The sequence below is a fragment of the Delphinapterus leucas genome, chromosome 3 (genome assembly GCF_059928025.1).
Source record: "Delphinapterus leucas isolate spDelLeu-1000000601 "Yukka" chromosome 3, BTC_Dleu_Yukka2, whole genome shotgun sequence".
Classification (NCBI taxonomy): domain Eukaryota; kingdom Metazoa; phylum Chordata; class Mammalia; order Artiodactyla; family Monodontidae; genus Delphinapterus; species Delphinapterus leucas.
Window position 1 is genome coordinate 6,965,230 of NC_143131.1, and position 135,327 is coordinate 7,100,556.

At 46.0% G+C, this 135,327-nt stretch overlaps 2 protein-coding genes and 1 pseudogene across 3 annotated transcripts; 1 reads left to right on the forward strand and 2 right to left on the reverse strand.

The window, feature by feature from the left end:
* Window positions 1-16,069: 16,069 nt before the first annotated feature.
* On the reverse strand, window positions 16,070-57,058 carry NSUN2 (NOP2/Sun RNA methyltransferase 2). The gene is given in 21 exon segments (XM_022581358.2): window positions 16,070-27,837; window positions 27,840-28,057; window positions 30,031-30,070; window positions 31,277-31,415; window positions 31,770-31,850; window positions 32,644-32,779; window positions 33,509-33,601; window positions 34,245-34,429; window positions 37,142-37,238; window positions 37,557-37,687; window positions 38,255-38,328; window positions 41,015-41,145; window positions 42,283-42,357; window positions 44,403-44,595; window positions 45,771-45,855; window positions 46,632-46,703; window positions 49,018-49,123; window positions 54,535-54,639; window positions 55,800-55,957; window positions 56,060-56,359; window positions 56,814-57,058. Coding segments are annotated over 20 exon segments (2,349 nt in total). The 5' UTR covers window positions 56,162-56,359; window positions 56,814-57,058; the 3' UTR covers window positions 16,070-27,709.
* On the forward strand, window positions 56,554-87,181 carry SRD5A1 (steroid 5 alpha-reductase 1). 2 transcript variants are annotated; one of them, XM_089908665.1, is made up of 5 exons: window positions 56,554-57,052; window positions 69,875-70,041; window positions 73,319-73,399; window positions 75,101-75,251; window positions 81,836-87,181. In XM_089908665.1, exons 1-5 carry the CDS (start codon window positions 56,772-56,774, stop codon window positions 81,900-81,902), a joined length of 747 nt encoding a protein of 248 aa, XP_089764791.1. In that variant the 5' UTR covers window positions 56,554-56,771; the 3' UTR covers window positions 81,903-87,181. The 2 variants fall into 2 exon arrangements, with proteins under 2 accessions (XP_089764791.1, XP_022437068.1); XM_022581360.3 differs by having other exon boundaries at window positions 56,556-57,052; window positions 73,298-73,399.
* Window positions 87,182-100,923: 13,742 nt separating this feature from the next.
* On the reverse strand, window positions 100,924-101,697 carry LOC111178488 (glycine cleavage system H protein, mitochondrial pseudogene; annotated as a pseudogene).
* Between the last annotated feature and the right edge of the window lie 33,630 nt (window positions 101,698-135,327).

Sequence of the window (135,327 nt, forward strand, 5' to 3'; positions counted from 1 at the left end):
TGTATGGGCTCAGTAGTTTTGGCTCATGGGCTCTAGAGTGCAGGCTCAGTAGTTGTGGTGTATGGGCTCAGTTGCTCCGTGGCATGTGGGATCTTTCTGGACCAGGGATCAAACCCATGTCCCCTGCACTGGCAGGTGGATTCTTAACCACTGTGCCACCAGGGGAGTCCACTATTCACTATTTTTTCTTTTTTTTTTTTTGCGGTACGCAGGCCTCTCACTGTTGAGGCCTCTCCCGTTGCGGAGCACAGGCTCCGGACGCGCAGGCTCAGCGGCTATGGCTCATGGGCCCAGCCGCTCCACGGCACGTGGGATCTTCCCAGACTGGGGCACAAAACCGTGTCCCCTGCATCGACAGGCGGAGTCCCAACCACTGAACCACCAGGGAAGCCCCACTATTCACTTTTGAAAATCAATTTTTCATCTAGCCACCTTGCTAAGCACCCAATTTTTCTAATAATTTACAGACTTTTGTGTTATCACTGTAGATAATCATATCTACAAATAATGATTTGTATTTGCTCAGTAAGCAAATAATGATTTGTAGATATTAATATTTGCACATCTGAAAATAATGACAAGTGTTTCTCTTTTTCATCCTATGCTATTAATTCCTTTTTATATGTACTGTCAAAAAAAAGCATAGAGATATGGGACAGCTTTGCCTTGTTGTTGATTTTAAAGTGGATGCTTCCTTGTTTCATAATTAGAATGATTCATTGTGTATATATTAGGTACCCTTTATTAGGTGAAGAACATGTACTATTACTCCTAGTTTAATAAGAAATTTTTATTTTTCATCATGAATAGTTAATTTTATAAGAGGTTTTTTCAACTTTTACTGAGATGATTTTCTCTCTCAGTAGAATGACATTTTCAGATTTTCTAACATTAAATCTTCCTTGAACTTGTAGGCAATTCTTAGGTATTGGCTATTATCATTTTCATACACTCTGGGATTCAGTTTGCTAATATTTTGTTAGGGATACATCTTCATAAGTGAGATGGGCCAACAATTTGGCTTTCTTATACTATCCTTGGTTTCAAGGTCATACCTCGCTTAGAGAAGGAGCAAAAGCCAGTTCTCTCAAATAAATTAATTTCCTATCTCTCCTTGTTGACATTTTCAAGTTAACAGGGCCAGCTCAGTAAGTAAGATGGGAAGGAGCTCAAAAAGAGACAAGAGGGGCATTTTAACAAGTTATTAGGATATGAACAAGAACATGTTTTATAAAGACAGCCTATTTCAGTGTCTCTCAACCCTGGATGCAAAATAGGATCACCTGGAGAGCTTTAAAAAAAATGCCTTTGGGGCTTCCCTGGTGGCGCAGTGGTTGAGAGTCCGCCTGCCGACGCAGGGGACACGGGTTCCTGCCCCGGTCCGGGAAGATCCCACATGCCGCGGAGAGGCTGGGCCCGTGAGCCATGGCCGCTGAGCCTGCATGTCTGGAGCCTGTGCTCCGCAATGGGAAGAGGCCACAGCAGTGAGAGGCCCGCGTACCACAAAAAAAAAATTGCCTATGACAGGCACACCCAGGTCAATTAGACTAGATTTTCTGGGGTTGGGCCCAGCCATTGCATTTTTTAAAAGCCCTCTTGAGTGGATCTAACCTGTAGCCAGGATTGGAAATACTGGCACATAAGAATCTGGATTTTCCTTTCCACGAAGCAGTATCACAGATCTTCATCTTATTAATAGACTGTTGGCTGGCATATTTCTGAGTGGTAACAATGGTGCTGATCACAGCATAAACAAGAGAGACACTCATACTCGACAACTCGTGATTGAATAAACTATGGTTCTTTTATTCAATGAAATGTATGTAGCCACCCAAAGAAAGTTCTACAGAGATGTCAGTGATCTAGAGTTCATGCAGATTATAAACCAGTAGGTACTGATCATGACATTTCATAAAACATTTAGAAAGAGGAAAAATTGCATGGATAAGCAACAAATAACCTCGTTAGTTGCTCTGTGTTGCAAGTAGGAATTGTTTTAGCTTGCTTTTATGGGTTTTTTTCCCCCTAGCCTGTTTGAAAAGCATAGGAAGTTCTTAGGCAAAACGAAAACGATAAATGTAAAATATAATGAGACAGTTACATAATATCTTATTTTATTTAAGACAGTTTTGTTACAAGGACAAATCCACTCATGTCAGCTCCAGCTTCTTTATGCAGCACACACATACTCAAGATGACACCAAGCTGGTGTAGAACCAGGACCCGAAAGTTCAGGGGCAGCTCCTTCTCCAAACTCCTGTCTCTCTCCCTCTGAGAACCTGCTCCTGCTTCCGTCTCCTGGACGTCCCGTTTGCCCAAGTCTATAGCTTGCCGTGGAGGGCCTCGGACTTAGTCATGACAACACGATCTTTGAATCCAGTGCTATCCCTTTGGGCAAGTTGCTAAACCTCCTGAAGGCTTAGTTGGTCATTTATAAACAGAGACATAATTCGACAACCTCACATATTTCTAGCAAAGTACCTGTTGCCTTAAAAACATTCTTCCCGGGCTTCCCTGGTGGTGCAGTGGTTAAGAGTCCGCCTGCCGACTGGGGGGACGCGGGTTCGTGCTCCGGTCCAGGAAGATCCCACATGCTGTGGAATGGCTGGGCCCGTGAGCCATGGCTGCTGAGCCTGCGCGTCTGGAGCCTGTGCTCCGCAACGGGAGAGGCCACAACAGTGAGAGGCCCGTGTACCACAAAAAACAAAAACAAAAAAACCATTCAGCCCATGTTCACTGTAAAACACCAAGTGTGATTATTACTTGTTGAAGATGTGCGATTAAACCTCAGCATTGCCCAGGGGGACAGAGGGCAACAAGGACATTCTGGGGCTTGTGGGGACAACAGCATGGACCAACCTCAGCATCCAGCAGAGCCAGGAGGAGGGAGGCTGACGTGTGAAGGGGAGAGGGTGCCTGGAAGGATGGGCCCCTGGTAAGTCACATGGATGGCCTGCTCTGGAAGGACCAGGACCCAGAGCCCTTCCTGCTTCCGGAGCCTGAGGCTGGAAGGGGGGCAGCCACCCCTGACCTTTGCCATCACCATGAGCCTGGACCTAACTGCCCCGGCCAGCACGGCCTGAGGAGACAGAGAGGCTGGACACGTCAACATAAACAAGGATGGGCGCCCACAGGAGAGACGAGATTCTCTCTAACTTTCTGCGACTCTAATCACAGTGAGTCTGTGCAGGCTGCTCACTGAGCACTCGCCGGAGCCCAGGCACCAGGGCCGTGGCACCCGCTGACCTGCTAAGTCCTCTGACCCACCCAGGCCACTGCTGTGGCCTCAGATGTCGGGCGTGAGGCACAGAGGTTGGAGGCACCTATCAGCCCCCTCCCCAGGGCACAGCCCAGCCTCTCCCCTCAAGCCCGTGCTCCCCGGGTTCCGTGAGGGGCGTCACTTCCCCCACTCCACTGCCTGCACCCCTTTCGACCTGTCCCCCTCCGAAGCCACTGCCCAGGTCTGTTCTGAATGACAGTGCTGACCTCTGAGATGCCGGGACTGCCTCAGGCCCACGTGGTCCGTACGACCATGGAGACCTTTCCCAACTGCCCACCTGACAGTGTGGGCCCTGCTCAGAGCCCCTCCCTTGCTCCCTATCACCAGCCACCAGGCATCCCAGGGTCATAGCACGTTATCCTAGGAGGTACTCTTTGCCAAGTCCTTTGAGGGGAATGCATTTGGAAAGGGCAGCGCCCCGTCTGCCCTTCCTGGGATCTACGGACACAGGAGCACGTTTAAGGCTCTGACCTGAGCCCAGAAAGAGGCAGAATTTACTGTCCTAGAGAAAGAAAGTAGAGCAAAGGTACCTGGGCAGGGGGAGGGAGGAATGGGGAGTTAGTGTTTAGCGGGCACAGGGTTTCAGTTTGGGCTGGCAAAACAGTTCTGGAAGTAGTGGTGATGGAGGCACAGCGCTGTGAATGTACTTAATGCCACTGAACTGTATACTTAAAGATGATCAAAATGGTACATTTTATATGATGTGTATTTTACCATAAATAAACCTAAGTAAACAAACAAAACCCCTAAATCTCTCTCATGGTTTCCATGGCACTCGAGCACAGGTCAGCTGGGTCCTTGACCCCCAGGCTGAAATCACACTGTCAGCCAGCTGTGTCCTTACCTGGAGGCTCAGGTGAGGAATGATCACCTTCCACGGCCCTCGGGGTGGTGGTGGAACATATTTCCTTGCAGTCGTAGGAGACCTGGGGTTCCCATTGTCCTGCTAGCTGTTAGCCGGGGATGACCCTCAGCTTCTAGAGGTCACCCTCAGGCCCTTGCCATGTGGCCCCCTCCACGGGCCCCTCAAACTTCCAACCTCTTGCTCCAGGAAGGGCTCAGCTCCTTGAAGGGCTCACCTGATTAGGCCTGGCCCCCCGGGACCCTCTGCCTTTTGGTGAACTCAAGGTCAACTGATAAGTAACCTGCCTACAGGCGTGATATCCCGTCGCAGTCACAGCTTCTGCCTGCAATCCAGGGGGCAGGTTATAAAGGGCATGCCCACCAGGAGACGGGAATCTCAGGGTCACCTTAGAGTTCTGCTACCACACCTGCCCATGTATATTAGAAGTCCCACTAAATCTGATTTAACCTACAATAACCAGCTGGTTCCACTGAGGTTCTCCGCTTGGCTTGTAGAGCCTCCTGGGAAAGAAGGTTTTACTGTGAGACATAGAAGGAATGAAAAATTAGTCTTTATCCTTCCGCAGGGCCAGCCTGCTTTGAAGACCTCAGGAGCAGCATTTGCAAGACACAGGCAGCTGGAACGGTTAGTGTGTGAGTCGCTCCATCTCTCTGCAAAAGAGAACCCCTTGTGGTTGTCAATTAGCTGTGTTTGCTGGCTTAAGAGTCTGTTGCCTGGACTTGAAGGTAAAAAAACTGGGTCAAACGAAATGATTTCGGGCCTGCGAAAGAGTTCTGTCTGCTGAGCATCCTGTCTGTGCTCTAGACGCTGTCAGTGCTTGGAGGCGGGTGGACAGTGGTCTCCACCCAGGTTGCCCGTGAGAGCCCCTAGGGCCCCTTTAAGAAACCGGTGCCTGGGCCCTACCCACCGAGACTGATCACATCACGTTCTCCTGTGTATTCTCAGCACTGCTCAGGTGGCGCTAACGGGCGGCCCAGGCAGAGAACCACTACGTTGGATAATCATTTGGGGAACACGTCCTAATAAGATAACAATTAGAAACCAAGCTGATTTCGATGAAAGCGTATCCAGCTTTTTAGAGCAAAACTGGAGCCCTGTAGGGAGTGGGGATACAGCTTAGAAAGGACTTGGTTTACGTGCAATGGGGAGGGATGGCTTGTTTGCAGGACGTCCGGAGTCAGAGGAGGATTCATGGGGCCAGAGACGCAGTCCACTGTGCACAGCACGGCCCTCATGGAGCTGTGGTCTCCTGGGAACATACAGCAGCAACACGATGTGTCCCAAAAGCTGCTCAGATCCTGGCTCTGTGTGTGTGTGTGTGTGTGTGTGTGTGTGTGTGTCAGCGGGCGGGGTCTGTAGACATAACAATATAAGCCCCAATGTGACTTGTCAGAGTTGAGCGATGGTTGCATAGGGAGGGTTCATTGTACCATTCTCCCCACTTCTGTGCATTTGAAATTTTCCGTAATAAAAAGTTAACAAAATTAATCTGATGAACCAAGAGACAAAAGAATAACACATCAATTAAAATTTTACAAATTACCTTAAGAAGAAACAGCGGAGTTCAAAGTGGCACGGAGCATTGCCGCTGCATGAGAAGATCGTCACGGCCCTGAACCTGGAAACCACGTGCATTATGACCTGACACATATGCGAGACCCTGCGTTGGGCTGCGACCTGCCCCTGCCTTGGCCGTGGACTCCTGACAGAGAGAGAGAGACAGCGCTCTGGATAGGACCCCCTCCACCAAGATCTCCGGGACAGCAGGGCCAGGTCTGCATCTCTTTGCACCCTCAGCACCTGGAAGAGCACATGGTGCAGAGAAGTGCCTGAAAAATCGCTGGGCGTTTACAGAACCAAAATAAACCAACTGATTTCTTCTTCTCCTTCCAGGTCCGGTCAGGCCCTTGCAGAAGATGCTTCCATCTGGGGATCCCTGTTTCCCAAGGATGTAAACAATGGAGAGAGTGGAGATGTTGAGACAGAAGGGCCTTAGCAGGGGGAGCAAAGGCAAACCGCAGACGTGCAAGGTCTGGACTGGGATGGGACTGGCTGTTTCTCCATGTGGCACCCAAAGGAGATGAGAGGCTTCTATTCTGGATCAGGGGTGAGCCACGTGAGAGACGCTGAAGAGCTTGCTGTGCGGTCATCCCACGGGGCAGAGGTCATGGCTGTTCTCTCACCAGCCATCCTGAGCACACATCATGGCGCTGGGCATGTAAGGGTACACTGTGGAAGGAAGGAAGGAGGGGGAGGGAGGGAGGGAGGGAGAGGGGGATAGAGGGGAGGGGAGGGGGAGGGCAGGAGGGAGAAGCTCATTATATCAATAGGAAGTTACGGCATATTCCACACTGGAGACCTTTTAAAGAAGACAGAAACCATTCGGGGATTTGGACTGCTGAGTTGCAATATTGAAAATGCAGGGCTCAAACCAGTCCAGGAGAACTGAACCTTGAAGCGGGTGGTGGAAGAAACACACAGGACTTATAACACACAGGCCCACAGCCTGCAGTAACCAGCACGGGGAAAAAACGCCTTATCTGCAGTAACCAGCCCAGGATGCTGCCTGCAGTATTTAGTGACAATCCAGGAAGCAAAACAATAATCCCAGCCTCACGTGAACAGCACTTGATTAATAACTAATGACTTCCCTAGTTTTTTTTTTTGCCCCCTTCCTACTTAGGAGCAGCCAGAGAAAGCCAGATGTGCTCCCATAATCAGTCACGTAGGCTACCGGCGTCCAGCCCCCAGGCCCGCAGCCTCGGTCGGGGCCACCTGAGCGTCCCTTCTCTCCACCAGGAAGCTCGCCCACTCCTCGTCTCTGCCAGAATGCCTCGCCACAGCCGGCTCTGGGCAAACAGCCTCTGCTCTCCTCACGTGACGGGCCTTCTGTCATTTCTACAGCCCTCACCCCCAGACCGTTTTCCTCCCACTTCTGCCCCCGCTGCCCGTGCTCCCTCCTGTTCCCCTTTCTGCCTTTGCTGGTTTCTGGACTGGGCTTACTGGATAAAATACAAGATGGGAGTCAAATTTGAATTTCAGAGAAACAACAGATAATTTTTTAGTATAAGTATATCCCAAATATTGCATGGGACACACTTATGCTTAAAAATGTACAGTCATGGGCTTCCCTGGTGGCGCAGTGGTTGAGAGTCCACCTGCCAATGCAGGGGACATGGGTTCGTGCCCCGGTCCGGGAAGATCCCACATGCTGCGGAGCGGCTGGGCCCGTGAGCCATGGCCACTGAGCCTGCGCGTCCGGAGCCTGTGCTCCGCGGCAGGAGAGGCCACGGCAGTGAGAGGCCCGCGTACCGCAAAAAAATAAATTAAAAAAAATAGTCATACCTCGTTTTATTGCACTCCTCAGATACTGCATTTTTTGCGAATTGAAGGTTTGTAGCCCTGTGTTGAGCAAGTCTATTGGCACCATTTTTCCAACAGCATTATTTTTTAACTAAGGCATGTGCATTTTTTAGACATAACTGCTACTGCACACTTAATAGACTACAGTATAATGTAAATATAAATTTATATGCACTGGGAAACCAAAACATTCCTGTGACTCACGTTATTGCCATATTCGTCTTATCGTGGTGGTCTGGAACCGAACCCAGGATATCTCTGAGGTCAGCTTGTACACGTGTTGTTTATCTGCTAGTCAAATTTGACCGCGTGTCCCGTGTTCTTATTTTCGAAGGCTGATGACCCCACCCTGTGCTTCTCCAGGTGGCCATTTACCCCCCCTTCCCCCAGCTCAGTGATGACTTGGGACAAGAAAGAATGGCCTCTGGCAGCAGGACCTCTACGCCTCCAAGATTTCAAAGAAGGAAGCGGAGACTCAGGACGCTGATGTGCACACAGGGAGGTGTGGTCGCTGCACTACCTCTGCACTCCCACGAAGCTGGGGAGGGGGCCCTGCCGGCTGCCTGAGTCACACAGTCACATACGTGTCATGAATGATCCTCTAATCGACACTGTGCAGTCATAATTCCACCCATTTCAGATGAGGAAGCCGAGGTTACAGCAGGGCTGGACCCGCACTCTGGCCTCATCCTGTGGTTGGGTGCCCACCTCATCCAGGTGACCACAGGCAGCAAACACAGCTCCCCCTCTGCCCCCTGAGGCATCCAGGCTGTGAGCTGGGAAGAGGGCGAGGCGGGAGGACCCCCCTGAGAAGAGATTCTCCGAGCCTGGAAATGCAAGAGCATCATTCAACTCACCTGCCAACGATTACCTCTGCACCCAGAACGCACGTGCTTGTGCCTTGATTAGAGCCCCACTCGGAGACGCTGGCTGTTAACTTGACAAACCTCAAGCGACATCTGTCCCCAGATGTTATGCCACAGCTGCCCCATGGGCTAGTGCCCAATTTTGCATCATACAAGCTTATTCCAGCATCTCCTTGCCAGCTGCCTGTACCTATCTCCGTTCCTCAAATGTTCATTAAACCAGCTTCACCTTCCTGCCGCTCCCCTCATTGCCTTATGAACCATCAATGAATCGTTGATCCACGGTCACTACACACGTGTCTCAGAATCGGGTTTTGAAATTTTCACAATTATACCTGGACCCCAGGACGGCACGCTTGTGCTTACCGGTTTTTTTTACGTGCAGCAAATCAAGCCGTGTTTCCAGAAAGCCATATACAGTAAAAGTCTGACGTTACGATTAGCTACAGGCTAATATTTATCTTGTCCTCAAATACCAGCATTATTTTTAAAAGAAAAGAAAAGGCTTGCTGAGCTGTGGGGCCCATGGCAGCAGCTGGGACCGGAGAACTATAGCACTGACTGGAAGATTGTCACCCACTTTGGTTTCCACTCTGGACTGTCACCTCCAGGATGGGGGGGAGGGGCACGTGCTTGCTTATCTTGATGTCTGGTGATGGTACTGTGTCCTTGTCTACAAAGCCCTAAGGGGGCAGAGCTCTGAACAGCAGTAATCATAAAAGGCCCTTCAGGCGACCTAATTTGATGGGGCAAGCACGCAGCCCACAGGTTTGTATCTGGCGAGAACCCCTATCGAGATGGGAAAGTGAGGCAGTCATCTGATGCGACACGGATTGCGGAGGGGTCAGGGGGCCCCACTCAGGAGACAAGCGCTCAGGCCCTAGCTGGACCCCGTGTGGTCTGCTCCCTCACCAAACAGCCGGGGGGTGGACAGGAGCCCTCAGTCCCAGCTGCGGGGAGAGGCGATTTCAGGCTTCCTGCTTTGGAGGAGGAGGCCTGCCAGTCTTGGGGCTCCTGTGTCTCCAGTTCTGTGACTTTGGGTGACGCCCTTCTCCATCCCGAACGCCATTTCCTCACCGATAAGTGAGCCGGGAGGGCTGTGTAAGCTCTGAAATTCTTCATCCTCGTGGGTGATGATATTCCCGCCCCTGATTATGGAAGTTTACAGTAATCATATTTTTATTTGCATGACAACTTTTTTGGTCTTAGCTCTGACTTATTTGATGCCAAGCCCTTTTTACGACAGCCAGCTCGCCCCCATTTTATACCATCTCTTATTCTCATTGTTCCCTTGGGGAAATACTGCCTGCCTTCTAACCATTTCTAGAAATGCACTCCGGCAAAACACCTGTGGTGTTTGTGCCGGGCTCTCCCAATCACGGGGTGAGAGAGCTTCTGCTACAGTCGGGGGTCGGCCTGCGAGTTCCCTGCTGTGGCTGACCCACAGTGACGGTCCTGAAGGTGCAGAGCAACGGGGGCTGGGGGAGGAAGGCCCCAGACACCTCGTGTTGCCTTGTATGCCATGATGGGGAAGCAGGGCACTGAGGGGGTTCTCCAAAGGCCTGCAAGTACTTCTTAGAGCCACTGCGCTCTCTTCCAAAGAGATTGATCCCCGCGGGACATTCACGCGTGTCTGGGAATCTACTGAAACCTCAGCATGTATTCATCCTCGGAAGATGAATGATGCATCTTCAAGACAGAGGAGGATCTCCCTGATTCATAGTGGCTGCCAGTCCTGGGACGAGGGAGGACCACACACGAGAGCCAGTGTCCGTCGTTGGTGTGAGGTTGATGGGCGTTGCTGATTCAGCTGATGTGGAGGTGACGTGGCAGCTGGTCAGTAGGGAGGGTAGGGCCCCGGCTCAGGGATTCTGATGACTCTTCCATGGCTTCCAGACACACTTTTCTTGAGTCATTGACGGGCTGTCTGGTGCCAGCCTGCAGCCTCAGAGGGCAGGGTCACCACCTGCTGGGCTGTGCTAGCCACAGACGAGCCTGATGCCTGAGTGGTCCAGGCAGCCCATCCTGGGCCAGGATGTTGGAGAGGCACAGGGGTGGGGTGGCAGGGCACAGTTCCACCCACCGTGAGCTCACGAGCAGGCACCCAGCCCGAGAGCAGGGGAGGCAAGAAGGAGTCTAACTGCCCACGTGGGCATCAAACTGCCTGGGAGGTTATCCCAGGGTTTGAGGACGTGTTTCCTTAGCCCCAGATCATCTCCTTACCTGAGGCTCAGGTGAAGAAGGAGTGATCTTCTGCAGCAGGGAGACAAAAGCTTTGTCTACCTCCTACATGGCACCATGCATCACTTTGGTCACACGAAGTGGTTAGCTCTCATCTTGGTAACTCAAATGGCTTACACAGCAGAAATTTATTACTTACAGCTCTGGAGCCTGGAAGCCCAAGATCAGGTGCCAGTGAGGTCGGGTTCTGGTGAGGACTCTCTTCCTGGTTTGCAGGTGCTGCTTTCTTCCTGTGTCCTCATGTGGCAGAGAGCACAGAGATAGCAGCTCTTCTGTCTCTTCTCATCAGGACACTAATCCCATCCTGGGAGCCCCACCCTCATGACCTAATCACCTCCCAAAGGCCCCACCTCCAAATACCATCACATTAGGGATTTGGGTTTCAACATGTAAATTCTGGGAGGACGTAAACATTCAGTCCAAAGCAACTGTATTACTTTTGTGTACCATTCATTTTTAACAAGTAATATATATACACAGGACAAAATTTTAAAGTATACAATGCATTCCCCTCTGATTCCCATTGCCCCAGATACCCGGTCTCCTCTCTGGAGACAAATGCAGTGACAAGTTCCATGGGCATCCTCCAGAGATAGCCATATAAATAGTGCAAAAGCTGGCAGGCCATATGGGCCATTCTGCACCTTGCTTTTCTGCACTCGCCGATGTATGTTAGAGATACACATCAGTAAATATAGAGCTGCCTTATTCCTTGAGCAAGTTTTATTCCATTGTGGACATACAGCAATCTGTTTCACCGATCCCCTATTAGCAGCTGGTTTCTAATCCTTTGCTCTGACCATGCCATTGTAATTAAACTGAATACACACCCTTTTCCCACTTACCAAAATATTTGTTGTATAAGTTCCTGGGAGTATAATTCCCAAGTCAAAACTTATAGGAATTTTAAATTTGACAGAGATTGTCCAACTGCCATCCAGAGAGGCTTAATCAGTGTGCACCCCACCAGCAATGTGCCAGGGCACCTTGCTCATAGTGTTACAGGGGAAAGACAAACTATCCCATTGCTTAAATTTGCATCCTCTCATAAGACTGGGCATATTCCAGATGTTTACTGGCTAATAGTATCTATAGATTTTGCCTGTTTCTCTGGGTGTTGATCTTTTTGTTTTTGATTTGGAGGCACTCTACTGAAGAAATTAGCCCTTTGATTTGGCGTGCTTTCCCATTTATCTTTCGTCTTGACTATTTTATAGGTTCTTTTTTCCATACAGGGGATTTTTATGTAGTTGAATTTTTGAATCTTTTCTTTCATGTTTCTGGGTTTGGGGGCATATTTTTTAAAGCCTTCCCCAGGCCAAGCTTGTAAAAATCAGTTGAACTTTAAACGCCCCCTACACACACACACATCACACTGTATTAAATCTACTGCAGTCATACTACTTAATGTCCCCCCATAGAATCACTGATCTTCTAAGCTGGAGGGAGATCAAAGGTCAACAGGTCTGGCCCCCTTGTTTCAGCAGTGAGGGAACTGAGACCCGCTTGTAGTGACCATCACCACCTGCAGTCCCACTGGCAACTGGCCATGTGGCTGTGTGAGCACTGGCCACAGGGAGCCCACCCTCGGTCTCCCCTGGATTCTGCCCAGCCCTACCCCACCTCCAGGCCCAGTCTCTCTAGTGAACCCGGAGAAGAGCTGAGGCGTGGCTTCCATTTATAAAATTCACAGTGTTTCTGGTTGAAATTCAGTTGATATTTAAATCATGCAATGCCTTAGGCTGGGGGCTTTGGTAGGAATTTCAAGATACAGGTAGAATTCCAGGGAGCAAAGAGAAGAAATTCTTCTTCCTGCCAATCCTTTTTCTGGGGTGGGGGATAGAAAAACACATCCTTGAAAATGCCCATCCTGACTGTGGCTTTCCCTGGAGAATGACACACCGAACAGTACAGGATGAAGAGCTCAGAAGGGGGACCACTCTGCCCATCCACGCGCAGCCCTTGGGGAGAACCCGGTGGAAGATGCCCGGGCATCTGACCAGAGCGCGGGGATGGAGGGAGAGTGGCTGCGAAAGCTCTTTTGGACACAGGATTAACTGTTGCTGCTCGGTGGGACCCAGCCCACGGGTCACCTAAGAGAAGCTCCCCCACTGGGATTGGAAGTGGCTGATTGGCTTTTCTTCCTCATCTATAAAATGAGTCATTTATTACCCATCCCACCAGGACGATTCACTTCCCCATGGCTCTAAATCAAAGAGCAATTCTCTCTAACAATCTAATACATGATCTCAAATAGATCCCTGGCCTTCTGCTCCACTGTAAATCCTGGGGGCCCAGGGCTCAGAGGGTGGGCACAGCACCCCAACTCTAGTGAAGGGAGGGCAGAGCCACCCCCAGAGAGAGCTGGGCTCTGTGAGCAGGTCGGAGACCTCAGGGCTTTAGTGACTCCCCCAGGCGAGTTTGACATGCAAAGACCCACTGCCTCACCCCGCTGATGAGCATGTCTGTGCACCTGTAACTGGTGCATCTTCAAACCCCGGATCTCTGGGAACAAACGACGCACTGGCCCCAGGAGCTGCAGAGGCTGCCCACACCGCACAGGCGAACGCGCGGCCGACTCGGGTCCCCGCATGGCTTGGCTTTCCCAGGCTTGCTCGGCTCCCGGGCTTTCAGCCAAGGGGACAGCAGGGGGCAGCAAAGGTGAAAATGCGATGGGAGGCTGGCGGGGCAGTGTGGCCCGGCGTGGGGAGGGGAGGGTTGTTCAGAGGCCGACATCAACCACTGGCCTGATCTTTATTATTCACAGATATCGGGGTGCCCTGTGGCCTGTGGCTGGCCCTGCTCCGCAGGAGTTAGCCCCTTATAAGAACTCGTGGAAGGCACACCTGCGTGCCCTCCTGGGCGAGGGTTGTGCCGTCCCCGCCAGCCCTGCGGACCCCAGGCACCGGATGCTCACCCTCGTCCATCATCGAAGGAGCCTCGGAATGCACCCACCCACCCCTCCCCAGGCAAAGGGAACCAACATGCTCCTGACGCATCCCTCTGTCCCCAGGAACAGCCCGAGGTATCTGGGCGCCCGGGTCCCTCTTCCAATCCAGCCGATCCACAGCGACTCAGAGCTGGCCCCTGCTGTCCCCTTGGCTGAGAGCCCGGGAGCCGAGCAAGCCTGGGAAAGCCAAGCCATGCGGGGACCCGAGTCGGCCGCGCGTTCGCCTGTGCGGTGTGGGCAGCCTCTGCAGCTCCTGGGGCCAGTGCGTCGTTTGTTCCCAGAGATCCGGGGTTTGAAGATGCACCAGTTACAGCTGCACAGACATGCTCATCAGCGGGGTGAGGCAGTGGGTCTTTGCATGTCAGTTACAGGAAGGACCTCCCCCACCCCCCACCGCCAGGGCAGCACGTTTCACAGAAACGTGGAAGCGTTTGCCCTCCATGTATGCACCCCCTTCTGCCCCTTCCTGATGACAAAGAGGGAGAGGAGAATAAGGGCTCAGGGATGTCTGAGACCTACCCGGCCTTCTGGTCCTGCAGCTCCAGGGGGAGCTTTTAAAATCCTGTGGCTGAAACTTGGCATCTTTCCTCTCACTCCCCCTCTTGGAGATTCTGATACTGTGCCTGCATTGGGGGAAGGTGCTGGGAGGGCCCCAGGCTGGGAAGGGGGTCTTCTACATAGCTCCACCTGCCAAGATTCAGATGAGCTTAATTTTCTGCAATTAATGATTTTTTAATGTTCTTAGTGTCATGTTCCAAGTGTAAAATTCATATTCATAATGCTGAATAGATATGCTTTTTAAGCTACATCTGCACAAGACTGCACGAGGGGTCTCTCCTCCCTCCACAGGCTGCCCTTGCGAGGCAGGAGAGAAACCCTAGCTCTGTCCCTGGGTAGAGCCCTCTGAGAGCTTCCTCCCGTTTCCTCGTCCTGAAACGTGCCAGGCAATGATGCCCACCCACCAGGCAGCATGTCTCCATGTGGGAACAGGGCACAAGCATCCAGCAGGCGTTGGCTTAGGAGATGAATCGGAGATCACGTGGGAGTCGCACGCCAGGTAGATGTTTCCCAAGCACCGGCTGGTTCAGGTTCCGCTCCTTGAATCTCATAATAGGCTGGTGTCCCAGCGGTGGGGGGATGGGGGCTTGTTTAGCCCCTTCCCTGAGTCCTGTGACCAGCTGGGCAAAGCAGACACACACACACACACAGAGGTGACCAGAGAGCCAGTCTCACTTCCTCCCAAACCGTAAGCCTGAGGGAGGGACAGAAAAGCCAGTGTCCCCATGAGAGGCTGGCATCCATCACACAGGATGCCTGCCGCTGGGATTTGCTTACCAACACCAGGCCCTGCGGAGAGAGGTAAACCTCCCCGTCCTGGTGGAGCTTGCTGTCTAGAGGGAGGGAAGCAGACAGAGAGCGAATGCTAGAGGGCATGTGGAAGCGCAGGTGCCAATGCGGCCGCCAGGGTTTATGACAACAGGTGAGCACCTGGGCGGGGCCTGCGGCTTCAGCTGGTAAGAGAGGGCTTGGGAGACATCAGCTCCCAGACTCTGGGTGACACCTGACACCACCGCTGTGGCTTTTATGCACATCATGCCAGTGAAGACCTCTACTAGGACTGTCACCCCTGGAGGGTCACAGCCAGCCAGGCAGAGGCTAAACACGCACACAAACACACCTGGCCACCCTTCAGCCCCGTGAGAGAACAGGGAAGAGCCTCATCCATCCGACTCCTGGGACCCAAGTCCTAGAGCAACAGAGATCCACGGAGATCCCCGCCCCTAACCCAGACCTACTTAACCCAAGGTCATGTTAGTGGTGCCAGCAACACAGCCTCTCCTGAAATCTAACTGGAAGCACAGGGAAAGCCCACCTCCCAAGATGATGGTGCTAACCAGAAGGTACCCATTTGCCCACCACCTTCACCCCTTCAACTTTGGTCCCTTTGATGAGTGAATAATCAAAACTCCTTGACACTATCATTTCTCATTTCTTAAGTCTGTGTGGGGCTGTCTAGTGGTCACTTGCACATCTTTTTCTGCAAACTACCTGTGTCTCTCCTTTGCCTACTTGTCTCTCAAATTGTTCATCTTTCTCTTAGTGATTTGAAGAAGCTATTTACATAGCATGGAGGTGATGTGTTATCTGTTATACGTACAGCAAATATTTTCTCTCAGCGTGTCACTTTGTAAAAATCTTTGTTTATGATGTCTTCTATCTTTATCAAATCACTGAACTATTTAAATAAAAGATTTTTATATACCTTTCCAGTTCATTCTCTTGGATTTTCATACATAGATAATTATCTGACATGCAAATGATGGCAGTGTTGATTTCTTCTTTCCCTCATTTCTTCTCTTTGTCTCACTGAACTGACCAGGACTGTCGATGTGGACTAATTGAGACAATAGTGAACAATATCTGTTAGTTGGTTCTGGTTTCTAATATTTTTACTGTTAATTATGATGTTTGATACAGGATTTCTGATAAATACCCTTCATGAAGTTTAAAAAGTTCCCTTCTTTTTTTTTTTTTTTTTTTTTTCAGTACGCGGTGTGGAGCACAGGCTCCGGATGCACAGGCTCAGCAGCCATGGCTCACGGGCCCAGCCACTTCGCGGCATGTGGGATCTTCCCGGACCGGGGCACGAACCCGTGTCCCCTGCATCGGCAGGTGGACTCCCAACCACTGCGCCACCAGGGAAGTCCTCCCTTCTATTCTTAGCTTATTTTTACTTTTAAGGTAAGGAATGAGTCTTGAATTTCATTAAGTCAATATTTTAATTTTTCTCCTTTAACCACTGAGTATTCCTTATGATTCCTTATGTAGCTGTATTAAATGTATACATTCATATATCGTTTATTTTATAATGTAAATATATAATAAATAATATCTATAGTATATACAATAGAATATATAATTATATAGAGAATGTAATTCCTTATGCCCCGTGAATACATCATAGCACATCCCTTATTTTAATTCCCGGCTTGTCTTGTCTCACTAATGTTTTACTTAGGTCTTTTTGCATCCGTGGTAGTGATGTGTCAGCAGCAGGGTTTCCTTTTTGTATGTGTCCTTGACCACTTGGGGCCTCCTGGGTACGCCAACACAGAATGATGCGGGAAATGTCCTAACTTTTTCTATAAAGTGAATTTAACATAGGAAAGAGGTGTTCCCTGAAAATTTGGCAAAGTTCACCTGGAAATCCCCCTGGGTCTCGTGCCTGTTTGGGGCGAGGAGGTGGGTGCATCTCCAACCGCCCTTTCCCTTTGTTTCTCTCCGTTTCTTGGAACAAATCTGGTGATTTCCTGTATGTTTTCATTTCACCCATGCCTTCAAGCCCATTGGCACGAAGGGGGATGGATGTGTCCTTGCACACTTACAAGTCTCTCCAGTAGTGCAATTGCCTTCTCTCACTGTCTCTTTCTTCCTTGAGCAGTTACCAGAGAGGTGCCTGTTTTACTGGTCTTTCCAAAAGCTTTTGAATGATCGGTCACCCCTAATGAGTATGTGTTCTATTTCATTACTTTGTGTTTTGCTCAGGCTTGTTAATTGATACTCAAATCGCTATCTTCTACTTTGCTTGTCAATTTCTGATAGATGTTATTATTAAAATTTCTTAATATAACTGTGGATTTGTCAATTTCTTCTTCTATTGGTAATATTTTTTGCTTTTTTAGTATTTTGTTGTAAGGTGTTTTAAGGTTAAAGGCTGTTATATGTTCTTGGTAGATTATTTCTTTTATGAATATAAAATATATAAAAATTCCTGTTTTTCCCATTTAATGTGTCTTACAATGAATTCTGTTTTATTTGATATTAATATCAACACGCCTGATATCTGTCCTAATTTAAAATGCACATATTCCCTGACCAATAAATGTCACTGCTAGGAATTTATTCTAGCCCACATGCCATGTGCAGTATTTGAAATGAAAGGTACAAGGTTATTCTTGCAGGCTTTTGGGGTAGTAACAAAGGACCGGAAACAACCCAAGTGTCTATTCACAAGGTTTTGGCTAAACGGGGGATCCTCTGCCCACTAAGAAAGAACGAAGCTCCTGATGTACTGATATGAAATAATTTCCAAGCGGCATTATTAAATAAAAACAAATGCTAGGAGCAGAACATTCTGTACAGAAGTCATATTTGTGTAAAAGGGAGAAAATACCTGCATGGAATATCTCTGGAAGAATATACAGGAAATTACTGATGCTCGTGGCTGCCAAGGAGGAAAAAGGGGGCCAGGAGAAGGTGGAGGGAGGCATCTTGCTGATCTGAACCTCTCAAATACTGAACGCTGTGAATGTTGGACTCTTCCAAATAATATTAAAGTAAAACACCCACACCTCCATCTTTCTTTAGTGTTTGCCTGTGTCCGTCTCGTTTCAATTGTTTGAGCTGTTTTGTGTTTTCTTGTTATTTCTATCCTTTTTCCCCATTCTTTGCTCCCCTTAGACTGATAAAATTTTGTTACCTTTTTCCTCTAGTGGATGGGAAGTCATAATTCCTATTTTTATGTCTCTACCATGTTGACAAACACGTGTCAGTTGTGTAGGGGATGCACCATGCTTGGGCACACAGCCCAGCCCTGCTTCCTTCCCTGGGCCTAGCCTTCTGATCCAAACTTCCTGCATGCAGATCTCCAGCCCGGGGCTGTTTCCCAGGGAACCTAACTAAAACATGCATTGATTAATCAGCCTTAGAGAACTGTCACCTCCCTCCCAAGCGGGACAGGCCCTCAGCACACCTCGACCTTCCCTCACCCACCGAACTTGACTTGCTGATATCATTGGGAAGCAGAGCACTGCCCACTTCTATATTTATATGTACTTTATGTCTCTGCCTTTCCAAAGATTGGGCCACGCAAACGGTCCAACGCTAATAATGAGAGATCAGTTATAAAAGGCATATCTGAACGTTGGCACTGGTTGCATCCCGTTAGTGCACGCTCTGGACCCTTTATACTGTTTGTACTTGTCATTGTTTAAAACTGGCTTAAATATTCAGACATTTTGTTACTGGGAAATGCTATCTGTTGCAACCAAAATCCACCTGGAAAACCAAACCACAGATATTTATTTTTATTTTAAAAAGTGTAGCCATTCTCCTGACACCAATGACAATCTTATAAATAATCTAATTACAACACAAATTTGCATAATTTCCCAGGTGCTTGGATACTTTTAATGCAAGACCTATGTTTTCCAGGTTTTAGGAGTTTCTCATTTGCTACTTTAAAACTATCTTCAATACTGAAGTTTGACTTTAAGGCTGGAAGGAGCTGGTGATGGAAACTGGTGCTTGAAAATCAAAGAATGGGGTCCACTACACAGTTCCGTATTTCCTGCCGAGGCCAGTTCCTGAGCTGCTACCCCTGGCATGAAACACCCCCTCCCCGAGCCCAGGAAAAGAAGTGAGAGCAGAAGCATATGAGCCAGGTGGTGCTATGCGGTTCCCGGGCTTTCCCTCCGTGTCTGACTGCCTTAGTCACTCCTGAGACTGAGGTCCTTTGCAGCAACAGAACCTGTGAGCGAGACCACAGTTTAAGCGGCATATACTTCACCCAGCTGATCTCTATCTGCCTGATCAAAAGGTTTTATCCAAGAGGGAAAAGAAACAAGGGCTATGGACTTCACTGGTGGTGCAGTGGATAAGAATCCGCCTGCCAGTGCAGGGGGACACGGGTCCCATCCCTGGTCCGGGAAGATCCCACATGCCACGGAGCAACTAAGCCCGTGCGCCACAACTACTGAGCCTGCGCTTTAGAGCTCGCGCACCACAGCTACTGAAGCCCACATGTCACAATTACTGAAGCCCGCACGCCTAGAGCCCATGCTCCACAACAAGAGAAGCCACTGCAAGGAGAAGCCCGCACACCGCAGCGAAGAGTAGCCCCCGCTCGCCACAACTAGGGAGAGCCCGCGCACAGCAACGAAGAACCAATGCAGCCAAAAATAAATAAAATTAAATCTTAAAAAAAAAAAAGAAACAAGGGCTTAGCAGTGAATGCCTTGTCCTAGCAGCCTAAAAAAATCAGCCTCCACGTTGAAACACTTGCTGTCAAGTGCTGTCCCTAATGTGTCCCACTCTGTCACAACTTCAGCCCTATCAGGTGGGTGCCGTCATTATGCCCATTTCACAGATGAGGAAATGGAGGCCCAGAGATGTTAAGAAACTTGCCCGGGCTCACACAGTCAGTCAATCAGTCAGTAAGTGACTATATCAGTTATCTATGGCTGCATAACAAATCACCCCAGGATTTAGTGGCTTGAAACATTTACCGTCTTGTGGTTTCTGTGGATCAGGAATTTGGGTCTTTTCTGGGTCTCCATCTTCAAGGTGTCTCACGAGGCTCAGTCATCTCAAGACTTGACTAAGGACGGACCCACTTCCAGGCCCGCCTACACAGCTGTTGGCAGGATTCAGTGCCATGTGAGATGCTGCCCGAGGGCCCTCAGCTCTTTGCTCCTTCAACACAGCACTCACGCCATCAAAGTGAGTGAGCCAGGGCAGAGGTGTTCCGGGAAGAGCCAACACAGCAGGGCTGAGACCACTGTCCTCAGAAAGGCCTGAATGCAAGGCTGGCCTCTGGGAACTTGAATTTGGGGAGTGTTCCTCCCACCCTAACTGATTGGGAGGGTTTCTGTGCCTCGACTGTTTATGCAATGTCCTGAACACCTGCTTTCCTTGTGGAAGGCTGGGATTTTGAATGTGCCAGGCAGGGGGTGCCTACATGACCAGCCCTGGTACAAACCTTGGGCTCTGAGTCTCTGATGAGCTTCCTGGTGGACAGCACTTCACACGTATGTCGCAACTGGCTGGATGATTCTCCCAGTCCCCTGGGAGAGGACTCTTGGTTTCCTCCCGCCTTTTTGATGGCGGGAGTGTTCCTCTGCATGGTTAGGCATCATTAATTTCACCAGTGCCCTTGCCATGGGCTTCGCAGGTCTTTCCAGTTTTCTGTTACCATAAACGATGTTGCATTGCATGATGTAGACACATCACTTTGCTCACTTGCAGGTGCAGGAAGTGGACTTGCTGGGTCAGAGTTATGTATATTTGTCATTCTTTTTTAGGAACTTTATTTTATCATCTTCTCTAATGTGGTATTCCAAAGCTCAAAGGAAACAGAGGCTTTTAAGTGAAAAATTTGTCTCCCAGGTTGCCTCACCTGCAACCAACCCACCGCTATTTCTGGACGCGTGGGTCTCCTTCAGAGATGCCCTCTAGGCAAATACGAGCGTTATCTGTGTCCTGGCGAGAAAACGTTTGTTCTTTAGCCAGATCGGTCTTTTCTCCTGCAACACCCTCTTTTCAGAGCAGAAACCCCTCACCAAAATATTGATTAGAACTGGAGAGAAACCTTCAGTGTAAGTGTTCATGTTAAGAACATCCTTGTCAATTTTTATTTCGGGTTTTTAAACGGTCTCATCAGGCTTAGCCATATACCATCATCCTCTAACTTATTTTTTAATAAAAGGGATATTTTTTAAGAAGCTTTCTTCTCCCTGTAGTCTGTGCTTCTTCCTAGCTGCTTTGTCCTGTTTGCTTTGATTCCTATATTCAATGACAGAGGCTGTTTCCAGGTGTCTGGGGAATCCTTGGTTGTCTACTCTTGACTACTCGAGGGCTCCAAGGCATCTCAGCTGCACTGCTGGGGAGAATGCCACCTGAGGGTGACTCTAGGCAGCCAGCTCTGGGAACCCTGAGGCCACACTTTAGATCTTTCCCCTGGAGCTGGACAGGTTCCAGAGAAGTGTCTTCCAATAATCTCCCACGGGGAGACTGGCTGCCCCAAACATTCAGGAGCCCAGGGAAGGGCTGCCTGTGGACGGCTGCACAGCGGACTGCTTCTCGGCTGCGCTCATCACTGACTTAGGGGTTCACTCTCTCGGTTCTCATATTGCTACCGCTCAGTTTGCCTTCCAGCTTCTGAAATGGTGTTGCTTCTGTACTGCCCTCTCTTTGTTTTTGTTTGTTAAAATATGGTTACTGTAGTTTTATTAGGGCTTGGGGGGCAGTGAAATTAGATGCCTGGATTCAATCCATGTCTCAAACCAAACCCTCCTAATTATCCTCTGCTTCGAGAAAAGCTCATAAATTTACATTTGACAAAAAAGCTTAGAGGTTTTAAGTAGCTTTAATTCTAAGAGAAGCAAGAAAACATATCCTCATACATCACATTTGCTCCTCTGGAGGTTCACTCCTTACTGGCAGTTTTGAAAAGCTGCTGAAGCCATGAAAACGTGATCACTAAAAAGCAGCCCTTGCAATGCAACTATCCCTTAAAAAGGGAGGTGTCCTGTGGTAGAGGCCCCAGTCACGACTGAACTGCTGGCTCTGCTCCTGTAGGTCAAGACTTTTTTAAAAATTGGAATCCTGTTAATTCAGGGAAGGAGCAGGTCTGAAGAAAAAAATCTGAATTTATTTTTTCACAAGGTAATGAAGCCTTGGTTATGTAAATAATAATAATAAATGTTATATACCAATTGCTGTACCCCTAATTAGGGAATCAGGGGAAATCATTTACATTTAAATTTGAATTATTTTCTTTATGTTTTGGTAACTAAAGTTCCCGTATTTATCAAAACAGCCTGCCTGCAGGCTGCTCATAATGTGATAAAAAAAATAAACTACCGTGTTTTAAAGAAAAAACAAACATACAAAACCAAAAAAATTGGAATCCTGGCTTTGTCACTTACTCTGGTAGTTACTTAAGATTCCTTATCTGTGAGTAGGGGTGATAATACCCCCCCCCCTCCATTAGGTTGCTGTATTGAATGAGTCACACATCACTGGTCAGTTTATTGTCTCATGGCTACAAGTTCATCCATCATTGCCCTCTCTGCCAAAAGGGATCTGGGTCCTTGAAACAGTTCTGGCAGTAGAGGGCACTAGAGAGACACTGCAGGAAGAAGGGGTTTTGCCTCAAGATTCTGGCATCCTTGCTCCCCAGCTGCCCCGTGTCCAGCTCCTGCGGGGTGCAATGACCAGCAGCGCCCAGTGGCCAGCAGCCTTGCCCGGCACCCTAGAGGGCAGACTTCCAGCAAGTTCCACCAACGCAGAGCCATAGCAATGTCCCTGCGGTCACACCCTCCTCAACAAATCCCGGGGTGAGGAGTGATGGGCTCCTCCTGCGGTGCTCTCGCCCAGGGCTAGCTGCTGCTTCTGTCATTCCCATACCCTTCACCATTCTCTTTACTTTTTACCAGCCAAGCCCTCATTACCCCGACTCCACTACCATAAGCCATCCTTCCTATTAAATTTCCCGTTCCCACAAATTACTATGTGGTTCCTCCTGGTCACACCTGACTGATATGAGTCAGTGTAAGTAAATCACTTAACTATCATTGGCAAAGGCCCGACATTGCCCTGTTAAATGACTGTTATTGCCTAGGACTTGGTTTGCTTATACATTAAATTGGGATGAGATCGAAATACTCAAGGGTGTTTTATCGACTGCGTGGGCCCACAGTAACTATGATGCAGTGTGGACAGAACTGGGTTTGAATTATGGCTGTCATTTAATATTGGTTGTGACAATCTAACCATGCCTATATAGACTACAGCCACACAAAATGTTTGTAAAGTACCTCAACTGAACAAATGTTAGCCATCTTTACTGCAAAGAAAACAGCAAGGGTTCTAATTTGCCTTTAAGGTTATATAAACCAATGGTCCTCAACCTGATCACAAGTCAGGCCATATGGGGTTTAGACTCCACCTGGCCATAAGAAATAAGAGTCTCCAATAATAGGGCCAGAAATCTGCATTTTAAAGCAGCTCTAGAGAAACTTGAACAGAACTAAGAGCTCCCCCTTACCTTTGGCTGGTGAAGTTGGCCTCGGCACAGCTGGTGGGAATTGGAAGGGCCAGGGTCTGAGGCTTTCAGCTCCAGTGAAAGAGGGGATTAGTACCTTCAAATGTTGAACAAATAGAAATAGGAAAATCAGGGCTACGCTGCTTACGTGGGAAAAAAGGGAAGATAAATATGGAAGGGGGACTACAATAGAACCAGGTGGTGGGTTGGAATCAGAGGCATTGGTGTGACATGGTTTTAAACAATGTACAGGTAACACATACAGATGTACAAATGTAAGGTGTGTGCACACACATGCATTTATTTCCTAGCTCTTTCTGCTGAGAGGGCCTGTAAAAAACAACACCCCAGTAGCTGTGAGCACACCTAATACCAGACGTTGGTTTCTAACTACCAGGTTGCACTAAAAGGATCTGGGGATCCAGGGTGGCTCCAGGACTGGACCATCATTGTACCAGAAAGAAGCATGATGGGGACATGTGGAAGGACGTTAGAACCGACTAGAAGCAACTCCCATCAGCAAATCCTGGGACAATGACAGTAACATATAGCTTACTGAATAAAACAGGAATCCTTGAGTCCACATGACATAAATGAATAAAGAAGTAAATAGGGGAGAGGGGAAAAGTGTTTAGTGTAGAATGCAAACTAATAATGTAGAGGAGTGATAAAATTGCAAATTATCATTTTGCAGATCTCATAGTAAATACCAGTTCAGGAAAAATTACCAAGAAATGCTAAAGCTGGTCAAGTTTGATAACAAAGAGATACACAGTCAAAGTATCTCCCTGCAAAATACCTGTTAATGTTTTAAGTGAAGAAACGTGGAGGCAGTTTTACTCAAGTAAAACTTAACTAGGAAGCAACAAATCCACGTCACGAGCCTCTTGATATGCTCCTGGTGCCTTTGTTTTTAGCAAAGACATGCCGAAGTAATAAGGGATAATGAAACATGTCTGCAACTAACTCAAATGGTTCAGAAAAAAAAATTAGTTACACACACACAGACACAGGAATTTAGGTGAAGGGTAAATAGGAACTCTTCACACTACTGAGCTGGAAAGTATTTCAAAATCAAGACTTAGGAGACAAATCAACCAAACACAGCGTGTGGCCTATTTGTCCAAACCAATTTAAAAAACAAACTGAGAAGAAGCAAATGTGAACATTAACTAAGCTATTGGTGGGGATTTTTGGTCTTTATTTCTTCTCCATCTCCCAGCAGCCACTTTTCTACTGCTTTTTTCTGAGTTCAACTTTTCTTTTTTAGATTCCACACATAAACGACACCATGTCGTATTTGTCTTTCTGTCTGCCTTATTTCACTCAGCACAACGCCCGAGGTCCATCCATGTTGTCACAATGGCAGGACTGCTTTCTTTTTTACGGCTGAATAATATCCCGTTGTATATACATGCGCCACTTCTTTACCCATTCATCTGTTGATGAACACTTAGGTTTACCCGTTTCTGTACCCTGGCTATTGTAAATAACACTATGACTAACATGGGGGTGCAGATATCTCTTGGAGATAAGTTTCATTCCCTTTGGATCAATACCCAGAAGACTGCTGAATCATCTGGTAGTTCTATTTTTAATTTCTCGAAGAACCTCCAGACCGTTTTCCACTCCCACCATCAGTGTACCAGGGTTCTCTCTTCCCCATGTCCTCACCAGCCTTTCTTCTTTTAGGTAATAGTCATCCTAACAAATTGTGAGGTGACATCTCGTGGTTTTGATTTGCATTTCCCTGATGACTGCTGATGTTGAGCACTTTTTCATGTATCTGTGGCCATTTGTCTTCTTTGGGAAAATGCCTACTTAAGTCCTTTGCCCCTTTTTTTAATTGGATTTTTTTTTGAATTCAGTTGTATGGGTTCCCTGTATTTTTAGTATTAACAGGTTAAATTTTAGTATTAACCCCTTATCAGACATATGGTTTGCAAACATTTTCTTCCATCCCATAGATTACCTTTTCATTTTGTTGGTTTCCTTTGTAGTCCCACCTGTTTATTTTTGCTTTTGTTGTCATACCCAAAAGAATCATTGCCAGGAGCCATGTCATGGAGCTTACCCCTTATGTTTTCTTCTAGAAACTTCAGAGTTTCAGTCTACATTTAAGTCTTTAATCCACTTTGAGCTGACTTTTGTATATGTGTAAGATAGGGGTCCAGTTTCATGCTCTGTGCATGTGGCAATCCTCTTTTCCCAGCACTATTTATTGAAGAGACTGTCCTGTTCTCATTGTATAGTCTCAGTTCCTTTGCCAAAAATTGACTATATATGCATGAGTTTATTCCTGGGCTTTCTATTCTGATCTACATGCCTGTTTTCCTACCAATAGCATACTGTTTTGCTATAGCTTTTTAATACAGTTTGAAATCAGGAATATGATGCCTATAACTTTATCCTTTTTCTCAAGATTGCCTTGGCTATTCAGGGTCTCTTGTGGCTCCATACAAATTTTAGGATTCTTTTTTCTGTGAAGAATGCCATTGGAATTTTTTAGGGCTTGCATCAAATCTGTAAGATCACTTTGGGCAGTATGGACATTTCAACAGTATTAATTCTTCCAATCCATGAGCATGGAGTATCTTCCCATTTATGTGTGTCTTCAATTTTTTCATCCATGTCTTAATAGTTTTCAGTGTACAGAATTTTCACGTAAGTTATTTGACATTAAGGAATTGTTACTGCTTTTGGTGTGAAGTTATTGAGGTTATTTTTTTATTTTTATTTTTTTTTTTGCGGTATGCGGGCCTCTCACTGTTGTGGCCTCTCCCGTTGCGGAGCACAGGCTCCAGACGCGCAGGCTCAGCAGCCGTGGCTCACGGGCCCAGCCGCTCCGCGGCATGTGGGATCTTCCCGGACCAGGGCACGAACCCGTGTCCCCTGCATCGGCAGGCGGACTCTCAACCACTGCGCCACCAGGGAAGCCCCTGAGGTTATTTTTTATTTTTATTTTTTAAAAGATTTTTTTGATGTGGGCCATTTTTAAAGTCTCTATTGAATTTGTTACAATGTTGCTTCTGTTTTATGTTTTGGTTTTTTGGCCATGAGGCGTGTGGGATCTTAGTTCCCAGACCAGGGATTGAATCCACGCCCCCTGCACTGGAAGGCGAAATCTTAACCACTGGACCGCCAGGGGAGTCCCGAGGTTATTTTTTAAAAAGAAAAAGGGTCCTTATCTTGAAATGTTAGACACGATTTACTTCAAAATAATATAAAAAGGTGGGTATTAATAAGACTGTATTCACTGTGAAAGCCAGATGACAGGGCCATGAAGGTTCACCACACCATACTCTTCTCTTCTGAAATTCTGATTGTCATGATAAGATGTGTCACCCAGAACCCCACCTGACACATAGCAGGGACCTGGTAAGTGATTAACTGAAATGACCGCGCAGCTCCTGCCTGGTCAGCACAGTGCCCGAGGGAGCCCATTCAGCACTGGAGATGGTTCGCAAGCTGCTGAGCAACCCTTTACCCACCCAAATCGGGCTCACTGTAGCTGAAGGGTCAATACCGCCCTCTGGAGGATAAAAGGTAAACCCACAAGAAAGTCCTTCAAGCGCTTTCAGGCCTAACTACTGACTTTATTCAAGAGCTGTCTTCACATTAAAATTCCTTCCACCAGCTAAGGCTTTAATCCTAATGTTTCCATTTACCCCAAAATAAGTTAGTTCCTTCTGCCTCATGAACTGGAGTAAACACTAGAGTCGTACACATACCCATTTTCATTAATGACTCTTTATTTAAACTTTCCAAGGATCCCAAACCCCATTTAAAAATTAAAATTGCAGGGTACTCCAATAAAAGCACATAAGCCCCTCATGACTAGTATCACAATTCACAATACAGCTCTTACTGTGAGAAAGTTTATTTTACCTTTTATTACAAAGGCACAGAAGTCATCTGAGACCTCAGATATTAACCCCACTGCGTATTAATGTCGCACTAATGGGCAACTTAATACAATTATTAAAACTGACAGTACAGTTTTCCAACAATCCACATGTAGTTACAGATTCTCCCTAAAAAAATGCCTAAAAGAAGCACTAGGCCTTAAGACCCATATAGGCATAACAAAAGGGACCTGAAATTTTCTGCCAGGGCAGTTATATGTCTTGGTAGAATAAGACTTTAACAATGAAAGTCTATTACCAGCAACAGGCATGCTGGACCCATCTTTGCCAAAGAAATGGGGAAATTCTAACAAGCTAAAAAAATACCTTCCATACGCTCCATGTGAAAGGAGTCCGGGGGTCATTCAAAGACCTAACCTTCCGTCACTTCCCAGTCTTTACAGACGTGTGCCTCACCAGTCAGAAGTAGGCCTGGGTTTCGTCTCAGCGGCGACGCTGAGGTGGAGGCCCCTGCAGCCAGCGCACCGGGGCGGGCCGGCCGCCGGGTCACTGCCTGTGGCAGCATCCGGCCAGCCGGCTACTCTGCCCCTTGCTCGGCACCCGCCTTGTCCTCCGGAGCCCCAGGGCTGGCTGCACTCTCGCTTGTCGGAACAGCCCCCTCTTTCTTCTTTTCTGCCAACACTTCCAGCCCCATCATCCTGAGATAGTGAAGCCGTTCGTTCTTTGGCACAAAAGTTCGAATCGAGGCCTTTCCCCGCCATCCACATAACACGATGGGGCACTGGAGTGTGTCCGGTTTCCTGTGAACAGAACGGCTCCGGGTAAGCGTTAAACATCCTCCTAACTGCACCGTAGGCAGTACTAACACACAACTGCTCCCCCAAAATACCCCCAAGCCACGGGGAAGGCATTTTAGTCTGTGATTCTATGGAGGCTTCTCTCAAAGGAAAACCAGCTTCCTTCCTTCTGTCCTGAAGAGCATCAACGCCCTCAGGTTGGCCAGTCTTTCCTTCTAAAAACGCACAGTGGAATAACCCCCAAATCTGCAGATTTCAAACACTTTCAGTGTTAGAATCTCCAAATACTTGTGTCTTCGCCAATGTGAAGACCTATCTGTATGCCCACCCTACCCACCAACAGGAATCTGTCCTGTCCCTCATGGCTCCTTGCAGCTCCTGCCCACGTCTACAGGTGAGCAAGCTGAGGCCCCGCAGAGGCCGGGTAACTGGGCCCAGAGTAACAGCGCCAGCCGCGTGGGGTGCCAGGACCGGGAGCCAGGACCACCATTCTTTGCAGACTCAATGCTTCCCAAAATTGGGTCTGGTCACCCACCCCCGTAACAGTACAATGCCCAGCACACCAAGCCTGCCTGTGTCCAGCAAGCAGTGCCATCCGGGTCCAAACACCCTGGCTGCGCAACCGGCTTCCCAGGCGGCATCAACTCCCCTTTCCTAACTGGGAGGGCGGCTACTGTCTGTATTACGCATGTGTCCCTTATCAAGCACTGTGCGTATCCATGCATACTGTTATTTACTTTCTTTCAAACGTGACTCTGGTCTAGTTTTTAGGCTCCTAAAGCCCTCATTTAAGTAAACATGTGTCCCAAGCCTACCTGATGCCAGGCATCAGTGACACAGGCTGTGCATGGAACAAACAAGCGTTTCAATCATATTTCTTAAAAAACAAACAGAAAAAGAGAAGAGAAAGGCCTGAACCAGGAAGAGAGAAACCACTAAGAAAAGGAGATGGAAACACATCTCCTTTTCTTAGTGGTTTGGTAAAAAACGATGACAGGAAAATACCAGAAAATTCCCATACTCCCACTGTCTTCTTCTTTAAAAAATCTAATTCCTGAAGCTGTCTTTTCATCTGTGTACTTCAACTGGTAGAAACCAGTGTATGTGGAAAAGCGGACCCACATCTTAAAACAGCCTACAGTTTTCTACGTGGGCCACACAAGCACTGTTACCTTAAAACCCACCTGCCGTCTTACTCCTGGTCTGCCCCCCCGCCCCAAGGCTGCTCCCTGCAGACGATGCTGGATGCCGGGACCTGGCCTCCTGTGCAGACTCCACCCAGGCTGCTGTCCAGCTGGGTCCTGCCTTCCAGAGAAGCTGCCCAAACCCCTCTCCAGCCCAGACCCTGTTCTATCCCCTCCTTTGGAAATGGTGCTTTATTTGACAGAGGCAGCTGTTAAATGTAAACCAGTCTGGGGATGCAAACGCTGACTCTGCCACCCCCTTGCTGAGGACCCCTGGGCCTGACCCCCAAGTCCTCTGTCTTGTTTCTGGCAAGTGCTGACCACGTGGGACCTGCTCCCCCTGTGAGGGGTGTCGCAGAACAGCGGTTCCGTGCTCCCGAGGTGGCTGTCAGTCTAGCTACGGGGGCCGGCCCCTCATGCCCCGGCCCAGAGCAACACTGCCTGATACCTAACGGTGATCCACAAACACCAGCCGAACCAACAGCAGAGGTGGAAGAGCTCAACCTCTCTTGACTGTCCTATCTGTACACTTCCTCTGTTTAAGATAAAAATCAGAATTAGATTTCTGGGGCACAGAGAATAGGACTCTGCATTTTATCTTCTAAATAAAAATACACATGGCTTGAAAGGAATGTTTTATCAAGAGTATCTTCATGATATACGAAAATATTCCATTTCTAAAATTTGCACAGTACTATTTGAGGGGAACATCATAAAAGGCTTCTAAGACCACCCACCATCCTCCCACCTCCAAGAACACCGAGGCTCCGATGGCAGGAGCGTCTCACTTACGTGGGGTCCGGTTCGTACTTCAGGACGACGCTGCCCTTGGCTGGAAGAGAAACAGACACACACTGGTCGAGCTCTGCCAGCAGGGACACCTCTGCGGTGCACGTTTATGTGCCCAGAGAACAGTAATCTAGACTCTTGGTCTCAGGGGTCTTGAGGCAGAAAAGAGGCCTTTCCGTCTAAATTCACAATGCCATCCGCAAGCCAGGCACCAAGTGGGGTCACGGGGACAGTGTAGGAGAGGCTCACGTCAGACCACTGAGAGACTGAAAACACTCAGCAAGCCTCTCTCAGGAGCAGGGAGGTGGGGGTTAACTACTGCTTAATTCTCAGAACTCAAGACTAAGTAAATAACTGCTCCAACTCCCAGGAAGAGCATGGAACAACACATTAAAAACTGTCAAAAATTATGCTGCGGTCGTCCAAATGTAGGATTAAAAGAGAAAGAGAACACACGTCCCCTCATCCTTTAAAGCAATCCCTACTTCGAAAGCAGCCCTGCCTGGGGAGACGAGGACGCCTCGGCACGGCGAGCTCCTACTGCTCAGGCTTCAGGCCGGAACGTAAGGCATGAGACCACGTAACTTCAATGACTGATTTGTGCCCTTTTCATCCAATCGAGCCGGAAATAAGGAATAAGTTATAAAAAAGCAAGCAAGAATGAAAAGAAAAACAGAACTAGAGTCCCAGGTGGAATTATTTGTATTCGTAGGAGGAAACGTCACTCAGTGATTCGAGGTGGAAGTTTATGAAACAGAAAAGCGAGGATGTGACCGCTACCCACAGAGCAGCAGGAACCTTGGGCAAGGATGCACATTCTACCGCAGGGGGCTGGTCAAGGTGCCAAACCAAGCCGACAGCCTGTGCTCATCTCTCCTGGGCCTCAAGACGCAGACACACCTGAGCGCTAGGACCTGCCCTCTGCTTCCACGCGGGGCCCGGTCCTGGCTGCCTGAGTGACAGCGGGCGGCTTGGGGCTCTGGCAGGTGGGCCGGCCGGGCCCCGACACCTGCACAGGTGACCGTGGAAGGCTGGCTCGGGGAAGGAGAGCAACCCCAGCAATGCCCTTGACCCTCAATGAAAGGGATTATCAGGTGTGTCTCCAGAAATCCCTCCGAAAATCGACACAGGCACTAAGAACAAAGTCACGATGTACGTAAAGTGAAAAAGCTCCATCAAGCAGGAACACCTACATCTTCACTATGTGTACGAGGACAAGTGACGTCTCTACGCCAGTCAAACTGCTTACCCATGTCCTTGACTTGGCCGTATGCCTCACTGCTGAGTTTTCTAAAAAATGGATTTTCCTGGGTTAACAGAATTTTAACATCTTCCATCGAGACGGTGATAATTCTTGAATTAATAAATGGATACAACGTATATATTCCCTGTGGGAATAAAGAGAGGTGGCCATTACGAATGGTAGCAATCACCGCCCATGCACGTGAGGTGAGCCACCTGCCCAAGTCCTCGGGGTTTGGCGGGCCCTCCCCTCACAGGAGCCCCTCCCCTCACGGCAGCCCCACCCCTCACCGCAGCCCCAGGCAGGCGGGACACTGGTGACACACGGGACACACGCCAGCAAGCACAGCTCCACCCTGGCGCCCCGGGAAAGCTCAGTGTCTTCGAGAGCCCCCCTGGCAGCAGCCGGCCAGGTGCTCAATGGTCCTAACCCGCCGGGCCGGCTCAGAATCACCCATCCACGCCTTCACGGCTCGTGCCGCCCCACCGGCTGCACTTACCTCCTGCGCCAACCGGAAAGCACAGTCGAACTCTTCACCGCTGTTATTTCGACACCAGACTTTAACCCCAGTGTTAATAACCTGGAATGGAAAATATCAGATGAAACGCACGTAAGTGAAAGTCAGGATAATCGACTAAAATACTCCTTTCTAGCACAAGGAGACAGAGCTCTAAGTAACTGCTGAAAAGAAGGAAAAAAGAAGTGGAAAATACTTCAAGAGTCATCTGACTAAAATAGACGTTCTCTTGCCCCGACCGATACTCTCACACGGCTTTGGTTTCTGTGGCTTATACGGACTGATAATTACAATAGACGTTAAAACCAGGAAACTCTGAGAACACACGAATAGGTCAGCACACATTCCACGAGCCATCGGGAGCAAGGACGCCGTCAGCCTGGAAGCCCCAGTGGACACCCAATTGAGGACAGGAAAGACAGCACCTAATGGCCTAGCACTGTCCTGAGAACACTCTGAACTCGGGGGCCTCCAGACCACACAGAGATGAGCTGCGTTAAACAAGCAGGCAAGAGGGAAATGAGCTGGGAAAACTGTAAAGCAAATGAAGAGGGCCCAGAAGTGGAAAAAATCTAAGGAAAATGGAAAAAAACAAAGCCAAGCGCCCACAGGAGCAGCAGGCAGACGTTGGTCCCCCGTGACGCAGACGGTGTGAACCCAGCGGGGCGGACAGGACACGGCCGGGCAGCCTGTGCCTGGCAGCGGCTGAGGCCCCCAGGCAGCTCGGCTCCCCTCTGCCCACGACGGACAGACTGGCAGGGTCGCATCAGGGCCAGCCCCTCCCAACCGAGTCCGAGCAGAGGCGAAAGCACCACCCGCTGAGCGCACGCGGGCCCCGGGGCTGTGTGAGCGGTACCTTCACTCTCTCACTGTTGTTCAGCAGCACGTTTCTCAGCTCCTTGGACACCATGTAGAGCTGCCTTCTCTTCCCCTCCACGGTTCGAGTTAACAAATTCATCTTTGGGAAGGAAGGGCCCAAAGCATAAAATTTCCTGTGAAAAAGACAGGGCTGCTTACAAGAGTTCCGTTCAGAATGTGACGAATGCCTCTTGGCGGCCTGCTCTCCCCGACAGATCCCATTTCTCAAAGCTGCTGTGGTTAAGGGTGCTGGCACTCTGCCGTGGACGCCCACCTTCACCTGCTTCACCTGGGCCTCCAGGAGCTTCGCCTGAAAACAGCTAGATCTGGGACCTGCATTAACAGGTGCAACTTCTCCCCTCAACTGCTGCTCCAACACCACACCTAAGAGCACCCACCTGCTCCATGGGCATTTTAGGAGGGATTTTTACAAACACAGGCAAAGAACCAGTTATCTACAAGACGATGAATGTAAGTGACCACTCTGGTTTAAAGATACTAAGTTCAACAAACAAGGAAGAGATGAACCCAAGACTGTTATCCTGAGCACCTTGTTCTACCTGGAAATCCCACCCAGACGCACTACTCTTCATTTCCTAACCGGGAACAAGGTGGGGAGCCCTGGCCTCAGTCCAGAGTTTTCCATCTCTCTATCATCTATACCTTTGCGTGGCTTAGGTTCTCTGATTACTGCTCACCTTAAATTGAAGGGTTCAGTAAACACCCTCTAAACTTTCATCCAGCTCTGACATGCGTTGTTAAAAAGGGGCTAAATGAAAAACTACAGTTAAATGTGACCACATGTGCATTTCATCCTACGGTAAATTTAAAAGAAGAATTTAAAACGTTGAATTCATCCTTACTGGATAGGTGGAAATAATGGGTCGTCTTCAGGAATAAATACAAACGGATCTTCTTTAAAGCCAAATAACTTCATTTTCTTAGACGGAGGAGGACTGAGAAGGGAATGGAGACGAGGTAATCTGTCATCCGAGGAATACCGCTAAATCCCAACAGCACATCCCTCCTCCCGCCCAGCCCTCATCCCAGCTCCACACCACCCGGGCTCTGGAGGGAAGTAGGTCTCTTCCCTCCGGGGGTCATCAGCACTGAACCGTGTCCTTTACAGCAAGGACCTTCTCACCCCTGCAAAACCACCCCCGAGAGAGATCTGGGTTCCTGTTTAATCTACAAGGGCTGGGGAGACACAAGAACGTGAGGATCAAGACACAACCGTTGGGCTTCCCTGGTGCGCAGTGGTTAAGAATCCGCCTGCCAATGCAGGGGACACGGGTTTGAGCCCTGGTCCGGGAAGATCCCACATGCCATGGAGCAACTAAGCCCGTGTGCCACAACTACTGAGCCTGCACTCTAGAGCCAGCGAGCCACAACTACTGAGCCCGTGTGCTGCAACTACTGAAGCCCGCACGCCTAGAGCCTGTGCTCCGCAACAAGAGAAGCCACCACAATGAGAAGCCCGCGCACTGCAACGAAGAGTAGCCCCCGCTCGCCGCAACTAGAGAAAGCCTGCGTGCAGCAGCAAAGACCCAACGCAGCCAAAAAGAAAATAAATAAAATAAAGACACAACCGTTTCTTACCCACACACACCATCTTTCTTATTTTCATTATTCTCTAAATTCTCAGCTCTTTCAGTTGCTTCTGTGTCACTAATACCAGCGGCCGGTTTACTCTCCAGCTCCAAGGGGTGGGAAACGCTCCTTCCCATGGGATCTGCGGGGCCCGGCTGCACAGGCCCCCGCGGCTCTGCAGACTCACCCTGCAGCTGGAACAGGGGGTAAGCTTGTTTAAACTCAGACAACAACCTCCCCTGCCCTGATACAGGAAAAGGAACTCAAAACGTCGCAAAATCCATCCAAATGAATACAGCATTTCATGTACAAAAGAGAGACAACAGAATTTTTTTAAAACAAGTGTCTTAAATCTATCTGCTATTATAAGCAGAATTCATGGGCACTGATTCTAGTTTTAACTTCCTGTTTCCTAGCAAAGGCCAACAACGCCAGCTTGTCTTCACTCAGAAATGCTGCCGTGCATCTGCTCTGCGTGATGAGTCGCATGCTGCCCCAAACATACTATCCGGGGCCGAGAAGACAAGGACATACATAAAGGACAGTGGAAACTCTCCCAGGACCCCTGGATAAACCGCTGTGGAAGTTAGAAGAAAGACAGTAGAAAGAAGTGCACCTCTAGGGACTGAGAAACTACCTGTAGAAAAACGAACTTCTGATCCGGGATAACAGTATAATTTTGGCTTTAAGAATGTGCAAAATGTTTCACTTACATTAATTTTTTATGTATATTTTATATACGATCTTATATAAAAAAACTATTACATAACACAGCACAGCGACTACAGGTAATAACACTGTTGCATATTTCAAACTTCCTAAGAGAGCAGATCTCAAAAGTTCTCACCATGAGGAAATACATTCTGTAACTATGTATATACACACAGAATCATTATGTCGTCCACCTGAACTAATATAATGTTTTATGTCAATTATACCTCAACTTAATAAAATTCTTCAAAGCTACACGTCCTTTCTAACAGGTCACAAGATTGGTAAAAGTGATAATTCTCAATCCCTATGAAGTGAGTTTACAAATTAGGACACTTGAACACAGAAAAGTTCAACATGTCCCTCAGTTCACAAAGCTATTAAGTGGACAAGTTGGTAAGGTTCTAAAGCTATTAACACTAGGCAACACTGCCTCCCAGAAAATGTACTCTATTTGTTTAAAAAAAAAAAAAAGGCAAAAAAGAACAAACCCTTTGCCAAGGCTAGCAATGGTACACATCCTTTCTATGCCCACCTGTGCCTGCTGTTCGGAGCCCGTCTCCCACGGCCCTCTGTGCAGGAGGCTTTTTCTGTTCCATTGCAATGACCCAGATCTAATCCTGCCCCCTCACAAGGATACCAACAGCACTTTGTCAGCATGGCTCTCCCTGGCTCCAATTCTGACTGTTTTTACAAGCTCCATCACTTCAACTAGACAACGGCGTCCTGAAGACTGAGAATCTGAGTTATCAATGTGGCCCCAGCAGAGTCACGCTGGGCGAGCTCACAGGGCAGGCCGCCAAAACAGGTTTTCAAAGCTAAATGAATGAGGAACTGACATACTCACAGGAGATAGAAGTAGTAGTAAGATTTAAATGAGCAAATGATACCAAGTTGTTCTAAAAGGTAAGATGCCCCATCAGAGGTGGCACACTGAAGAAAAAGCTCAAAACCACTTATGTGACAAAAATGTCAGCACAGTCCCAAGTGCAAGTGAATGTGAAGTACACGTGTGTAACAGGCTCTGACCAGTGCCCTTGTACTGCAGCACCAGTCGTGCCCTTTGGCCATGTCAAATGTGACCCGTGCTACGTAAGACGCTTCTCAGAGTGAAAGTTCACACTGCTTTTAAATCTCGGAACACAAGCATGAAAAATATTTCACTAATAACTTACTTTAATTGCATGAAAATCACATTTTATTATACTGCGATAAATAAAATGTCATTAATCTCACTTTTTCGTTTACTTTTTATAATGTGGCTGCAAGAAAATTTAAGTTACCATGTGGCTGGTGTTCATGTGTCAGGGAGTGCTGCTCCGAGCCCCGTGGCCCCATTCCTGACCGGGAGTGAGGGGCTGTGACAGCCAGGGGCTCCGCCTCTGGGAAAACCTCTCCAACCTCACAAGCGCCGTGGCGACGGCCCGCAAATGCCACGTTGCTTCAGTGTGAGGCTGTGCCCCAAGCATTCGTCTGGATTAGCCATACCCCAGAGAACAGTTTCCTTTCTGTTTCTCCAAAGGCCAAGCATTATTTGTCCTCGTTTTCCAGCATGGACTGTGACTCCAGGCCATGTTCCACGGCAACGGAAGGAAGGCTGATGGACACGCTAACAAAGTTCCCCACGTTGATACACTGATAAAGGGGAGGAGAGCGCATCACACGGCAACTTTGTGCCAAGACTCAAGGCTGCCCTCTCCGAACCCCTCGGCTTCATGGCCTCCCTTACATAACCCAGGGGGCGGCTGAGGTTCGTTCGACAGGTCAGGTCCTATCTATGTCCACTTCAGCCAGGCCTGGACAGCTTGTCATTACCTCTTATGGCCAAGGCAAAGACTGGCTGGCCTGAGGTTGGCAGAGTTGTTCCGACTGAAAACTACCCACAGGAAGGCAGACACAGACACCGGCCTGCAGGGATTCCTTCTGATCCTAAACCACAGAGCAGCCATCTTTATGACTTTCCAATTTTTATTAAAGAACTGGATTTAAGATACAGAAGAAATGCATTTCCCAACTCTGCCTTTTCCACCTCCCTTATAAGACACGGCTGCTTTCTGGAAAACTCAAAATTTAAATTTAAGAACACCACCATCACCACCTCACACACAAAAACGCTCCACTGACCTCGGCCAGCTTCTGCCTCAACTGCACAAAAAGACCACACGGTATGCTACATTGTTTCGGAAGATGTTTACCTTTGGGGGACGTTTATTCCATGGCATTGAAGACTTTTTCACTAATACTGCTACGAAGAACCCTCCAGTGTTTTGATGATGTGGTAATATCCTAAGACTGAAAAAAAAAAAAAAAAAAAACCCACACAATTTACCCTTTTTAACTGATCCTAAGTACATTCTTTTGCTGTAAATATTCACCCAACCCTCACTGACAGAATCATCAATGTGTAATGTGTAAAAAGTTAATGTAGTGGCCAAAGTATTACCTAATTAAGTTCAAGCCATTTATTTTTGTTATTTACAAATGCTCAACGCCTGCAGCTCAGGCCCTGAGAACCTTACTTGCTGAAAAGTTCACACATGAGGGGTCGGCCATGGGCGCAGCCCAGACCACGCAGGACACGCCAGAGGTCCCACCTCCCCACAAGCTCACCACCGCTCTAGGTGCATCGCCTGTGACTTCTCGGGGTCCTTTGGGGGGAACATGGTAGGCCGAATTTGGGTGTGTCTGCTGTGCGGAACATCAGCCCACGCTGCAAACCACTGCCCATCCTTTGTCATCACCTGCAGAACGAGAGAGCGGGATTCTAGATTACCAGCCGCACCTAATAATAGGAAAAGTCAGAGTGGGCGATTCTCATTTCTCTCCCAAGCGAGGACTGTCTGCAAAGATAAAAATGAGACAACCTTTTATTCCATGGAACAGGACAATCATTCTGTAAAGCAGCATTTTCACTTTCCATGTGGGTTTTTTTTTCTTTTTTAAAACAAGCCTCAGATTGTTCCTCGTTTAAAACTGAAAACTGAATTGTTTCATATTGGAAACAAGGCTTGAATTCCAGCCAGTTAAAAGAAAAAAAGCAAAACTATACTTATGGGGATGAGAATAAACAAAGCTGACTTCTAACTGCAGAATAAAGACAGGAGATCTTTTCCAGTGCCAGAGAGAAATATTTGTGTAATCATACCATTTGTCATTAAACATAATTTTGAAATTGATTCTAAGCTGCATAACCAGATGTACTATTTATCCAAGTTACCCAACTGTGGGTGCTTTAAAACATCCACAAGTCTAACAGGTCTATCAAGTTGATCTGCCCTTCTGAGTCAGAGTCCTTGCAGAAAGACTACCTTCCACTGTGTGAGTCCAGGCATCCACTTTAGTCCTGGCAACTCAGAGGACACATCAGCAAGTTCCAAGGCACCTATGTATCAAACAAAAAACAAAACAAAAACTCACATTATGCCCAGTGAAAGAAACTAATTATAAAAGATCACATATTGTATGATCCCATTTACAGGGAATGTCCAGGGAGGGCAGAGAGCAGATTAGTGGTGCCTGCGGCGGGCGGGGGTGGGAACAGGGAGTGACTGCAAATGAGCTCTTCTGGAAAATGCAGTGAAGTCACTACAGATCGCTGAACTGCACACTTAGAACAAGTGGATGTTACGTGCATAAATGACAGCACAGTAAAGCTGCTGGAGTAAGGAGCTACAGAGTCCACACCACGTCCGAGACAAAGTCCACAGCAACAAGAGAAGCCACCGCAGTGATCTGCCTGCGCACCACAACGAAGAGCAGCCCCCGCTCGCCACAACTAGAGAAAGCCCGCGCGCAGCGACAAAGACCCAACGCAGCCAAAAATAAATAAATAAATTTATAAAAAGAGAAAAAAGAACACTGTGTCTACAGTAGCACTACTACCAGAAGCTGTACGTTAGGGCCGTTACAGGAAACCTCTCAAATGAACTACCGTCCACAGACCACAGACAGAGCAGACGGTCTCAGGAAGAGGAAAATCCAATATAAGCTCCATGGAAGCTATGAAAAATGCAGGCAATCATGAAAACAGAGCGAAAGAATCCCCAAGGTGGAGGTCCAACAGTAAGAAACCTTTGACAAAAGCATCATACTGACCTCCACTAGTACACCCAAATATTCTGGCTTTTAAAAGCAAACACTAAATAAAGGGCAAGTGTACAAAAACTGGTTTTCTCAATCAAACACTGCCCTGGGTTCAGCAGTGACTTTCTGCCAGCATTTGGGTCAGAAGCTGCCAACGCTGGCCCAGCGCGTGTAGACTGAATGCGTATCGGCCACCCTTCCCCCAGCTGAGTCTGAGGACTTCAAGGCGGGGACCACAGCCTCTCCAGTCCAAATCCCCAGCAACTGCAGAGTACAAGGCCCAGCCAAGGCCTACTGTCTGATGAAGCCACGTCCACACATGACGCCTCTACATGACGTCTACACATGACGGAGGACGGAGATGAGACATCAACAATGTGGTCTGGAGCAACCACGTGCAGAGATGGCTGCGAGAGCAAAACTGAGACTGGAAACCCACCTGCCTGGTTAGAAAGTAATTACAGAATAGGACACTAAGAGTTAAATTTACTATCAAATTACATCGCCCACAGCTCTCCTCTTCACACGCCTTTCGAAATAAAGTACCATCAAAAATGTAGAGCTCATAACCATGCAAGAAACACTGTTCAGAAATCACATCTTTATTTAAGTATAGCAAAACAAAATAAACACAACATAGTAAATTCAGGTCAAAAAGACGCCAAAGGTGTGAACAATCAGAGGGCTGACCACACAGCACAGAGATCACTCGGCCACTAAGAATGTAACGGAAGCCTAGACGGTCTCGGATACTGCCTCAGGAAATGCACACCTGTTTCAACAGCTGCATTTCAACTTGCTTCATACGTAAGCAGAAAACTCGGTAGCATTCTATTCTGGAAATGTAGTTAGTTTGAAATCTCCAATTATTTCTGTTAAGGAGAAACTGATGGAAAGGTTAACATTTCAGCAAAAACATGAAAACATTATGAAATGTTCTTACAACCTATGCTGGTCCCTCAGTATAAAACAGTGTGATAAAGACCTCACACCCATTAGGATGGTTACTATCAAAAAACAAAACAAAAAAACAACCACAACAACAACAACAAAAAAACAGAAAATAACAAGTGCTGACGAGGCTGTGGAGAAACTGGAACCCTTGTGTGCTGTTGGTGGGAATGTAAAACGGTGCAGCTGCTGTGGAGAACGGTATGGTGGGTCCTTAAAAATAAACACAGAATTACCATCTGGTGCAGCAATTCCACTTGTGTGTACGCACATAAGAACTGAAGGCAGGGTCTAAAAGAGTTATTGGTACAGCCATGTTCAAAGCAGCATTTATTCACAACAGCTAAAATGCAGAAGCAAAACCAAGTGTCCATCAACAGATTAATGGATAAACAAAATATGGTCTAAACATACAATGGAATATTTTCAGCCTTAAAAAGGAAGGAAATTCTGATATATTATGTAACATGGGTAAACTTTGAGGACATTATCCGAAAAGAGGTAAGCCAGTCAGTCACAAAACAACAATGCTGTAATGATTTCAGTCAAAGGAGATACCTAGAGTGGTCAAAGTCACAGAGACAGAAAAATAATGGGGGGTGGGCGGGCAGAGGGGATACTGGGGAGTTGTTTAATGGGTCCAGAATTTCAGTTTAGCAAGGTGAAGAGCTCTGGAAATTGGCTACACAACAATGTGAATGTAGTTAACACTATCAAACTATGTATTTTTAAATAGTTAAGATGGTACATTTTTAAGTTATGTAAGTTTTACCACAATTTTTTAAAAAATGCAACAGTGTGGTAAGGATCTGACATAACCTTTCAAACTTAGAGAAACAAAATGGGCAAACTGCATGATTCACGAAACACAACAAACCCATTATATAAGCATGTTTTTAATCAGGGATACCTCATTTTAGGGTTTATAGGCTAATCACACAAGCAAACGTAGAAAAAGCCTACAGAAAAATACACTATAGCAATAAAGGTTTTGAAAAGTACATACTCTTATTGAAAGATCATCATGCACTTACCTTCACTCTTTTCCAGTAAAGATGCTATGACTGCTTCATCTTCAATGGGGTTTAGTGAACACGTAGAATACACCATCCTGCCGCCTTCCACTAGCTGTTCAGCGCCCCGAGTTGCAATCCGCAGCTGTAAACTAAGGGCCGGAGACTAGGTTACCCTATGTGCCGAGCACATCCGCATGGTACATACATCAGAGGCACTGACTGTAGCACATATTCATTACAAATTTTATGACAGACATAATAAAACATAAAATACTCTATGTAAGATGAGCAACTCCCATATAAAGAAAAAAATAACAACAAAAATTTTAAGATTTTTAAGCGAAGTTAGATTAACCCTATATAAGATGTTCCCTGTTTATCTAAAAAACACGTATTTATAGATGTTGTTACTATATGTTGTTACTACAATGTTGTTACTGTTGTTAACCTTTCCCAACATGCCAACAAGCAAAGCATAAAGCTGATTAACAACTGAATTCAATATATTAGCTAAATTTCACTATTAAAAAGTCTCCATACTTATACAAATATTTGCTTTTTCTTTCCATGAGCAGTTTGTACCTCTTAGTACATTCTAATCCCAATTGCCTGTTTCACAAAAACAGTAGTAAGTTTTTAACAGAGAAACAAAATTTCCTGAAGTTATTTATGGTAAATATTCATTAGTACCCTCCAGATCACCCACAGTTCTATATTTGTATAATTTTAATGTTAAGTGAAAAAAAGAAAGCAAAGCTCTGTAGACAGTAAAATCAAAACAGCTATTTTAAAAATCCCTCTGCACAGAAAAACACTATAATATACCAGGCATGACAGAAATTATCTTTGAGTTATAAGAGTTTCTCTTTCCTTTCACTTCTAGGAACTTTCCAAATTTTCTTTAAAGACAACCAAAACATATTTCTGAGAGGTCAAAATGTTAAGCAAAATAATTCAACACAAAAGAACTGAAAACAGAGAGGAGAAATATTAGTAAGAAATGGTCATTTCACGGAAAACACATGTCTGAAATGTTACAGGAAACTTCTATAAAAGGCATTCTCAATAAATGTATACCTGAAATGTATACAATCTTCAGTTTCCTACTCTCGAGAGGTTTTAAAAACAAATACTTCTGACAAATAAGCAAACTCGCATGAAGGTGGCCATTAACATTCTGAGGATTACAGTCAGTCAGCTGAAGCTCTGGGTGCCCAGGTAATTCAACCATAAACCTTCACTAACCTCTTAGTCACACAGGGCTACCAATTACACAGTTTATTTACCCATGCAGCTGCAAGCTGTTTAAGGTGCTCCACTTTTTCCAGACGTCAATGTTTTTCCTCATAGTGCCATCTCCACTGCAAAGAAAGATACTTAAGAACTTAAAACTCTGTACCGGTTAGATGATCACAGCTCAACAAATATGTCATATTCGAGTTAAATTACAAAACAGGTATCATTGTTATTATTATAAACACCAATTAGAAAACAATCTAAATTCTCACAAGCTACAATAAACTTTCTATTTTTGTTTTGGGGACACTCTAGTAGAGTAAACTAATTGCACTTCCATTTCAATGCAATAAGGAAATAAAGATTTGAAAAGAACATCTCTCTCAACAAAGAGATAGTAATTTGTTTCCATTTGAGAAAAAATACTATAGCAAAACTAATCTTCAGGGCTTCCCTGGTGGCGCAGTGGTTGAGAGTCCACCTGCCAATGAGGGCACACGGGTTTGTGCCCCGGTCCGGGAAGATCCCACATGCCGCGGAGCGGCTGGGCCCGTGAGCCATGGCCGTTGAGCCTGCGCGTCCGGAGCCTGTGCTCCGCAACGAGAGAGGCCACAACAGTGAGAGCCCCGCGTACCGCAAAACAAAACAAAACAAAACAAAACAAAACAAAACACTAATTTCAGACCTAGGACACAGAACCTTTTGATCCTGCTACTTAGAAAAGAAACTTGGCTAATCAACAGTAACATTTTAATCAGAATTACAAGAATAATGATAAACTTATACTCATAAAGGATTTCCACAGCAAATTCAATTAAGCCAATTTAATTTCTTTACCAAGATTTTTCTATATATCACACTTAAACATTTTTTAATTTCTGCTTTTACTTAATGGAAATCATTTACATGTAAATTCCATAATACAGAGTTGATCAATTAATCTTTCTGTCCATGTTGAATTTCATCTACTCAGAATTTGAGTAATTCCTGTTGTCTGCTGGCTTTCTCTGTAAAATTTAATTTTCCTTGATGGTCTAGTCACATGTCCTTGAGGTGAAGGGTCTGCAGGATGGAAACGTCCTATACGATATAACTGCTTTCAAATGACATCCCTTGCGTGTATGGTGGTGGCTTAAATTCTAATTCCCTCAGCTTACAACTCAGAGCTCATGAGGTCACGTCTTTCTCACAGTATGATATTTGTGATCGCAAGAACACAGGGGTGGGAAAAATCAGTTTTTCTGATCCAAAGGAAAACTAAAAAGCTGCAATCTAGAAAGAAAGGAATATAGCTCATGACCTATTTCAATTTTGTGAAGGAGAATTCTTTCAGTATTTGACAGGCAGTCCACACTCAGTGCTAATGAGTTCTGCCACCAGCAGTAATCTGCCCCTTGTTTAAATAAGACAGGATTTAATTCCGATGTGTCATATTTAAACACTGTGTTTAGTGCTAACAAAGTTCTGTGGCAGCGTCTGTACTAAACTTTGTTGAGACAAAGTTTGTACTTTGTCTCAACAAAGTCATGTGTTCAGAAGGTATTAAACATGTGTGACACCAGTGCCTATGTCACTGCCTCCAGGAAATTAACAGACGTTTTAAGTTTGATTCTCTTCTTTTTGGAAAAACTCAGTTATTCAGCTATGCCATGAAATTCTTTTATAGGTAAACTCTAAAAATCTGTAATTTATTTGTAAAACTTGAAGAAAGGCACGTGTACAAATACACATGAGTTTCCCAAAGGTTGGAACCCCTGAGTTTCACTGTGCTACATAAGATTCACCACAGAAGCCCAATGTGATCACGTATTATCCTATGACAAGTATCCTACATACTCACCGGAGGTAAGCACAAGCAAATCGCTCCCGGCACTAACATCCTGAAATGCCTGTTAACGAGGCTTTATGACGACACTGCTTGCCTCTCAGGTATCTTCTTCGTGTCCCTTTTCAAGACGATCAAAACCACCCCCTTTCTGATCTCTTCGTTCTGTTTATCACTAAAATTGAGTTTCTGGCTTCTGATTTACGCTCACAGTGTCTCTCTCTTCAAACCAGTTGCCACAAGATTGACACCTGCAATTGCATGCGCACCGTGCGCAGATTCACTTTAGACTATACCTGATTTGATTTTGAGTGGACTCTGGGCTTTCCGGCCTCTTAATCGTACCTGCAAGGGACGTCACATAAGATGCGGTCATAGAAGAGAATCTCCTTCTTCCCGTTCACATCCATCTGGAGCCGAGGGATGCAGGAAGCATCATGGTTGACCACCATGATGCAGGGACTGCTCAGCCGCTTGGCCTGATGCACAAGCAGGTAACAGCGCTTGTTGTCCACGTCATTCGCGATGACAAACCCCTCTGGAAACATAAAGCTGTGCGTCAGGTGAAAGGTGGCGTAAGTGGAGCAATTTCCTGAAATGTGTAACCTCTAGGTTGGCAGGTGAGACGGACAACTGAGCAAACTTAAGACCGAGCTTCAGATTTGCTAGAACTAGGGAAGTGGTCCAGAAAAAGGAACCAGGTGGCTCGGCATGGATTTCACAGTCAATTAAAATGTCAAAACTTCAAAATTCATCTGTTCAACAATTATTCACTTTGTACCAATTACTGTGCCAAAAGTAACATTTCCATTATTAACGATTAACTAAAAAGGAGGGTGAGGGGAGAAAGATGTAGAAAACAACGAAATCCCCCAACCAGTGTTTAAAATAGTGCACATGTGCTGGGCCTCCATTCTGGACCCTGCGAATCCGCTTCCTGGGGAGGCGCCGAGGCTCCTCAGGGTCAAGTCAACCCGCTCCCTGGGAGGAGGCTCTGACCTTTGCAATCTTACATAATGTCCTCCAAGTTCAAGACAGATGTCCCATTTCGTATGTGATGTCTGGTAATGTCACAGAACTCACCTATTAAATGGTGGTGGGATTTGAACCTGGGGAGTCTGACAGCAGCTCTGGACAACTACATTCTCCTGCCTCTCACATAGGTAGTAAAGAGTGAAAAGGAAACAAAAACCCCAATGTGAGACTGTTACTACTGAAAACTCAAAGGGCAATCTACCTACTATGGCTTTAAAAAGAAACACCACTTGCTTTTATAGAAAATACATGTAGGGGGCTTCCCTGGTGGCGCAGTGGTTGGGAGTCCACCTGCTGATGCAGGGGATGCGGGTTCGTGCCCCGATCCGGGAGGATCCCACGTGCCGCGGAGCGGCTGGTCCCGTGAGCCATGGCCGCTGAGCCTGCGCGTCCGGAGCCTGTGCTCCACAACGGGAGAGGCCACAGCAGTGAGAGGCCCGCGAGCCGCAAAAAAAAAAAAAAGAAAAGAAAAAGAAAATACACGTAAATCTAAAGTAAAGGCCCTCCCCACAATGCACGTGTGGGTCTGAGGACAAGTGACAGGTGTGCACAGCGTCCAGCTCTACTTTCAGAGACACAAAACCCATCTGCCTGATGCCTCCTGTGTTATGCTCTTTTCCTTGTCTACAACCCACCAAAGTAGCACCCCTACCCTTCAAAAACCAGCCCAGTGCATACCTGGGAAAGGCACGCTCATGTCGGCATGCAGCATTTCGATTAGCTGTGTGGTCTTTGATCCAGGTGCTGCGCACATATCTAAAATCTACTGAAAAGCAAGAAAATGTTTGATGTTCTCCTTTTAATAAATGAATCATCCTACATTTTAGAACGACTTAAAACTAGTTCCTCATTTCTATTTCACAACCCAAATACATTTATTTATAGAATGAATCTATAGCGTATTATACTGAACTTCCAGGGGCCTAATATTATATGATGTCCCCAAACCACAGAAGGATAAAGATACTTACTCCACAGGGGATAGGAACAAAATGGCACTAGACACCAGTGAAAGCAATACATTTAGGGATGATGAGTAAAGATGCTAAGTGCGAGAAGCAGTATAACAAAATGCTAAAAGGCAGAGCTAGCTGGGTTCAAGTCTCAGCTCAGTCACTGCTGACTAGTTGGTGACTTCAGGCTCCACTTTCCTTTGCCTCCTTCCCCTCATCTGGAAAAAGGGGGACAGCGATAGCATCTACCCTCACAGGGGTATGTGGATAATAAAGTGAATCGATTCACAAAAACAACATAGAGCAATCCTCAGCATTCAACAAGTCCTCAATACATGTTCACTATGATTTTCAACCAATTTAGTCAATCAAGAACACTGAAGATTATCTGAGTAGTAAGTAAAGAAACTGAGCTGTAAAAATTGCAAAAAGAACCTAAAATAAATGTCATTCTCCACTTTACCCAAAGTGAAAAGGAAAACAGAAATGATTAACTATATAAAGAAAAAAAGGTCTCAAAGGAACAGAGAGACACAAACACTGATAGTAGCCTACCCACCAGAATTTTCTATTCAATGCACGATACCTTATGGTGAGGGTGAGCATTAAGCAACAGTGGTGGAATCATGCTAACGGCTTCTTGACGACTGATGTTTCCCTTAGAAAATAAAATTTTTAAAAAATCAGCGATGGCATTAAGAAAGGCAGAAAAAAATTAATACTGGGCGTTATTTCCAATGCAACAGGAAAATACCATATAATTATACCAGAACACAAAAGTTAGTACTATCACATAGACAGTAAGTAAGACAGATTTTTATACTAGTGGATAAATGGTTGCTACCAAAAGACTAAGTAAGGATGACCATAAATATCAAAACAACATTAGAATATTAGAAATTCAAGTATAACACGAGCACAGGACAGGACAGAAAGTCCCCGTTAGAAACTTCATAGCTGAAACTGTAAGTTCTATCTCTTAGTTCTCCTGTTTCCAGAACAGCCCACGCCTGCTTTGTATTCCTGAGAACTGTCCCCATCAACCACTGCCCCCATGTTTCCTGTGGAAGAGAGAGAATAATTAAAACTCCTCACTAAACCAACCATCCTCTAGATCTTCACTCGTGGGTCAGGACATCTGTTAAAACGTACAGCTGTTCAGATTCAGACAAAGTTTCTTAGTGAAATCCAGCACTTGTGTCAATCATAACTCTATTGTAACAGCTTAGGACTAAACACTTAACAAAAATCCAAAAAAGCATCAGCTACCAGGAGGCTTCTGCTTCTTTACAACCTGGGGCCCCTGTCCTGGAAAGGCCACCCAAGCAGCCATCACTCATCTTACAACTGCGCACCTGACTGTCAGATCCTAAACACAGGCCTCCACTCAACACCTGTTCCTTTCACCTCATGGGTTTCCGGCCAGCACTGCATCTGTGAGGACTGAACCATGACTGCCTCGCCAGGGGCACGGATCCCAAGTTCTGGGTTACACCTGTGATTCTGATGAGCCTGCCTTCTGTTTTCACCCGAGTTGTCACTCAGAGCATTCACGTAGGACGAGGATGTCAGGCACTTGGCTAGACACCCCAGCAGGTGGTCCCTGGATTCAGGGACACTCTGCAGTCAACTTTGAACAACCCAGGGAGTATTGCACCCTGCTGGCTCCTGATCAAAAATCTGTACTGGTTCCCTACTATACACGCCACCAACACTAAACTCCAGTGTCCTCTACCTTTCAAAGCTGCCAAAACCCAGCTCTTCACGACCTACCGGACTGTGTATCCCTCCATTCCCCACAAATCCTCTGCTCTGTTGAAGTTCGAACCTAAATTGCTCTCTAACGCATCCAAGTAGATTAAAAGCTGAGCCAGAGAACCCCTTCTTGTATGAGCCCGAGCACAGAACTGGGCCCGTGGTGGTGCTCAGCTCTGTTTACTCCTTACCAGGGTGGGGATGGGGGTGGGAAACCAGGCAAGCGGAGCCCAGGTTACCAGGTTACCAAGCTGGACACAGGGCCACAAGGGGGAACAGCTCTACCCTGGACTGAGTAGCTACTAGAACGGAGCGGAGCGAGGTGAAAGGTTTCTAAATTGGTTACGGCTTCAAGGCAAGAAACATGGGAAGCACGATAATCCTTGTCAGCTGGACACAGAAGCTCCGAGTGAAAAAGAAATAAAAACCATCTGGTGACACACAGAGGTTTCCTTGGCTAGTAAAAGGAGATTAGAAAATAAGAAGGGGCAGCTTCTGATTTTAAACGTGAGACTATTAAGAATGCCAAAAAAACTGAAAGTAAACTGCAAAGCTCACAACATCCACATTTTATGTGCATTCACTCAATCATGCGTTACACGCGGGGACAGCTATTTTGTCGGGGAAGATGTGAGGCTAAAGGTTAGAAGTTCAAGTGACTGAACCGCCATCAGGGAACCTGGGGAGGCTGAGGGGCTGACAGGGCGAAGGCGAGGTCGTTCTACGAGAACCAAAGCTGTCGCATTTAGGTCTTGTTTGTCTGCCTGGCAAAGGCGGGGTAAAACACTTTAATAAAATACACATGGCCGTGAGAGCATATCGCTTTCTCCGCGGGAAAGGCGCATGGCACGCGCACCTCGGAAGGACATGAGAGCAGACAGGGCAGCTGCTCCTGAGCGAGGCCCATGGAGCAGGGTGCTGTGCCCCGCCCCCCGCTGCGGCCACCCCAACCCGGAGCGGCCAGAAACAAGGAGCCACGCCAGCATGTGTGACGGTGCCTGCCGGACGTTTCACGATCAGAGGCGCCAAACGAGACAGCAGCCACGTAACTTACCAGAAATTCAGGGGGCGCACACACACTTCAGCGGGTTTTTCTGCCTGCCTCATCCACCTCGGCACTCCCAGAGGCACGTATGGTTAAAATAAAACTACCGGACTGATACTAAGGCCCATTTAAAGTTGCAAGGAAACCAGCAAATGTAGAGGCATCTACTCACAGATTCAGTTTCGCTAACCAGAAACTGGTGAAACTTTTCCAATTGTGGAGACTTTCTCAAGATTTTTCGACTTAAGTTTGTGTGCCAGGCAAGTTCTTCAGGATACCTGACCGAAAAGAAAGCAAAACATTTATGGGTTATGTTAAAGCGGCCTCTTCACAATTTCTTGCTTATACAGGTCATAAGCCAAACGAGACACCCAGCTGTGTTCCGGCCGCTCAGTCCCGTCCTCGCATGACGGCCAGCAGCACCGTGAGACCTCTGGGACACACGGGTGCACTCTCACTGCGCCCCGCGGCCCCGGCACAGGTGGCCTGGGCGCTCTGAGAGACACACGCACACGACACCACTGAGAAGTTATGGTGATGCGTGCCCACGATCTGATGAAACGGGAGCCTCCCACCCCGCTGTTCTCCACTGTGGTGAGCTAACGCGACGGCACGGAGGCCAACAGAGGACATCACAAGGTGACGAATTACTTAAAATGCAGATCACACAGAATCAAAGTGATGCCGTAGGGCAGGTATTAGAATGTTTGCCAAACGTTTGATTACAATCCTTTTTACTGTATTTTTCGCTATTTCCAAAACAAATCAGTCCAATAATGTACTGAAATGTTTTACATACCAAAAAACCTTGGAAATCACCAATGCATTAATTTGAGCTCCTAGGCTGCTACTTATACAGACCTAAGAATGAAGCTTCTCCTGCCATTTCTGGGAATATATTTGAACTGTCTATAAATCACACCACCACTGATTAGGAAGTGTGTGCTTTTTCATCGCAGCTTGCACCTGCCCACCCACTGAGCTCCAACTGCACAGGTCAGTACACGGATAGGATGCATGGGGCCACGCTCAGCATAACATGGCACTCGGTGACAAATCATACCAAACTCATTGTTAACTCTGAGGTACAATAATGAGCTCAACTTAACAATGCAGGGTCACAATGTTTCCACGTGTCAAACTGCAGCTAAGGTGACAGCCATGAAAACGAAGCTGGAACATCTGAAAAACAACACATCTGACTGCTTTGAGACTCTTGATTATTTGACAGACACAAACTCAGGCTTAAGATCTGAAGACACTGCTCAACTGTCATGTTATCATGAGATACATGTGAAAATACTTTCCACCAAATAATGAAGATTAAATTGGCTGAATCTGTTCACGGCCACCCTCCAAATGTCCCGGTGCTTTGTTTCTATCTCTTATGCCTGCTTCTCTCTTCAATATTTAACCTGTTTCAAAAATACAGAACCAAAATGCAATCATACTTATCAGACAATTTCAAAAAGTTTGGCTTTAAATACTCCCTTTGGCCTCACTAGAGGTGAATGGCAGGGATTCACTCAGGTTGGCTCCAGCTGTAGAACTGAAGAAAACCTGCTGACCCATTGCTACCTTTGCTGATATCCGAACGTCTACTGGCAACCCCAAATTGTCTGTGACTAATGACAGCACACATGCCAGTTACTACTTTACCAAGCCACCAAACACCAGTAATTTGAACGCTGCCTGCCACTATTTATTGTACATTGCTGAAGTTTCATTTTCAAATAGAGACAGCAGTCTCTAGATATAACTTGAGGGAATATTTCCTTATGTGCCTTACAGGTTGAATTTCTAGTAGTTAAAATGTAAATTTACTATTATAAGAATAAAACTCGATTGTAAGTTATTGTACGTTATTATGATTGTGAAAGTTCTTACCTGAGAAAAATATTTAAGAACTTTTAGACAGTTAAACACAGACAATTAAAATGAAAAAGTATGTTTCTTATATAGCTTTAGAAACAACTCTTTTGAGCTAACAAATGTTTATGAAAATCTTCACAGGTTTCAACATCAAACAATCTTAAAAAACTGTATTTAATTTATAGTTATGTAATTCAAATTTAGCTCCTGAGTCTTTAAAGTCCTATTTTGCAAACTTGTCGTATCTTTTAAGGATAAATTTAAAGCACCACTGTCCCCTTTGTCCCTAAAAAATTCTTAAGAGAAACAGTCTCTAAATATGTACAACACCTACGATAAATCATCTTCAACCCAGACATTTAAAAAGAACACGAACAGCATGACAATAAGGTGTGTTCTCAACAACTGATTGTCAAAACAAGGTCTCTTAAAAAATGCTTTAGGATCATTCCTTACAGTTCCCAGTCTATGAAAAGTAAGGATAAAAATGAAATCTGCCCAAGCTATACGTCCTATACATAGTAAGTCCTATACCTTCTAGAAAACCTGGTTCCCAAAAACATTTCTCCTATATTATATCCCACGATGTACCAAAAGGCTAGAAGAATACATGATCTATTTCTGCATCTTGAACAATATAGAAAACCACCAGAAGTATTTTAAGTTTCTGCTTTACTTGCTTACTGATTTATGGGTTTCCCACACTTGACAAGTGAATTTGATTGATTAAATGTTTATACAATAAAACTATCACACAACTTCACTGATAATGGAAGAAGGCTGACTATCAGGAACCCAAATCTTACAACATGCTGCTCACACCCTTCAGCCATGTTCAGAAAATTAAAGCAAACAGTAACGTGTAGAGAATGCCTGGCTGTTACTGGAGTGACTCGCTTGTGTTCTTCACCCACAGAACACCTGCAGAGCCTTTCCAACAAGTCTGGGAACTGACTGGTCCTGTACCCATACCCCAAATGCAAAAATCGAGAGCGAAAAATAGCCGTTAAATGTTCAACGAGCTGATTAAAGAAAAGTATGACCACAGTTTGCAGAGAACAATAAAAATAGCGAGACTAGGGCTTCCCTGGTGGCGCGGTGGTTGAGAGTCCGCCTGCCGATGCGGGGGACGCGGGTTCGTGCTCTGGTCCAGGAAGATCCCACATGCCGCGGAGCGGCTGGGCCCGTGAGCCATGGCCGCTGAGCCTGCGAGTCCGGAGCCTGTGCTCCGCAACGGGAGAGGCCACAGCAGTGAGAGGCCCACGTACCGGAAAAGAAATAAATAAATAATAATAGCGAGACTAATTCCCGTATTTGTTGGAGCTGTGGAGGAAAATCCCACGAGAACAGGCCCAGAGAAAAGGCGCCTCTTTCCCACAGGAGCACGTGCTGAATTTTCAGCTCCTCTTACTGCCCAGACCCAGAGGACACTCAGAGACCTTCGCATTCAAAAAGCTGCACCTCTGAACATAAGGTTGAAGGAATAAAAATGTTTTCAGGTGATTGCGAGAGGCAGCAAATGCAGGCAAGATTATTAGAAATAGAAACGTGCACAAAGACAACCTTAAACCTGCTTCTGAAAACATCAGATGACCCCTACTTAAGCGCCAGGACATCAATCACATCTCCAAACCTCGGCACGGGAAAGTTAAGTCTACAACCCAGGTCCTCTGAGAGGAAGAGGAGCTCACCACGTGAAGGCTACCTCACTCGGCAACACTGTAGGTACAGCAACTGGAAATACATCTTCCTTGTCCACTGGCCTCAGGACAGCGGACATGCACTGAGTGACCACCAACAGCCACCTAGCACCTGAGTCCTTTTCCTGTCCTCTAACAGTCAAGCTTTTAAACTCTGACTAAAATCGTTTTAACGAAAAAAACACCATGAAATTTTCTGGCTTAATACTGAAGGTTTAGTCCTGTGTCCCAGAAATGCATTCTATAATGCTGACATTTGGTTTTGATCTGATTTTAGCATCTGGCCATTCAGCATTCATTCTAAAGGTGGATGATGTGCACATCTGTGATACAGACACTGAAAATCCGAACGGCCAAAGAATGAAAAGTAAGCAAATCCACAGCCCATGATTAATGAGAACCTGACCTTGGTTTGTGATCACTAAAGGGTATCACAAGGGTAAAAATGAAAGGTAACATCAAATACATGAAGAGTCAAAGCTTCAAAAGTTGCCAGGAAATGCTGGTTAAATTCAGCTTTTTATAGCAATCATTTAAAATGTGTTGTTGTTGTTGTTTTGTGAGAACTCTCAATACCGCAAAGTTGATCATCTGAAATGTGGAGCTACAGCAATTTAACGACTTTTCTGTTTATAAATTAGTCCGGGGCTTGGCATTGCTATGGCTTGTGCTCGAGTACTCCAGACATTTTACGAGACAGAAGGGTCTGCCTTCACACATCTGAGTCCTGAACTGGACCCTGAGAAACAAGTAAGCCACAGGACACCTACGGGACAGTAAGATTAAAGGGCAGTGAGCAGAGAGGGCAGGAGTGTGCTTGGGAGACACTGGAGACAGCCGACACACAGGACAGCTGAAGCAGCCTTGCTGAGCCTTTGCCAGGTGAAGGGCTATGTTGTGATTTCTAGTCATGTGATTCCTACTCTCTCTTTTTTTAAAATAAATTTATTTATTTTATTTTTGGCTGCGTTGGGTCTTCATTGCTGCGTGCGGGCTTTCTCTAGTTGTGGCGAGCAGGGCTATTCTTCGATGTGATGCGCAGGCTTCTCACTGCGGTGGCTTCTCTTGCTGCAGAGCAGGGGCTCTAGGTGCGTGGGCTTCAGCAGTTGTGGCTTGCAGGCTCTAGAGTGCAGGCTTAGAAGTTGTGGCGCACGGGCTTAGTTGCTCCACGGCATGTGGGATCTTCCCGGACCAGGGCTCGAACCCGTGTCCCCTGCACTGGCAGGCGGATTCTTAACCATTGCGCCACCAGGGAAGCCCCGATTCCTACTCTCTTGTATGACTTTTGGCAGCGTTGAGTAGTCCGAAATGGAGTCACAGTGACCAGTGTAAATCTCCGTGGGGACTGTTCGGAAACGTCTGGTGTTTGGTAACGTCCTCAGAAAGATGGCATGGGAACAGAAGGGGTGACAGATAGAGAAGAGAACCCCAGGTGCATAACTCTTTAAAACACTGAGACAGTGGCTGGAAGGCTCATCATCCCAGGACCTTATGCTCCAAGGCCGAGGAGCTGCTTCAGACAGAGATGCTGCTGGAGGCACTGTCAGATCAGATGGGGACTTCCCGCTTGCTCACACCCCAGGAAAGGGGACCAACATTCATGCTGAAACGCCCCCTTCGTCACCCCCTTCCTTCCCTCAGGTGCATGATTACCTTCTCTTATGTAGTGCGGTGTGTACAATAAACCGAGCGGTTCACAAACTGAATATCGGCTACCCTCCATGTTACCTCCCGTGCCGCGATTCTTACCTGGCCTAACCGCTGGGCCCTGCAACAAAACATTAAGTCTGCAACGCTTCTGACATGAAGACAAGGGGTGTAAATGGAAATGGTGGAAATGGTAACATCAAGGAAGGTAAGAGGCTGGACTGACTTGGAAAAATTAACTGAAATCAAGACTTCAACACACTATGGCTGCAAATCACATAGGAAAACTTGCACACCGGCGTGAAGTAACAGTGATTAAAAAAAGCACTGGGAAGAACAGGAGAATGCCCGGAAAGTATATCCAGGTTCTTTCAGGCCAACAGCAAATGCACTACCAAGAAATACATTCAAGTGAGAAAGATTAAAACTCCAGAGAAATACCCAACAGGATGAAGCCTTGTTATACCTACCAACTCAGGGGCTGTGGAACTTCAACTTTCTGCCCGTCCACCTCCAGGTCCTCCAGTTCCTTGAAATACTTGTTCTTTAAGCAATGGAGAATCTCTTTTGCATGGCTATTAAAAAGTAAGCAAGTTTCAAATCCATCTGGAAAGCTAATTTAATAAATTTTATCTCTCTGTAAATTCAAGATTATGTTTTAAAACTAAAACCATCGTTGTGTGGAGAGAACACATTCTTTAATTACTGCCTTTTTACTCTATTCTTTCAAAGCTTAACAATCCTCATTGTCTGACCACTAAAAGGTGATAAACTAAATACAGTACTACTGCGTTCCTTCCCTCCTAAATATTCCTCGAGTTCCAATTTCACTTGCAGGTCATCTTCAAAAGGTATAACTGAAACCATACCCTGTAACTTACACACACTCAAGGCCCATAGGCAAAACACAGTGATTAACTGAGACCTCTAAGCTTGTTTTGCAAAAGACCAGGGATGTGCAGACATGGAAACAACGTGCTAAAGGCCCCTTTGCGTGGCACAGGCGCGTTTAGGGACTAAAATAACCCACGGTAAACTTTAGACATCACAGGCTGAAAATCCACCACAGGTAACAGACAGAACGCCCCACCCCGAATTTGCACATGTGACCCATAAACAGGCATGAAGGACAGAGAACCTGTAGGGAACTCTTGAAACTCACCCCAACTTTCCACCCATCATTTCCGAGCCCCCTCCTCCTCTTACTGGCCACCTCCAAGATAAATACCCCACTCAACAGCTGAAGGGGAGAGCTGAGCTCTGCCTCCTGTCTCCTTGCTTGGTTGCCCTGCAATAAAGCCTTTTCACTTTCTGCAAAAGCCCCTTGCCTCGGTATTTGGTCTTTGTGCAGCAGGCAATGGGCGCGCACTTGCTCACCTACACGACTACAAAAAAACATTTTTTTTAAGGAAAGAGAACACTGTACGTTTCACTTAAACTCGGTAATGTCACAAATTCTCATGTGTTCCAAAGGGTGGGCATCGTCAACTCACGAATTCCCTGGAGTCAACCCTTCCTCAGACTGCATTTTCCCTTCTCATTCTGGCCTCCCAACTTGCAATCCCTCCTTTCCCTACGCCGTAGGACACTTAAGCTCCCTTCCCTCAAGGCCTCCAGGGACTCGAATCCGCACCGCTGACATGCGCTTCTTAGGGGAAAAAATAACACCCGCGTTTTAAACCTTGGGCGTTCTAACCCCAACTTTCCAGGAAATACGAAAAGCATGACCCCCTACCTTTTGTAACCCGTAATTCTTAAAGTGGCCGGGAGAGGCTCCCTGAGCGCTTCCATGAACTGGTCCCACTCGCCTTCGGGCACGATCTTGAGTTCCTGATAGTAGTGCTCGAACAGCTTGTTCTCCTTGACGATCTCGGGGTACCCGCCTTCCCAGCCCTGAGGAATAAGAGGGACGTGTGCCCAGGGCCGGGGAGCCCCACCTTCGCCGCCCCACAGGCCTGGGGATCGGGGAGGTCCCCGCGGGTCCCCGGCTCCTACCGCCCCACTGCGCTTCCCGCCGTCCTCGGCGCCGTCCTCCGCGCTCCCGGGTCGCTGCTGCTGCTGCTGCTGGAGCCGCCGGCCCCGCGACCGCCGCCCCATGGCCCACGCGGCAGCGCACGCCGCCCGCACACAGCGAGTCGCCACCCTCGGCCGCGAGAACTTCCGGGCTGCAGCTCGAGGACCCCGTGGGTCAGCGCCTGCGCCTCTCCCGGACCTGCAGGACCCTTCAGGAAACAAGCCGGAGCGCCGCGACCCGTGCTCCCGGAAAACGACGAGCAGGAGGAGCCGGGAACAGTCCTGAGTGGGAAAGTGGCTCCAGAGAGCAGGCCGAGAGACGCCTACTGGCCGAGGGCCTGGGTTTCCGCGCGGGCTCAGGCGGCGATGCGGACAGCCCGAGGTCACGCATGCGCACCAAGGCGACGGGGGGGGGGGCGGAGCGGGCCCGGAGTGGGCGTGGCTCTAACTTGTGGGCGGGGCTGGTGGCAGACCCGCCTCCCGCCCAGTCCGCGGCGCGCCCCTTGGACTGGTGAAACAGGCGGGGTCAGCGTACCCACTGCTTCCTGGCCGCCAGGGCGGCGTGGATCGCGGCCCCGGATTTTGACAGCGGGCCCCGACCTCAGGTAACCGCGCCTCCCGCCGCCCCCGCCGCCGCCCTATATGTGGCGTGTCGCGGCTGCCGGGCCATGGAGCACGCCTGCTGTCCCCCACAATGGAGCTGGCCGAGCGGTTCCTGCTGGACGCGCTCGCCTACCTGGAGTGCGCCCTGGGCTTCCTGTGCTACGTGCTGCTGAAGCTGGTGGGCTCGCCCTACGGGCGCTACGCGTCGCCGCGCTCCGCATTTCGGCTGCCGGCGCGGGCCGCTTGGGCGGTGCAGGAGCTGCCCTCGCTGGCGGTGCCGCTCCTCGCGTGCGCCTGCGCGCCCGCCGAGCGCCTCAACCGCTGGCCCAACTGCATCCTCCTGACCATGTTCCTCGTCCACTACGCGCAAAGGTGAGGGCGGGCGGCCCCGCGCCTCTCCCTGCCACCCCTGGTGCGCTGCCCTCTCCCTGCCACCCCTGGTGCGCTCCCTTCTCCCTGCCACCTCTGGTGCCCTGCCCTCTCCCTGCCACCTCTGGTGCCCTGCCCTCTCCCTGCCACCCCTGGTGCGCTGCCCTCTCCCTGCCACCCCTGGTGCCCTGTCCCCTCCCTGCCACCCCAGGCTGGCTCCCTCCACCTGTGCAGCAGGGCCTGGCGCCCTCTCCTTGCGCCTCTACTTCTTCTCCCAGCATCCTCTTTCTACTTTTCTAGTTCCACTTTGGGCTCTTTGCTGTGGGTGGAGGAGCTCTTTTCCTCCAGCCAAATGGTCACCTGCAACTTGGGAGCCTGGTTTCCTCAAACTCCTTGGGACTTGCCCTTTACGATGCACGGACTGTATGGGCTTGAATGGATCACGTTCAGAGACTTTCACCTCCACATTATGCAAGGGCCCCCGCGACTGTGGAAGTGGCCTTCCAAGAAATAACCTTAAACACACATGAGGTCTTTACACTGACTTCCAAGTGTTTCGTTTTTGTGAAGAATGCTCAATGAATGGCTGTGTCTGAACTGTTCGGGTCTCGTAATAAGTTGGGACTTTCTCCAGCTCTTAGGTTTTGGCTTTTACACTGCTAAACCAAATGGCTGGACAAAAGTTTAAAATCAGAATTTGAAAATGTGTATTCAGACTTCAAAAGGCTGCCAAGTTAAAAAGGGCGTTCCCTGCATGTGAGAGACCTGGGCTCACCTGCTCTGTGAATGTGGGCAGGTTACTTGATCTCTGTGATCGTGGGTCCCACCCCACTATGCCCACTTCATAAAGTGGGACGGGAAAGAAGTGTGGGTGTCTCTAAGCCTCTCTTGAGTCCCTGGCACAGCTGTGTCCCCATCTGCTTTTAAGCAGGCACAGGAAGTGGGCAGAGTCAGTGTTCCACAAGGCTTTCTGGGTGCCCTGTTTCTGACACTCCTAGAGAATTCCAGTAAGCAAAGTTGTTACCAGACTCATGGAGGTTCTGTAATGTGATTGAGCATTACTGCAATTTGCATATCAGTAGAATTCTCATGACTACATACATTTCTCCATAAATATGCCAGAACCTGTGTCTGTCTTTTTTTGTCACAACTAAAAGCAAGCTCTCGAGTCAGACTGCTAGGTGTTATCTCAACCGCATCACTGGTGACTGGTGAGGTAAGTTATTAAGCTGCTCTGCAGCAGATTGCCCCATCAATGAAATTGGCGTAGCCATGGTACCAGCTACCCACCAGTGGGATTGGCATGTGTATTAAATACTAAAGGCAACTCCATAAAATGCTTGTGAGGTTCTGGGAAATCTGAATGCTCAATGGTGACAAATAACACCACTTTATATCACCATGCAAATGGGCGTACCCGCATACACACTCTGCGTGACATTTGTGCACGCTGCAGCCAGCTTCAAGTGCCAAGAAAAAAATCTGAAGACATTGAAGGCATTGGAAAGATGTGAAGGGAGCACTTTACAGAGCTTTGTCTGAAAGCCTGGAGTTGAAGCTTTTTGATGTAAGGTGTCATGTGTAATTGCATTGGGGCTTACTCTAGTGGGAGACTGGATGCGGCCTCCCAGAGGGCCGAAGTCGCTTCTACAGATAGAACTGGAATAGATCCTTTCATACAGATGAGGCCACAGAGCCCCAGAGTTCAGGTGTTTTATCCAAGCTTGTTGGATGAGCGACTGCCGGGACTAACACCCTGCTCCCCTCCTCGGTTTCTAGACCAGTGCTTTCAAAAACTCTGCTCCAAAGGATTTGACGGGTCACGTGTAGTTTTTTAAACTGCTGGGCTATTTTTTTTTCCCCCAAGTCGTTCATGTTACTATACACATAGCCCATGTGGTTTGGGGGCATTTAAGTTTTTCCAAATAGAAAAGATAAACATCTTCCATTCTACCCAAGCAACTAATTTATTAAACGGTCATTTGACCTAAGTCGGTGAGCTCTTGGACGAGAACGGAAGTGCAAACCACATTGAACACTTGTTCCAAACCGCTGAACTCCTTGACCCAGAAGCTGTTTCTTCAGCCCCTCATTTGTCAGGGCTCTGTAGGCCAGACAAGAAAGTAAGAAGGCAGACAGGTGAATCCAAGCCTGAGTCAGGCTAGCGGCGGGAGAAACACAAACCATGGGACATGCTTGGGAGACACGAGACCGAATGGGCAGCAACTTCCAGAACTTGGCAGACGTGTGCTGAGGCCCTGTGCTAAGACGTGGGCTGACACAGGAGGGAGGCGGGGCCCCGCCTAGGGGAGCTTGAGCCTCTTGAGGACTGAAGCCAGAAGGAGGCTTCCCATGGTCTGTGAGAAGGGGTGTTTGCCTGTGTGTTTTTAGCTCTTCATTCGGCACACACTGACTATGGATTGTTTGATGTATTTGGCATTCTACTCATCGTTGGGCGTACAGAGTTGAGATGTTCTCTTGAGTCAATGAATACAGGACAGACTCTGGAGAATCAACAGGATCTTTGGGGCACAAGAGCCAGGGATGGGAGGGAAGGCCTGCCTAGGACGGCAAGAGGGGACAACTGTGGGACAGAACACACCAGGGCCCTGACCAGCTCCCCCAAGGATGGTGAAGGATGTTTGTAGTAACTTTTTTTTTTTTTTTAACTTTTTGGCCGCACTGTGTGACATGTGGGATCTTAGTTCCCTGACCAGGGATCGAACCCATGCCCCCTGCAGTGGAAGCACAGAGTCTTAACCGCTGGACCACCAGGGAAGTCCCCGTAGGAAGGTTTTTTTAATCTACGGCAAACCACATGGTTGTCCCGCCAGCGGCCGGTGGCCTTTGCATCCTGTCTGCACTGAGGTCACCTCCTGTTGGTCACGGGCTTCTGAGTTCCCAAGGGCACCACCGCATCTTCTCACACCGCCCTTGGTTTCGTGTGTGTGGAGCGTGTCCGACCTCTCGCCTGCTCACCTGAGGCAAGCGTATGCCGGAAATGGGCAGTTGCCTGTTCTCAAGTCAACTCAGAGCTGCTCTGCATTTGTCAGAAGCCCAGGTGTGGCTCCCTCAACCCCGTCTCACCTCGTGTTCTGCTGCTTTCTGTCCAGCCAAGCAGGGGTTCGATATGACCCGAACCCAGGGTACCTGTGTCACAGATTTTCCCTTTCCGTTCAGCAGTGAGTGAGTGAGTCGCTGATTATTTCTCATCAGCTCCTCTGTTTAACAGTAGTTACAAACCAAAATCCCACTTGAGCGCTGAGCTGTTTATTTACCGCTGGGGCCCCAGTCACCCTGAAGCCACAGAGGAAGGGTGCCAAGCACCCCCGTCCCAAGTGTGCAGACTTTCAAACACCCACCCCAAGGTCTGTGCTCAACCAGATCTGTGACCTTGTGGGATCTTGATTCTGTTGTCATCCTTGATTGCAATGCCTCAAAGCCCCTCACCTACTTCAGGTTCATCATTCCTCCAGCTGGGGCCTGTTAATGGTCTGGGGAGAGCCTGGCCCAGCCTCTCTTTTAACTGTGTCATAAAGCATGTATAACATTAAAACACAGCAGAGGACTGGAGAGGGTGAAGGGCACACCAAATCCTTGGCCCTTGCCTTGTGGATTCAAATAATTTGAGAAGAGGAAAACTTTTATGTCAAAGTATAGAACGACAGAAAGTAAAGTATTAATTGTGTCTGTGACCTTGCCTTGAAAGAGCAAAGTGCTTATTTAAGTATGTAGCTTTACTGCAGTTTAATCACTACAGGGAAAGAGTCTTTTACAGAAGGAAAGAAAAGCAAAGGGAACTGATCCAAATGTAGGAAGTGCTGTAGATTTCAACGATGTCAAATTGTTGAGAAAAAAGTAATACAGTCAAATATTAAAATCAACAACCACTCTCAGTTTTAAACATTTTAAAATGGTTAAATCTACCATTACCTAAATTACTGCCAGATCACCAAGTTGGTTACTTAGTGTTCCCAAACTTGGGTGGGCGACATTATAGGCTGTCCTAGGAGATGATGTCCAACTGCTTCCATTTCCAGAGTCAAATCATTTGCTGAGTGATTGCGTTATTTCTCGTTGCAAGAAAACTGCAGTGTTGTTATTGCAGTTTATTGGGAAAACATTTTCAGAGAGAATTCTTATACTTCACTATGCAAATTAAGCAGTCATGGAGCTTGTGTCTGGGAGCCCAAACATTGAAATCTTAACTTTCGACCATTAGAGAATTGTCATTCCACATGGTTGCCGGCATGTTGACCTTTGAAAGGAATGCTTTCACTTGAGTCTTTCCAGCAGATGGGCGCAGTGGTTATTTGCCAGTTAACTTGGGTTTTGTGTAGGCATTAACCCTACTGGCTTGAGTGGTTCAAGAAACCACGTGAGAGCTGCTTGGGAGGATGAGAAGCTTGGGTCTCTGGGCGCTACTTTGCAGTGAGAGTAGAAATGCGGGCTAGCTCTGGGGACTTTGTTCTTTTCTGTAATCCATTTTCCTTCATGGGTGCTAATAGGATACTTTCTTGTTTCCTTAAAATTCAGGAAAAAATTTAAGGAAAAATTTTTGGTTTGCTTTATTAATTTTGCCTGATCCTCTCTGAGCCTTTTCCAATAAGCAATTGCAAGTCTTCAGCCCAAGAAATCAGATTTCTCCCTCTCACTCATCAGGTCTGTTCTGAATGTATTAGGTTCCAGGACTTAAAATACATGTGTGCATATTGCATGCAAAAGAACCTACAACTGAGGTACATGCTCCTGTAGAAAACTTAGAAAATGTGGAGGAATTGAAGGAAGAAAATAAAAACCACCTATAGTTCCATCACCCAGAGATAATACTGACGATATTTTGGCATATCTCTTTCCCATCTCCTTCACTGTCTTTAATAAGTTTTTGATCACTTTTTTTTCTAAGCAGTAAAGATAACACGTATAAACACGCATAAAACCTTATATCCCACTTTTGTCACTTAACATAAGTATTATACTGGCCTAATAGAAATACTTACTAAAGATGACTTCTAAAGACCAATGTGCCACAGAGTAAATAGACAGAGCCAGCCCTGCTTGGTCCTGTTTCTCGCCACCACCTTGCGATGTGTTGGATGGCACACCTGGGTCATTGCCTCGGAGCCTGCCTCTTCCTAGCCTACTGTCTCTCTCCATCACCCAGGGCACCGTATTCCTCTGAGCCTCTGGGTCCTGATCTATTAAATAGGGTAAATAGTAACAGTTCTGAAAGTATTTTAAAAAAAAAAAAAAGCATGTTGTATAGGATTAGGAATTATTGGGAACATTTTTATCAGGAACTACGAGAAGCACCTTTATGCTTTCTAAGCATGGAAACTCACCCAAAAAGTAAACAGGTGGCAGACTGCCCTGAGCATCAAAGCCCCGCGGAGTTTCCGGCATCTCGGGGCTTTTGGTTCATCCAGTCGTCAAACATTCCCTGCATTCCTGATTGTCCTACAAACACAAACTTTTGTAAGTTTCCCTGGGTAATTAAAAACAATTTGATGATTGGGCTTCCTAGGTGGCCAGTGGTTGAGAGTCCGCCTGCCGATGCAGGGGACGCGGGTTTGTGCCCCGGTCCGGGAAGATCCCACGTGCCGCGGAGCAGCTGGGCCCGTGAGCCATGGCCACTAAGCCTGCGCGTCCGGAGCCTGTGCTCCGCAACAGGAGAGACCACGGCAGTGAGAGGCCCCGCGTACCGCAAAAAAAAAAAAAAAAAACAATTTGATGGAAAGTACATATTCTTTCTTTACATGGAACAGAAAGAAAATAAAATAAGGAAACTGTAACACAGTGAAGAACAAAGTGTCAAATTCAATCCCATATCTGCTTCTGATGATGTAGGAAACAGAATTCCTTCCTAGCTCCTTGGGACCTGGCTACTGCGTATCCAGAAGAGGAAATGGCTTTATAACCCAGTACCTAAATAAAATACTTTTTTTTTTTAATAAGTGGAATTTGTGGCTTTATTTATTTACTTATTTATTTATTTATTTGCGATACGCGGGCCTCTCACTGTTGTGGCCTCTCCCGTTGCGGAGCACAGGCTCCGGATGCGCAGGCTCAGCGGCCATGGCTCAGGGGCCCAGCCGCTCCGCGGCATGTGGGATCTTCCCGGACCGGGGCACGAACCTGTATCCCCTGCATCGGCAGGCGGACTCTCAACCACTGCGCCACCAGGGAAGCCCTAAATAAAATACTTTTAAGTCCAAGTGCTTCATAGTTTCTCAAAAGATTATTTCTATTTTAAGGAATTTATTTATTTATTTTAAGGAATTAATGCCGTTATTTTAAAGAGGGGTGGTATTCATTTCCCATAGGTGAGTGTGAGGGTGAGGCAGTGTCTGAGAAGAGCTTTTGAAGACGAGTGTCTGTTGTAACCAAGGTGGCCTGGGTCCCAGACCCTGGCGCATGACTGGTGCTGTGTCCATCCAGCAGGTGTGCCTGCCTTCCTTACTGTCTGAGCCTGGATCCTTCGCCCTGATAGGCGGCTGGGTCCACGGCAATCCCTGAGCTGCTCTTGCCCCTCCAAAGTCCGGATGAAGGCTCAGATGAAAGCCAAGCCCAGAAGCCACCACTCCTTGGTCCCATTCTGGTTCCTAAATGGCCCAAGTCAAAGGAAAACACTGCTGACAACAGCTGCCTGGATTTCCGAGGAAAAGATGTAAAGCTAAAGGGAATAACCCAAAAAGAGAAAAATAATCGAAAAGATGCCAAGAGGGGGCAGAGCACTCCCCTCTGGAAGGCATGTTGCACTTGGACATCTGGCCCCTGAAGACCCTGGCCGGCATGTCCTCAGAGGCAGTCCTAGAGGTCTGCAGGCATAGGTGGCATTGCTCCGCATAGCTTGTTCTGACTTCGATGGTTTTTATGGCCAGGCCTGTGGACATCAGGGTCACTGCTGTCCCCTCCAAGGGCAGAGAGCAGAGAGCAACGGAAGAGGCCTGTGTCAACCTTTATAAGGCCCTGTTTCCAGTCCTCGCCCCTTTACTGACATTCACGTGAGACCAAAGAGAGGTAAATCCTCTCCCCAGGTTCTTTATGACTGCCTTCCCCAAGTTCCCCCCAGGGCATGCATAGGAGCAGAAGTCAGTGCACCTCTCCTGCCTGGTCAGGTAACAGGACACAGGTGCGCAGTCCCTGCCAGCCACCAAGCCACAGTGAGCCCCGGGACCCAGCGGCTGCCCGAAGTCCAAATGCTGGGGCCACAGGCAGGAGTGTTTTCTAAGAAAATCAAAGTGATGGTTCTAGGTTAGATCTCCTGTTTTAATCTAGACCAAGAGCTGTGAACTTTTGGGGAAAGGGCCAGATAGTGCATATGTTAAGCTTTCTGGGCCAAAGGACAAAATAAGGTACATGGTGTAGGAATTTATAACAAAAGAGAAAAGATTTCACAAAAGTTGTATTGACAAAATTTAAAATATGATACCTTAGTGCAATTTTGGTAATACAGGTGTAATGAGAAGAATGGGGTTCTTTTTTTTGTTGGGGAATAACATGTAACTTAATTGGACATCAGGGTTAGGGCACCTTCTTATGAAAATCTCTTGTGTCTGCCTCTTACCGCGATTACATTTTATCTTTGAAAATATCCTTTCGTGCATGTATGTTCTGCCAAATATTCGTATCAGTCCACAAGTTTATGATTTTAATTTAACACAACCCTGGCTTGAAAGCCTTTTGTGAAATTTTTTTAAACTTTATTCTATAAATGTATTTATTTATTTATGGCTGCGTTGGGTCTTCTTTGCTGCGCGCGGGCTTTCTCTAGTTGCGGCGAGTGGGGGCTACTCTTCGTTGCGGTGCACGGGCTTCTCATTGTGGTGGCTTCTCTTGTTGTGGAGCACAGGCTCTAGGCATGTGGGCTTCAGTAGTTGTGGCACGCAGGCTCAGTAGTTGTGGCTTGCAGACTCTAGAGTGCAGGCTCAGTAGTCATGGCTCGCAGGCTCTAGAGCGCAGGCTCAGTAGTTGTGGCGCACGGGCTTAGTTGCTCCACGGCATGTGGGATCTTCCCGGACCAGGGCTCGAACCCGTGTGCCCTGCATTGGCAGGCGGATTCTTAACCACTGAGTCACCAAGGAAGTCCCATGAAATTCTATTGCATTCTTCTCTCTTGATATCTGCCTTTTAGTGGGTCATGACATTGTAGATTAATATCTTGCGATTGAATATCAGGTGGCAGCTCCTCGATTACACAGCTAAGTGGATTTTGAAGTATGGAAACCAAAGTTCGAGAAGCACTGCTAGAACTAGTCTGGGCTTAGAAATTGTCCACTGCACATTGATGTGAGAAAGTAGATCTTGCTGCTGCTTTTAATTTTAACAGCATGGAAAGTATTAATATATAGAGCAGTCTGACATGACTTGTGATTCAAACAGTGTCAGTTGTCATTGAAATAACTAACACAGTGTAAATTTTGCACCTGAGTGATTTTTGTCCTACAGTTTTAGGTGGATTCACTAAGAAGGTGAATTGAACCTGCAGCAAAAGCTAATTTCCAAACCCTTTAAAACTCAATAATAGTGGGCTTCCCCAGTGGCACAGTGGTTAAGAATCTGCCTGCCAATGCAGGCGACGCAGGTTCGAGCCCTGGTCCGGGAGGATCCTATGTGCCACGGAGCAGCTAAGCCCCTGTGCCACAACTACTGAGCCTGCACTGTAGAGCCTGCGAGCCACAACTACTGAAGCCCACACGCCTAGAGGCCGTGCTCCACAATAAGAGAAGCCACCGCAAGGAGAAGCCCACGCGCAGCAACAAAGACCCAACGCAGCCAAAAATAAATAAATTAATTAAAAAAAAAAACTCAATAGTAGTGGTTGAGAGCAATTTTTCTCAATGAGAAAATTTGTCTTGAGCTCAAAATAGTGGTCAGATCCATGGAGGGAATGTCACATGCACCGTTGACACTATTGATTCAGTCACACACAATAGATTTTGTTTGTTTTGCCGAGTACCTGATGGTATAGGAGATAGCTTTAAACACCTTACATTTTCACAAGCTTTGTAAATTTGTAATTTATCTGTGTGTCTGTCCCACACATTTTTACCACCATGAGTAATAACATCCTAGCTGATTCCACTTTAGGCTGTACTGAACTAGTGTTTCCTCAACCTCTTTGGAAGTATCCTCACCTTTAGCTGTTCCACACAGACTGTTTAGAGAGCCTGAGCCTGCAGTCGCTCCAGCCTCGGCACTGAACCCTAGAATAAACAGCTGAGCAATAGCATCCAGTTCCGTGGACACACCAAGAGCCAAGGATGCTCACATGCTGCATCTTCTGCCTCGCTTTTTTTTTTTTTTTTTTTTTTCCGGTACGCGGGCCTCTCACTGCCGCAGCCTCTCCCGTTGCGGAGAACAGGCTCCGGACGCGCAGGCTCAGCGGCCATGGCTCACGGGCCCAGCCGCTCCGCGGCATGTGGGATCTTCCCGGACCGGGGCACGAACCCGTGTCCCCTGCATCGGCAGGCAGACTCTCAACCACTGTGCCACCAGGGAAGCCCCCTGCCTCGCTTTTTAACTATAGACGTCACTCCTGGTGTCCTAACTCCTCAAGTGCTGTTCTCCCCAAAAGGCTAATAATAATGTACAACAAGTTTATATTCCCTGGACATGTTTCTTTGGCTGCTGCAATTAATTGCCTCACCATTGGCATATGGTTTTCCTTGTTTGGCTAGCAAAATGAACTGCTTGGTAGCTTCCTGGGGGTCTGTAGCCTCATTTTCATTTCTTTTGTAAAGAAATTCTGTCATGGGGTGCTGTTTTAAATTCTCTGATTTTTTTGATCGTTGCTTTCCTGGGAGTTGGGGACATTGTGATGACGGCTCAGCCTGGTACTGGGGACCTCTGTTATATTCTCCTGGCACAGCTATAGTGGCATTGCATCCCAAAGTATGCTTTGCCATCTGATGCAGTAACAAAATAGCCCACACTCCGCTGTACCTTCAAAGCACGAAGAGGCCATCAACTTTTCTTGTTCTGACAGGATGGGTAAGCACTGGTCATACACAGCCCAGTGCCGTGCTTGGTACTCAGGTCACTGCATCACGGTGATGGGCAGCGAGCACACCAAGCAGCAGTGCAAAGTGATAAGATGGTCACGTACAGGTTCTGTCACAGCTACTGAACTCTGCGCAGACAACGTGTAAACAGAGGACCACGCTCACGTTCCAGTACTGCTTCATTTATGGACACTGAGATTTGAATTTCATATAATTTTTACGCGTCGTGAAATATTCTTTTGATTCCCCTATCCCCAATATTTAAAAATGTAAAAAGCATTCTTAGCTCACAGACTGTAAAAAACAGTGGTGGTGGACAGGATTTGTCCCAGGGGCTGTGTTTGCTGACACCTGATCCAAACTCACGTTTTGATATCACAGGCATAGAACATTAGTGACAGATGAGGAACATTTGTGAAGGCAAAACAAAAGAGAGGTTTGGGTTTCACCTTTACAGTGTGCCAGCCAATGTTTGCCAGTTCAGAATTCAGCCCTGAACTTGAAACCGGATTGGGAGAAATCCATCAAAAGTTTGCTGTACAGAAACGTCTACCACCTTTGCAGAATGTTTCCTCAGAGTTGCTTCTACAACACTTTATACATCTATAATCTAGAAATTTGTGACATCTAGCCTAGAAGGTTGCCTCCCGCCATTTTTTAGCACCTGTTTTTCCTATTCCAAGCTTACTGTTTTTCCCTCCACTCTCTGACCCTGCGTTTCTATTAGCCTGTGTTGAACTCGGCATGTTCCGTTCAGGTCAACAGTCCCAGTCTTTCAGGAACGGAGCATTCTACATTTTAACAGGCATCTTTCTAAACCAAGTCCAACCCCTGCGTCTACCACAAGTCTTATATCCTGCTCTCTCTTCTTTTTTTTTCCGTGTTTCTCCAAACTTGGAATTCTAACACTTTCTCAGTTCAGTCCTGCAGTTTGCCTCCTGGAAATTTCCTTAAGACCATGACTCCCCGAGGAGATTTTTCCTAACTTTCTCACCATACTGTCCCCTTTCTACTTTCCCACGGCTAGAGAATCCCTCACACTGACTGTGGAAATGAGGCTGCTCACTCCTGGTACTTCTGAAGTCTGGGCACTCAGGGACAGGGTGAGAACCATTTTGTATTCTGCCATCTACCGTTTTCTCTGGGTCTCACACAAGGGCCCCTACCCTGGCTGAGAAACAGGGAGAGGCGGAAAGGCACCTTGACAACAGTGCCCAATCACAACATGTCAGAATCCCTGCCTGTTTCTAAGGGAGCCTATGCCGGTCCAAGACACGCACACTTACCCCCAGTCAGGACCAAGTCCTGATCTTGCAGTGCGAGTGTTTGCAGTTAACCTGCATCCCCAGTGCCAGCCCACTGTGTCAACTGTCTACCAGATAGGAACCATGTTTTCCCGAGGCAGAGAGAAATGGTTGAGATTCCCTGTTCTTTCTGAGGGGCTTGTCAACACTATAGTTTCCAGGTAAATCTCTACTTCCCTGATGATGTCATAACCAAATGGATGCTTTGCCCTAAATTTGAATAAGGTCTTCTTTGGGGGACGTGTCGTGAACAAGATGAGAACCTTGAAGGCTGCTTGTGATTCCTGTGAAAGTTCTCCCAAGATGCTGAGTGAGACTGTTGGGGAGAGAATCCCTTGAGGATGCATAGCCAACATTACAGTACTATTCTCGTGCTATTACTATTACTATTAACAGTCAATTACGTTTTTACTCTAGAGTAGATGGCCAAAATGGAAACAATAAGTGTTTACATTTTTCCTTGTTTTAAGCTATAATTTACATAAATAAAATTCACTCATTTTAAGTCTATAGTTTGGTCAATTTTGGTGACTGGATTAAGTTGTGTAGTCATGGCCACAATCTGGATACAGAACTGGTGTACAACAATTCCTTTCACTGACAGAGGAATTCAAGTTGTCACTTTCTTCTTGGGTCAGTTTTGGTCACCTTTGTCTTTTAAGAATTTTGTCTATTTCATCCACGTCAAATGTATTGACATAAAGCTGTTGAAAATAATTTCTTATTATCCTCCTAAGTGCTGTAGGTTACATAGTGATGCCCCTTTTTTAAATGTATTACACACTGATTCTAAAGAGAAAATTCAAACACAGAATAAAATTTTGCATCCTGTTTTCTTCATACATTTCACGTTTCTTGTCCTTGTATTTTCCCTCTTTAAATTTTTAGTAATGTGCCCCTACACCAGCATGATATAACCAAAGAACATGATGTCAAATTGCCCAGGTTTACACTGAAACTCAGTCACTCTCTAGCCCTGTGGCCTTGAGCAGATTACTTAACCACTCTGAGTCTTAATCTTGTCCTCTGTCAAATGTGCGTAACGCTATCTCCTGTGCAGGTAGCTGGGAGGCCTCGCTGTGATGGACACTCAGGGAATGAGAGCCACTGTGATGGTGATGGACAACGTGATGGTGGTCCCCAACTCGTAGTGCTCAGACTAGAACGAGTTACTGGTTTTAGGATGGTGGGAATTTTGAGAGTCTCTTGGAGCCTTCAGTCTCTCTCATTCAGTGTGTCTGTTTTGCATTCTGTACAGTTGGAATCCTGAGTTTGTGCACAGTGGTGTCCATTATTGAAACACGGTTAATTCTTTAACTAGAAATGCTGCTTTTAACAGATGTGGTACTCTGGGCAATTATTACTAAGAATGACTTTTGTACAGAAAGCAGGATTAAAAACCCAAGACACTTAAAGTAGAATTGCAGAAATTAGATTCTTTATCGTTGTTGCTTTTCTTAAAAAAAAAAAAAATATATATATATATATATATATATATATGTTTCTTTTTTCCGAAGGGCCTTGATTTTCCCATTTCTGATCCGAGGAGGAAAGCCCATGCCATTGTACACCTTTATCCTGGCATTCATGTTCTGCACCTATAATGGCTACTTGCAGAGCAGATACTTGAGCCAGTATGCGGTATATGCTGACAACTGGCTCACTGACCCCCGATTTCTAACAGGTGAGTGTCCTTAGTGATGCACTCCATCCTCCTAATCCTAACTTCGGTGCTCACCTTCCAGTAGTGTCCAGTTAGAAAGCGCGCACTTCTTGAGAGAACAGAGAGTCTGCGTAGGCCCATGACCTAGCAGGGGGCCAAGCACTGGCGGGAGGGAGGGTCAGGCTGCCCCAGCGCCGCATCAGTAGCAGGAGATGACGCAGGTGCCCGTCACCCTTGCCCACTCAAGCACTGAAAGCACAAATACCTGTTCTTAAGGTGAGCCTAAAAATAGCAACCGGCTGCAGCAGAGTGAGCAGTGGATGGAGAGTGAGTTCATTTGGGCACTAGTTGACTGTGTAATCTAAGTGGTTAAACCTCCTACGGTTTCTTCTGGAAAGCGAGAGAAAGTCAGACTGGGTCATCTTCCCACAAGGTAATTAGACTTTTATGGTTATACTGACTTTAAACTTTGAGGTTTGTGAGGTTTTTGAATTTTTTTTTAAATTTTTATCAATGAATGTAATGTACATTTTCAAGTTCTAATTATAACCTTACAAGTTCTGAACAAAAATGATGATAGAACATTAGCCATCAAAAATATTTGCAAAGATGTTAAAACTATGTAATTTGGGAGCTCTTGTTTGTAAGGAAGTTTCTTCTATATGTTTACCCTCCTAACGTTTAGACATTCTAGCACATTCAGGTGTAGCTTACCCCCAAGGTACCATGCTAAGAATCGGCAGTTGGTCCATCAAATTCTCAAACTGCCCCAGAGCCCTTCACCCTAAAGTACATAAAGTGATCTTACGTTTCATCTGGCTTTTTCTCCATGTGTATGAATTTGTCATAATAGAGGAAACGAACATTTGAGTAGTACTTTGTTGTTGACGAAGCAGTTTCACATTTCTCGGTCATATTTTTTTCTGTGAATTAAAATTTTGCTCCCAGGGCAGAGTCCTCATCGAACCTGAGAACTGTGACAACAAGGGATCTGCTTCCTCATCTATCAGAGGGGGGACGAATGCGAAAATTTTCAAGAGCCTTTTCTAGCTCCACAAGTCTGTGCCTCCATGAAACACCAGACTAAATTGTTCTGTTCGCACCCTGCCCCCAAATATCATCTTGATTTATCTGCTCCCTGACTGTCTGATTTTCTTCTGCCCCAACTCTCAGAAGGAGACAGAACAGGCTTGGCCATCTGCCAGGAGCTGTACCCATGCTTCTGCCTGTCCGAGGTTCAGAAAAGGGCCAAAGTTAGGTCCTTTTCACAGGAGAAAGAAAGGTCATATGGTTAAGCAGCTGGCCCCAGATCTAAATCAAGTAATAGCAGAGTAGTGGTTTAAACCAGATCATCACACTGGCCCACAAAAGGCAATGAGGGACAGAGAAAGGGGATTGTTTTTTAAACTAAAAGATAAAGGTTTTAAATGTTTATTTGAGATTCTCATGGGAATCGTTTTTATGATGAATTGTTTGAACTTTTGATGAACAACAAAACAAAAGAATTCTTTGGTCTGTGAATTTCAGTGTCATTTAAAGGAGCTCTATAGATAGACCATGTTACCTGCAGGTGCCTTTGAAGCTGGTCTAAAATTTAAGACATCAATAAATTGTATACAGACTTCTTGACTTCTCTATGATTGAACAGAAGTAATTGAAAATGAGGAAATATGCCAACTGAGAAACAAACTGGGTTACTTTTTTCATATTCATTTCATAAAGTTTATAGATTTTGTAATTACATGAATAATTTTAGAAATCACATAATTAATTATACTTACAATAGTTATTATGAAAAGGTTAAGCAAGTATCAATAGTAATAAAATCCTAACAAAAAGTTTCCCAGAGAAGTAAGAGTGGTTAAGCTAAAAGAATTTATACAAAGATTTTAAGATCCCTAACCATGGAATTAAATGTTTAGTTCAGATAAGCACAAATATTAGTTTTCCTACGAATCTAGGCAATAGAGGGAGCTTGTCTCTTAGAAGACAAATAAAGGAAGCATGGAATTTTGAGAACGTGATGCTTTCTGGAACATCACATTGGGGGCCAAATCACCTAGAAGTGACATACTGAAATTCAAACAAGGTAGCGAGTCAGCCATAAATTGATGGATCCAATAAGTGACTTACACAGCATATTAGACAATTTGGTACAAACTGTTTAGAAAGGAAGCTGCCTAGTGAAATCAATAGGAAGAAATCTTGCAAGTCTTACTGTAGACCTGAACATGATTCGTATGTCCCTGTTCTAACTGTGGAAAACTATTTAATGCCACGGGGGTAACTGATGGATAACTAATAATGTTACTCCAAGTGTGCGTTCCTTTGAAATTGAATTGAATGTCACCATTAAGCACCATCTGCCTTCACATTGTTTTAAGTATCTCAGAATAATCAAATTAACTCTTTTTATGAAATCAAGTTATTCCTTTTATCAAGCACTATTTTGGCGTTTGGCCTTTTCTTGTTGGAATCAATTGGTATGATACTGATAAGTCTCCCTTAAGTGATGAGAAACCTCTGAAGGCTTTGGAGAACTGGAGAGAAAATGTTCAGATGCTGTGGAATATCTACGCAGAGCCGGGCGGCTGGCAGTTGAAGATTTAGTTGGGGGAGATGAGGTGAACGAACAGACCCAGGAACACCGACAGATGAATGAGCAGGAAGTCAGGGGTGGGGGAGGCCGTGGATGTGCGTTAAATTGTTCAAATGAGGTTATGGAGAAAGAAGAGAAGAGGACCCGAGGTTAGCTCCTCCGCACCGCCCCTCAAGGGGCCTGAATGCAACGAGTCATGGTAAAGCACGCGCTGGGATTTCCCGTCTCCTCTTCTGCGAAACAGAGGGGCCAGAGGGGGCATCGTGCTTCAGTGTTTGAGAGGACAAATAAACGTTGTGGGCTGACCCACTGACAATGGTAATACCTCTTCCTAGAAAAGAGCCTTGTGCCTTAGTCATAAGTCAAATTTCTGATCATACCAGTCATCCTAAAAACATAGATTGTGGCCATCCGGTCAAGCTATCTTAAATAGATTAGATAATTTAATAGTATTATTAGAAAAGCAAAGCCCTATCTAGCAGGCCTAGAGCAGTGCTTCTAAGTCATCTTCCTAAATAAAGCACAGTATTTATTATATACAATGATTTTTGCTATCCGTCATGGCTAATGTGTTATACCAATAATACCCTTCATTCAGTCTTGGGTTTGTAAACTTTGTAGTTTATTAACCGTAATACTCTTGAATATTTTATTTTCTTTATATCTCATTTTCTTTAGGTTTTGTCTTGTGGTTGTTAGGTATGCTGATAAACATCCATTCAGACCATGTCCTAAGGAACCTCAGGAAACCAGGGGAGACTGGATATAAAATACCAAGGGGTATGTACCGAAAATGGGGAATTTATTCTAAAATCTTATTGAGTGATGCTTTGCTGTTTTAGTTTTGCCAGATCTCGTAACTAAAGTGCAGTATGTTTTAGCTGCAGGTTTTCAGTGTGAGTCACCATTATTGTTCGTAACAGTGACTGATTTTACTGTTTTGTTAAAATGATAGAAGAAGCAACTCTGACTAACTGGACGCTTTATTAAGCAGAAAGGAAGCTCTAGTTATATCTGTGTTTGGAAAGAGAGATTAGCAGGAATCGGTGGTCTACAAGGGGTGTCCGATACTTCATTTCTAGCCACAGAATAGAATCGATAGCTCGATTGACCCTCCCTCCGAAAACAATTTAAAAGGTTGTGTGAAAAATTTAAATGCGTCAGTGTGGTATCAAGAAAGCAAGTAATCATCAGAGGGCAGAATCTAAGTGAGTGCTAGAGTCCAGAGTGCATCTTGTTTTGACCACTGGCTGACCCTCATGCTGGTTTTGTGGCCCAAATTCGTGCCACTTGCCTGGTCTGAAAAACGTCCAGCTGTGAACTAGGATCCATGTATTCCTGGGGGCGGTGCGCTCATGCCTGTGGCCAACGCAAGCCCAGATCCCCAAGGAACCTGCCTTCAACTCAGGCCTCCGAGAGCCCAGCAGACCACACGCCACAGGATAAGGGCCGCAGTCAAAAGTTGAGCCCGTGAGGAAAAGGGCACCATGAACGAGAGCTTCGTGAATGTGAGCGAGCTCAGATCTTAGAGTTCATGGACACAAGTTGTACAGTGAATACTTAAATATTTAAAAAATACAAAAGGGATTGAAATTATGAGCAAAGGAGCAATATACTCTAAAAAGGACAGCATAGATACAAGGTGGAAAACAACAGAGCTCCTGAAAATTTTCTTTAAGTATCAGTAGGTAAGACTACAACTAGAGTGAAAGTGAGAAGCACACAGCAGCACTTAGTTTGGAATCCTTCAGCTTATCTTCCTGGAAACCATACAGGAACAACAGCAGAACAAATGACCAAAAAACCCTGTAAAGCTCAAATGACTTAAACTGTGGCCCTGGGGTTACCCTTGGCGTGTGCAGCTCTGCTCTCCGGCCCGATGACTCCCAGGCCCCCGTGCCCTGCTCTGCCCCTTGGGTGGCCCCCCCTCCCTGGGGTGTAATGGCCCAGATGTTGGGGGAGGGGTCTGGTCCACACAGCACCCCTCGTGCTTCGAGAAAGGTCTGGCCTGTCATGTAGACTTGATGAATCTGTGAAGATTTGAGGAGTGAATGAATGAGTCTGTCCTTGAAAATTTGTATTTTCTCCAGCTCTTTGTCTAGGGGTCCCTATAGGTCCATTTTATCAGGTTGGTTCATTAACTGTTACTCTGTGTTCCCCATGCTTGTTTAAGTTTTGTCAGCTTGATTCATTAACCAGGGAGGTGATATATTGAAGTGTGTTAAAACCATAGCATTTTATAGTCAGACAAACAGATAGGTATTGATACAGGCGTGTACTTACTACCAGAAGTTGTGATATGAAATAGTAACACCGGTCATGTTAGGTGTGTCTCATTGATGAAAATTCTGTAAAAGTTGTATTTCCCCAGAGTTGATTTGTATGTTCTCGGAGGAAGTATCCACTGGTATCTCTTAAGTCAGGATTTCATGAGGCACTGTTTCATAGTAAACGCACTGCTGGGTCTCTGTTTTCTTCTAGGGGGCTTGTTTGAATACATCACTGCGGCCAACTACTTCGGAGAGGTCGTCGAGTGGTGTGGCTACGCCCTCGCCAGCTGGTCCATCCAAGGCTGGGCTTTTGCTGTGTTCACCTTCTGTGTCCTGCTCACCAGGGCTCAGCAGCATCACCAGTACGTTTGAAAACGCTTTTAGCATTTCTAATTTGTCCTCCGACCTTGGTAGAGCAATTTGCAGGTTAGATTTTTGAAATGTTCATATCAATTTGCCAAATCCCAGTTTAGACCAGGCTTTAGCTAAACGAGCATGGAACCACGCAAATGTCTGAAGAATAGCCCAGCTGTAATCGTCAGGTACACGTCAGCCACATCATTTGCTCCACCCTGCCCAGAGCCTCTTTGAATGTCTGCTGCTGGACTCAGTGGTCAAGTTGAATGTCAGGCAGGGGGATTCAGGGTCTGACGTGGACTCGCCAATGATAACAGGGGACGCTGACCAGGCAGCAGGCCCTCGGGCGGCTGCAGTTGGAAGTATCAGTGTCTGGCCCTGGCAGAGCCCCTTCCCACAAGGGCATCCCACTGTGCAGGGTCCCTGATGGACTCCTGGGATACCGCACCCCGAGGTCACATTGTTTTCCAGAGTGTGAGGCCTTTATCAGATCCCCAAAAGGGTCTGTGATCCATATGACCAACAGCATAGAAAACAAAGTATGTTAAAGCTGAAGTGAGCTTGGAGGGCATCTTCCCCATCTAACAGGTGGGGAAACTGAGGCTCAGGCTCAGACAGGATGGAAGTTCCGTCTCACTGAGACTGGAGGGCTCGCAGACCATCTGAGCATCGGGACAGTCCCCTGATGCCGCAGCAATGCTGGAAGTTTGGCGCGTCTGGTTCCCCAGTGCCCACATGGACAGCTCGTGTCCTCTGAGCTCGAGGGGACGCTGCTCTGCTTCCCTGGCTTCATGCACTCGGAAACATTTCATCCTAACCTCCAGGGCTGCTGACACAAAGGCATCCAAAAATGTATATCATTGTCCTGCTTCATGGACTTTGCCATCTCTTTGGGGAACAGGACAGAGCTGGAAGGCCAGCAGAAGAATATATGATATCACGGTGCAGTGAGAAACACAGACTTCTTAGAGTCAGAAGTCCTGGGTTTATTTCCCAGGCTCACCATGTATTTAAAGACACAGAGGATTCTTATTGGAGGTAGTAAGGAAGAGCTAAAAATATCTGTTTAGCTAATAGTTGAAGACATTACAGCAAAAGCGTGAGAGTTGTTGAGATCCTGAGAGCAGCACCTCTGTTCTTTGAAGTGCCCCCTGCGCTGGTAAGTTGGTGAGCTTCCCTCCTGCCAGTGAGGGGAGCAGGGCCACAAAGGCAGGACCCGTGTGTATCCCAGAGCTGCTGTGAAGACAAGGGTAGGAAGGAAGCCCATACCAGCGAGGGCTCAGGAAAGGGGTTACAGCGTCAGAAGTGGCTCAGACACACAAATGTTCAGGAATGATTCGCCGTCTAGGGTTGGATTGGGTCCTAATCCCAGGAACAGAGTCCGTGTAGACGGGCTTAGTTCAGATGAGGTCACCCTGGAGTCAGGCCCTAGTCCAGTAGGACTGGTGTCCTTACGAAGAGGAGACGCTTGGATACAGACATGCACGCAAAAGAAGCGACGGCTGCGTGCAGACAGACACAGAGGGAAGCTGAGGGCCAAGAGTGTGGCAGTGATGCAGCCACAAACCAAGGAACCCCAGATGCTGCCGGAAGCTGGGAAAGGCTGGAAGTGAAACCGTACACCTCAGACTGGGACTTAAACCCACGCCCGCCGGGACTCGAACCCGGCCAAAACCCACAGTCTTCCAACTGAGATCACACACCGGGTTTCAGGACTTAAATGAAGCTCAGATTCTTGATGTCTCATCGCAGAAAGAATTCGGTGAGAGACAAAGTGATGGGTAAGAAGTGGATTTATTTAGAGAGAAACACACTCCACAGACAGAGTGTGGGCCATCTCAGAAGGTGAGAGAGGCACCAGGGTATGGGAGCGGGTAATTTCATAGGCTAATGAGGGGGAGGAGTGTTCCAGTTGTTTCAGGAAGGGGCGGGGAGTTCCAGGAATTGGGCCACCGCCCACTTTTTGATCGTTATGGCCTGTCTTGGAACTGTCATGGCGCCTGTGGGTGTGTCATTTAGCGTGCTAACGTGAACTTGCTGATACTGAGGCTCAAGGTCTAGTGGAAAAAGTCGACTTGTCCGCCATCTTGGATCCATTTGGTTCTAATCAGTTTATGTCATGTTCTCGGGCTGTGTCATTCTTTCAAAGGTTGTGCCCAGCCTCTTTCTCTCCTGTTTCAGAAAGACCCTCCCTTGGAGCCTGGGAGGGAGCAGTGGCCCTACCACACCCGGAAGCCAAGCTTCTGGCCGCCAGGCATAAATGCTGTTGTTTCAAGCCCCGGGTTTGTGGCTCTTTGTTATAGCAGCCCTGAGAAACCAACACACCAGCCCTTCCAGGATTTACAGTCCATGGGGCTGTAAGCAAAGGCAGTGAGTCTGAGGTCCTCAGTTTTCTCCTCTGCTAGATGATTTCCCCAGATCTCATGCTTATGAAACACTTTTCTCAGAACCAGAAAGATTCATACTCTCAGCAGGCCTGGCTGAAATAATGTTATTATCACTTTAGAATAAAAGTATCTAACAACGTCCTAGAAAATGAATAAAGCAAAACTAGGTTCATGTAACAGCAGTGACAACAACTGCAAGCTATCTTCCCCACCCCCATCCCGCACCCCTTCCCCTCCCCCCTCCACCTTCGTCTCCTCCTCCTCTTCCTTCCCCTCCCCCTCCCCTATGTGTCCCCATCTCCCTCCCCTCCCTTCTCCCCTCCCCCTCTCCTTCCCTCCCCTTCCCTCCCCCTCCCCCTTTTCTCCCCTTCCCCTTTCCTTCCCTCTCCCTTCCCTCCCCCTCCCCCTTTCTTCTCCCCTTCCTCTCTCCTTCCCTCCCCCTTCCCTCTCTCCCTCCCCCTTCTCCCCCACCTCAGCACCAGCATCTACCCCACACAGCCCAGTGCAGGGGCCTAAGACCACCTTCTCATGGCCATGGGGGAGATGCTATTCCTGTCCATTTGTGATATTAGATATTAAAAAGTGAATATTGGTTGCTTTCTAATAATAAAAGCAAAAGAGATAATCCTGACATTTTAAGAAAGTGGAACAGAGGAAGATTGAACAAGAGCACACTAGGTCAGTCGTAAAGATGTTTTCTCAAATGAAAACAGGGCACAGGAAAATCCCGCTCAGTGCTGCAGTGTGACACAGATAGAAATAGAAAATAATCCTATTTTCCAAATGAAAGTCTCTGTAAAGAAAACCCAAAGGTGTTCTTTGCAGATTCACGGGTTGAAAGGGCTCTTTGTCATTCATTTGCTGTTTAAATTGATGTCAGTGTGAAAGCAATTTTAATTGCTGAACAATTAATTCGGTTTAGTGGAAGTATGTTCAGAAATGTTAGATTTACAAGCTGAGGACAAAATTAAGCCTATCTTTGTTTTTTTGTTTTTTTTTTTAAATCCAGTCCACCCAACTAATGAAACCATCAGATAAATTGCTTCCAAAAGGAAACAATCCCTGGGACTAGTCCTTGCACTATATTTGACTTACTGACAATGTTCCTAAAGCCATACTTTATTACAATGAACTTCTTTCTGTAACAGCTAGACGTGAAGTATTTAAATCCATAAATGATTGTTATATTGATAATTAGATCTGTAGATCAGAAACTTAGGGTCACCTGTTCCGAGTAGCTAACAGATATTCAGGTTTGAGGGCCACATTTCAAGGAATGGTTAAGGGGGGCACGTTTTCTCACCGTTTTCTTCCCTGCCAGCCTCCAGCAGCCATGCTTGTTGGATGGGGCCAGGGTGTGGCTGCACATGATTTCACAGCTGTGTGAGAATGAACTCAGACGTGTGCTCATTCACACCCGGGCACTGGAGGTTGGCGCCGGCCTCAAGCACAGTCTTTGAGGGCAGACTCTGTTGAAATAAATTATTGCACGCTTATCTATTTGTTAACTTTAATGTCATTTTTTAAAATGAACTCAATGAGTCTTCAAGACACTGGTTGATGACACAATGATTTTTTTTTTAAAAGACCCACAAGAATATGATATGCTGCCATCTTGTCACAGCCTATTTCATGAGACTTGGGTGCATAACCGTGATTTGTGAATGCTTGGAAAGTGTTTACTCAGCTGTCAGTGGCCCGTCCCTGTGTTCACAAACACAAAGCTGTTTCTAAGCCCGAAACACACAAACGGTTAGGGATTATTTTGCATTCAACAGAAAGGCAATGAGATGTTAGTTCAGTCTCCACAGTAAAAAAATCAAGACAAAAAATTGGTATCCAGCCCTGGTCAGTGTCACATAAGCTTTGGTTCTAAGGGTAGCAAAATGAATGAGAAAAGTAATAGAAATATGCCGCTTGTCCTTTTAAAAGTATCTATACATACACACATACTTAAAGTACTTTTTTCTTTTTGGCTGCGTGGCATGTGGGATCTTATTAGTTCCCTGACCAGGGATCAAACCCATGCCCCCTGCAGTGGAAGCACAGAGTCCTAACCACTGGACCACCGGGGAAGTCCTTTAAAGTATGTTTTCTTGAGGTGGGTTTGTGGTCTCAGTGTTCAAACAAATGAGAAGTTTCCTGGGTGGCTGCACAGCGCCTGGAGCCGTCCCGAGGGCGTGGGCGGGAGCGCCTGTCCTGTTCTTGCTGTCTTTGGGCCGCTGCCTTCACTCTTGCCCATCTGAGGCCAGTGTCCCAGGTCCCCGGGCAGTTTCAGGACAGGGGCTCGCCTCCTGCTCTCCTAGCGTGCTGTCCACACTGCTGCCCCATGGGAGGCTCTTTGGAACTGGCTGCCGGGTCCGTGTCCTGGATCCCGAGCGGGCTGTCTTAGTCTGTTTAGGCTGCTGTCACAAACATGCCATAACCCAGGGCCTTATAAACAACAAACGAGGGCTTCCCTGGTGGCGCAGTGGTTGAGAGTCCGCCTGCCGATGCAGGGGACGCGGGTTCGTGCCCCGGTCCGGGAGGATCCCACATGCCGCGGAGCGGCTGGGCCCGTGAGCCATGGCCGCTGAGCCTGCGCGTCCGGAGCCTGTGCTCCGCAACGGGAAGAGGCCACAACGGTGAGAGGCCCGCGTAGCGCAAAAAAGAAAAAAACAAAACAACAAACGATTATTTCTCAGAGCTCTGGAGGCTGGAAATTGGAGATATGGGTGCCAGTACTGGCAGTTCTGGGAAAGGCCCTCTTCTGGGTTGCTTTCTCGCTGTAACCTCAAGGACAGAAAGAGCCGGGGGGCCTCTTTAATCCAGGCACTAATTCCATCCTTGAGGCTCCACCTTCCTGACCTCATCGCCTCCCAAAGGCCTCACCTCCTAATACTATCATTGCCTCGGGCGTTAGGTCCTTCACATGACTTTTGCGGGGGTCACATTCAGACCATAGCACAGGCTGACATGAGTAAATATGTGGACTGTACACATTCTTGGCACCTCTGCTGCCCGTAGCCCTTCTTGTCTCCACACACATCACTGATCTGGAGAAGTCCGTTTTTACTGTGGCCTCATGTCAGGGGAGGTGCTGCTTGATCTGAGGTCCAGTGACCAGCTTCTGTGGGTGTTTCTCATCATGTGTCTTTTGGGGACTACAGACCAGCGCATGAGAGCACCGTGGCATCTGCTATGTTGTAATTCTGTATTTGTGGATGACAGTGTTTAGTTGATCTAAAATCGACAGGATTTTGTTGACTCACTTTCATGTTGTTGTTTTCATATGTTTCTGCCATCTTAACAAATTAGCTAATTTTTTTTAATTAAATTAAATTTATTTATTTATACAGCAGGTTCTTATTAGTTATCCATTTTATACATATTAGTGTGTATATGTCGATCCCAACCTCCCAATTCATCCCACCCCCACGCCCCCGCCATTTTCCCCCCTTGGTGTCCATACGTTTGTTCTCTACAATAGCTAATTATTTTTCATCATTGTTTTTAGTCTGTTTAGCACTCTTTTGTACTTATGGAAAGGCTTTTTCTGCCTATTTCTCCATTTTGTCAAATTATTTTTAATCTTTTACTCCACCCACTTAGCTGCCACCCTTCCCAACGGGCTCTTACCCCACAACGAATGAGTGTGCCTTTGTTGATTTAATTTATATCAAAACTCAAAATACCTGCTTGAGTGCAGGGCTGAATTATGAACGACCCGTGTCACGTGTTCCTAGGTTTGTTTGAGAGTCACCTGGCATGTAGCTGCGTGCCCCTGCCACAGACCCTGGGTCTGGAGCAGTAGTTCTCTTCTGGGAACTGGAGAAAACTCTTGGGGTAACTAAGAGATACCCAGGATACACCTACTCGGTTCCCCTCCCCTCCCCCAGTCAGCCTGCTTCCCAAGATCTGCAAAGATAGCGCCCCAATATCCTGATCTGCGTGTTTATCACATGCCTGTAACTTTCCCTGCCAATATAAAGGTGAATTATATGAGTCACATCTTCGTGAATCGTGCTGTACATTCTGATATGTTTATTCATGATACAGACAAAGTCAAGCTATGTGTCTGAGATGCCAGAATTTTTATCACTACTTTTAAAAAGCTCAGTATCCCTCTATGATGAGAAATATTGTCCGTTTTGTTAGCAGCTGTTAAATGTTTCAGTGAGAAAATTAAGTTTTTTTTAATGTATTTTTTTGTCTTATTTCAGGTGGTACCATGAGAAATTTGAAGACTATCCCAAATTCAGAAAAATTATGATTCCATTTTTGTTTTAAGTTCGCTGTCAATGGGGTTACCTTCAACTTGAAGCTTTTTGATCGTTTCTCTCAGGATGATATAAATGAATGTGTGTCTCTGTAATTTTTCTGCTACTTCACCTTTTTCAAGATTTGCTCTAGGATTGTGTAAATGAGTAAACTATCTAATAACAGTAGCAAATGTGTAAGCTACCTAATAACAGTCTAATCAAACTGAAATGGCAGGTGGAATTATGACGCTGCATACCAGGTCACGGATCTGGAACTCTGTAATTGCAGCTTGACCCTCCTCTCATTTGTCTGCCTCTTTGGACCAAAACATTCTCTACCCCTTGCACAACTCCCTACAGCAATGGGTTTAAGGTCAAAGGTGATGTTGTCCCCTCCCCCTATGGAGGTGTGTTCTGTCTTCATGTCCCTCTCATCCCCCTAGGTCGGAGAGGCCCGGGTCTCCACAGAGTACCCACCACAGCCTCTCACTGTTGGGTGCTGGGCAGGCAGAGAAGCTGGGCGTAGAGAGAGGAGAGGCCCAGCGGAGGCCGGTGCAAAAGACCTCTGGCACCTGCTCCAGCCTGGACCACCAGGTGACTTCACTGGCAGGACAGGGCACTGGGGGCATTCCTAAGGAGCAAGCTGCTGTGTCCCCCATGAAAGGGACTTACTTCCTGGAGGCCCTCAGCTGGGAGCACGAAGGTGCTGAGGGGCAGCCTTCCCATCTCGGGTCACTCGCCATGAGCCACTAGGAGTCTCTGGCTTGGGATGATTTTTCTTCCTCCTTCTAGGTAGAAATAACATTTTTTAAAGGCACTTTTTCTTTTTAAATACCTCTCAATATTGCAAAACTATAATTTGAAGCAGAATTTCTTATTTTAGATGCACTCAAAACCTCCACGGAGATGAATGACAGTAATAAAATGTACTACTTATTGCCAGATATGTAAAAGAAATCTCCCTACTGGAAGGCTACCTACTGAGTCTCTTGCCCCCTCTGTGAAAATCCAATGAACACATGGTACGGACCCCTCCTCACCTGGGACAGCACTACCTCTATTGCTCCTGCATTTGCAGGGGTGGGAACCGAGCAAGGTGTAAGTGGAGAGAGTCCGTGTTCACTTAACGATCTCTAACGATGCTGGGTGGCAGAGGCCTCCGGGGCATGCCTGACGTTGCGTCCTGTATGTTCTCCGACCGACTGCCACCTTTGGGCAGGGAGCAGGCCCTCCTGCCCCCTGCACCCCGGGGCCCCTGGGTACCCCATCGGCTCCCTCCCCACTTCTCCTGGCTCACCTTCCCAACCAGGGGCTCCCTCCCCATGAGGTTTCATGTAGCGACTGTGTTCTTGGTGTTAGTGGTTTTTAGAGTCCCTTAGGGTTTTAGAATTACACGGAAAACTTTTCCTGATGTGGCTGTGCTTCATTTTTAACTAAAAATTGAATGCTTTTGTGGGGAAATTTTATGATCAAATAAACTTTGGCCCTTTTTCTGACTGAATAATTACTTGAAACCATAAAACGATAAATATTTAGGATCTCCTCCAGAAAACTCAAAAATCTGAGCAAGTTTTGACTGATTTGGGCCCCTGGGCTGTGGAAGGTGTACCTGGCCAGAAAGATGCTTGTCTGAGAGCTAGAGATGCTCACTGTGATTTTTAATTCTGTTGGTGCTTCTTTTTTATTTAAGTGACCAAAAGTTTGGGCTAAGTGGGGATTTGATGAATGGTTGCTACTTCACTGTCATGCGCTGGGTGGATGATTGACAGGACGAAATCTTGTTCTATCTTGTCTGCCTGTCTTCCCTTTGCTAAAAACTGTAACTAGCAAATTATGACAGTTTGTTATTGTGTTAGTTATAATAATTAAGGAGATTAATAAAATTACTGGTAAAAGTTGGGTTGTTTTGTTACCCTTCTGTGTGGACAATTCTTCACGCTAGAAGTTCAGACAGCCCTGAAATCTCTTTCCCACCCTTATTAATATTTCATAGTGCTAAATATTCTCTTCTATCTCTCAGTAGAGCTGTGTGATATTCTTCGTATAAATCTTGTGCACTTCTGCTAAGGATATTTTTATTTATTTTATTTTTTTAACATCTTTATTGGAGTATAATTGCTTTACAATGTTACGTTAGTTTCTGCTGTATAGCAAAGTGAATCAGCTATACGTGTACATATATCCCCAGATCTCCTCCCTCTTGTGTCTCCCTCCCACCCTCCCTATCCCACCCCTCTAGGTGGTCACAAAGCACCGAGCTGATCTCCCTGTGCTATGCGGCTGCTTCCCACTAGCTTTTGGTAGTGTATATATGTCCATGCTACTCTCTCACTTCGTCCCAGCTTAAGGTTATTTTTAGATATATGTGAATGAGAATATGTCCCCAAATACATTTTATAACCAGGATAAATCAAACCTATTGAGGTTTGTATATTTGTCACATCCAGCCATGCTACTAAGATTATTTCATGAATTCCCACCTTTTGTTGCTGCTATTCTTAGGTTCTCTAGCTTTACAGTCATACCATTCTCAATAAGTAGTTCTTATTTTGCAGTATTTGAAGCTGTTGCTATTGTCGTTCGCTGCTTATATTAACAAGAAATTCAAAAGAAATATTAAGTAATAGAGGTGATTGCTAGGATTCTTGCATAATTTTGACAGGAATGCCTAATGTGAAATGATTATTTTGAGCACTCATTTTCTTGTGTGGTTATGGTTCTGTTTAAGCTTCAGCCGTTGGGATCTTTTCTTTGCTTTTTTTGTTTATCTTTTTATTGAGAATTTCAAATGCACGTCATACAAATCAGAAATGAAGACAAGGGTTGGCCAGCAGGCGTAGAGAAGATGGCAAACTAAGAACAGGCCCACTTGGACATTCTGGTCTTGTAGGTTATTCATTAGATATTCTTGACGTTTATCTTTTTCTGTTTTACTCTATGTTTTTTATGGTAATTTCCTCTGTATTGCCTAATTTGTTAATATTCACTTTGATCTTATTTTCACTCTTCTAATTTCACTCTTCTAATTTGGGGGAGATTTTTCCATTGTGTTCATAACTGTTGAGAAGTAGTGCTTCATTTATTTTCTTCTGAGCATGTGTATTTTTTGGCTTTTATTAAGGCTCTGTGTTTCTGCTAAGAAACATTGACCACATTTCCTTAAGTTTAACCAAGTTCCTATAATTATGGTCCTGAAGAGTCCCAGCTATACTTCTTAGATTTGCTTTGATCCAAATATTGTTAGGAAACTAGTTTTTTTGTTTGAAATGGTGCTTTTTACTTTTCAACCGTTTGGGGGGATTTTATTTAAACATTTTTTGTTCTTTTCACACGTGTGGATATAGTAGAGACCATTTCCTGTGAGATTTCTCCTTTGTGGATTTTGAGTTTTCCTTTGTAGCTCAAACCTTTTTTATAAAATAACAACACCATTTTTAAAGTTGGTGCTGTTTGTTCTATAGTTAATTCAAACATGTTAGTTATATTGTTAAAATTCCCTTTATTTTTTAGCACCTTAGGAATGATTTTATGTTTTTAGGAGTTCACTTAGAAGCTCCCAGTTAAATATGATGAGCTGAATTTATGCATTGACTTCCTCCACCTGCTGACAGAGGTTTACAAACCACATCTGATAGAGGTCTTGTATCCAAATATGTCAAGACCTCTCAGACTTCAGTAATAGATATTTTAAATATATTTTAATGGGCAGAAGATTTGAACAGACACTCATCAAAGAATACATTCGAATGGCAAGTAAGCACATGCAAAGGTGTTTACCATCTTGAGTCACTAGGGAAACACCCATCAAACCACAACGAGATACCACTGCCCATCTCTTCGAATATCTGAACTTAAAAAGAATGAACAACCAAGGTTTGGCAAGGATGTGGAGACCCTGGAACTGTCACATACTACTAGAGGAAATGGGGAATGATTTAACCACTTTGGAAAACACTTTAACAGTTTCTTAAAAACTTAAACATACATTTAATATATGACCCAAAATTTTCACTCCTATGTATTTACCCAAGAGAAATAAAAGCACATATCTATACAAAAACTTTTACATGAATGTTCATAGCAGTTTTATTTATAGTAGCCAAAACCTGGAAACAATCCAGTTGTCCACCAGTTGTTGTGTATCCATACAATGGAATACTACCCTGCATAAAAAGGAATAAACTATGGATCTCAGCAACAACATGAATGTGTCTCAAAATCATGCTGGCTGAAAGAAGCCAGATAAAAAAGAGTACCTGCTGCATTGTGTGGAGATAAGCATTTGCCTGGGAATGAGGGCAAGGGGGAGGGGGCATGAGGAAACCTTTGGGGTTGATGTTTGTTATCTTGGTTTTGTGAAGCTGTGTGCATCAAATTATACACTTTAAATATATGCAGTTCATTGTATGTCCCTTATATCTCGAGCTTTTTTTTAAAAAAAAACATGTTATTACACTTGCAAAACAATAGAATGCTATGAAAATGAACTTATCTGAGAACAATGAATCTAGGAACTTAGAAAATGAGAATTTGATAGAAGAGGTAGAAGGCAAAATCAAGGCTGTCCTAGAAAATATAATGACCAAGAACAAGGAAACACAGCACCACGTAGACGGTCCCACATTTGACTCATGGGCATAACAGAAAAGCCTTCTCCCCAATTCTTCCCTAACTGGGATGATTTCAAGAACCTCTGTCCACATAAGCTGATCTGAGGACTGCTTCAAGGTGACCTGTGAAACAATGTGGACTCAGACTAGACAGGAAGCCCTGGTTGGCCTTCTGGTGAAGGAAGCAAGCAAGCGGCACAACAATCACTGGAGAATGATACAGTGTTTGCAAGTTGAGAGGGAAACAAAACGCTGTATCTGTGGAGAATGTGCGTGCACATGTGGTAAAAGCATAAAAACAGGGATTGGATACACAGAAGTCCTTGATCATGGTTGTCTTTGAGGAGGATGTTTCAGCAAAAAAAATAGAAGTGAAGTCCTCCCTCCCCTGAGAGCAAGGAAAACAAAGGGACAGCGAACAGGCTAGAGAAGAAACATAACCTGGCCTGAAAGAGTTAATCACGCCTTGGTTTACTTTAACTGTCACTAATTTGGAGTAACTAGATTTGTACTTTACAAAGCTAACCTCACTCCCTCACTCCCTGACACTGTGTAATTTACATTCCGTACCCATCACCCCTAACTCTGTGTGAGTTACATCCCCTGCCTCTCACTCCCTAATCTTATTATGTCCAGCACTTACATTCTATACGCCCCTTGTAACAAATCACCCCCTGCAAGTTTTGCATTTCAGAAACAAGGTCACCGGGCAATAAACCAGAGGCAAACGGTTGCAATTACCAGACAGCGGGACCCCAATTACGAGGCGGCCTGACGCCAGCTATGACTGTTTTGAAATAATGCAAAGGAAAGGAGGAATGCAAGACCTTCACTACTTTGATCCTTATCATATACCCTGGACTGCGAGAGCCCCACATATAAAATCTTCCCTGATTCCCAAGGAGGGAGGACACAGCTCTGGAGGTGCTAGCCTGCTGCGTCTTCCCCTCTGCCTGGCAGAAAAATAAAGCCATCTCTCTCTTCCTCCAAAATCCCTATCTCCGTATTTCTGTTCAGCCTAGGTGCACAGGGAAGCCAACATTTCGGCAGCAAGGAGAGGAGACTGGAAATGGGGAGGAGAATCTGGGCTACTTCAGGCTTCCAGTCATGTTTGTTTTAAAGATCTAAAGCAAATATATCAAATCTATGTTTCAAATAATATTTATGCTGGGTGGCTATGTTATACTTTGCAGTTCTATGTGTTTTTATTTTTTAATTAAAAAAAGAAAAGAATACGGAAGTGGACAGTGGAGTCTGGATGGTGAGGAAAGTGAAGCCAGGATGCTGTAAATAGGAAAGGAGAAAAAGGGCTGTAAGCAAGGCGTGCCTTGAGTTGGAGCAGCCGTGCACATGGAAACTCACAGGACTCTGGAGAGCTCCACACAGGCAGCCATCCTGTTCTTAGGGCAGAGGGTCTCACACCTTCCTTTGCTGTCGTTGTTGTTGTTGGGGGCGTCAGAAGCAGCACAAGGAGTTTATGAACACCACTGAGATTTGACGACAGTTCCTACACACTGAATGAGGAAGTTTAACAGATGACAGATACTGTATCCCTGTATCCCAAAAGAGAAATGCAGGGTTAGATTACTCAGTACGTTTCTGGAGAAACCTGTGGTCCACCGTGGCCAGGCACGGAATTAGACAAGGGGGCTAAAGGGCACAATGCAGTTGTGTCCCCAGTAGATCTGGGGTCTAGTGTAGAAGGAAAATACAATGGGATGCTGCATTACGGGAAATGAAAAGGACAGAGGGCCCTCAGTCTGCTCAGTGGCTATTGTATGTTTACAATTTGGGGAAAACAGTCTGGGCAGAGGCCATATCTGTAGAGGCCAGAGTAGTGGAAGGCCAGGAGGCTTCTGGGACCGAATTTAGTCCAATGTTGGTGAAAATAAGTGAGAAAGGGGGAATTGGAGGGGCTAAGATAAAACAGGTGAGGCACGTGTGAGGAAGACACCATGTGGCAGGCAAAGGACAGAAAGTCCCGTCGTTCAGAGGACAGAAAGTCCCGTCGTTCAGAGCCCACAGATATGCCTGAGAGGGGCTATGACATCAGACCTGGAGGCTCCGGAGGTTTCTCTGGTAGCCATGAGTGTGATGCAGAGGAGTGGGCAGGACAGGGAGATGGGTGAGGAGTCAGGAGAAGAGCAGGTGTGGACCTGCACAGACAGGTGTTGGGGGAGGGGTGGGCGTGATAAATACCGAGGAGTAGAAGTTGAAAGGCTGTATTTCTTTTTAATTTTTTTTTTTTTTTTTGCCTCACCGCACAGCCTGTGGGATCTTAGTTCCCCGACCAGGGATCGAACCCCGACCCCCTGTAGTGGAAGCACTGAGTCCTAACCACTGGACTGCCAGGGAAGTCCCATGAAAGGCTGTATTTTTAAATGAGCCAAAGATCTGAACTTCACTAAGGAAAATACACCTGTGGCAAATAAGCACATGAAAAGATGTTCAACATTTTTAGTCATTAGGAAAATGCAAATTGATACCACAAACATACTACCACACATGTGATAGAATGGCTCAAATGAAAAGCCTGAGCATACTAAGTGTCGGTGAGGATGTGAAGCAACTCAAAGTCTCACCCACCTGGCTGGGGGGAATGGAAAATAGCAAGACCGATTTGGAAAACCAGAAATTTCCTTCCTCTCTTTTTTCTCTCTTTCTCTCTCTCTCTCCCTCCCTCTCTCTCTTTTCTTTGTTTCTTCCTTGTTTTCTTCTTTTCATTCTTATGTTCTTTCTCTCTCTCTCCCTTCCTTTTTTCCTTATTTTTTTGAATTGTCAAATACTTAATGCTAATTAAAGACCCAATGGTCTTACATTTTTATCACTATTTGATCATGAACAGCAAACATTGTTGGTCTACAACATACCATCTATCTGTATACAAAAACACCGTAACATATTCTTAGGCTCTTAATTCTGAGTTTGAAAGTTAAGCTGAATTTCTATTGAATTTTAGGAAATGTTAACTGTAAAAGTGATTGAACTTTTTAAATGTATTGCTTGTTCTTTGAAGACCATTGACAGTGTGAATTTAATAAGCACACCGCTGGAAGCTTTAGGAGTTACATTCCTAATATTTATCTTGCCTGGACTTAAAATTACTGAAAGCTTTCCTTCATTGTCAAAGCTCAGAAGTATTGATTTCATGGCATACTGAACTGGAAATGTGCCATTAGAGGATTTGGAAACTGTTTATCACATACGAAGTAAAGACCATAATACCATAAGAGACTCCAGTTCAAGTTGGCAGGCAAAATATAATTTAGACTTAAAATGCTATATTTAAAAAGAAAATAAATTTTCAATTTGGATAAATAAAAATAACTTCACTTTCAAAGCCTTGGCTCCACAAAGGATGGCGTGCACAGTAAGAATCCTTACTTCACAGTGTCCCTCTGCTCTTTCTAGAGACTTGAAGCTGGTCAAGTAGTGAATAAGAATGAACATTTTCCTCAGTAAGATTCATAAGTCATAACTTATTTACTTCCCCCCATTAAATACTGTTACATTTACTTCAAATCATTTAAAAACTAGGTCTGTTCAAAGTGGAGGTTCTCCAAGTACAATGCAAATTTGTTTGACCAGAGAAAAGCAAACCTTACTAAGAATATAATCTTTATTGACAACATTTTAATCCTCTTTTTTAAAATTTAATTTAAAAAGCTAGTCCAAAAATGGCCTTTTCCTGTAAAGATGCATCTCTTCCAAACCACAGTGAAAGAGACGTAAGTAATTTTCTATTTTATTTTCTACCACATGCCTCAGAATTCCTCACGAAATCACTCTCGGACCCACCAGAAGAGCATTTGCAGAATGAGTTATGGGGATGACAGTGTATGAGCCTGTTGGACATGTATGCAACAAAACCAGGACGCTGATTGTTAACCTGTTAAAATTATTCAGACATCAAATGGTTGGTTATATGCTAATTATTTACATAGAACATGGATTCACCAACATAAAAAATAGGTAGCAGGAGACTACTTTTAATGTGCAGAGGGTTAGCTATTCTTCCCACTTTCTGCAGGCAAATCCTCCTCTGATAGACATTTTATGCCTTCCTATGATAGAAATCTCTGGCATTTTCCCAAGTGATTGTCTGAACAGCAGGCTAGCAGCCATCATACACAGAGACGTCAACCTCAAGTGTTCCATTCACCCAGGCTGATCAGTGCCCAGGAGGCTGGGTTCCAAGGATTAGATATGAGCACAGCGTGGCCTCCGCGGCTTACGTTTTATCCCCCCTGGACAGCACTATCCCAGGGCCCGTCCATCGAGGTCCACCTGAAGACCTGGTAGAGAACCTGGGGCATAGTCAGGGCTCAAAACACACTTGTTAAATGAAACAATGACTCCCACACTGCTTCTCACTCAACAAGAAAACCAAGGTAGAGAAGCTCCATGCTTTAGGACGGGACAACCTGGGCCGAGGGTCTGGATCCTGAAACAAGTGTCCTGTGGGGAATTGGTGGCTTTCACACAGACAGTCTGGACAAGTGTGCGTGTCGCTGCCTCTGGCTGGAGGTCATTCAAGTGTATTGCCAAACACAGCTGGCCTGTGTATTTTTAGACCCATAATCGTCTTGGATCCTGTATGCTTGGAAGCGAGTGAGTGGGTACACATGATTGATGGCTCTTGGGGGTGTCCCCTGGCGACCCCTCTTGTACAGAAGCAACTTCCAAAAGCTAAAACCCCTCCCTGGGCCAGCTTGGGGCCCTCACGTCTGCCTCTTTGCTCTGTTATCTTGTTCTCAGAGCACAGACTCAGCCTTGACTAGCGTCACTAAGGATGAGATTTGGGGTATCCTTACGCTATGATGAAGTCCAAGATTGCCAAATAAGTCGCGACTTAACAGCCTGCAGCTCCAGCGTGATTCAGGGGCCCCTGGTTCCTCCAGCCTTCTGCTATGCCCCTGGGGAGGATCCGCTGTCTTTGTTTTGCCCATCGGAACATGTGTCTCCCACCCCGACTGGGACCAACTCCTAGCTGAGATTTAACGTTGGACCCCAGGGCTGTCCACCTATCCCAGGCAGGAGGCTGGTCTGCAGGGAAACTGCCCTGCTACTGCTGAGGCTGTAGCCTCTCCTCGGGGACCAGCATTCCAGCCTCTCTCTAATGGCCAGGGCAGTCTTCCCTCATCGTTCAGGATCCCTGGGGAACCAGGTGCATCCAGGGGTCCAACCCACAGCTCTTCATTCGGCATGGAGAGGCGCTGGCCGCATTGCCCACAGACCTGCTGCCTTCTGAGCTGCCTCTCAGCACCTGCAGCCTCCTATAAGCAGCGTGCTTTCCCATACCTGGCCTCCCTCTGCTGTGGCAGCCCTGGGGCTGGAGCCGGGGCCCAAGCCCTTTCCCACAGCTTGTCCGCCCCTCTCCCCTGAGGGGCAGTTTCAGAGAGCCCCTCCTTCCTCCCGTCACTGTGCCCAGGTCTGGAAGGGGCAGGCTTCCCACGCTGTCTTCGCTTGCCTAACTGGGCTTTCTTTCTGCCCTTCAACTTTGTGGTTAAGCCTTGCCACTGCACAAGGTGCAGGACAGAACGCGGGACTTGTTTAGCATGAAGGGGCTGAAGTCAAGTGGTATTGCAGAAGCTGTCACCTTTTACAATTGCCGGCTGCCTTATTTGTTTTAACCCCAAGTGATTTTTCCCTCAGCCCCAACAGACGGTCCCTTTCCTTCACTGACTCAGAATCCCTCCAGCAACCCCCAGGGCTCAGTGCTAAGCTTCTCCTCACTTGACCTGGCAGCAGCTGGCACTCTGCCTGGCAGGGACTTCTCTCTCTACCTTTTACCTGCTTCTCATCCAAACCACCTGAGTCCCAGGCTCCTCCCTCCCATGACTGTGCAAGGCGTCAGTCATCTGCTATCTGCTACCCACTCAGTCTGCTGCTATTTATGGGAAAACAATCCACTGGCTGTCTTGGCTAAATCTGAAATCCAACAAGGCAGAGAGCTTACTAATATACCTGCCCTCCTCAGAGGATGCTTCTCTAGGGCCAGGCTTCCATTTCTGCTGGATCCAGGAGGGAATGTCTGCCCCAGGCTCCACAGCACAGCAGTTTGAATCACTCTGCCCACTGATTCCATTTCTAGAAACCTCTGTCTTATTGGTTAGGACCCTCTTGATATTACATCTCAGTGAGAAGAGAAATGCCAAAGGGGATGGATACCCAATGAGTCAGCTCATGGAGAAGGCATCTCCAGCAGGCTACCTCACCTTCCCCTGGTAAGCCCAGCATCGGGAACAGTGCCTGCAGATCAAGCCCACTTCTGATACATACTTACAACACATACTTTGAGATTTGCAGGTACTATTGGGAGTTGGAGGCAAGACTTTCAGCTCTAAAAAACTCATTCAAATCAAGCTTCCACAAAATTGAGAGTCGAATCCATAGTTTTACGTCAATACCATAATTACTATAGCTTTGTAATATAGTTTAAAATCAGGGAGCATGATGCCTCCAACTTTGTTCTTTCTCAAGGCTTCTTTGGCTATTTGGGGTGCCATACAAATTTTAAGATTATTTGTCCAATTTCTGTGAAAATGCCATTGAAATTTTCATAAGGATTGCATTTATTTGTAGATTGCTTTGGGTAGCATGGACATTTTAAGATTGATTCTTCCAATCCATGAGCACAAAATATCTTTCCATTTATTTGCATTCTTCCTCAATTTCTTTCACTGATATTTTGTAGTTTTCAATATACAGATCTTTCACCTCCTTGGTTAAATTCCTTCCTAGGTTTTTTATTCTTTTTGATGCAACTGTAAATGGGATTATTTTCTAAATTTCTCTTTCTGATAGCTTGTTATTAGTGTATAGAAACACAACAGATTTTTGTGTATTGATTTTATATCCTGCAATTTTACTGAATTTGTTTATTAATTCTAACAGTTTTTTGACGGAGTCTTAGGGATTTCCTATATTTATGTTTTGTCATCTGCAAATAATGACAGTTTTACTTCTTCCTTTCCAATTTTGATTCCTTTTATTTCTTTTTCTTGCCTAATTGCTCTGGCTAGGACTTCCAATAATATGCTGAATAAAAGTGGTGAGAGTAGGATTTCTTGTCTTGTTCCTGACCTTAGAGGAAAAGATTGTCACCACTGAGTATGATGTTAGCTGTAGGCTTGTCAAATATGGCTTTTATTACGTTGAGGTATGTTCCCTCTATACCTGCTTTGTCGAAAGTTTTTACCATAAAGGATGTTTACTTTTGTCAAATGATTTCTCTGCATCTATTGAAATGATTGTATGATTTTTATCCTTCATTTTGTTTAATGTGGTATATCACATTGACTGACTTGAAGATATTGAGCCATCTTTGCACCTCTGGAATAAACCCCACTTGTTCATGGTGTATGATCCTTTTTTTTTTTTAATTTTTTAATTAATTAATTTATTTATTTATTTTTGGCTGCATTGGGTCTTCATTGTTGCACGCTGGCTTTTCACTAGTTGTGGTGAGCGAGGGCTACTCTTTGTTGTGGTGCTCCATCTTCTCATTGCAGTGGCTCCTCTTGTTGCAGAGCACGGGCTCTAGGTGCGTGGGCTTCAGTAGTTGTGGCATGCGGGCTCAGTAGTTATGGTGCATGGGCTTAGTTGCTCTGTGGCACGTGGAATCTTCCCAGATCAGGGTTTGAACCAGTGTCCCCTGCATTGGCAGGCGGATTCTTAACCACTGCACCACCAAGGAAGCCCACGTATGATCCTTTTAATGCATTGCTGAATTTTTTTTTTTAATATTTTGTTGAGAATTTTTCCATCTGTGTTTATCAGGGAAATTGTCGTGTAATTTTCTTTTCTTGTGGCAGCTTTGCCTGGTTTTGGTATCAGAGTAATTCTGGCCCCATAAATGAGTTTGAAAGATTACTTTCCTTTTCTGTTTTTTTAAAGAGTTTAGGAAGGATCAATATTAATTCTTCTTTGAATGTTTGGTAGAATTCATCAGTGAAGTTGTCTGGTCCTGGACTTTTTATTTTTCTTATAAATCTATTTATTTTATTTTTATTTATTTTTGCCTGCATAGGGTCTTCGCTGCTGCGTGTGGGCTTTCTCTAGTTGCAGCGGGTGGGGGCTACTCTGCGTTGTGGTGCGCAGGCTTCTCATTGTGGTAGCTTCTCTTGTTGCGGAGCACAGACTCTAGGCATGTGGGCTTCAGTAGTTGTGGCTCGTGGGCTCTAGAGCACAGGCTCAGTAGTTGTGGCGTACGGGTTTAGTTGCTCTGCGGCATGTTGGATCTTCCAGGACCAGGGCTCAAACCCGCATCCCCTGCACTGGCAGGCAGATTCTTAACCACTGCGCCACTAGGGAAGCCCTGGGCTTTTGTTTCTTGGGAGGTTTTGATTACTGATTCAATTTCTTTTGTGTGTAATTATGACATATAGGACTGTAACACCCATCTTGAAAGATGCTCTCTCTGCTTTGAAGAAGCCAGCTGCCATGGTGGAATCTGCTCCATGGAGAGGTCCACATGACAAGGAGGTAAAAATGTCCTCGAGATGACTCACAGCAAGATGCTGAAGCCCTCAGTCCTACAACCACAGGAACTGAAGGCTGTCAACAACCACACCGGCTTGGAAGCAGATTATTTCCAATTAGAGTCTCTGATGGGATCCCAACCCAGTTGACACCTTGACTGCAGCTTGGTGAGACCCTGTGCAGAGGACCCTGCTTAGCTGTGCCCCCGAGTCCCAACCCTCAGAAACTCTGAGGTCATAAACATGTGTTGTTTTACACCTTAAAGTTTGTGGTACAATTGTTATGCAGCAATAGGTAACTAATACAATTATAAAGAGTATGATGGTTTGCTTTTTTTTTGAGAACCACAATGGACTGAGGATGGAAAACTTTTCAGAGCAGATAAGACAAATATACACATATCAGGACATCCTCTTAACCTCACAAAGAACCAGAACATTTTGTAAAACTGCCTTTTGTCTGTTTGTTCTAACCCCAGTGCTAACATCAGGTTTGGTCAAAATGTCCTTCCTGCTTTAAGTCATTTCAAAACCCAACTTGTCAGAAGATAGTAAATGGAACTGCTAAGTCAGTAAAATAGTCTTTCTGAACTTCTAGGACCTTGTCCACAGAATGATGGAATCTAATTAACACTATCATTCAACTACGGACCAGTTTAAAAACTGCTGAAAGCAGTTTCTTTTTAAATGACATTCTCCACTTTTCCCTGAAGAAAATGGGGTTGGAAAATCATATTTATATTGCCACTGACTAATGGAACTCAAAGGTAATATTTCAGAATGTTCACCTTCATTTATAAAATCCTCACCTTTGTCAAATACAATAGAGATGGAATATTAGATTGTTACCTCATCAATTCCTGGGTCTCCTAAAGCAGTCAGTTTTTACATAAAATGAAGATATGTTTAAAGAAGCAGTATAAAAATCCCTCAGCATTTAGTGATCTATCTAGACGTCCATTGGCAGATGGACAGGTGTCTGTATATAGGGAAGAACAGGAAGGATTAGGTACTATGCTCCTGCTTTCAGGAAGGATGATGGGACTCTCTAGCCCACCAGAAATGAAGCAAGATGGATTCAACAGGACTGGAACATGGAGAGCTGATGGGGTGCTGGGGAGGGCTGCCTTAGCATTAGGCTGAGGACTAAGGGTTTGCATCATCCATGCAGCTAGTCCCCCGGTGAGCATTTGCTCTGCTCCAAATGGAAAAGGGGAGGTGGTATCTCTTGAAGACTGTATATGAAGCCCTCTGGTCAAAGAGATCTGCCCTTTGCCAGGGTACCTCCCTCAGTTTGCATTTCCTCTAGGAAGATACTGGAAACCCACCTGCTTTGTATAGATTACACTGGATGAGTGGGTTCTTCAGTATCTATGAATGAGTTGGTTGAGGAAGAATGAATGAATGAGATTGTTAAAACTCTATATCTTGGAGGGAATATTTGGAAAAGTTTTATGTAATACCCAGAGCGGAGTGAAAACCATGATAAATGAAGGGCCCCTGGGCTAAAGACAAAGCCCAAGGGTGTTAAAGACATCTCACTTCCCGTCTTGCCTCATAGAGCAATGCTCGACAGAGCTTGGCCAGGATGAAGATGAGCAGCAATGAAGCTCACAGTCGAGCTCCACAGTCTGGGTGCATTTGGGAAGAGTCTGGCCTGGATTCCTGGAAACGCTGACTTAGACATTCCAGAGACCTGACAGTTCATTATTCCCCAAAGCTTAAGGAGGAAAACTCAAGCTGTGAGTAGGGGGCCTCTAGGAACCATGATGCCCACACACTGACCATTGCAAGGACACATTGAGGATCTCAGACAGACAGCCACTGGGCTCTGTCACTCAGTCCCACTAAGAGCAGGTCCTTCTTTGGGGTGGCGTGCTTCAGGGAAGACAGCTCCCATTGTCAATGTCAAACTAGAGACAGAAAGAGCTCAAGCGTCATGGTCAAGCTGGACGTTGAAACTTCTGGCAGTTGCATTCCTGTTTGTAGATGTTTGCTGTCTGGGCTGTTGTCTGTGTATTAATGCCATCTTCCCATCAAGGTGACGAGGGAGCCACCACTCTTTGCTCTTTGCGTCTCTCACTGTGGCTGACAGGGTGGTCCTTAAGAGATAACGTTAACGTCTTAATAAATATTGGCTCATGGAGAATTTGCTGGAGCAAGCACAGACACTAAATTTAAATTCTTCAGTTTGATAGAATTGAAAACAAGCCAATTCTCTCAATGAGGTGACAATTGCCTTTCTCTTTTTAAAACTCTAGCTTGCATGACCTAAAATACACAAGTGGGAGGCAATATTGTAGAACTATCTCAAGTTAGTGTCTAGCTCTTTGCAAAGTATTCAACAGTCTAGATTGGTTGCTTCCGCACATTGCACGTCAGCAAGATTTGGTCTCAAAGGCTCCACATGGCTGAGAAAACTCCATTCCCAGCTAGGATCCTCTGGAGAGGGCATCAATTATTCCCCATTGTTTTAACATTGATTGTACTGTCTAATTTGAAAGCATGTAAAAAAGAAAATGTTACTTGGCATTAGTATCAATTCCCATCACTTTTGAAAGATGTGTTAAGGGAGTGTTTGGCCCAATCAGTCTAGAAAAGTATTTCTCCCATAATGACAAGCCAATTATTTCTGCTTTGAATTACAAATATCTCCCTTAGGCCCATAGGGAAAAAATGAGTGAGAAGCATATGAAAAAATGCTTGATATCATATGTCAGTAGGGAATTGCAAATTAAAACAAGATACTACTGCACACCTATTCAAATGGCCAAAGTCCAAAACACTGACATCACCAAATGCTGGTGAGGACGTGGAGCAACAGGAACTCTCATCGGGCTTCCCTGGTGGCGCAGCGGTTGAGAGTCCGCCTGCCGATGCAGGGGACGCGGGTTCGTGCCCCGGTCTGGGAGGATCCTGCGTGCCACGGAGCGGCTGGGCCCGTGAGCCATGGCCGCTGAGCCAGCGCGTCCGGAGTCTGTGCTCTGCAACGGGAGAGGCCACAACAGCGAGAGGCCCGCGTACCGCAAAAAAAAAAAAAAAAAATAAGGAAGTCTCATCATCGCTGGAGGGAATGCAGAATGGTGCAGCCACTTTGGAAGACAGCTTGGCGGTTTCTTACAAAACTGAACATACTCTTACTATACTATCCAGCAACTACGCTCCTAGACGTTTGCCAACCTAGGTGAAATGAGTTGAAAATTTTTGTCCACACAAAAATCTGAACATGAATGTTTATAACAGCTTTACTTACATTTGCCTAAACGTGGAAGCAACCAAGATTTTTTTAAATTTATTTATTTAATTTATTTATTTTTGGCTGTGTTGGGTCTTCGTTGCTGTGCACGGGCTTTCTCTAGTTGTGGCGAGCGGGGGCTACTCTTTGTTGCGGTGCACGGGCTTCTCACTGCAGTGGCTTCTCTTGTTGCAGAGCATGGGTTCTAGGCGTGTGGGCTTCAGTAGTTGTGGCACGTGGGCTCAGTAGTTGTGGCACACAGGCTTAGTTGCCCCGCGGGGACATGTGGGATCTTTCCAGACCAGGGCTCGAACCTGTGTCCCCTGCATTGGCAGGCGGATTCTTAACCACTGCGCCACCAGGGAAGCCCCCAAGATGTTTTTCAAAAGATAAATGAATAAGGAAATTATGGTACATCCATGCAATGGAATATTATTCAGAGATAAAAAGCTCTCAAACTACAAAAAGACGTGGAGGAAACGTAAGTGCATATTGCTAAGTGAGGCCAATCTGAAACGTCTACATATTGTATGATTCCAACTATATGATATTTTGAAGAAGGCAAACTATGGAGACAGTAAAAAGATCAGTGCTTGCCAGGGGTTGGGGGTGAGGGGAGCGCTGAGTAGGCAGAGCACAGAGGATTTTTAGGGCCATAAAGCTATTCTGTATGACACTATACTAACGGACACATGTCATTATGCATTTGTCCAAACCCATGGAATGTACAACTTCGAGGGAACCCTAATGTAAACTATGGACTTTAGTTAATAATAATGTATTATTTTTATTATAATTATTTATTTTAATTCATCATTTAAATAATAATTTAATTGTCAAATGTAAATGCTATTTAGGTTTTACTTTATTTAAATTATATTTTTAATATCATTAATTGTAACAAGTGCACCACACTAATGCAGGATGTTAATAATAGGGGAAACTATGTGTGGAGAGAGGGAAGGATACAGAAACTCCATTTTCCGCTCCATTTTTTTTCTGTAAACCTAAAACTGCTCTAAAAAGTAGAGTCAATTAATTAAAGAAACAATAGCTAAGTGGAAAGAGAGGGCATTTTGCCCATTAGGACAGACCGTTCAGACGTGTGATGTGTGATGCCCTGGGGTGGAGCCCGCAGTAGGTAAGAGAGGCTGCCCGCACCCTGAGCTTCTGATGCTCTGGTTCTCCCAGGGCTGAGCTCCACTGCCTCCAGCTGAAGGTGCCCAGGGAAAATGGACAGGTGACTCATGAGCTGCTTCGCAGAGCTTTCTGCTGGATGAATTTCTCAAAGGCAGGTGCCTAACTCCAGCCAGAGAGTGCCTTCTCCAAAGCTGGACACATGTGGCCCCCATCTGCACAGCTAATCCCCTTTCCAAGCTGGGCTCTGGGGAGGCAGGGCTGGTGGGGATGGCCAGGGCTGGGCAAGTTATAAAAATGTGCCCTTCCTCAAGACACTTCGCGTCTACCTGTCAGAAAATTGTCACAATGTTCTGATTATTTATTTATTTATTATAATTTATATACCAATAATAGTCACCCAGTTTTTTAAGTGTAGTCTATCTACTCAACACATTTTTTAATTTACTTATTTTGTTATTTATTTAGCCGTCCTGCAGGCATGCGGCACCTTAGTTCCCTGACCAGGGATGGAACCTGCACCCTCTGCAGTGGAAGCGCGGAGTCTTAACCACTGGACCCCCAGTCTTGTTCTGATTTTAGAACAAGACACTTGCATCTGCTAGAAAACTGTCAAGATAAATACAAACCTGCACTGTCCACGCTTCTGATGGCACCTCCTAGACGTGGTGCCCCCCTCCGCACTCCCCAACCACCCGACAGCTCCTGGAATATCCATCCTGGTGGCTGGTCCCCTCTGTCCCCCAGGAAGCATCCTCTTCCACACTCACTCGTCCCTGCTGAGGGGCCAGGAGACCTCACAGATGATGTTCAGAATCCCTTCGTGCAGCTTCACCAGGAGTCCTTAGGAGTTTCCTAGGTTAATAGCACAAAAATGGGCTACTGTTCCACATTTCTGTTTATTTCCATCAGTTAATTGGACTTGGTTCTGCCTGAATAAGAAGGTTTTCTCTCTTGGGCTCCTTGAGAAGAGAAGCCTTGGGGTGTCGTCCTAAATCTTCAGGGGACAGACTCCCCGTACATCACCCTCCCAGTACTGAGTGCAACGTGGGTCCTGAGAATGTCCGATGCCCATAATTTACAGCTGTTTTTTCTATTATAGGTAATAATTTAATTCAGGACAAGAGATGTTATTCAAAGATATATAAATCATAGTCTCTACTAAGAATGTTCATTGTGTTGAGAATAAAGCACTGGGAGTTTCAAGATTGGCAAGTGAATGCCAAGGCTGGTGGGGCTCGGGGACAATTTTCCCTCTTGACTAAATGAAAAGGAGCATACTGCTACTTTCATTTTTTTTTAAGAAGTTGAATATTTTATTATTAAACCGTTTCTTATTTTCCTGCAAGGCTGTTTCTTCACTGTACAAAAATAGTACCAGCAAACACAGTATATTACAAAATTAAGAGAGTAATGCTCTTCATTGGACACTACACAACTCACAAACTTTTCTCCACTGCCATTTATTTCCAGTGCGAAAATCATTGAGTATTTTGATCCAAATCCAGGGATGGCTGTAAGCAATTTACAATATTATATAAGGTTAAGATAACAATGTTATTCTTGAACTACATAATTTTTATAACTAGTTTTACCACAGATAATTTCAGGAATTCTGAATGTTATAACTGGACGCTAGCCTAAAAATCACAGGCTGTTGTGAAAAAGATGCAGAGGGTTTATCTGACATCATTAGGAAGTTAAGGGGTATTTTCTTCAGGCAACATTGTAGCAAGTAGTTTCTTTTGCTAAAAGTTGCTTTAAAAAAAATCTATCAGCTACTAATTTAAGACAACTATGCTAGATTAAGTTGTTTCAAACTAGTTTACTTAGGGGTTCCATGTTCACTCCTCAATAGATTTTATGTATTTCTCATATGCTTCTTCACTCATTAGTTCATCTAGTTCTGAAGGGTTACTGAGTGTCATCTTGATCAGCCAACCATCTTCATAACAAGGTTTGTTGACAAGTCCTGGATTTTCTGCTAGAGCTTCATTAATTTCAGTTACTTCTCCTGATAGAGGAGAATGAGTTCATTAGCAGCTTTTTTCCAAAGCACCAAATTCCTCGTTTGTTCAATTTTGTCCCAGCTTCAGGCAGCCTACAGTAAACAACATCTCCCAAAGCTTCCTGTGCAAAATCGCTGATTCCCACTGTTCCAACACCGTTTTCCGTTGTTACCCATTCATGTTTGTCTGTGAATTTACGCACCGACAGCAGGGCGGGGCTGGTGCGCGGCGCCCCGCCGGCGCCCACCCTCAGTCCCCAGGGCCACGGTGGGCAGGGCATGTTGGGCACAGAGATGGCGTGCAGGCTGCAGACCGCGGCTGGCACACTCCGTGCCGCTCGCAGAGCCATGTTCGCAGAATTCACTACTTTCATTTTTATTAGAAAATATGCCTTATAATAGCTCCCAATTTTTCTCTTTCAAACTGTCAACTGAAAATAATGCACAACCTAAAAGTTGAGAGTTGTTTAATCCGGTGGACAAAAAATGAGGACTTAAGCCGGGGACAAAGAATCTCAGATCACTCTGAAGAGACAAGGTGGGGAGCCAGGTTATAGAGGAGTTTTTGCAAAAAAGACTGGGTAGAGGGAATGTCAAAAGATTATTGTTAATTAAAGAAAACCAGACATCTCAAGTTAAGGAAACTGGTGCTTTTCTCTGTATGGGAAGATGCAAGAGTCTGGACTCACTGAAATTGTTCCTTTGATGTGCACCTCCGCTGTCTGGGGCCGGTATCCTGTGCTTTCCCATCCTGAGTCTCCTCAGGGTGCATCTTTGTGGGGTGTCTGCAGTGACTGAGGGCTTGATGGCGGGCATCCTGTTTCTATCCTGAGTTCCCTCAGGGCTCACCGTCAGGAGACTGTAACGTGATGGCTTAATGGCTGCTACATCCTTTGTTTATTGATATGGCAGGCAGCATTTTTAGTCCACATAATAGAGAACACCCATCCTACCCTGCAGAGAGGACAGATTCAATGTCCACTCTCCTCCACTCGCCTCCCTCCCCTCTCAACATCCTCCTGACAAGCATTCGTTCAGCTCTTGCCAAGTGGCAGGCAGAGTTCAGGCTCAGGTGCTACAGAGATGAATACAGGACAGTTCTCAACCTTGAGGCACTCATTACCTGATGAGTCAATAAAATAAATTTTTAACACAAGGTGGCAGGTATGTGATACAAATTATGTTCAAGACATGTGTAAGTGGAGGGGGAAACGTTTGATTCTGCAAAGACAGAAGATAACATTTCAGACCAGTCTTTGGCAGAAATAATTCTCATTGTTATCAACCATTTAATTCTCTTCCTGTGCAACCAGGAGGATGACATTTACCAGCTCCATTTACACAAATGGGGCCCTGAAACTAATTCCAGCCGGTGGGAGGTAGGCAGATATGATAGATGATACTTCTAGGCTGGCCCATAAAATACCTTGCACACCTGATCCTTTCTCCTCTTCTGCTGTAGCAAATCTAGAGCCACATGTTAGAAATGGCAGCATTTCAAGACAGAGGAGCCAGGATTGCTGAGTCACTGCCTGGGGGAGGTGCCCCAGCTGGAAAATCTGCATTGGATATCAAGTGCATGAGAAACTTTTACTTTGTCGAGCCACTGAAATGTGGGCGTTGTTTACGACAACTACCGTAACTTATTTAACACCATGGAAATTGCTGTTTTGCAGTGGGCTGTTTGGGTGACAAAAAATAGGTGGCTATTTTCTTAGCAGTTGGGCAAGAGAGGGTGAAGAAACAGCATGCTGGGTGGCTGGACATCTATGTGATGTAGTGATAAATCATTCGACCAAAGGGTCACCTGCAGAGATTTGGAAGGCAGACCCCATCGCAATAGGGAGTGTACTGGAAAATGGAATGTTAGAAGCGTGTTTTAATTGGACTTGGCTCTGTTTGGGAAGGCAATCCAAGGAAGAGATGAACTCAGGAAATAGTTGGCTGTTTTTAAGCAGAAAATGAAAGGTAATAGAGAGCCCAGAAATTCAGGAACTTGTAAGGCTGCAAAAGGTAACTGTTTCTAGTCCCCAAACAGTAAAATATGGGAATAAAATGTAATTGAGCTGACTTTTCAGTTTTGGTGAACTTTCTGAGTGAAATAACATGACTTGGGACAAAGGTGTGAGTGAGTGGGTAGACTGCCCCTCAAGCCCAGTGGCCTCCAAGAGGCTGCCTCTTTGTTGAGAGAGAGTCACAGGAGTGAGGAGGCCAGAAAACAAAGGAGATTCCAGAACAGTGCTTAGCAAAAGTCTTTGGGTGCAGTTATAGGTACCTGAGAGTGACTGGAGGCAAATATATCAGCAGTCACTAAGTTTTTGAGATGATTGCTTTGCCAAGAATACCATGAGGCAGTGAGGTAAACAGGGAAAAGGGGTCTGTCTTTAGGTAAAAAGAAGGTTGAAAGATGGTCAAGATTCAGTGTTCTGGACACCTAGGATCTGATCCTGTCAAACTGGAAGATAGATACACAAGCCTTGATCTTTTTTTTTTTTTTTTTTTTTTTGCGTTACTGGGGCCTCTCACTGTTGGGGCCTCTCCCATTGCGGAGCACAGGCTCCGGACACGCAGGCTCAGCGGCCATGGCTTACAGGCCCAGCCGCTCTATGGCATGTGGAATCTTCCTGGACCGGGGCACGAACCCGCACCCCCTGCATCGGCAGGTGGACTCTCAACCACTGCGCCACCAGGGAAGCCCAAGCCTTGATCTTTTCAGAAGGTAATTGGACTATGGATCACCACAAACTTAATTACATGGTGACTCCAATATTAGCTGTTCTTTCAGACATGGTACCTTTACTGGAAAATATGAACAGAGTTCCTGGCATTTGATATGCAGCTATTTATCTGACAAATGCTTTCATTTATTATTTTCCAACTTGCAAGTACCAGAAGAAGTTTGCTTTTACTTGGCAGGGCCAACAATATACCTTCACAATCTTGCCTCAGCATTGTATTCACTTGTCTTCTCTGCCATAATCTAGTCTGTGGAGAACTTGATTATTTTGATATCCTTCAGAATATCACACTGACCCTGCATGTGCCTGGAATTATGCAGATTGGATTTGATCAAGAAATAACAAGTACCTTCAATGCTATCTCAGTCAGCTCAGGCTGCCATAACAAAACACCACACTGGGCAGTTTAAACATCAGAAATTTATTTTCTCACTTCTGCAAGCTACAAGTCCAAGATCAAGGGGCCAGCAGGGTTGGTTTCCAGCAAGATCTCTTTTTCTGGTTTGCAGATGGCTGCCTTTTGCTTGTATCCTCACCCAGCCTCTCCTCTGTGTACTCAGAGAGAAAGAGTGAGCACTAATGTCTCTTCCTTTTATAAGGACACCAGTCATATAGGATTAGACCCAACCCTTACAACCTCATTTAACCTCAAAAACCTCTTGAAAGACTTCATATCCAACTATAGTAATATTGGGGGTTAGGGCTTCAACATATGAATCTGGGGGACATAATTCAGTGTATAGCAGATGTCATATAAGAACCATGACAGTTAGATCAGGTGAGATAAATACAAAGAAAATTCATGGGCCCATTACCTTGATAATGTCCCTAGGCCTCTATGGTCTATAGCACATCGGAATACTTTTTTTTTTTTTTTTTTTTGCGTTACTGGGGCCTCTCACTGTTGGGGCCTCTCCCGTTGCGGAGCACAGGCTCCGGACGCACAGGCTCAGCAGCCATGGCTTACGGGCCCAGCCGCTCCACGGCATGTGGGATCTTCCCGGACCGGGGCATGAACCTGTGTCCCCTGAATCAGCAGGAGGACACTCAACCACTGTGCCACCAGGGAAGCCCCATAATACTTTTTGAAGGCTAAAGAAAAGTTGCTGCACACAACTTCTACTTAAAACTAAAAACAGATTCAATACTTAGGGGCACTTTCAGAATTTGGAGGCAACACATACCACGTTTGAGTTTGCTAGTCCAACCAATCTACAGAATAACCAGAAAGACCACCAGTTTTCAGTGGGGTTTCAGAGCGAGAGAAGATTCTGTAGCAGGTGCAGATTACAATCCAAACTGCCCTGCCACCTGAGCCTCAGGACAGAACAGATGGGTGATGTTCCCTGTGTGTTGCCTCTCGGGGAAACCCCAACAAGAGGACCATGGGACAGAACCATATACTTTTGGAGCAAAGACCTCTCTTCTGCAGAGCAACAGACTTCTCTTTGAATAAAAGCACCTGGCTTGGTAATAGGCCTTGGAAACTATGGAACTTTGACCACAGGATCAGTGTCCTTGAGAGCTGAATGCCTCATTCTGGACTAGGTGCTATCTAAGCTACCAAGTGTGGGTGGATGCATGAGTATTTCATTACTAAGTAGATGTTGTGTCTATGTGCTTGGCCCCTGGCTGGTATAGAAGGCACAAGGAAGTTGCATAAGTATGTGGTTCAGATTCTGACCTCTGTCCCTGCCGAGTTGCCTCATTTTCCTCGTGGGAGATTTGTTATGTCTAGTTGACTGGGGAGAAGCCCTCATGCCTGCTTTATAGTTGGGGGAGTCCCAGCCACCACTGCTCAACTCTGATGTCCTAATACAAAAGCAGCCAGAGACAATATGGCCCCAATACACATGGCCATGCCCCAATAAAACTTTATTTATAAAGACAGGAAGCAGGCTGGAACTGGCCCACAGTCCATAATTCTTGACCCTCTATCCATGGGAGACAGACAGTGAAATGATTGATGAATAAGATGAGTCACTGGCCATCAAAGACTCTCCATAACCTCTCCGAGAATATTAAAAACCACTTTGAGATTTGACGTATGCATGAGGCATCCATTTGCTATGAATTATTTCTTACCCGCATTTAAAAGGAAATCTTAAATTTACTCTTCATTTCTAAGAGGTTTTAAAATACTCTTAACGGACTCCTCTGGTGTTGCAGTGGTTAAGAACCCACCTGCCAATGCAGGGGACACGAGTTCGAGCCCTGGTCTGGGAAGAGCCCACATACCGCGGAGCAACTAAGCCTGTGCGCCACAGCTACTGAGACCGCGAGCCACAGCTACTGAAGCCCATGCGCCTAGACCCTGTGCTCTGCAAGAAGAGAAGCCACAGCAATGAGAAGCCCGCGCACCACAACGAAGAGTAGCCCCCGCTTGCCACAACTAGAGAAAGCCCGCGCGCAGCAACAAAGACCCAACACAGCCAAAAATAAATAAATAAATAATAAAAATTTAAAAGGAAATAGGTTTTCTTAAAAAAATAAATAAAAATACCCTTAAGACATATTTTATTATAAAATAACTTAATCTGTGACCCCCGTAATAAATGCAGTAGTGATCGTTTTCAAGGAGTAATTATTCGCTTTTCAAAGACATTGCTTTTGAATTTCTTTAAATATTTATATCCCTGCCTGAATTCACTGTGTTGGCAACTGTAATTTCCAATAGAGGGGGTAAGTAGGTAGGGGAACATTTTTAACCTGATGCATTATAGTTAATTTACTTCAAAATGGTGAAGGGAGAGAACCAATGGAACAGCGGGGCTTCTCTGGGCCTTGAGCTGCTCTGTGTGTGTGTGTGTGTGTGTGTGTGTGTGTGTGTGTGTGTGTGTGTGTTGAGGGCCCACTCTCTTTTCCTCTCTCTACTGACTGTGTGGCCACTACCGTCCTGGAGCTGGCCTTGGCCACTGCTGCAGGCCACGCAGTGGGCAAGGACGTCAGAGGCCCTGGGGAGGGGTGCACCCCTGCCATAGCATCTCCCCTCAAGGCCAGGTTAGAATCCCTTTCTCACATCTTGCCCTCCACTGGTGGAGGCCAGTGTGGTGCTACAGTAAGAGCCAGGAGCTCTGCACAGACTCCCAGCCCCACGCCTCACCAGTTACGGGATTCCTCACATCCTTACTGCTCTGCACCTCAGTTTCCTCGTCTGTAAAGTGGGAACGATAGTAGTTCCCTTGCAGAGTTGTTGTTATGATTAAATGAGACAGTATCTGAGCAGCCAAAACAGGGACGCCCCGCAAGCAAGGTGGCTCTTAGCCCAGTTCAGGGTCTGCTTCTGATATTTATTAAGCCTTCTTCAGTGAACTTGACCTCTCCTCACTCGCCTTCTTCAAAGTAACACTTGTCATTTGCACAGAGTGATTCAGTGGGTTCTTCCATGGTTGTTTCTCATGTTCTCCCCCTAAGAGAAAAGTGACTGTAAGGGCCGTGCCATGCACTTCTGTGTTTTCACCAGTAACATGCACAGACAGCTGTTAGTTTCATATTCAATATTGGTAATAAATATTGATACTTATTTTTATTTCAGGGAGGTGAGCAATTATTTGCCTTCCTTCCATCCTTCCTTCCTTCCAGCCTTCCTTCCTTCCAGCCTTCCTTCCTTCCTGTCTTCCTCCCTTCCTTCCTTCTTTCCATCTTTTCTTTCTTCTTTCCTTCCTTCCTTCCTTCCCTCCTTCCCTCCTTCCCTCTTTCCTTCCTTCCACCTTTTTGGACACAGGGCAGTGGCACAATGGGTTCTGGTTTCAGCTGTGACAGCTCAGGCTGCCCACCTCAGGTCTGGTGCTACCCTCCATCCACACAAACAGCTCTCTGCATCTCTGCAGGGACCACATCTGGCCCAAGGATGGAACGGCTCTTCGAAATCTCTGGAGCTGGGGACTGGACTGTCCTCCCTTCCTGCAGGGAACCTAGCATGCAGGCCGATGCTGGGCTTTGTGGTTGCTTCCCTTTGTACTACGTTGACCCAAGGTGCTCAGGGGGTCAGTGGCAGAGCCTTGGGCTCAAGAACTGCTCTCCCAAAGTGTCTGTTCTTCCCCGACCACTGAGCACTGTGGAGAGGAGGCCACAGGCTGTTGGGCAGGCAGAGGGTGGGGTGCAATATTTCACAACCACAGGTCTGCTTAGGGGAAGTGCAGGACCAGCCACGGGGACAATGTACCAGTCAGAGCGCCACCGAGAGACATCCAACTTGGGATCTTTCTGTCCATCAGCCAAAATAACTAGGCCTCCTGTCCCAGCACCCATTCTGGTACCCAAAATCCTCTGCTATTGGTCAGAGCTTCCTTGGTTGAATGTGAAATAAGCGCAAAGGGGAGAAGTTGTTCTCCAAGGAGACATCACTTGGCCTTCGAGAAGCTGGTTGCCAGGGAGCTTCCTTTTCCCTTGGTTAGTGCCAACTTCTTCATCTCTTGGAGCCATCCTTTCTTCCTGTTGGCTCCTGGCCTGGTTGACCAGTGCATCCTTGATTGTCCATCACACGTGGTTGTAGGAACAGTCCCTGTTTGCCCCAGGCCCATGCCAAGTACAAAGTATTTTTACTCACCCTTCATTTATTCACTCAACCAACAGTTAATGAAGACCTACTGTGTGTGTGTTCCGGGCACTGTGCAAACATCAGTGAACAAAGCTCACATTTGTGGAAGAAGACAGAACAGAAACAATAAACAGAGTAAAGAAGTGAATTCCACAGCACGCTGGGAGTTGCAAAGTGCTGTAGGGAGAAGAATGACAGACTCGGGCAGGACTGGGGGCATCAGGATCGTGGAGGAGAGAAGGGCGTACTGATCAGGGCTACCGAGGCGGGCTTGGCTGAGACGGAGGGGAGGGAAGGAGCCAGGGGAATATGTGGAGGAGGGTGGTGGGCGGAGGGAGGGGCCATGGCAAAGATCTAAGGTGGGAGCCTGGGGGGCTTGCGAAGAGCAAGGAAGCCAATGTGGCCAGAGCTGGGCAGAGGAGGCGGGAGGGGCAGGGGGAGCTGGGCCAGCTGCTGTACCAATATACCACCCCTGGGGGGGCTCAAAAACAGCAGAAATTGACCGCTCACAATTCTGGAGGCTGGAAGTCTGAGATCAGGGTACCGACGTGGTCGGCTGACAGTCCTTTGCTGCGTCATAGACTTCCCACATCCTCCGATGGCAGAAAGGGCCAGGGAGCTCTCCGGCACCTCTTTCAAGGGCCCTGGCTCCATTCATGAAGGCTCCACCCTTATGACTTAATCATCTCCCAAGGTCCCACCTCCTAATAGGATCACTTTGGGCATCAGGTGTTCAACAGACGAATTTGGGGGGATGCACAGATTCAGTCTGTATGTAACAAGGCTGTTATGGCTGAACTCAAGGCAGAGGTGATGGTGGCGGGGACTGAGGTGCTCGCAGCAGGGATGCTGAAAGGGGGTGGGTCCTGGGTGCACAGGGAAGGAAAAGCCAGAGCGAAACAGAAGGAGAGGAAGAAAGGATGACTCCAAGGTTTTTGATCTGAGCAACTGGAAAGAGGGAGGTGCCATTGTTAGCAAAGATGGGGGCTAAAGGAATGGGGGCTTTCTTGGGAGGAGCAGTAGCTTCAGCTCTTTTTTTTGAAGTATAGTTAATTTACAATGTTACGTTTCAAGGGCACAGCAAAGTGATTCAGTTATACATATATATTCCTTTCCAGATTCTTTTCCATTATGTTATCATAGGATATTGAGTATAATTCCCTGTGCTACACAGTAGGTCCTGGTGTATAGCACAGTGATTCATATATATGTATGTGCACGTATATGTATATTTTTTCAGATTCATTTCCATTATAGTTCATTACAAGATATTGAATATAGCTCCCTGTGCTATACAGTAGGACCTTGTTGTTATCTATATTATATGTAGTAGTTTGTATCTGCTAATCCCAAACTCCTAATTTATCCCTCCCCCCTCCTCCTTTCGTCACCATAAATGTGTTTTCTATGTCTGTGAGTCTGTTTCTGTTTTGTAAATAAGTTCATCTGTATCACTTTTTTTTAGGTTCCACATATAAGTGATGTCACATGATATTTGTCTTTCTCTGTCTGACTTACTTCACTTAACGTGATCATCTCTAGGTCCACCCATGTTGCTGCAAATGGCAGTATTTCATTCTTTTTTATGGCTGAGTAATACTCCACTGTATGTATGTGCCCCGTCTTCTTGACCCACTCCTCTGTCGATGGACACTTAGGTTGTGTCCATGTCCTGACTGTTGTGAACACTGATACAGCTTCAGATTTAAGCATGTTGGATCTGAAGTATCTACTCATAGCTGGTCCCCTCTGCTTTTCATGACTCTGCCTAGATTCCCTCTCAGAGAGTGACTTTATCCCCAGGTCTGCAGACCCCTCTCCAATAACAATGGAAGGATATTACTTTTCCCCATAAAACTACAGGATTCAGTAATGAAAGTTGTAGCCATGATGTCATATGCATAAGCAATAAAAGGTTAAAAGTCATAGTTTAATATTGTCTGTCAAAACTTTTTATAACATGTAGCCAAGAAGCGTCAGTTACATACTAGCCACTTGATTTAATCTCAGCCAGGTTTCTGAGGTATAAGAAAAGCAGAAAGTAAAGCTCTTTCCCTGTACATTTTATTCAATTGAGAGAGAAAGTCAACCAGACAGTTCCACCGGAACGACTATGCCTTGTACAGGTGCACTTGTTTGGAAACCTGCATTATATATATATATATATTTTTTTTGCGGTACGCGGGCCTCTCACTGTTGTGACCTCTCCCGTTGCGGAGCACAGGCTCCGGACGCGCAGGCTCAGCGGCCATGGCTCACGGGCCCAGCCACTCCACTGCACGTGGGATCCTCCCGAACCGGGGCACGAACCCGTATCCCCTGCATCGGCAGGCGGACTCTCAACCACTGCGCCACCGGGGAAGCCCCTGCATTATATTTTAAATATGTACCTGTATCAGTCAGGGTTTTGCAGAGAAATAGAACCACTAGGATGGTTGGATGGATAGATAGACAGACAGAGGGACAGGCACACACACACACAGAGAAATAGATACAAAAAGATTTATTTGAACAAATAGGCTTATGCGATCGTGGGGCTGAGAAGTCTGAGCTCCATTGGGCGGGCCAGCAGGAAGGGCAGGCTAGAAACGCAGACAGGAGCTGCTGCTGCTGCCTGAGGCAGGATTCCTTATTCTCTGGAGAACCAGTTTTTGCTCTTAAGACCTTCAACTGATTGGATGAGGCCCACCCACATTATCAAGAGGAATGTTTATTCCAAGTCAACTGATAGTAAATGTTAATGACACCTACAAAATACCTTCCCAGGAGCACCTAGATTCATGTTTGACCAAACAACTGGGCACCATGGCCTTGCCAAGTTGACACATAAAATTAAGCCTCCCAGCAAACTTCACAAGCAAGGGTCCTACTCTTCTTAGAGAATTCAGATCTTTTTTTTTTTTTTTTTACTCAGGGCTCTTATTAGTGAGAGAATTGCTAAGACGTTACAATCAGCTCAAAGGAGAATCTGCAGAATAGATATATATAGATGAATTTGCCAATTGATGCCCTAGGATATTTGGAATCATCCTTTCTACAGGGTAGAAAGCACTTGTATCTTGACAGGACAAAATTCACTTGCATGTTTAATAAGGGGACTCCTCAGTTCTGTGCATGTTAACTCCTATCTCTACAGAGTTTCAAAATGGCCCAGCCAGAGACAAGGGTGCTGCCCCTATGGATCAGATAAGCCATACATGTCCCCTAGACACACCAGAGTTCCACTGGAGAATTCAGATCTTGAAAAGATGACATATATGCAAAAAAAAACAAAAAACAAAAACTAAGCTTACATTTTTTTTTGGCCACGCTGCACAGCATGCGGGATCTTAGCTCCCCAACCAGGGATCGAACCCATGCCCCCTACAGTGGAAGCACGGAGTCTTAACCACTGGACCGCCAGGGAAGTCCTTAAAATAACACCAAACTTTAATGGAGAGAAATTCATAATAAGAGTTTATAACAGTCCTGGGCAGATCTGAGGCTTCGGGAATTGTGAAGAGGCTGAGCTAAGGGTGGTGTAGGCGGCCTGGAGAATCAGGGACGCTTCGGAGGGAAGAGCCAGGGGCACAGGGCACAGGGCCTGCACCTGCTCTGTTTCCTTCACCCCCCCATCCCCACTGGGGGGCTGTCATCAATCACAGAGGCTTACTGGGTTTCCGCCTGCTGCTATGTACTTGGGGTTGGACCAGAGGGGCGCCAACAGTTAGGATGGCAGATTCCTGCTCTCTAAACCCCACCCGTGTCACTCTTCCTTTCACGGTGGATTATTCCATCCTTCATATTCATTGAGCACCTGCTGGGGCCGGGCCTGCAGTGGACCCTGGGGATGTGAAGACCAGGAAGCTGAACCCACAGTCAGAAGGGGGAGGCTGCCAGGTGGTGATGACGGAGTTAGGGTAACCTCAGGGTGCTGTGGAAGCTCCAGAGTTAGCGGGGGAGGGATGTTCCTACACCCCAGGAAGTTCAGGGAAGTCTTCTCGGAGGAGGTGACCCCTGGACAGTCTTGAGAATCCTCCAGCAATTTTGTAAAGATCAAACCACAAATGACCTGCACCTGTTTGCTAAGGTTCAAAATGATTGCAGGAAAGACCTAAGAATATTTCTATAACATGGTTACATAAATAGTCCCAGCTGAGTGTCACAATTTCCAATCCCAGTTGCTTACCCTTTTCCCATTCCTGTGCTTTTTTTGGCCATACAGCTTGTGGGATCTTAGTTCCCCAATCAGTGATCGAACCCGGGCCACAGCAGTGAAAGTGCCAAGTCCTAACTACTGAACTGCCAGGGAATTTCCCCATTCTTGTGTTTTTGACTTGGAGTTATCTGAAATTATCTCTAGGAAGGTCATAGAAATCTCTTCAGAAGAATTTAAACTCATTTCATGAGAGTACTATGAGGTCACTTAAAATTGAGCAAGTTGGGGGAAGTGATTAAAAATCAAGCAACATGGCATTTAACATTTCCAAAAAGGATGAAAATCACCTTTACAGATGCAAAGCGAGTCCAACGCCACCTGAATTCGCTGAGCGTCTTTTAAAACATCAATCGAGACATGTTTAGGAATCAGAGAACTGAAGAACCCACCGGGATTTCTTTGTATATTTCAGGTTTGAGCCTTTATACTCGAGGGAGAATTAATGAGTCGTCACTATGTAACTGTCATCTGTTGAGAGCCTTCTTTGCTGAGTCAGCGGAGGCCCCGTTCACAGGGAGTTGTTAATGAGTCAGTACACACGTAAATAGATGTGTGGTTTGCACAAAGGTCTGATTCAGGCAGGACTGAAGCCCCCGGGACCAGCGGTGGGATAATAGGTAGGACTCACTGTCTTAGTCAGCTGGGGCTGCCCTTGCAAAATACTACCTACGGGGTGGCTTAAACAGCAGAAATTCATGCTCTCACAATCCTGGAGCCTGGAAGTCTGAGATCAAAATATTTGAGGTTTGAGAACCTGCTGCCTCAGGGCTTCGTTGGTATCTTTTTTTTTCCTGGGAAAGGCCAATATTTCATCTTTTCCTCAGGTTTTTGAAATACCACTTCTTTTCATTTCCTAGATTCCGAATCTACTAGGGTCTGTTTTGGCGTTCTCTACTTTGCTTATTAATTTACTAGATACAAGATTTCTTGGAAGACTATACTCTTACAGTGTTGTTTGATGTCTGGAAGGACAAGTCCCCTGTAATTATTTTTCTTTAAAAATGTTTTTCTTTAAAATTAAAAAAACAATGCTTCCATAAATGTATTGTTTCTGTTATTTCATGTCACTTTAAGTTGATCCCACTTTAATTTTTAGCCAATGGAAGAGCCCAAAACACCCCATAATGCACTTTACCAGTGTGTAGTAAATACTCAGGTTTTCTCAGTGCAGGACACTGAAATGAGTTACAGGAAGATGGGCTCCTGCTGGCTGGGACATACAGCCAAAGCTGGGGCCTGAGAATGAGAAAATTGCAGACGTGATGTAGTGAGCACAGGACTCTTGGAATGTAAATAATGAGTTTATTCTCAATAGAGAAGTTTTAGAAAGTGAAAAATGGTGAAATTAAATGAGTGGATATAAGATTATATTTAAAATGTGGAGACATGGACGGGAGAAGATAGGATGAAAAACAGTGTGGTGTGTGTTTGTGTATGTGTATGTGTGTGCAAAGGTGTGCATGTGTCCGTGTGTGTATGTGTATATTTGGGGGATTGGGTGAGATGGAGCAATAGATAGTAAATCAAAAAGTAACATTTAGATCTTTACTCTGAGAATTAGAGAAGGCTAGCTCATGAGCTTGTATTAAAAATCAACAATATAACCATTTCCAGAATTAAAGGTCAGGATATCTAACTTCGAAATATAAAGCTTCTCCTCCATACCATCAAGAAAAAAAAAATTTAAGGCGAGGAGAAAGAACAAAGACGTAGAAGATAAACGCAAAGAACAAGAAGACAGAAGCAAGCAATTATTTATCAACTAGAATAAAAAATATAAATGGTGCAATAACCCAGAATCAGAAAGAAAATTTTCAGAAAGTTCTGAAAATGTGAGTACTATTCATGAGAGTCATGCCTACAAAATCTGTTATTAGCAGATTGAAAGTTAAAGGAAGAAACTAAGCGGAGAAGGACTCCAGCTTTGTTCTGATTCAAGATTTTCTTGCTGTTTCAGCATTATGCATTTCCATATGCATTTTGGAATCAGTTCGCCAAGGTTCACAATAGTAGACATGCTGGAATTTTACTTAGGGTTGGATTCAAGGCGCAGATCAATTTGAGAGGCCTGGCATCCTTAGCATATTGATTTTCCCCATCTATGGAAATGATGTACCTTTCCACTCACATAGGTCTGTTTTAATTTCCCTCAGAAATGCTTCATCATTTTCAATGTAAAATTCCTGCACATATTCTGATACATCTACTTCTAGGTATTTTATTTTCATGTTATTGTCAATGATACATTTTTTAAAATTCTTATTCTGCTTCTTTATTGCTGGCATATAGAAATACAATTGATTTTTGTGTGTGTGTTGGTTTTGTATTCAGTCACTCTGCTCCATTTGATTATTAATTTGAATACTTTGTAGATTGCTTTGGCTTCTCTATGTACACAATAATGCCATCAGCAGATAATGAGTTTTATTTATTTCTTTGTAATTCTTTTGCCTTTTTTTGCTTGGCTTGTCACAAACGGAAGACCTACCATATAATGATGAATGTGTAACAATGGACATCCTTGTCTCATTCCTGATTTTATAGGGGGAGTTTCAATATTTTATCATTAAGAGGTTTACTTCAAGGTTTTTGCTGATGTTTCTTATTAAAGATGGCCCATTATATTCCTGGTTTTCAAGAGTTTAGTTTTTGGGGGATTTTTTATAATCATGAATGGGTGTTAAATCTCATAAAATGCTTTTTTCCCCTGAATCTATCTAGATGATCATATGCTTTTTCTTCTTTTTATGCTAATGTGGTAAACTAGGTAGATTGATTTCAAATGTTAAACTTTCTATTGTAATTACCCCAAACTTGACCTGACGTATCATCATGTTTATATGTTGCTAAATTTTGGCTCTGGGTCCAACTTGTGCTCCTGACTCCTGGTCCTGCTGAGAAACCGTGTCCCCAGGCCACCACCAGGCAATTGGTTGTAGACCTGTACAGATGGCTGTACTCAGAGGCAGTGCCTCCCTTGAGGCAGAAGTATCCCTGGCCCTCACCAAGGGCTCGCCCTTTGTGGTTTCACTTTGGAAACGAGACCTGCAAGCCCCTGTATGTCCACCAGCTTCAGATGAGCTGGTGAGTGACCGCTTCTCAGATCCTTCATCCCCCTTCACAGACCTTCAGTGCCCGAGCCTCTCCCACACCTGGGTCCTAAAATAAGTCCCTCATTCTCATAATGCTCGCAGTGGCTCTGTTATCCTGATAGAATGCTGACTCACCAACGGGAAGAAGCGGATTGAGTGGAGCACAGGGGTGTCATTTTACATTGTTAGATTATACAGTTCAGAACAAATATATAACTTTAATGACTCTTCAGTGACCAAACAACAGAGCTTAAAAAAGGCAACAACTATTTAGAACTACAAAACAGAAATGGATAGAAACACAACTTTATGCTATAGAAATGTAAAAACTGATGTTTTGCTAGAAAGATGCAGATAACTCAAATGGATTCGATAAGAAATAGAAAGCCAGCAAAGAACTCTGGAAATTTTAAAAGTTATCAGAAATCTGTCTTCAGTAACATTGCTGTCACAAGATAATTTTACAGATCATTGTCATGAAATCCTTAATGAACAAATGTCACTATTTAAACTACATATGAGTCTCACAGATGCAAAAACTTTAATAAAATATTAATGTCTAGTGGTCTATTCCAGTAATAATCCACCATGTCTAAGTAAGATTTAACATAAATTAAGTTGTTCTACAATTCTTTTTTTTTTTTTTTGTCTGCGTTGGATCTTCGTTGCTGTGCACGGGCTTTCTCTAGTTGCAGCGAGCGGGAGCTACTCTTCGTTGTGGTGTGTGGGCTTCTCATTGTGGTGGCTTCTCTTGTTGCGGAGCATGGGCTCTAGGTACTCTAGGAACTTCAGTAGTTGCAGCATGCAGGCTCAGTAGTTGTGGTGCACGGGCTTAGTTACTCTGTGGCATGTGGGATCTTCCCGGACCAGGGCTTGAACCCCTCTCCCCTGCACTGGCAGGTGGATTCTTAACCACTGCACCACGAGGGAAGTCCTTGTTCTATAATTCTTGAATGAATAAATAGGTCAAAGTAGAAAGGCTTTGGGCTTCCCTGGTGGCGCAGTGGTTGAGAGTCCACCTGCCGATGCAGGGGACGAGGGTTCGTGCCCCGGTCCGGGAAGATCCCACAGGCCGCGGAGCGGCTGGGCCCGTGAGCCATGGTCGCTGAGCCTGCGCGTCCGGAGCCTGTGCTCCGCAACGGGAGAGGCCACAGCAGTGAGAGGCCCGCGTATCACACACACACACACAAAAGTGGAAAGGCTTTATGATTTTTTTGATAAATATAAAAAAGTTGTTTGATAATATTCATTTCTGAATTAAAAAAAAAGCTTCTAGAGCTAGAATGCCATTTTCTTAAAAATCTAACAACCTATTGGAAATAAGCAGGTAAATTTATTTAGCAGTGAAAAAATATGGGCACTCCCATTAAAATCAAGAACAAGAAAAATGCCTACAATCACTGTTATGTTTAATCGTTCATTTGAAAATTTTAGACAATGAGATAAGATGAAAAAAACACGAAGCTGCATATTGCAAAGTAGGAGACAATGTTATCTCATTTTACAGGCAATTTGACTGTCTGCCTGAAAAGCCCAAGGGAATCAACTTATTAAAACTGTTTTAATTCATGACAAACTCAAACTGAGTGGTTGGTTAGCAATCCAATACACAGAGATCAATATCTTTCTGAAATAGCAGCAATAGCAGTAAAGTTAAAAAATCATCTACATATTTTCAATTAAAAAAATAAAGACACTAGCAAAACACAGAATGTGCAGAGTCCCTGTCAAGTCACTACTAGCACTTTACTTCAAGACATAAAATTCTTTTTTTTTTTTTTTTGGCCCGCCTCGCATCATGAGGGATCTTAGTTCCCCAACCAGGGATAGAACCTGCACCTCCTGTGTTGGAACATTGGAAGCACAGAGTCTTAACCACTGGACCGCCAGGGAAGTCCCAAGATATAAAATTCTTGAATAAGTGAAGAGACATAACATTCTTCAGGGTGGGAAAACTTACATTAATTCTTATATATATTTAATACAATGTAATAGAATTGATTTATAGGATCTAAAAATGTAATATAATTTAATACATTTGAATTTATAGAACTCTATTGGGTCTTTTTTTGACCTTGACAAAATTATTCTAAGATTTACCTGGAACAATACCTTTACTGAAACATACAAGATAATTTGTTTCTTGTAAAGTAACATAAAACTTTGGAGAGGAACCGCCCCCCTTACCAGACATTAGACATACCAATGTACAATCTAATAATTAAAATGGTAATTTTCTGGTTTAAGAATGGACAGACTAATTATCAATACAGAAAGAAACTTTAGAAACGTACTCAAGTGTTTGTAAAAATGTAGTATGTCACAATCAGAGTAGTCAGATAAATATTGGATTGTTTTTGCTTTTGTTTTTGCGGTACGCGGGCCTCTCACTGTTGTGGCCTCTTCCCGTTGCGGAGCACAGGCTCCGGATGCGCAGGCTCAGCGGCCGTGGCTCACAGGCCCAGCCGCTCCGCGGCATGTGGGATCTTCCCGGACCGGGGAACGAACCTGTGTCCCCTGCATCGGCAGGGGGACTCTCAACCACTGCGCCACCAGGGAAGCCCAGAAATATTGGATTGAATGACTAATTATTTGGAAAAACTAAATCAGATTTCCTATCTCACAGTTTACACACAAATCAATTCAAATGCATTAAAGTTTTAAATGTGAGATATAAACGCATATATTTAGTTCCATTGTGTATGCATAATATAAACGCATACATATATGGTGGAAATAAATATATGTATTTGAATGGGTGAAGAAATTCTAAGTGTGACTCACAGTCAGAAAAAGTATTCTATGAATTGTTTATCCCTTCACTGTGGTTGATCATTATTCTCCAAATATTATACTAACCCATTGAACCCTTGTTTTATTTTCATGATCCACCAGTTGAAAACAGTATACACGTTCTTCTCTCGAATTATTTTCTCATAAAAAATTCACAAATGTGGAAGACATTTTTCAGTACTGGGCTTAACTTTACCATAAGTATTTTTTCTCCCATGAAATTATACGTCACATTTTAGACGTCAGGAGACTGGGTCCTAAGGGGTCACAATTTGGATTTAAACATGTCTAGCTTTCAAAAATTTTAACTAGCAGCTGTAAGTAATGTGCCAGTGTTGGCAATAATTCTTCACAGCAATTTAAAATTTTTGAATTCTGGAAATGTCTTTGTCTCCACAGCATGTTTGTTTTGCTTTAGACATTTTGCAAACAAGATGCTTTTGGAATAAAACTTTCTAACTCCCCTGGAAAAAAAAATTGATTTTATCATTTTATTGTTTAGACATGAAATGCGTTCACCTGTCTTTTACTACACAGGCCTTTATTAAGTAATGACCTAATTACAGGATTCGTGCATATATTTTCTATGACACTTGAAATTTTCACAAACTCATTCTTAGAAATTAGTGGTAAAGAAACGAGGTGAAAATTTCTCCCATCTCCCTCCAATAGCTGTGTGCCTGGTGGAAAACACACTCTCTGGTCTGTGTCTCTAAAACATGCTGAGTGCATTGTCCTGAAAAAGAGCCAGCTTCTTTGGGAAAAAACTTAGCCAAGATCACTTGCTAACTTTATGATAAAATGTAGTGTTTCATTATAAAGCACATATTCTGTTTCAAAAGGATGGGAAGAGAATTTTTAAAAAAAATTTTATTGTTGTATAGTTGATTTACAATATCATGTTAGTTTCAGCTGTACAGCACAATGATTCAGTTATATATATATATATATATATATATATGTATATATTCTTTTTCAGATTCTTTTCCCTTATAGATTATTGCAAAATATTAAGTATAGTTCCCTGTGCTATACAGTAGGTCCTTGTTGGTTATCTATTTTATATGTAATAGTGTGTATCTGCTAATCCCAAACTCCTATTTATCCCTCCCCCACCCCTCTTTGCCCTTCGGGTAAACGTGAGTTTGTTTTCTATGTCTGTGTGTCTCTTCCTGTTTTGGAAATAAGTTCATCTGTATCTTTTTTGGGTTTTTTTGTTTGTTTTAGATTCCACATATCAGTGATATCGTATATTTATCTTTGTCTGGCTTCTGGAAGTGAATTTTAGAAATATTATTTGATTGAGCTAAGGATGAAAACAAAATAAATTGAATATCTCCCTTTACTCTGGGACAATTTTTTGAAATTTTAGCACCCAGATAATCCATGTCAGCAATTGTGCTGAGTTCACTGAATCCTACAAGCAACCCGTTTCAATCTTTTGATTTTTGCTTAATAAGAGCTTATGTTTTCAAACCAGTGTGGAAAAACTTCTCTCTTGTCCACTAAGTTGAGGTCTTCCAGATAGTGGGCAGCTCAGAACCTGGCACCCTGATGTGCGGTGGTTACTCCTTAAATACTTACAGATTCCCCCTTTTGCTGCCTGGAGCACTTGGAGATGAATGGTGTCTGTCTTCTGTTAATTTGAAACTTTTGTAGTTCTTTTAAAAGATCTGTACCCAATTGCGGTTAAGGACATTTTCTCCCCTGTGATACTGGGTTATCCCAGGCAGTGTCAGAAGGACCTGTGCCTGTCCCGTGAATTACAAAGGAGCAGAGAAGCAGCTGGAAACACGTCACACCTGTGTGGATTGAGCGCCTCCTGCCGGCCAGCTGAGGGGCTGGGGCCAGTGCAGGGCTCAGATGCTCAGGAGGTAAGACTCCTGCTGTGATGAAGCCTATGGTCCACCTGGGACACCGAGTAAAAGGGTGAAAAATCAAGGGATCCCACAGTTGCCAGATTCCAGGCAGTGGGAGAAGCCCATCACTCCTTTTCAAAATCACTACAGTAACGTTCAGAATGACTGTAAATCTCCACTTCCTAATTCCATCACTTTGGGTTAATGTGGCCGGGAAAGCCTTGCAAAGGTTTTGGCTGGACCTGGGTCTGGGGGGTTTGAGTTGTACTGGGAGAGGCAAAGATGAGGTTGAGAGAAACTTCCAGAAAATTGGTGCACCTTGAATGCAGGTCAGAGACAAGAAAGACTGCGGCTCGCTAAGCTCAGGGGCTGTGAGCAAAGAACTCTGAGACCCTGGGCACCAGCAAGTGGCAGAGTGGCTGGAGGGAAGGCTGGTCTGGAGATTGAGGTCCGGTTGGGAGGATCTTGAATGTCAGTTCCTTTATTCAGTTGACAACTGTGTATGGGACACCCCGCTGAGCTGTGCCAAAGGGTGCGCAGGTTGGCACTGTCCCTGTCTCCAGCCGGGGCAGCAGAAGGGGACGTCACCAAGGTCACGTCACTCTGACATGGCTCATGGCCCATCCCTTGTGCACAGGGTCGGTCACACTGAAACTTTCTACCCAGAACTTTGACCTCCTTCTCCCAGGCATTTGCCTTTTGCTCACGGGGGGTGGGACCTTCCCCGGGACTGAGGAAGGTGTTTGACCTCGAGTCCTCATTCTGACTTTCTGATGGGAGGATGATCCCTGCGGTATTCCCTGCTGTCCATCCTGTACCCATCCCATGGGGGCAAAAAGACTCCACATAGGTCTGTTCAGTCATTGCATAATGAATGCACAAGTGGACGGATTTATCTACAGAAGAACCGAGAAAGACACGGCCACAAAGACAAAGCAAAGCTTTGACAGTTGAAATGGTTTCGTTCTTGTTTCCAAACATCTTGAGGTCAGAACATCCACTAGTCTTAAATATTTTTAAGATAAAAAGAAATGGACTTGTTAATGGCTGTTTTTAAACTTAGCTAGACTGAGGCAATGAACAGCCCTGCATTTATTAGCCCAGAGTCTGCAAATTCCAGCGCCACCTTGGAACACAGAAGCATTGTCTATGAGTGGGATGGACCACTGGTGAGATGTGGAGCATGCAAGGTGACATCCTTTGTCCAGAGGTGGTATTGGATCTCCATTATCCCTGACTGGTCTCCGTCCTCTGTCAGAGGATCGTGCATCCCATCCTCTCCCTTGGGCGTGGCTTCAGCCAGTGGGGTGTGACTTGATGTGGCATCGCCACATCCCAGCAGAATCCCGAGAGCCAAGGTGCGGCTTGGCTATGTCTTCCTTTTCCCTCACCGTGTGACTGAGTTGGGGACTGATCCTCCGGCCAGGGTCCCTGAATGAAGAAAGTATGATGTGGAACAGTGCTGGGAGGTGCTGCCGAAGTGTGCCGTGTTATTCCTAGAAGCCACTGAGATGGGGGCTGGGGGTTGTTACTGCAGCATAAACGAGCAAAGCTGACTAATCAAGTGAATTTTATTTTATTTGATTTCATTTTATGGTATTTTATGGCCACGCTGCTCAGCTTGCGGGATCTTGGTCCCCTGACCAAGGATCCGGCAGTGAGAGTGCTGAGTCCTGACCACTGGAAGGACAGGGAATTCCAGCGATTTATATTTTAAAACGTTAAACAACATAGTGTAGGCCAAAGGAAGCGTGTATCAGGCCAGCGTGCTCTTTGCAGCTCGATGCCCACACCCTCCCCTCCAGGAAGGCTAAAGTGACTTCCGGTGATGCTGGCCCATCTCTACCTTAGGGCACGGTCCCCCTTCAAAGTGTCTGTGCCAGGACAGGCAAATGCATCATGCAGAGCCCCCCAGGCTGGAGCACCCTCCTTCCAGCCCCCTTGTGTAGGGGTATTTGATAACCCTGCCCACTCCCTTCAAATCCCAAACTTTTGAAATGCAACTGTAAGTCCAGATCAGGAGTCCGGCCCAAAAATACTTCCCATAGAATGACCATGTTCTCTCTAAGCTGCACTAAGGCACCTCATGGCTAAAATTAAACACTCCTCCAATTCAAGAGAAATAATAAAAGGAAAATGGCAATGATTAGCATCCTGTCCTATACATTTTTTTTTTTTTTTTTTTGCGGTACGTGGGCCTCTCACTGCTATGGCCTCTCCCGCTGCCGAGCACAGGCTCCGGACGCGCAGGCTCAGTAGTTGTGGCTCACCTGCCCAGCCGCTCCGCGGCATGTGGGATCCTCCCAGACCGGGGCACGAACCCGTGTCCCCTGCATCAGCAGGTGGACTCTCAACCACTGCGCCACCAGGGAAGCCCAATACACTTTTTAAACCACGGTACTTGTCATCGTTTCTTTGCTGGTGGTGAAACCCATGCCTTTTTCACAACTTGTGGTCTGTTAGGGAAGCACTGAGGCATCGTGTACTGGTTTGAAACTTCAGAAACGGATTCATTTGATTGCTCCCTCATTTTCGGGGAGGAGGGTGCCCTGTGCTTTAGGGAAGGTGACCGTCCTGTGTCCTGTGACCGTCCACCTACCATTTTCTTTCATGAAGGGCTGTGGCCCTTCGTGATGGGGGACTCCAGCCATGATCCTGTCATGGCTCAAGTTCAGAAGGAAGGCGACATTAGGATGAGAATGTTTTTCTCAACAAGTAGCCGGTTGCTGGACTAGGAGATCCCAAGCACCGCCTGCATCTGCCCTCCTGGCAGCATGGAATTCACTAGAAACGCCTCTGCCGACAAGTCTCCGGGCCCAGCTTTGCCTTCACCTCTAGCACTGCTTGGCTGGGCCTGTGAGGCCTCACAGTCAGGAGAAAAGAACCCGCAGGTCTGTAAACTTTCTATTTTTAGGCCTCGGTGGACCTAAGCCAGTTACCCAAGTGTATGTAGTAATTGCTGAAATATTTTATTGAATACGGCCTTGAAAAATGACAACACACATCTTAAATCTACTCAGAAATTTGAACAGGTTTAAAACGCCATGCAGCAAATTCGCACAGTGACGAGCTGCCTCGCCCTGTGCCATCAGGCTGGTCCCATCCCCCCTTGGCTGCCCTGTCAACCACACCCACGGGGCTGAGCTCACCCATCGGCACTACAGGCCAGCAGTGAAGTTCCCTCCCAGACATGCCTCTTCAGACCAGTTTCTCTTCCAAACACAGCACTTATGTGGCCAACCGCCTCCTGGGTATCTCCCCAGGATGTCAGGCAGGGACATCTCAAACCTAACGTTTCCAAAAGGGATGCTTCTTGCTTTCCCTGTGTCTCCATCTGGGAAAGAAAGGCTCTCAACTGCTCAGGCCACCAACCCGGGTGGACCCTTTACTCTTCCCTCTGCCTCACTCCTCAGTCAATCCTAATAATTCTACCTTCAAACTCCATGCTGGATCTGCCCACTGGTCCCCGTCAGCCCCCAATATCCTGGGACCAGCGCCCGTATCTCTTCCGTGGAGCTGCCGTGGCGCCAGACTGGTTCCCTGCCTGGATTCCTCCCTCCACCCGGTTGCCCTTCACAGAGCATGCAGGGCGACCTGCTGGGGGTGTAGGCGCCATCTCCATTGCTGGGCCCAGAATCCTGTCGCCCTGGCCTGTGAGGAAGGACACGTGTCTGTGGGTCTTGAGGCCCCTCTTGTCTCTAGTTATTAAATGTCATATACAGGAGATCTTGACTCAAGCGATGGTTTAGCAATGACTGGAAATAGGGATGCTTCCATTCCACCCGTCCAAGTCCTGGTTTGCACAATAGAACAAAACAGACATCCAGAGGGTTTGTCTGGGACTGAAGAGAAATAGAAAAATGAATGAGTTCTTCAGACCTGCAGAGCAATAAACTCTTCTCTTCCATCACCAGGGAAGTTGGATCCTGACCAAGAGCCGAAAGCAGGGAGCATGGCCTTTGACCGCATCTTCCCCTCAGTTAGAGGAGATAACTAGGAAACCAAGGATGCCAGGAAAATTCTAGCTTCTTTAAGAATCTCCGTGAAATAACATTGCGAACACGCATGTAGCACATGTGCTCTGTGCCAGTCACTCCGGTAAGCGCTGCACATGCATGACTCTTTTAATCTGCACACAATCCTACGCATAGGTTACAACTACTGTCCCCATTCTGCAGATGAGCAAGTCAGGGCCACCAAGGTTAGTCAGCTTGCCCAAGGCCTCGCCGCCAGGAAATGGCAGAGTGTTTGCAAAGTGAGCTGGCTCCACAGCCCCTGTTCTTAACCAGACAAACAGATCTCGGTTTAAGAATGGGCTGTACGTCCCATTACAGTCCTAAAGCACAGGGAAGTTTCAGCAGACTCCGTGAGACAGAGCGTCTGGGTTTACTTACCTGCGACTGCCTCCCTGTATGGAGCCATAGCTTACGAACGCCAGGGGCTGTGGCAGTAACGTCTGGACCTGGCTGCCAGTGACCTCTGTCAGGGGCGGGGACAGAGCCCCTGGCGACTTCAGCTGCGGGAAGTGTCTGAGACTCTGGTGTGTAAAATAAACACTCAGTAGGTGCTTCTGGTTGTAAAGGCTTCTCCAGGGAGTGGGAGAAACAACAAAGCCAAGGGGCCTCTACTAGCTAAGAATGAGATACTGAAAAACGAGAATTTTCCGGTTTCACATGCAGGTTGTCTTTTACATCGTAGATTTACATGCCTTTATATCCATACTTCTCCTCTAATGGGATGCAGGGCACACAGTGAAACAGGTGGTGCCTGTTAGGTGCTCTGCAGTGCTTTTAGGATAGCCCTGGTCAGACTCGTCGTTAGGGCCGGGCTCCCGTGTTCTCCGTCAGCGGGTCTGTCCTCAGGCTCCTCACTGGAAACCTGGAAGCTCTCCGGCTCTTCCCTCGTCCCTTCCTCCAGGTGGAATCAATTACAGGGCCAAGGGTTTTACCTCTGAAACGTATTCTACGGCAGAGTCAGTGCCGTGTGTTTACCAGACCCGTTTCCTTTCTGTTTGGGGCTCTCGGCTCGACTACACTTTCTAGACCCCCTCCGATTAGGTGGGTCCGTGAGCCTGAGTTCTGGCCACCGGGATGTGGGCCAAAGATGCGCCGGCCACCCCAGGCCTGGCCCCAAACCTCCTGCAGGACCCGCCATCCTGCTCCTTCCCTCTCCTGCCGGCCCACTGCCGAGGACCAGCGGAGCCTGCCAGGAGCCAGGGAACCGCTGCACTCCTGAATTAGACAGCTTGCATCCTTGAGGGACCCCGTGAAGTCCCTCCCCTCCCGACACCCAGGCCCCATCAGGCCCAGCTGGATGGGGGTGTGAATGAGAGAGAAACTCACTACGCCCTGCCGCTGCGATCTGAGGGTGTTTCTTACACCATCTACAGCTACTGACCCGAGCTCGTTTATCTTCTCCTAAATATTCCTGTGCAAACCTAATACTGTGCCCATTACTGACTTTCTAGTTCTCTCCCCAGGCCACGTTCTCCTCACCTCTGTCCCTCGTGCATCACAATTCCATCTCCTAAGGCAGAGTGAGCCTCTTAAAACACAGCTCAGACCCTGTCACTCCTCGGTGCAAATCTTTTCATGGGGACTCCGATAGCCTCCAAAGTGCTGCAGCGTGGAACATGGTCTTCCCAGGCCTGGCCTTGGTCTACAGCGCCAGCCTCGTGTTAGATTTCTGTGGCCATCCCCTGGGCCCGGGTGCAGGGACAGCAGACGTGTCTGTCCTCAGGGCTGTTTCTCTCCCCAGGCCTGGAACATCCTTCCTCTGCCTGCCTCTACCTCCCTCTGCTGGCTTACTTCTCTGCATCCCGCAGGATCCTCTGGCAACACCTGCTCCAGGCTCCCTTTTTCTGTATCCCTCTCAACAACCTGCACGCCATGCATATCACTGTGTTTTCTCCACCCAGAGCATGTGGTTCAGAGACTGTGCTGGTCATCTTTGTGCCTGACACACAGCAGAGGCTCAGCAGCTACCCCTGAGACCTGACAATCACAGGTGTCTGCAGACGTTGCCAGATGTCTCCTGGGAGGCAAAATCCACCCCACTTGAGAAGCCCTGCCTTTGAGTCAGGCGGGAGAAGGGACCATCTGCTGATCCTGACAAGAAATCAGAGGGCACGTTATCTCGGTGGGGTCACCCTGGTCAATGTTGACCTGAACCTGGATTTTATCAAAACAAGCTCTCAAGGGACCAAATTCAGAAGAGACTGGGGTGGCAGACACTGGGCTTACACAGTACCCACTGCCTGCTTCTTCTGAGCTAACAGACCCCGGTCTTTGTCAACACGGCCATACGCCCAGCACAAGCAATGTCTCACGATTAGTCTAGGCCTTTCTTGATCATTCTGTGTCTCAATATAATTTCCCAGCTTTTCTTGCAGTTAGGGGTGGCCTTATAACTGGTTCTAGTCAACGAGATATAAGGCAAAATCTAGTGTCTTTTTAGAAATTTCTGCTTTTCTGATAAAAAGGGCCGCAAGCAGGAGACACCTCCCTGCTTCACCTCCCTCCATCCTTGATTGTGAACATGACAAGTGGGCCTGGGGCAGCCCTGGAGCAAAGGCCAGGGGAGCCACGGGCGGGTCAGCTCGGACATCCTCGGACACTGAACCACCCTGCCAGGGGTGCTTTTTCTTCTGACTCTTAGTTATGGGAGAAAAAGAACTCTTTGTTTTCATGTAAGACCCTGCAGTGGGTTGAATAGTATCTTGCCCCTGACCCCCAAATTAATGTCCACCTAGATTCTCAGAATATGACCCCATTTGGAAATAGGGTCTTTGCAGTTGTAATTAGTTAAGGATCTTGAGATGAAATGATGCTGAATTTAGGGTGGGCCCTAAATCCAGTGACTGGTGTCCTTATAAGAAGAGGAGAGAGCACGGGGAGACTCACAGGAAGAGGGCTGCATGGAAAGACAGAGGCAGAGAAGGAAACAATGCAGCCACAAGCCACGGGACACCAGGAGCCACAGGAACTAGAGGAAGCAGGGAGCGCAGCCCTGCCGACACCTTGATTTTGGGCTTCTGGCCTCCTCAACCATTAGGGAGTGGATTACACTTGTTTTAAACCTCCATGTTTGTGGTGATTTGTTACAGGCAGACCCAGGAAACAAATACAGCCACTGTTAGTGAAGTTTTCTGCTGCTTTAAATGAAACTGTTCTTTAAAAAATATTTTTTTAATTTTATTTTATTGAAGTATAGTTGATATACAATGTTGTGTTAATTTCTGCTGTACAGCAGAGTGGCTCAGTTTTATTTATATATACATACACACACATTCTTGTCCATTAGGGTTTATCACAGGATATTGAATATAGTTCCCTGTGCTACACAGTAAGACCTTGTTGTCCATCCATTCTATACGTAATAGTTTGCAGCTGTTAACCCCAAACTCCCAATCCATCCCTCCCCCCGCCATTGGCAACCACAAGTCTGCTCTCTATGCCTGTGAGTTTGTTTCTGTTTCACAGATAAGTTCATTTGCGTCATATTTTAGGTTCCACATAAAAGTGATATCACATGATATTTGTCTTTCTTTGTCTGACTTATTTCACTTAGTATGATAATCTCTAGGTCCATCCATGTTGTTGCAAATGGCATTACTTCGTTCTTTTTTATGGCTGAGTAGTATTCCATTGTCTATATGTACCACATCGTCTTTATCCATTTAGATGAAACTATTCTCAATGAATACACTAAGACATGGATGGAAAAACCAACTTAAAAACCACACTGGGAGATTTAATTTCCAGCGTTCTTGTTTGAAGACAAGGGAAGGAGAGGAGCAGGTCAGCTGTTGTTCTAGGGAAAATGAAGCTGGTTTCTTTCATGTCTAGGTGGAGCCTTAAAAAAAAATTGGCTCCAAATATTTACCACTGATCTATTTTTTATTATTTATCATAGAGACATTAAAATGGTGGAGAACAACATTCATGGAATACACTTCATTTATCTTACATTGTGAGGAAGTTAGATTTTCCACATAAAATGATTTTGCAGAAAACTGAGGCTTACCACTTTTTATGCTCACACACTTCTAATATTGTCAGTTATACATTTATTTAGTGTTAATTTTGAAGCATTCTGAAACATATATTTTCTGTTTTCTCAAAACCAAAATTTTTCCAATATGCTTGAACTTACGTATAAAGTTTTAAAAATTCAACCTCATTTCTTTCTTTATTTTACTTTTAAGGAAAAATTGTGCATATTTAAGGTGTACAGCATGGTGATTGGATACACCTGTACATAGTAAAATAACTGCTACAGCCAAGCTGACATATCCATCTTACCTTAGGTTTTTTAGGTGGAGCCTTTTGAAAATCTCCCTGCCCCCCTCAAATCTCATGGTGAAGGACCATGTGTGTCCACCAGGGTCAGGGTGTCCATCCTGGGACAAGAGAGAGTCAAAGCGTGATTATGGGGCTCCCTGTTTATAGATTCCCTACAGACCATTTCCCAAATTCTGTTACATACGCCTTCCACAGGAATACTCCTTCCGTATTCCGTTATGTCATATTTGCGTGACATATTGAAGTTAATTCTTATGGGGTCTAACTGCCAGGACTTGCTCTGCTGAGCCCCCCACTCCAGTCGACCTGATTGGGCCAGAAGATTAGAAGTCTGGGTTTCAGGAAAGCCTCAGAGTCCTCATCCGGGGTTGTGAGGAGTTAGACTGGACGATCTGCATGGCATCTTCTGCATCTCAGGTGGGAAGGGGCGTCTTGGGACGGCTGTGCTGTTATTCCACCCGCCCTGGTGGAATAATGGACGGAGGGTCTTAGGTGATGCTCATCAAAGGCACTTGAGGGACACAGATCCACCTCCGCCGTTGTCACACTTGCCAAAAAAGACCGAAGCCGAATGTGATCAAGACTCTAGATCCAACAGACCAATTTACAGAAAAGAGAGATGACAGGGAACACGTTAGATGTTACCACAGGGAGATACAACTGCAAGATCCAGACCGTGGGACAAAGGAACCAAATTCTTCAACAACAGATGGTAACCCCCTCAACCCTTGCAGGAGAAAAGAGAAAAAGATGAGGGAGAAATCATAGATTAAAAACCTGGGAAGATACAAATCAACCATTGCAATATATAGAACTTTGGGGAAAAAACAACCTATTAAAATTTTTGTAAGATAATCAAAGATATTCATTATATTATGGATCAGACGTTTGATGATATCAAGACATTATTATTACTACCTTGATGGGACAATATCATAGTTTTGTTCTAAAGCAAGTGTGCTTATAACTTAGAAATACCTACTGAAATATAATGGATGAAATGATATATTAGCTGGGATTTGCTTCAACGTATTTGGAAGGGAAGAAAGTGGGTGAGGATATGAGTGAACACAGTTGACCACAAGTTGATAATTACTGGATCTGGGTAATGGGTATACAGGGGCTCATTATATAGACTCTCTCTACTGTTGTATAAATCTGAAAATTTCCATAATTAATGATAAGAGGAAGGTCATTTATTATACCAAAATGCTCACTTCCAAGATTTCCTTTTTTTAAAAAAAATATTGAAGTATAGTTGACTTCCAATGTTGTGTTAGTTTCTGCTGTACAGCAAAGTGATTCCATTATACATATATATATATATATATATTCTAGATTTCCTTTAATGTGTGGCCCCAGTGCTTGCAACTTTCAAAAAGTCCAGCACTCACCTTTGCAGGAATATAGCTCTTTGAAGGAAACCTCTGCTCACGAACACAGAATCACTAGGGCACAGCACAGGTGGATCGCTCTCTTGTTTTCTCTCACCTCTTTTTTCTCCATCATATTATTTGCCTCCCAGGGACCAGAGATTACCCATAAGCTACATGTAACCCACTGACTATTCGAGTCTGGCTCTCACTGTATGGTAGCATTTTCTGAATTAAATTGCTGTATCAAGGTGATTTCTACAGCAAAGTGTGACCCCTCCAGAAAATGCCTCAACTAGTGAGGGTGGTCATCACCTCGGATGCCAAGGGGTCTGCAGAGGGAGGCTGTGCTGTGGCTGATTCTGTTGCTCAGTGAGGCAACCAAGGGCATCTTCTTTCTATCATTCTGCTTGGCCCCCAGAGCGTTGGTCCCCTCTCTTTACTAGCCTCAGCGTGGCTGCAGCAGTGCCAGGCATCCTACCTATATAACTGTGTCCAGCGGTGAAGAGGGGAGTTTCCTCTTGGATGTCTCTTTTATGTTCACCTTGAAGACTTTCCCAGGAGTGTCCAGCAGCCTTTCCCACAGGTCCTGTCCTCTAGGACAGAGTCATGCGTCGTGCTTATATTGGTGCTGGCAGGGAGAATGAGACCCCCAGGAGTGACGTAGACGCGGCATGATTCAGCCTCTGATCCAAGGAAGGTGGGCCCTTCCTGTGTAACTGGCCATGCTGACACCTGGGCAGAAAGGGGGCTCTGCCTGCTACAACAGAGGGGGGGGCAGCAGGGCCAAAGGACTTGAGTGGGCAACCAGCAGCACCTGCCTACAGGTTGACATTTCAAAACAGGACATTTCAGGCTCACGTCTGCATTTCCAGTTTCCTGTGAGAAAGGCCATCTCTGGTACCTTGGGTGAGTCCTGTATTCCTGCCAGCTGGAGAGCAGCATCTGTGGTCCTTTACGGCAGGCAGGTGCTCTCCAGGGCCCCTTGTTCCCACCATTCCTCATTCATGTCACTCTGGGGCCCTAATTATTCCCTTCATAGCATCCCATGACCCTTGAAATGTGACTTCAGCTCTTCTATCAAGGGGTGAAGGCTACTTTCCCACCCCTTAAATCTTGCCAAGGCCTTGTCACCTGCTTGGGCTCATAGAATTGGGAGGAAGTGAAGGCATGCCAGCCTGGCCTCATGCATGCCTGTTTGCTTTCTTGAAATCCTATTCAGCCACCCTGAGAATGAGCTGGGGCCAGCCTGAGAGGTAATGAGAGACACATGGGCCAGTCAACCCTGGTGTGCCAATTGCTAGCCAGCCAACTGCCAGCCCTGTGAGTGTGGCCACTCTAGATCAGCCAGTCTTTGGTGTACCCTCTAGCTGACTGAAGCATCTAAGTAACCTTAAGCCAATTTCAGCTGTGTCTGACCCAGATCAGCAGAACCACTCAGTTGGTCCACAGACTTGTGAGCTATACCAAACACTTATTTTAAGCTACTGAGTTTGGGGGTGGTTTGTTACTCAGCAGTAGCTAATACACACACGCGTGCACACACACACACACACGCTGATTTTTTTGTCAGTTACTTATATTACCTAGTCAGTTCCTGTGAGCAATTGAGTTTGGAAATCTTGGATTAGGCAGAGGTTTTCAAGCTTTACTGTGCTTAAGAATTGTTCAGGGAATTTACTTAAAATACTGATTCCTGGGTTTCACTTCTAGAAAGTTTCAGTAGATTGGATGAGCCCCAGATCCCTGCATTTTAACCAGCATGTCTGATTCTGGTACAGAAAGCCCATGAAACACACTTTGGAAACCATTTGTTCGTGAGAACACTAAAACCATAATGTAATCTCAAATATCACCTCTCCTTTAAAATCAGGAGAGACAGAGAAGAGTGGGTTTTGGCCAAAAAGGGTAAATGTTGGGCTTACTGTGAAAATTGATAAGCAAAGAGAAAGACTTCCCCTGCCCAGAGTCTCAGAGGCTGCATTTTGCCCTCAGTGTTGTTTCTTGATTTACATAAAGAAATATACTGCTTCTAATTTACATAAAAGATTTCTGATCAAATGCATAAATATCAAAATCTGGATATAATTACAAGAAGTTGACTGGTGGCTGATGAATCAAACTAAGGGGGATTAGCTAGAGGCAAAGACAGAGTGGGAGGTCATGGGGGGGGAGCTTGAAATGTTGAAAACAAGTAAACAACGACAACCCGTGTACTAGTTCCTGGAAGCTCGGCAAGGCAACTTCCTGCTTTCATTCCCATTGGGTCGGTTAGGGGACCATTGGTCACCCCACCAGCGTTCACTGAGGACCTGTCATGTGCCAGACACCATCCTTGAGTTGGCACCCAGCAGGGAAAACGACAGATAAAAATTCTTCTCCTTGTGGAGCTTATATTCCAATGGGGTGAGGGGACACAGATGACAAACAAGGTAAACAAAATTTAGATTAGATGGTATAGTGGGTTGAATTGTGTCCGCCCCCCCCCACCAAAAAAAAAAAAGAGATACGTTCAAGCTCTAACCCTGGGTACCAGTAGAATGTAACTGTATTTGGAAATAGGGTCTTTGCAGATGTAGTCAAGTTAAGATGAAGTCAACCGCGTGAGTCCCAACCCAATGTAAATGGTATCTTTATAGGAAGAGAAGAGACACACACACGGGGAAAACTCCATGCACCGATGGAGGCAGAGATTGGAGTGATGTACCTACAAGCCGAGGAACACCAAGAATTGCTGGCAACACCAGAAGTTAAGAGTAAGTTTCTCCCACAGAGCCCTCAGAGAAAGCACGGCCCTGGCAACACCTTGATTTCAGACTTTTAGCCTCCAGGATTGTGAGGGAATAAATTTCTGTTGTTTTAAGCCATCTGGTTTGTGGTATTTTGTTATGTGGCCCTAGGAAACTAACGGAGATAAATGCTAAGAAAAATAATGCAGGGTAGGGTAGTAGGGAGTGTTGAAGGCTAGCTTTGTAGTTTAAACAGAGCCACTTGGAAGTCCTCACTAAGACCTGAGAGTGGGGAGGGACATCTCGGGGAAGAGCATCCCAGGCAGATGTAACAGCAAGTGCAAAGGCCCTGAGGTAGGAGTGTGACCACTGGCTTGTGACTTGATCAGGCTAGGATAGGGCACCAGACAATGCAGGGACTTGTAGATCACAGTAAGGTTGAGTGAGAAAGAAAGCCACCAGAGGGTTTTGAGCAGAAAAGTGGCATGATCTTATTATTATTATTTTTTAAGTCCACATTCTTTTTTTAAAGGATCACTCAAGTGGCTGTAGGGAGACAATGCCAAAGGGCTAAGAATGGAATGGGGGAAATCAGCTAGAAGGCGCTGTTTAAAATAGGCTAAAAATATCGGTGGCTTGAAGGGGGGTGTAGGTAGGGGGTAGGGTGGACTGAGGGTAGCTGTAGGGCTTTGGCTGTTTCCGAAGGTGAAGCCAAGAGGGCGTATTGGTTATGGAGACAGAGGAGGCTGGGATGACTCCAAGGGTTTTGACCTGAGGCACTGGAAGCAAGGAGTTCCAGAATAGCGCCTGACTTGCTTGTGTGCGATTTTCTGTAGTTTACTTAACTGGACATGTTCTAATACTTGATCATAATTGCCACATGTACAACATACAGGTACTGAAAAACGTCTGAACTGAAAGAGCCACTTTTATCAAGTAACATCATCTGGCAAAAAACCTTAGTATGCAACACACGGACTTTTCATGTCGGTACAAGGTTTGAGGCGTCAAGCACTTGGTAACGTCGACTCACCTCTGACACAGACAAGGAACAGACCATTTGAAATACGCCTTGTTCCCACATATTTAACAGGAATGGCGCCCAGGCGCTGTGGGAGTGAGGCACACAGCCTCAGGGCCCTGGCTCGGTGCCGTGAAGTCGCCTGGCCCGGGAACGCATTCCCCGGACTCAGGCCAGGACGCTGGGGTGGGGGTGGGGGGGGCGCGGTCCGCGGGGTCCGGCAGGCAGTCTGGGCTGCCATGGCAAAGGCAGGCTTGCTTTGGATCTCACAGACTGCGTGGTTAGCTTTGCATTCCAAACAATACTATTGTCAGACCCGGCTCAGAGCATCCTCTGGACACGGGGAACTCAAAGAGCAGACAGCTGGGCAATTCTCCAATGCATCCTGCGAACCTGTGCCAGCTCGAACAGCCAAGGCCACGCGTCCGACACACACGTACACGGGCTGTTTCTCTGATGGGCAGCACTGCCAAGCTTGCCTCGGGAAATCGCTCCAGTGAGCTAAGCTGAAAGTTTTAACAGCCGTTTCTGCATAGAAAGTCATTTTTAAATGAAACTAAAAAAGCCTGTTGGGAAACAGGCAGATTAGGGCTCTGCCAGGGCACCCCTGGGCCCCGCTCCTGGCAGCCGCTCAGGGGCCAGTGCCGGCCGGGCGCAGCGTGAGACCTGCTCCTCCGGGAGGACGCCGGCGAGCACTTGTGAGGGCGCCGACACGAGGGACCGCAGCGTGAACGGCGGCACGCAGGACCCTGATGGACGGGAGGGGTCTTCGGGCATCTCTGTCCTTTCCCTGGAGCAGCGACGGGACCGCAGTGGGGCCTGTCAGTTCCCTACGCAGGTCTGGAAGGTCGGCCAGCGGAGGGCGAGGACCCCGCACCGGGGTGCGGAACGTCCACCGGCAGCGCCGGCCTCCCGTCCCTGCGCACGCGCGGCGCGGCTAGGCGGCTGCCGGTACCCCAGGGCCAGCGCGCATGTCTCCACGCCTCAGCCTTGCGCGGCGGAGGGAGGTAGGGCTGTCGGCCGCTGCCGGGCCGAGGACTGCGCGCCGCGTCGCGGCTTCTCCGTGCCCCACCGCAGCCCAGTTTGGTCTAGAAAGGCCCACGAAACCGCCGCCGTCGCCGCCCCCCTCCAGCCCCTCCCTGTCGCGTATCCTTCCGTCGCGGTGCCCCCCGCGCCCCCCCGGTCCCCCCCCGGCCCTCGCCGAGGAGAACCCCAGTACGCAGGCGCGGTAACCAAGGCGGCGGTGTCTAGTGAGGATTTGAAATCGGCCGCGCGTGCGCACTGGCGTTCCGGCCCCGGCAAGGGCGGCCGCGCTTCCTCCCCGCCAGCCCCCG

What these genes read in the sequence shown, in the direction of transcription:
- SRD5A1 (XM_022581360.3), top strand. Translation starts at nt 56,772, where the DNA reads ATGGAGCTGGCCGAGCGGTTCCTGCTGGACGCGCTCGCCTACCTGGAG. An exon ending in TGACCCCCGATTTCTAACAG is followed by an intron (nt 70,042 to 73,297) that starts GTGAGTGTCCTT and finishes CATTTTCTTTAG; the next exon opens with GTTTTGTCTTGTGGTTGTTA. An exon ending in AGGGCTCAGCAGCATCACCA is followed by an intron (nt 75,252 to 81,835) that starts GTACGTTTGAAA and finishes GTCTTATTTCAG; the next exon opens with GTGGTACCATGAGAAATTTG.